The 144,179-nt window shown below is 36.6% G+C and overlaps 2 protein-coding genes and 1 pseudogene across 2 annotated transcripts; all 3 read left to right on the forward strand.

The window, feature by feature from the left end:
• The first annotated feature begins 12,482 nt into the window (after positions 1-12,482).
• Positions 12,483-94,297, forward strand: LOC148939958 (S-adenosyl-L-methionine-dependent tRNA 4-demethylwyosine synthase TYW1-like). Its single transcript, XM_089106158.1, has 13 exons — positions 12,483-12,557; positions 31,480-31,791; positions 36,495-36,596; positions 40,720-40,914; positions 42,598-42,882; positions 46,747-47,001; positions 57,206-57,434; positions 59,842-60,019; positions 69,955-70,090; positions 75,877-75,987; positions 77,057-77,224; positions 82,024-82,128; positions 94,078-94,297. The coding sequence occupies exons 2-13, from the start codon at positions 31,498-31,500 to the stop codon at positions 94,192-94,194; spliced, it is 2,175 nt and encodes a 724-aa protein (XP_088962284.1). The 5' UTR covers positions 12,483-12,557; positions 31,480-31,497; the 3' UTR covers positions 94,195-94,297.
• LOC148939959 (V-type proton ATPase subunit G pseudogene) lies at positions 30,204-30,560 on the forward strand (annotated as a pseudogene).
• A 21,151-nt stretch (positions 94,298-115,448) lies between the features above and the next one.
• LOC148939960 (uncharacterized) lies at positions 115,449-115,793 on the forward strand. The gene has a single exon (XM_089106041.1). It carries the CDS (start codon positions 115,449-115,451, stop codon positions 115,791-115,793), a length of 345 nt encoding a protein of 114 aa, XP_088962167.1.
• Positions 115,794-144,179: the final 28,386 nt, after the last annotated feature.

The following is a 144,179-nucleotide window of genomic DNA, read 5'->3' on the forward strand; positions in this document are numbered from 1 at the left end:
GGGCCCGGAGGCAGGCGTTGTAAGTTATGCCCTGGGAGTATATATGATTCTTATGGAACGGAAGCTAGTATAAACTTCAGAGAGGGCTCATTTAATTGGAAATTGAAATTTCTAGCTCAGTTTTAGAGAGTCAAAAGAGTTTGGAGGGCAACTAGCCCCCTCCCCCCACGTCCCTTTTTCTCCAAATGCATCTGATGAAAATTTTGAGATAGCAATTTTGTTAAAATAGTTCAAAGGCCAGATAACAAAACTTAGGTATCGACACAACGCCCCAGGCCCCGAGGCAGGCGTTGTAAGTTATGCCCTGGGGGCATATATGGTTCTTATGAAAGGAATACTTGTATAAACTTCCGAGGAGGGATCATTTGGTTGCAAATTGAAAGTTCTAGTTCACTTTTTAAGATTCAAAAGAGATCCGAGGGTAACTAGCCCCCCCACCCCTAGCCCTTTTTTCACCAAACCCATCCAATAAAGATTTTGAGACAGGCATTTTGTTAAAAATAGCTCAAAGGTCAGTTAAGAAAAACTCCGGTGTTGATAAAGTCCCCAGGGCCCGGGGGCAGACGTTCTAAGTTATGCCCTGGGGGCATATATGGTTTTTATAGAAGGGATGCTTATATAAAATTCATAGAGGGCTCATTTGATTGGAAATTAAAAGTTCCAATTCACTTTTTAAGAGTCAAAAGAGATTGGAGGGCAACTACCCCCCCCCCGCACGTAATTTTTCCCCAAACCCATCCGACACAAATTTTGTGATAGTCATTTCTTAAAAAAAAAATTCAAAAATTAGAAAAAAAAACTCCGGTCTCAACACAACCCCCCAGGGCCCGGGGGGTAGGCGTTGTAAGTTATGTCCTGGGGGTGTATATATGGTTCTTGTGAAAGGGATGCTAGTATAAACTTCAGAGAGGACTCATTTGATTGGAAATTGAAAGTTAAAGATCATTTTTTTAAGAGTAAAAAAAGATCGGAGGGCAATTAGCCCACCCCTCCACTCTCCTTTTTTCTTCAAACCCATCCGATAAGAATTTTGAGATAACCATTTTTTCAAATAGTTCAAAAATCATATAACGAAAACTCTGGGGTCGACTCAACCCCCCAGGGGCAGCTGTTATGAGTTATGCCCGGGGACATATATGGTTCTTATGGAAGGGGTACTCGTAAAAACTTCAGAGAGGGCTCATTTGATTGGAAATTTAAAGTTCAAGTTTACTTTTTAAGAGTCAAAAGAGATCGGAGGGCAACTAGCCCCCCCCCCCAGGCCCTTTTCCCCCGAACCCATTCGATAAAAATTTTGACGTAGCTATTTTGTTAAAAATAGTTCAAAGATCATATAACAAAAACTCGGTTCGACACAAATCCCCGGGACCTGGGGCAGTGAAAGTTATTTTCTGGGGGCATATATGGTTCTTATGGAAGGGAAGCTCGTATAAACTTTAGAGAGGGCTCATTTGAATGATAATTGAAATTTCTAGTTCACTTTTTAAGAGTCAAAAGAGATCGCAGGGCAACTAGTCCCTCCCACGCCTTTTTTTCCAAACCTATCCGATACAAATTTTGAGATAGTCATTTTTTAAATAGTTCAAAGGTCAGATACCAAGAACTCTGGTGTCGACACAATCCCCCAGGGCCTGGGAGCAGGCGTTGCAAGTTATATCCATGGGGCATATATGGTTCTTATGAAAGGGGTGATGGTATAAAGTTCAGAGAGGACTCATTTGATTGAAAACTGAAAGTTCTAGTTCACTTTTTAAGACTAAAAAAAGATTAGAGGGCAACTAGCCCCTCCAAGCCATTTTTTCACAAAACCCATCTGATAAAAATTTTGAGATAGCCATTTTGTAAAAAATAGTTCAAAGGTCAGATAAGAAAAACCCCGATGTCGAAGCAACTTCCCAGGGCCCGGGGGCAGGCGTTATAAGTTATGCCCAAGGGGCATATAAGGTTTTTATGGAAGGGATTGTCATATAAACTTCGGAAGGGACCTATTAGATTGTAAATCATAATTTGTAGTGCTCTTTTCAACAGTCAAAAGTAATGGAAGGGTAACTAGTCCCCCCCCCAATGCCCCTTTTCCCCAAATGCATCCAACCAAAATTTCGAGGTAAGTATATTTTTCAAAATAATTTGAAGATCAAATAACAAAAACTCCTGAGTCGACACAGCCCCCGAGAGCCCGGGGGCAAGTGTTTTGAGCAATGCCCCGGGAGCATATAAGGTTATATGTGAGGGGTAGTCGCATGAACTTCAGATTTTGAAACCTCGTTTTGTTTTTTTTTATTCTGCTTTCCTCTCGATTCTTTTTGGCTTTCAAAATGGTCGCCAGGCTTATTTGCTCGCCTTCGAACTTTAAGTTTTTGAACTTTTTTTGTTCAATTTCTTTCAACTGTCTTTTATTTCATGGTATTCGAAAAACGGGTCTCCTGTCTTCTGGTTTATTTTCTCTTTCAGTTGGCTTAGGATTTTTCGTAAAAAAACGTTCGTGGATTAACTGCTCTCTTTCCCTATCCTTCTGCAGGTCTTTTTGAAATTTTGTGATTTCCTGTCTAAAATTGATCCATGTTGTGAGGTTGCTTTCTTTCTTTTTTCTTCCAGTAAGTATTTGTCTGATTTTTCCTCGTATTATTTCTTCGTTTCCTTTATCCTTGAGAGTATCTGGATGTAGTTTCCAGTACGGAGCCATGACAGAGCTTGTTTTCATCTTTACATCACCTATCAGTACTCGGACAGCATAATGATCACAGAAAAAAACATACTCATACAGAATAGAGTTTAGGGTCTTTTCCATCTCCTTTGATATGTAAATCCTGTCAATACTGCTTGCTCCTAGGTTTCCAATCCTGGTGAAAGAATTTTCATTCTTTTTTTTTAAATCCATATATGCTTTTACCAAGTTTTTTAGATGTTCACTGACTTTCTTTTTAAGATTCGCTACCTTTATCGTTTGTAAATCCTCTTCTCTGGCTACGCAGTTGAAATCACCCATCAATATTTTATATCCTGATATAGGAACGTATCTAGGTATGATGTTCTGAATGAAACCAGCTCTGGCTTTGACGTTGTTACTTCCCAAAGGCAAGTGTTCGTTCACAAGCGTTTGCTTTCAACCTGGAGGTTACATATTGCTACATCTCCTTCAAATTTAAAGTTCTCTGGGCTCACTAGAATATCCTTCTTTAAGAAAAATCCCGTGTCAAAAGATACACTTGTTGAGAGAAACAAATAACCACTTTCTTTTATTCCTGACATGCTAGATGTATCAGCCTCCTGGACTGCTAATATATCAAAACCCAAGACTTTCAAATACTTTGTAAAAACTCCCTACCGTTTTCTTTTGCTTTAGACCGTTTAAATTTAGGATTCCGATTGTTTAAATTCAATTTTTGCCCCTAATTATGTTTTCTTATGTTTTTTTTAAACTTCCTTTTATTTCTTTCCTTTTCTTTTGTTTGATTTGGTCTCATTTTATATTCCTTCTGTTTTTCTTTCCTTTGCTTGTTTGTTTCCATTGCTGCTTCCTATGGATGCTTCACTGATGGTTCTTTTTGGTGTTGGTATCTTTCCTCCTTGTTTCTGAGTCCCCTCAGTGGGTTTGTAGGTTACGGTTGTTGGTCTCGTGGTTCTCTTTTGGGTTTCCTCTGGTTTCTTTGGTGGATTCTTTTCATCTTAAATCTTAAAATCTTCAGTTCAGGGCTTATAACTATGTTAAATTCAAATGTGTACTTCATTTTAATTTGCCATCATTTACGAGGAGTTTAAGGCATTTTCTCAAAATTATCTGAAATTTGTTAGGTACACCTATATAATAGTAATCATTCCAAGAACTGATACCAAGAACTCTGGTGTCGACACAATCCCCCAGGGCCTGGGAGCAGGCGTTGCAAGTTATATCCATGGGGCATATATGGTTCTTATGAAAGGGGTGATGGTATAAAGTTCAGAGAGGACTCATTTGATTGAAAACTGAAAGTTCTAGTTCACTTTTTAAGACTAAAAAAAGATTAGAGGGCAACTAGCCCCTCCAAGCCATTTTTTCACAAAACCCATCTGATAAAAATTTTGAGATAGCCATTTTGTAAAAAATAGTTCAAAGGTCAGATAAGAAAAACCCCGATGTCGAAGCAACTTCCCAGGGCCCGGGGGCAGGCGTTATAAGTTATGCCCAAGGGGCATATAAGGTTTTTATGGAAGGGATTGTCATATAAACTTCGGAAGGGACCTATTAGATTGTAAATCATAATTTCTAGTGCTCTTTTCAACAGTCAAAAGTAATGGAAGGGTAACTAGTCCCCCCCCCCCCCCCAATGCCCCTTTTCCCCAAATGCATCCAACCAAAATTTCGAGGTAAGTATATTGTTCAAAATAATTTAAAGATCAAATAACAAAAACTCCGGGGTCGACACAACCCCCAAGAGCCCGGGGGCAAGTGTTTTAAGCAATGCTCCGAGGGCATATAAGGTTATATGTGAGGGGTAGTCGCATGAACTTCAGATTTTGACACCTCGTTTTGATTTTTTTGATTCTGCTTTCCTCTCGATTCTTTTTGGCTTTCAAAATGGTCGCCAGGCTTATTTGCTCGCCTTCGAACTTTAAGTTTTTGAACTTTTTTTGTTCAATTTCTTTCAACTGTCTTTTATTTCATGGTATTCGAAAAACGGGTCTCCTGTCTTCTGGTTTATTTTCTCTTTCAGTTGGCTTAGGATTTTTCGTAAAAAAACGTTCGTGGATTAACTGCTCTCTTTCCCTATCCTTCTGCAGGTCTTTTTGAAATTTTGTGATTTCCTGTTTAAAGTTGATCCATGTTGTGAGGTGGCTTTCTTTCTGTTTTCTTCTAGTAAGTGTTTGTCTGATTCTTCCTCGTATTATTTCTTCATTTCCTTTATCCTTGAGAGTATCTGGATGTAGTTTCCAGTACGGAGCCATGACAGAGCTTGTTTTCATCTTTACATCACCTATCAGTACTCGGACAGCATAATGATCACAGAAAAAAACATACTCATACAGAATAGAGTTTAGGGTCTTTTCCATCTCCTTTGATATGTAAATCCTGTCAATACTGCTTGCTCCTTGGTTTCCAATCCTGGTGAAAGAATTTTCATTTTTTTTTTTAAATCCATATATGCTTTTACCAAGTTTTTTAGATGTTCACTGACTTTCTTTTTAAGATTCGCTACCTTTATCGTTTGTAAATCCTCTTCTCTGGCTACGCAGTTGAAATCACCCATCAATATTTTATATCCTGATATCGGAACGTATCTAGGTATGATGTTCTGAATGAAACCAGCTCTGGCTTTGACGTTGTTACTTCCCAAAGGCAAGTGTTCGTTCACAAGCGTTTGCTTTCAACCTGGAGGTTACATATTGCTACATCTCCTTCAAATTTGAAGTTCTCCGGGTTCACTAGAATATCCTTCTTTAAGAAAAATCCCGTGTCTAAAGATCCACATGTTGAGAGGAACAAATAACCACTTTCTTTTGTTCCTGACATGCTAGATGTATCAACCCCCTGGACTGCTAATATATAAAAACCCAAGACTTTCAAATACTTTGTAAAAACTCCCTACCGTTTTCTTTTGCTTTAGACCGTTTAAATTTAGGATTCCGATTTTTAAATTCATTTTTTGCCCCTAATTATGTTTTCTTATGTTTTTTTTAAACTTCCTTTTATTTCTTTCCTCTGCCTTTGTTTGATTTGGTCTCATTTTATATTCCATCTGTTTTTCTTTCCTTTGCTTGTTTGTTTCCGTTGCTACTTCCTATAGATGGTTCATTGAGGGTTCTTTTTTGTGTTGGTATCTTTCCTCCTTGTTTCTGAGTCCCCTCAGTGGGTTTGTAGGTTACGGTTGTTGGTCTCGTGGTTCTCTTTTGGGTTTCCTCTGGTTTCTTTGGTGGATTCTTTTCATCTTAAATCTTAAAATCTTCAGTTCAGGGCTTATAACTATGTTAAATTCAAATGTGTACTTCATTTTAATCTGCCATCATTTACGAGGAGTTTAAGGCATTTTCTCAAAATTATCTGAAATTTGTTAGGTACACCTATATAATAGTAATCATTCCTCAATCATAATGGTGGTTCTAGTCCTGAGCAGCAAGGAGTCAGCTGTCCCCCAGTTTTTCTGACATCTCGCATTAAATTACTATTATTTATTGTTTTATAATCTTATGCTAAACCTTCCCCCCTTCCACGATTATGAGCCCTAAAACCACTACTGCTGAATCATGTTTAGATGGAAGATTTTTTTGCTTGGGATTTTTGTTCAAAACTCGTTTTCAAATTTTCGGTTTCGAAGATTTATCTCACCTCAGGACCTTCAGCACAATATATTACTCATAAGTGCCATCTATAGTATATTCAATGCTATTGTGTCTGAGTTTGCATCTTTGCTGGTAACTTGGAAAAAGTTTCTGAATTATTTTGAGGTCTTTTCCTGTTGTTGTTTACCCTCTAAAGATAGATTTTTTGTCAAGTAGTGTTTGTATGACCTTCTCCAATTGTTAGAATAAGCCCTTTTCACTGGGTATTTTCACCAGCGCCATTTTTTTTTTTAAGAAGCGTACTGGGAACGAGCAGAAGAGGGGAAGGAACCTCCCGCCAGTGACGTATTGTACCCGCCGGTATTAAGTTACCCGTAAATTGTGGGGGACAGTTGAGGGTGTCCTTACACTTCCCTTGCTCCTAGGTTCTTTCATTCTGTTTGTATCTATTCAGCGCTCTGCGCGTGTACTTGAAATAGACATTCTTGGATGATTTTTAACCTCCCTACGGATAACGAATTGGGCTTGCTGAAGGACTGATTGTGGAATAGTTACGGCACGTCAGCATGGCTGACTACTGTTATGTTTATGCGCCGGTATTGAACTTTAGCTTCACTCGCCAACTCCCTGAAGTCCTTCACTGACATAAGTGCTTCTTTTCGTGAGGAAAAGTTCTTCGCGATCGCTAAGTTCGTGCCTCTTGCCACAACAGAAGATGATGTTGTCTCTGTTAACCCCAAGCTAGTCAGTGCCAAGCGGTTTGGACAATCTGAGACAGTCAAACTTACCTTCAGTGACGCCGACTCCCGAAATGCAGCAATCAAATGTGGGTTATTCATTGGTTATACTCACATCAAAGTCTTGCCATTCAGACAAATTCCCAAGCGGTGTTTCAAGTGTCAGTCATTTGATCATCTTGCTAAAGACTGCACCAGTACCATGCGTTGTTCCAGATGTGCTGGTTCCCATGAGAAAAGTAGAGAGAGCTCCTGCCGTTCTCAAACAGTGAAATGCGCTTTGTGCCCGGACCCTAATAATGGTCACCCTAGCTTTAGTTTGCAGTGCCCAGCAGTCCGACGAGCAATACAGAAAGCTTATCCTCAAACCCGAAAATGAACGAACTATATATATTTTGCCGCAATGTTTACGGCCATAATGCTGCCAAACTGGACTATGTCAAGAACTTGTGCATAGCACATAACATTGTTTGCGTTCAAGAACACTTGTTAACTACCGATAACTTTGGGATAATTCAGTCAATTCCTGATAAATCTGTGCATATTCATGAGGTTAAGCACTCCATTGCAAGGGGCCGCCCTAGTGGCGGACTTGCGATATTCGTTGACGACAGTATCGACTGTCGTAAACTTGAGTCACGCGATTTCTACCTAGCAGTCGAGTTCCGTGGCCCCAGTGCTTTCACGCTGGTCAATGTCTACCTACCAACTAACATGAACACGGATCTCAGTGAAAAACGATATACCGAGGCTTGCGGTTGACTCGGAAGACTACTCCGCAAACTGGGGAATTCGCGGATTTTAGTCTGCGGTGACTTCCAGTGTGACCCTCTCTTGAAAGGAAAGTTACAAGACGTTCTTATGACATGTATTCCGAGTGAATGTACTCTTTACACTATAGATCAAAACTTTACGTTCATTCACAACTCAGGAAGCACAAGCAATATTGATCACGTCTCTTCAAACTTCACTATCCCCTCGCCTATACAGGTGGATTCAGAGCATACAGCAGGTGACCATCTCGGTCTCAAGTTCCGTGTTCCGTTTAGTCACGCAGTGAAATCAAGAAATCGAGGTTACATAGAAAGACGCGAGTGGAAAAAGATTAATATTGATCTGTATCAGTCGACGTGTGACGAAATTTTGGGCAAAATAAAAGTTCCATTTCAGCTTCTGGTCAATGGGTGTGATGACAAAATCGCACTCAACACATATTGTACTGAAATCACCCACGCGCTAAAAGTTGCTGAGTCTGCATCTGTACCTGGTGCAGTTATTAAGAAAGGTACTAGGAAAAGGGGATGGAGCGACCATCCTTACGTGAATCATGCTAGAAGGAGGTCTAAGATGTGGTACTCAGTGTGGCGCGAATCCGGCAAGCCTAGGTCAGGTACTGTTTTCAATCTCTTTCGTAAAACAAAAAGAGAATACAAAGCATGTGTGGATGAGCTTAAAGTGGAGGAAGCAGACACTGCTTCGAAAGAGGCTATCCGCGACCCGCAAAATATGTGGAAAAAGTTTTCAAGTAGTAGAGTGCAGCCAAAGCATTGTGCCACAGTACCTGAAGAACAGTGGTTAGAACATTACTCGAAGGTTTTCGGGTCAAAAAATATTCCTTTGGAAAAAGATTATGATGAATCGTTAAAATTACGTCTTGATTCGCTTCTGAAACAGAGAAATTATTTTGTGGTTTCTAAAAATAATGTTTCAAGGGCTGTTAGCCAGTTAAAGGGTAACAAGGCTCCCGGTATTGATAGTGTTAGTGGTAATCATCTACGCAATGGTTCCCCGCTTTTGCTTCAGCATCTGCAACTACTCTTTCAGATGTGTATAGATAGTGCGACCGTTCCTAACTCGTTCTGTACCGGGATTGTTACAAATATCCTCAAGAAAGGAAAAAACGCGAATGAGTGTGGAGGCTATAGGCCTATTACTGTCTCAAGTACGCTGAGCAAAGTGTTGGAAAGATTGGTTCTTAGCGAAATTGTATTGAAATGTGTTAAAGACCACAGACAGTTTGGAGTTCGAAAATATCTCAGCTGTGCTTTTGCCCATAGACTTCTAAAGCGTATTCTTGCTAAGGCTGAACTACTCGGGTTGTCCGTGTATGTATGTAGTGTCGATATTTCTGCTGCATTTGACTCAGTCATCCAGTCCGCCGTCTTCCAGACCCTGCTAGATGCTGGCGTGAACACCCATATAGTAGCTGTGTTATCCTATTGGTACTCTAATAGCTATATAAGAGTGAAACTCGGACTTGAAAGACTTAGTGCGCCAGTTCAACTAAATAGAGGGCTTCGACAAGGCTCAGTTCTAAGTCCGATATTATTTAACACTTTGACTTCTAAGGTTACAAAACAAATCTCTGGTGGGCTTAGCCTTGATCTTTGTGATCTGAATCTAATAAGCTATGCCGATGATTTACTTATGTTGAGTTTTTCTCTGAGTCTATTGCAGGATAATTTAGATAAGCTTGTGTCTGGCTATAGAGCTATTGGTCTGCAAGTTAATGGTAAGAAAACTGAATTTCTGGTTTTCAACTCAACGAAACGGGATTCACCAGAACCAACTGTTTCAGTAGATAGCGCTACTATTGCACCGTCTTCGTCGCTTAAATACTTAGGTCTTCTGTACGGTCGAGGTAAGAAAGCAACTAGAATTCTTTGCCTTGACACCCTTATGTCAAACCTACGAATTAGCTATGCTAAACTGGCCCCCCTGAAGTGTTCATACAATCGGCAAATTCTGGCGAGGCTATATAGAGCGGTGGCACTCCCAAATATTCGTTACCTGTCCCCTGTATGGGAATGGTTTACGGAAACAGAGCGACTAAAGGCTAGATCTGCGTTCTGCAAGTATTTAAAGTTTCTGTTACGAGTACCGCTGTTCGAGAGAAATATATTTCTCTTGGACAAGTATCTTATTCCAGAGCCTCGTGAAGTTGTGGTAATGCAGGAAACCAATGCTAGAAAAGGTGCACTGGAGCACCTTTACGATTTCCTTCTGTTGCACGTCATGTACGAGCTGTGAATGTATATAGTGTATATAATCTAATCGTTTATTTTTGAAGTAATGTTTTTTTTTTGTTTTTCCCTTACTCCGCCATGTTTTTGTTATTGGTGGGCTAAAATAAACTATCTATCTATCTATATGGGAGATACCGGTTCAAGCGAATGCCATTCGCAATCATCTCAGCGCAAGATGATTTTCAGAGGAGGATGAAAGTTGCCTTTGAAGGCCTGGAGGTGTCTTCATCATCATTGATGACATGATCGTGTATGGCACGACACAAGAAGAGCACGATGAACGCCAAGCAGTGTTACTCAAACGCGCCCTAGCTAAGGAGATCCGTTTCAACGAAAAAAAGTGACAGTTCTCGGCATCCAGTGTCACCTATTTTGGACACATAATCAGCTCCAGGGGGATCCAGCCAGATCCCGAAAAGATTCGTGCCATAAACCAAATGCCAAACCCATCATGCCGAAAAAAACTCCTAACCTTCCTTGGAATGATCAGCTATCTTGCCAAACATATACCAAGTATATCCACAAAAAACAAACCACTCCGTGACCTAACCAAGGCAGACCCATTCATCAGGTCTGAAGAACAAAAGCAAACATTCGTGGACCTGAAAAGCTCTATTGTGTCAAACACCCCTTTTTTCAACAATCAGAGCAAGAATGTTGAACTCATTTTTGACGCCTCTAGCTATGGGCTTGGTACCCAACTTGTTTCTGAAGGGCAGGTCACAACTTATGCGTCGAGATCGCTCATTAGGACAGAGTAGAAGTATCCGCAACTCGAAAAAGAGCTATACGCCATCGTGTACGGCTGTAAACATTTTCACCATTACATGTAAAGTGGCCATATTGATGTCACGACTGACCACCGCCCACTCGAAACCGTTGTGGCAAATCCGATTCACAAAGCCCCACCACAAGTGCAACGATTATTGCTTCAGCTCCAGCCTCGTGACCTGAGTCTGAGGTTCCGACCAGGATCCGAAATCCCAATTGCTGACACTCTATCACACCTACATCTTAGCGATACAGATCCAAAACTGGAAGAAGATCTGGATATCTATGTACACCACGTAGTTTGAAACCTATAGGCCAGCGATCAAAAGCTTGAGCAGATACGGACGGAAACGGCACAAGACAAAACTTTGGGGACCCTAGTCAAAATGATTCAAAAGGGTTGGTCGAGTACTAGAAAAGACTGCCAAACCAACATCCTAACCCACTGGAATGTCCAACATGGGCTGTCCTTCACCCAAGGCATTCTTCTGAAGGGAGAAAGACTCATTATTCCCAAGAACCTACAGTTAGCCACGCTCCAGCAGTTACATGCAGCCCCCCTTGGAACCAAGAAAATCAAATAGCGAGCAAGGATGCTAGTGTACTGGCCAGGCCTCAGCACAGACATTGAACAGTATATAGTAAAATGCCAAACATGCACCAAACACATGCCAAACAACTTGAAGGAACTAATGATCAACCACATCATAGAAACACTCCCTTGGCAAAAGATAGCTAGATGTCTGTTTGAATGGAATGGCTCCAAATTCCTAGCAACCGACGACTATCACCGCCGTTTCTCCGAAGTCGACAGACTTACCACGACATCGTCCAACGCGGTCATAACGAAACTTAAAGCCCACTTTGCCTGGCATGGCATACCATCACAGCCAATGTCTGACAATGATCCTCAGTTCACCTCCAGAGAATTCCTCAGCTTTGTCCAATCCTGGGGTATATCACTGATCACATCCAGCCCCGGATATCCCAAATCCAACGGACTCACCGAGAAAACTGTGCAGATTATAAAAAAAACCTCATGACCAATGCAACCAATCATGACCAATCCTAGGTCTACTTGAATACCGAAATACACCAGTCAATGGATATGCATCTCCTGATCAGTTCCTTATGTCCTGCCAACTAAGATCCATCCTACCATGCACCACACATCACTTAAAGAAGAAGGTCGTCCTGACTGAACATTTCACCCACAAAAGAACTGAAATGCAGAAACGCCAGAAAATTCAGCACGACAAATCAGACAAGGCTGTAAGACAGCTTAACCCCCGCGATGCGATCCATGTTCAGAAAGACCAGAACGTTGTGGAAACTGGCCGTTGTTCTTACTCATGCCATACAGCCACAATCGTACCAAGTGCAGACAAATAAACGTACGATTCTGCGAAGGAACCGCAAAAATCTATCAGGTTGCCCACACCAAAGCCCGAAAGAAACAATTTTAGTCCGCAAAAGGTTTGACGATCCCACACTGCCAGATATGGCTGGCAGGTCCCCACCCACTCCATCGCAGGCACACCATTTTATGTCCCCGTCGCCAATCCAGGATAGGAGTCAAACCCCTAGCCCCTGCCAGAGGACCCTTGCAATGCCGTCTCAACAAGCTAGTGAGACCCGAACGACAGCCCAAGCGTCATCTTTAATATAAAACTTTCATTGCTACCTATTTTTTTTTTGTTTCCCTTTTTAAGCAATCGTTAATAGGGTAGATAAATATATTCTTGAAATTGGACTTGAAATTGGTCAGGTAGGAATTTTGGTTGTCTACAGTGTAGGGTTTGCATTCGTTTGTGCCATTTTATTAACAGAATGTTGTTTCAATAGAACCAGTAACCTATGATAACAGAAAAAAGTCTTTTAAAGTACCAAATAGGCCTAAACTTGTGGCATTAGGCTAGGCCTAAGCAGCACCAGAGTAGGCTATACCCCCCAATAGGCTGGTTCCATTGTAGCTGAACCCCCGTGTAACTGAACCCCCGGATAACCGAACCCCGTGCAACTGAACCCCTGTGCAACTGAACCCTCATGCAACTGAACCCTCATGCAACTCAACCCCATGTAACTGTAACTATGTGTAACCATGTAACTGTGTGTTAACAGAACACAACTGATGAGCGAAAAGTGATGAAAGAGAGGGGTAATACCAAACTTGCAGCTACCATTCTTGGGAGACATCTGACAGTTTACAAGTGACCATGGAATTCCTGTGTTGTTTTAAAGTCACTTTTCTGTGAATAGGCAGCATGGCAGCAGAGTGCACCTGGCAACAATAAATCAAATCAGTCCAGTTTTTGTCAAGAAAAAGTTACTCAGTGATAATTTAGGCTATTGCTCCCACTAGCATTATGCACTTCTAGGTCTGGGCCTAGGGACCTAGTGGTAAATCCAGGCCTGAGCAAGCACACATTTCCTTTTGGTGACTTGACTTTCCCTTTAAGTACTCTCTGAAAGTTCCAACTTAATACACAAATCCCTTGTTGAGATACGTCACTTTGAAAATCTGCATCCGCATAGTGTATTTTGATTTAGTTCAAGTTCCACCTCAAATACCTCATTCTGTCAAATTTTCAACTTGATATGCTTAGCCTTAGGGTAAGACACCCATTAGTCGGACACTTTAATCACTTTGAAAACTTTTTGACATTTAAACTACTCTAATTACTGTATTACACCACCTAGAAACTTAATTTTTGTATCAAAAAATTTCTGAAGAATTTCTGAACAAGTAGGTTACTAATTCAAATAGTTTCACTTGTACAGCGCCTCCTATTTTTGAATTTACTAACAAGTGACAATTCTGCCTAAACTCAGACATACAAATGGCTCATTGTAAAGTGGTTATTAAAATAGTATAAAAGATTCTGTCCAAGAATAGGCAGGTGACTGACTACTGGGTGTCTTACCCTAATAGTGCTAGTTTAATAGTAGTAGAGGTTGTAGTAGAAGCAGTAGAAGTAATAATAGTGCTGAATTAGTAGAAGTAGTCCACTTCCCATCTTTAGGTATAGCAGCTGCAGAAAGGCTCCAAAATGATGGGAGTATCATGTCAGCTGAAATAGCTGCCATCAACATTGCATTGGAAACCATTATAAAGATGCCAAACCCCCCAAGAAACACCCCTCTTATAATTTATTCAGACTCAAAATCAGCCCTTGCCTCAATATCACCAGAACATTCAGACTTCCCAGACAATGATACCTCCACCACTCTTGTACTATTGAACCAACTACTTAAACAAGGTATATCCACAAAATTCCAGTACATCCCAAGTCATATGGGTATTAAAGGGAACCACAAGGTAGATAAAATAGCTAAATCTGCTCTTCAGTTTGAAGTAATATCTGGAAGACCTATCCCAGTAAGAGATATACACCATTGGCGCCTAAAATTTATCTAGCAAACCAATGCCCACCAAACCTTTCTCCATTTACATCCCAGAAAGACTCAAAGATGTACCACAGAATATGATCAAATGCTACTGGTCTTAACTGCCAAACTTATCACTATCAAAACACAATCATTCCAACAGTAATGAGCCCTCTTTGCCGCCTATGTCAAACCTATGATGAGACCATCAACCATGTTCTTTTTGGTTGCCCTATGGCAACTCTCAACCATAAAAAAATGGCTAACTTTACCTGCTATATTCAAGCGTCTTAAGATAGCCCCTAGTATTGACCAACTAGCACAAAGGAGACACTCTTCAACTGATGATGCCAAATTGTTGAAAGCTGTCTTTAGCTGCCTAAATATAGGTGGTTTTATCAATGATGTATAAATTCTATTATTGAATAATAATAGTCTAATTCTTTTTATATATTTGATTTCCCAGGACACCCCTGACATATTCAGACAATACGAAAAAGGCGAAATGGATTCATCTGAAGCCTATAATTGAAGAAGAAGAAGAAGTAGTAGTAGTATTAATAGCAGTAGTAGCAGGTAGATGCCCCAGAAGTTTCATCTTGATATGCTAAGCTGTTCTGAAAAAAAATTGCTGATACACCTGTATCAGCAATCTGTATGTTATTGCAAGTTACTAACTGTTAAAATTTAAGGTTTTTATAGAAGGGATGATCGTAAAAACTTTGAAGAAGGCTCATTTGATTGGAAATTGAAAGTTCAATTTCAATTTTGAAAAATCAAAGGTAATCACAGGACAATCAGCCTTTCCCTCTTAACTGACACCCCCCCCCCCTGGGGGGGTGTTCAGTAGCATGAGGGTTTGGTTGCAATGGGGTTTGGTTATATGGGGGCTCAGTTGCATGGTGGTTTGGTTATACAGGGTTCAGTTACACAGGGGTTCAGTTACATGCACACCCAATAGGCTACATGGAGGGTAGTGGTGGATCTAAGGGGGTTGAGGGGGCTTCACTATTTTCTATCACTGCAATCACATTTTAAATCTAAATATAACCTTCATTTGCATCAAAAACACACTTTACTCCCACCCCCATGATGTGCAAATAGCCTAGGCCTATATACCCTGATTTGGATATATTTAGGGTTGGGGGTAAAGTTCATTGGTGATGCACTTAAAGGTTATATTTAGATTCAGATTGCAATTTTGGGTATTTACTTGCACATTAGGGGGGGGGGGTATATACTGGTATCAGCACTGTTTGTGATCTAAAATTAGTGAAGTACTTTGCTATATTTTGGGACCTGAAGTCTTCTAAAGTTGGAATAGAAACTTCTCATAAATGGTGTCACTGGATTTCAGTCCTAACAATTTTATAACTTGTTTCTATCAGTAGTGCCAATTCACAAGAATATGGGAGAGGAGGTGGCAAGAAAAGAGGTAAATTTGCAGGTGGCACTATAATTTAGCTAGGATAAAAGTGAAAACATCATTTGATGCCTTTTTTTATGCTCTTTCATAATTCAATAATTGCATCTTGAGCCCTTAAAAGGGCTTTAAAGGTATTTTATATGAATTATGAAAGAGCATAAAAAAGCATCAAATGATGCTTTCACTTTCATCCCAGCTAAACTATATGACCCATAGTATAGTAACCATGAAATTTAACCCTCCCCCTAAAGTGTAAATATATACCCTGAATTTTTTACAGCAAAGTTTTGAATTGCAAAATTCAGTGCTATTTTTGTCAACTGCATTTGAAAAACTTGAAGCATTAGGAAAACAGTTTATATTTGATTTGCCCAATAAATAAAGTTTGAATTGTTATAAATAAGTATTTTTGGAATATATTACTCTGGAACAACTTATTTATAAACTAGTGATATGTTTTTAACAACTTTTCAATAACTTAATTATCCTAGTGTTGATAAATTCTTTGTGTGGCTACAAAAATGAAAAACCTTTGGGGCATCTTTAAGGGCTCAAGATGCAATTTGCAACAGGAGTGATTATTGAATTATGAAAGAGCATAAAAATAGGCATCAAATGATGTTTCACTTTCATCCTAGCTAAATTATTGCGCCACCTGCAAATTTACCAGAATGGATACAGTAGAAATGTTTTTTTCAAATATAGAAAGCAGTTGTGAATACCCTCCTTCTAATTGTCTTGACTGTCCTGAGGGACAGGACCACTGCAAAGTTTTTTTTTGTGCAATTGTTCTAAGTTAGAACAACCAATTTTTTTTTTGTAGAATGCAACAAGGTTTTATTGTTTTAACTGTAAACTATTGTATCTTACGGCGGTACCTCAACAAACACATATTTCCTACTTTCTTTTGTCTACAAAACTAATATTTTCCTAGAAAAATGGTTTTCCCAAAAATAGGTCCCATATTACTTTCCCATGATATGGGCCTCTGCTAAAGAAGTCAAACAGGAGATGCTAAAGTCAAACAGGAGAGACAGATATCAACCTGGTACTAAAATAATTGTTGGAATTGAGTGTAATGGGTGATCTAATATGAATGTTAAAACTAGAATTTGGGATTTGCCAAAGACAGAAAAAGAGGCAGTTGAATTTGTACATTGTAAAATATAGTTCTTTTAATCTTGTTAATAAACCGTTATAACTGGGTATCTGTATCTGGTTAGGTGAGCAGTATATAGAAAGGCTCAGTTAGGGTAGGTTATGTATCTAATCTATGTACTGCTTTACCCCCCCCCCCCCCTAATGTTCAAATATATAGCCCAAATTTGTTTATAAACTATTATATATTCATTCTATTTTATTTCATTAGCATTAACCAAACTTGATTTTTAGAAAGGCCCATATAATGGGAAAGTACTGATCTTACCAGTACCCATCAAATGTACTTTTGTGTTATCTACATGGCTTTATCAATTTTCCTGAATATTCAAATTAGCAACTAGGACCTTGATTTTTGATACCTTCAATTTTATTGGGTACCAGAATTAGCAAAGTATCATCCTGACTTTTGATCTATTGAGGACCTGTGTATGAAACACATGTCCTCCACCTCACTTTAGACCTATGTATCAAAGCACCGACTTTAGTTTTACCAAAAGAAAGTAGAAAAGTTGTACTTTAAAGTAAAAGTTACACTATTTCAAATGGTCTTTGAGGTCCATTTCTAAAAAGAATACTGAATTTGTAAGATATATTTCTGATAACATGGTAAGTACATTGTTGTGTTTTATATTATAATTATTATTATTATTATATATTTCTGACCCACACTATACAGAGGCACAATATGTGGAATATTACAAAGAAAAACACATAAAAATACAGCGCAAATCAATATATAAATAGAAGGAAAACCATTACAGAGTAAAACATAAAAATACATAAAGACTCAAACGACATAGAAATGACATAAAAGGAGGGGAAAAAGAAGAAAAGAAAAAAAAACTCACTACTTGTAGAGTCTAACAAGCAATAGTATACATAAATATAGACGCAAGCCTCCATTACTGATATAATTATTTGATTTTTATGGTTTTTTTTTGATGGTTTGATTTTGACAGTTTTTGGTGTTGATTTGGAGTGGAATTTTATCTATTGAATATTATTACTGTAAGTGTAATTATGAAATAATGGATGACTCGGATATTATTCTAATCCAATATTGAATTTTATTTCTCAATCATTGAATGATGATATCAAAGTAGAGACAATAATAAGATCCTGAAATTCATGATATACTCACCATGTGAAATTCCAACAATTGGTGATGCTATCATTGCAATGTTAACCTGTTGCATGAATGAACTTTCCTGTAAAATTGATAGTTTGTGTGAGCTAAATAAGCAACATCTCGCTGTACAGGCAACTTCTCCCTGGCCCTCTTCCGCTCAGTCGTCTTGCACCAAGGACCAATCCAATCCTCCTACCTATGCTGTTGTGTTAAAAAGTTACCCGTCCAATCTTTCATCTCCACTATTAAGGAAAGTTTATTGATAAAATATGTCCTGAAGCTGCAAATGACATTTCAGAGGTGAAACATTCTTCATCAGAATGGAAAATTGTCATAAAAACTAAACCCATTGCCTCCTCATTTGCTGACCAGATGAAAAAGTTCCAACCTGGCCTTTTAGCATCTGTTAAATCTCCTGCCTTCATTGGTATAATAAAAGGAATACCAACAGAAATGAATGAAAAGATCTAGAGAAAATTATTCCAAAGTATGTTGAAGCTTAGCAGTGTGGCAAGTCACATGTCTACAAGATTTATTTTGAACAATGGAGTGATCTCGATTTCTTTCTGAAAAATTATGTGAAGGTGGGTTATGAGAAGTTAACTGTCCAGAATTTCATATTAATACCTAGACGGTGTTTCAGATGCCATCAATAAGGACATTTTTCTGCTGATTGTAAGAACGCGGAACTGTGCTCTTGCTGTGGTTCCACAGAGCACTCTTCCACCAGGGATAATCTGTGTGTTTGGAACGGGTTTTGCATTACATGTAGAGTATAATCACACCTGTTACAGTATCAAATGCCCTGGCAATGCTCAAACCAATAAACAGGCAGCTAAGTAGATAAATGGATATTTGTTTTCTCTCTTGGAACATTAATGGTGGTCTTATAAAAAAAGACCTGTTCTTGAAAATATACTTCATAATCATGATATTCTGTGTTTGCAGGAATATTTCCTGACCAACAACAGCCTTGGTTTACTTGACATTAGTGCCACCTTCAAAACTTTTTCGGTTCCAGCTAAACGTAGTACTTCTAAAGGCAGAGCTTCTGGTGGTATTGCTACTTATGTAGCATTAAATCTTAATTCTAGTGTTTTCTTTTTTAGTGATAGTTTTTTAGCTGTTCGAGTAGGTGTGTGCATAATAATAAATGTGTATTTACCCACAGATTACAAAGATGAAGATTCGGAGAGAGATTTCGCATTAGCAGTTAGTAAACTTAGCTCTTGTCTTCGTGATGTCCTTAAACTGAAAATCCCATGTTTGATTGTATGTGATTTAAATTGCAGGTTGTCTTCAGCTTCTATCTGTGCTTCTTTACTATTAGGAATATTTGGTGATGATTTTAAAGTTCAACAGAAATCTGCTCAGTTTACTTACATTCATTCTTCCTCTTGCACATCTAACATTGACTGTGTTGTGTCATATAACCTTGATATACCTTGTGTTGGGGTAGTTTCTAAATTTCAAATTTCAGACCACCTTCCTGTTGCTTCTAATTTTAAACGAGAAGCTTCTCAGATTCCAATGTTACATGCTCATATTGTTCACCAGCATAAGTGGTATACTTGTCACGATTGGAATAAAATTGACACATCTCAGTTCATCAAAAGTTCAAATAGCATCCTAAACAAGATTCAGGTTCCATTTCATCTTCTGCAAAAGTCTTCTAATAAAGACATTAATGAGGTTAGATTAACTCTTGATATCTACCCTGCAGAAATCTGCCATGCACTTTTGTGTGCTGAAAAAAGGGTAGTTCCTCTTAAAAAAATACATGTTGGTACCCAAGTTCCATGGTGGTCAGTAAATCTAGCGCTGTCTGAAGCTTGTGACTGTGCCAAATTTTGGTACAAATTATGGAGATTCTGCCTATGCCCCCGTCAAGGAATAGTCAATGAACTGAGAAAAGTGTCAAAAAAGTGTTTTGCTAAGAAACTTGCCCTTCATCAATCTAAAATGCAGACACTTCATTTTGAGAAGGTCAGGAATTCACCTGATCTACTGTGGAAGCTATTACCTTGCATTCTCTCCTCCAATTTGCCAGACCCAAATGACATTCCTTTGTCCAAATGGATATCCCATTTTTTAAATGAATTTTCTGAGCCTGATCCTGTTTTAGAGTCACAATTTTGTGACAATCTCTGCAACTTCATTGATGAATCTCCTGACCTTGATTTTGCTGTTACTTGTGATGCTGTCATAAAGCCATATCCCAACTTAAAAAGAAAGCGTCTTGTGGGATAGATAAGGTGAGCACTCTACACATCATTAATGGAAGTTATCTATTGGTGCGTCACCTCAGCCTTCTCATGCAAATGATATTTGTTACAGGTATTGTTCCTTCCTTGTTCTACATTGGTGATCTGACTCTGATTCCCAAAAAGGAAAATCTGAGCTGCAATGTTCCTCTTTCCATCCCATCACTGTCTCTACTATGATATGCAAACTTTTCGAGCTCCTTTTTCTTGATGAGTTAAGACAGAAATGCTACATTCCCCCCACAGTTTATAGAATTATCCAGTAAGTTTATCGCAGATCATTTCTGGTCTTCATTCTCGGTATGAACAAAAAGCTCCTCCCACTTCTTTCTGCATTAGCAGGTTAGTCTGTTTCCGTCAATCAATGAGAAATGGTTACAAAGTGCATTATTCGTAATAGCGGGTTTCCACTTGTCTCGTGTCCAAGAGAAATCTGACTTGTCTACCCATGAAAAGATCTAATGCCGCTTATGTTTCTATCTGCAAAAACGTTCTCTGGAGCACTCGCACCTTGGTCCGGGTTTTTATAATGGGTGAGATAGGGTATGATCATACTGCTAATTCTATAAACTGTGGTTCCCCCATATCAGTTCGGTCTTCAGGCTAATCTTGGCTGTTCTCATGCTCTTACAGCAGTTTTACTGCCCTCGCTGATGCTGAATCTTTGGGAGAAAGTATGATCCTCACCAGACATGACGTTAAACGTGTGTTCAATTCCTTAATTCATTCGTCCATGCTTCTTCATATGGCAAGGCAAGGCGTCAACCCATCAGTTGTCCGTGTTCACAGGGATTTATATGGAAATCTAAGAGTGTGTTTAAAACTCCCATCCTGTTTACCCCTGCAATCGGCTCTTCATCAATCCCAATATACTTGCATTAATTCTCGTGTGAGGCCAAACTCTTCAAATGCCTCGAATATGCTTGTGATTCCTCAGCACCCCATCATCATTAAGAAAGGGATTAGACAGGGAGCTATCACTTCCCCAACCCTGTTTAATAATAGTGTCCTGGATGCTCAGGCACAGTGTCTTCCTTCATGCATTCTTGGGAGAATTGATATATCTCTTATTTGTTATGCTGATGACATCTTGAATCTCAGCTGTACGATCCAGCGCATTGAGCAGAATTTCAAATCCTCAAAGATGAATATTCAAAAATCCTTTTCAATTGGCGAAATCCCTCTACTTCTCTTCTAAATCTGGACGGTTCTCTTGTTAGACCCGCAGACCATATTACATACCTGGGCCTTCCAATTGGCACATCTATAGGCCACACACGTTGTTTGCTGATTTCTCATGTTGAGTGTAGAATTAGCATTTCTTACGCTGTAATTGTAAAAAGCAAACTATGTTTCAACTGTTACCTTCTAGCATCCATTTACAACGCCACAGCCCTTCCACATCTGCTTTACATTGCTCCTTTCTGGAAATTCTTTACAGTTACAGATAAAAAGCACCTACAATCAATCTTCTTCAGATTTGCTAAATATCTTTTACATTTGCCCCCCTTGGACAAGAAACCATAAAATGATTCATTTGTATAAGCTAGCTGACCCTAATATTAGTATTAATAAATCTCTATCCCGTTTTCAAAGTAAGTTTAATCATCCATGGTCACCAATTTGGTCACAATAGTTTGTTTGTATTAATGTAATGTATGTGATGAAATTTTTTTTCTCTATTTTGTTGTTACTTTAGTGATTATTCTGTATATGTACCTTTTTTGACGGGTAATAAATGTATAATGATAATGATAGTAATAATAATAATATTAGTATTAATAAATCTCTCTCCTATTTTAAAAGAAACTTTTTATCATCCTTTTCTTAGCATCATTGTTCATATTAATGTAACAGAGTTTTTTTTGTCATGTATTTGAATTTTCAATGTGTGTTTGTGTCCTTCTTTTCTTCTTTTTTTCTTTTTGTTTTCTTTAGTGATAACTCTGTCTGCTGTACCTTTTTGTAACTTTTTTTGACAGGCAATAAATGAATAATAATTAAGGAAAAATAACTTATGACTGAAAAAACCTGATAAGGTGATGGTGCGGGGAAAAACAGATACAAGCAGTATTTGAAAGTTTTCTGTGTAGTGCTTCCAGTTTTACAGTAATATCAGGAACAAGAAATTTATAAATAATTACCTGGTTATTAGTCCAAGCTGGAAGAAACAACAAAAATTTACCAAATTTAAAATAATTAATCTGGATTCTTTTTAACTCATTTTTCTTAAGAAGGGGAAAAATTCCAGAAGCAAAAAGAATTGAACGGTTACAAAAAGTTGAGTAGAGCTTGGCCAACGCAAGTTTATTATATTTACCTCTATTGGCAACAATCTTAGCATGTCCTAATTGAATTTTCATATTAATATCTGAGACTGTGTGCTGGTGCAAGCTTGGAAGACTATTAGTGATAGAAATACCAAGCCATCGAAGAGGATCTACGAGAGGGATAGTAAAGCCACTACAACGAAATGGAGTACTAGAATTGTTATTAAAAGAAAGAAATTTACATTTATCTACAAAGACCTGTCTGAAAAAGAAGTAGCAACACGAGAAACCATGTTAGATAGACCAGTTTTAGTACAGCTTATAAGAAGCAAGTCATCAGCATAGGCAAGGTATGAAACATCAGAAAAACCAGAGAGGTAGGTAGCCAATATCTTTGCCAGAACTCCTAAAATACATATTTCAAATAGGGTTGGAGATAAAACTCCACCTGGCCTTAAACTTCTTTTCACTTTAATAATAGAAGCTGGTGCTGATTTCAGCTGAAGAAAAGAATTACAGTACCAATAACAAAGAAGCATTATAACCGATAGATTGACACCACAACCATAAGGAGCAGAAAAAAGCTGACTATGACATACACTATCAAAAGTTTTTGATAGATCTAAAGCACAAAGATAAATACTCCTTCCCCTAGAAGAATTCTCAAGGAGCAAAGAAGATAATACACAATGTGCATGCTGACAACCTACTCCAGGCTTAAATCCAAACTGGTTGTCTCTCTCAAGCATATTATTAGTCACAAAAGGTAGTAATAATACATGCTCAAGAACTTTATTAAAAGTGCAAGAGACAGTAATAGGTTGGTAAGAAGAGCAAATTAAAGGAGAATTTCCCCTCTTTAAAATCAAAGGAACAGTACCACACAAAAAACTCTCCAGTACACTTGAAGTACAAATACACATCTGGAAGAGTATGTGTAGATGGTCAATAAGGAGGAAGCAATCTAATAAAAGGTGAAATCTAGATATACCATCATTATCAACATTATCTGATTTAAGTTTCTTAATTACTTCAACTATGGATGAAAGAGAAATAGGAATACAAAGACGCTGCTAAAAATAGCAGAAAGAGAATGAGTATACAAAGAATGCACACGGTAATTGACATTAGAAAAAATAGATGAGTAATGGCCATGCCCAGCAGATGCAGGAAGACAATCACTACTTGGCACATCACTTCAAATCAACTCAGAATTAACAACTTTTCGCCATTCTCTCTTTGACACTGGAAAATCCATACCACAATAACGCATTGACTTAAGATATTTCTTATATTCACTGCACGTCTTACCCTTAAGGTCAGATACAATTCCACAAGGTGGTCTATCACATTCATTCCCAACTTTCAATCAAAACTTTGCTTTATTTTTCAAAGTTTTTAAATTAGGATCTAAAGAACAAATAGGTCTTTGTATACCACATCTAACACATGCAGCGGCACTATAACTGCCTTGGCATCTTTTAGAGATTTAACGATTTGATTATAATATCAATCCAGGTCCTTTTTGCAACTCACTGGTATAGAGCCCTGGAACAGATGATTGGGAACTTGTATAGCAGACAGCATGTTTGTTAGTGTAAATGCATAGAGAGGGACATCAGCTTTCTTCCAATTACTTTTTTCAAACCATTTGGAAGACTGAGGTACTTTACGAATACTTGCAAGGTTAATATTAAGCGTAAGAGTAAGTGAAATAGGAGACGGTCTAAGTCTTGTTCTTCAGCATGTACAAACACTTGATGTAGTAATACTAGGTATTACTTTTTTTTCAATAAATAAAAGGCATGCCACAGATTGGATAAAAAGGTCTGCAAAGTATGCCATACAATAAGAGGGTGAAGCACCTACAATTCCCAACACTCATCTTCAGATACCAGCATGGTGACACGATGCTGACCTACAAATATAATAGCCAACCAAACAATACTCTCTTCACAAAACATGTAAGTCAGCACCATACAAGAGGCCATTTGCAAAAAATTTCTGAACATACTATGAAGACACAAATACAACAAAACTATTTAACTGAAGCTGTCATCAATGACTAAGAACATTCTTCAAGACAAAAAAGTTGCTGCACCCACAACTGCATCCTTCAAGTCTTGACTTGACAAAGAATAGAGCAACAAGCTGTGGAAATACAAGTGGGACTGTTTGTTCCATTCACCTACCCACTGATTATTGATGTGAATTTTTCATAAGAGTGTGTTGCTAGGAAGTTGATGCCACTTGTCATTCCCTACAATCTTGCACACTCTATCTGAAGCTGCTGTTGTTCAGTGGTGTCAACTCTAAACCACTGGAGAATGATTCTTATGGATCATACCTACCTTGTGGTCATGGTTACTAAGTGGGCTTTAATTGCATCTCTCCAGAAAATCTCTCTTATGGCATGTCACTGGGCCCTTAAAACATTGACATTAAATTATATTGCCATCATTGGCACATAACAAAACAGATCCTGTATGGACCTTAATATTGCTCCAAAGTGAATTAAGGTAATAATAATATTATGCATCTTTCAAAAGTAGTGGAAACAGACTGTGAGTTGATAAAACCAACACTTTTAACAAATAACGTACATAGCCTATAATAAATAAATTCCATTATTTTCCCAAGGAAATACATTCAATTTTCATTCTTTATGGAAATTGTAATATTTTCAATGTTGACAGTGTGGAAGGGGGCAGCAAAATGTATATTCCCCTTCCCCAAAGAAAACCTAGATCTGGCATGTTGGATAGTGCTTAATTGTAGACAAATGTTTTGATAAAAAGTGCCTTAATTGTCTTGTGCTTAAACCTTCTTAAACATGGGATCATTAGTGTTGCATTCTCACTCTCCAAAAGGAAACATTATAAAATTCAGGAGATTACTTTAAAATATTGTAAATGCTTACTAGATTAATATCATTGCATACCAATAAATCCCCCTCCCCTCCCCTAATAGTTAAATTTGTACCCTGAATGCCTTGACATTTCCATACACTGAATTTTTCCAGTGTATTGCTTGTTTGCCATTAGATCAATTTGAAGAAAAGAGTCTTCAAGTCACATATGTGACAATTTCTTCCCTTCCCTCTTTTTGGTCCCAGATGTAGTCCTAGGCTAGATAAAAAGAAATTAACAGCAAAAGTGAGAAAATGATTAAATATGCAGCAAGTGTCAGCTAATCATATTTTCTTGTTTTGTTTCCCACTTTCATCCATGTTTTTCAGTCCTTTTTAGATGATATAATTGCATTTGATTTAGTCTAGAACACTGCAATCTAATTTAAAAAATTGTGCTATTTGCCTAGCAGAATTGCTAATTGAGAGAAATATAATAGGCTTTAATAATCAAAATCATGTGCCAACCCATGGAAAACACCATTTCTGAAAGGTTTGTAAATATAGGGTAGCCTAAATTGCAAATCTGTTGGTCATATAGTGTCATTTTTCAAATTTGATTGCTGTGTTTTGAGTAAAATCGAATGAAGTTATAATTGTCAAAAAATAATTTAGAAACATAGATGAAAAAGAGATCTTACTGTGTTTAATTGAAACTTTCTTTATATTATAAAGCAAGAATTTCATCACTTTATCCATTAGTTTGTTGGTAGCCTAGGGCTATATGTGAGACCATTGGGGAGGGGACTGGTGACAATTTATCACAAACTTAATTTGAACCATAAAACAGGATAAAACTTGCATTAAAAGATGCATCTGTTTTTGTTTTAGCAAGTCTCCTTATTGAGAGTCCCTAATCTACACATTTACTTCATAATTTTACCATTTGGGGTATATGTTTGACCATTAGGGGGGCTGGGGGTAAATCATTGATAGATTTTTAGATAAACTGACAATTGAGATTGCTAAGAAATAGACACAGACCTATCTTTAGGACCAAAATTTCAATCTGAATCCAAATATAACATTCATTTGGGTCACAAATTTACTTATAATAGCAAAATATAGCCTTAAGTTCTATATATGCAGTGAATCTCTATTGTTTTAATCAATTTGAAGAGAACAATGACATGTGGAAAATTCAGAGCATATATACAATTCAAAGTATATATTTGACCATTAGCAGAAGAGGCAGAGTAAAGTTGCAACACAAACAAATTTTTATATTTTGATTCAGGATGAAATTCTGGTTTTAAACGTTTGTCTATTTCTTAGCTATCTCAATTGTCAATTAATCTAGAATTTTACCAAAGTTTATTAGTAATCTTTAAAGAATGATATTATAAGTATTTTAAACTGTTTTAAATTAATTTTTTCACAATTTTATAATGCTTCCTTCTGAAGAGTGGGAATTGAGCACTAATACCAAAAGGGCTCTAGGCTCCTAATCTTGGATATGATGTTGATAGTTGTGACTGGGCTAGTTAGTATTAGTTTACTACAATTCAGTGGCACCAATTTGCAAAATTAAGAAGAAGAGGACAAAACGTGTTTTACAGAATCATGAAAGGGGGGGGGGGCAGTTTTGTTGTGTTTTAAGTGAAAATACATAAAAAGCATTATATACCAATTGAAATTGGTTGGTTACATGATTATTGTTGAGAAAAGTAATTTGGCTGCAATATTTCTTCTCTGAACTAGCTACAATAGCAACAAAACTTATGCCCATATCTAGCCCTATGCTATATAGGCTACAGAAGTTTGCTGATTTTGATTTTTGACCTGTTTCTCATCTACAGTTTACTCATAATGCCAATCTGAAAAAAGTGCAAAATCAGTAATTTTTTTATATAGTCTAGTGCTATATCCAAACAGTCAGTAGGTGGGTGGGTGAGATGCATAATTATTGTCGAGAAGTACTGCATAGGAAATCAAAAGGTACCTGTTGGTTTTATTTATTTTTCCTTGTAGCTAGTTCTGTAGGATAATGATATAGATTCAAGGGTATGTTTATCTTTCAATTAAGAATTTTGTCAAATGTTCTACAAGTTTACCAAATGATTATTATAAGCTTAGTTACCTAAGCCTGTCTTAGAGAATACTAGCCTGAATTTTTATCTAGAGTAAACCATTTATTGTTCACTACTTTCCTTTGTATTTAAGGAAACTCTTTGTACTCTACCAGTAGTGTTTCCATTTGTGATAGTACTAGTGAAGTTGGCTCTGCTAAATATATAGAAACTGAATCATATGTTAGTGCTAGATTAGATAACAGATATTATAAACCCATGTCGGATACCATTTCTTTTGAATCATGTGATTCTGGATCTAGGAAAGCTAATGCTGACAATACTATTATTGAGTGACTTATGGTATTATATAGTAATGTAGACTGTGCCTTCACTGCCTTCACTGAGGTGAAACCAAAAAAAAAAACTGCATTTGTTCTTACTGATATACAAATTCTAGTACCTGGGTTTGAGCTATCCACCAATCTGTCAAAGCCAAATGGCAGAGGGATAGTGGTGTATATCTGACCTTCACTCCAGGTAAGAGCTCTTAAAGTTAATTTAGATTACGAACCTTGGGTTGAGCAAATGTGGAGAACGATCCGGCAGCAAAGTCTCCCTATAGTCATAAGCTGTTTTTATAGAAGTCCCAGCTCCTCTTGTCAGACAAGTTCCCATCTAGCAATTCCATATTCTGTTAATAATGTGATAAAGCAATATTATAAGAATGTTCATATTGTTGGAAATTCTAGTTTACTGGAATTACAGTTGATTGATAGGTTTGCTATCACAGAAGGGGTTGAAACCGCTATCGACCCACTTTTAGGGTGTCATTTATAGTGCCATGCATGAACATTTGCTATATCAAGCAATTGATTTTCTGACCAGGTAGAGAGGTGGGCAGAACCCAACCCTACTAGACCTTGTGTTTATTAATGACCACAAGATGCTCATTAGTGTTTATTTGGAACCACCATTCAGAGCAATTGACCATGTTGCAATTACTTGTAGGCTTAGGTTGTACCCACAAAAGGATAATTGGGTTAAGCATGTGTATACAAATTACAACCAGGTCAGACAAGAGTTGGCACACCAGGATCGGTGTTACAAGATAACTTACAACAGAACATGATGACGGATTGGCATTTGATTTAAAATTTAACCATAAGAGATTTTGAAGTATGCTTCAGCTGGGAAACCAGGGAGACACTCAGTTACAGAATTACTTATGAATGGCAATGCAGTTAGTACCGTGAAAAATATAGCAGCTGAATTGAGTTGTCAATTTAAGTCGGTGTTCATGCCTCCAGATGATGCCCCCTTACCATAAGCACCAGGATATTCTATTGAGGAACCTATGGAAAAGATAACTGTGGTTGCCTCTGATGTGGAGAGTCGACTGAAGCTGCTTAATACTAAAAATCCATTGGCCCTGATGAAGTTCACCCACAAGTATTGAAAAAAGCTCAGGCGGAAATAACCCTTCCCCTTACAAACAAGTTTCAGAAGTCTCTTGATGTTAAGCAGATTCCTCAAGACTGGCGGAATGCTAACATTACACCTGCACACAAAGGAGGTAGCCGCAACAGCATTTCCAATTATTTGCCCTTTAGTCTCACATCTGTAGCTGGTAAAATCTTAGAAGGAATCGTGAATACTCACATTGTTACACCTGACTACTAATGAGCTGCTCAGTGATGGTCAGCATGGCTTCAGACATGGACGCTTGGTTGAGACTAATTTCTTTGATGTGTATGATTTTATTACTGAACATTTAGATTAAGCAATCCCTGTTGGCTTGGTTCTATTGGATTTTGCAAAAGCCTTCAATAAAGTATGTCACCGTCTTCTAAGGACTAAGGTATTTGCAATTGGAATGCACAACGAAATTGTAAAGTGGGTACTTCAGTTTCTTTCCCGGAGAAAGCAAAGTGTGAAAATATTTGGAAAAAATGGACAGGTATTCTTTTCAGAAGAAGTGGAAGTATTAAGTGGAGTGCCCCAAGGAGCCATCTTGGGATCGACACTATTCAACATTAATGTTAATGACGCACCAACCAGATTAAAAAAAACGTAAGTTTTTATGCTAACGACTTTAAACTCATTTGATCTGTTAATGCACCCAATAACAGAGCCTATGTGCAGAAGGACCTACGGGTACTGTTCCAGTGGGCAACTTTGTGGAGGCTTGAATTCAATGTAAACAAATGTCAAATAATCCACTTTGGAAAGAATAATGAGAAATGTCCTTATCATATGTTAGAGACATGGGTGTCATAGTTGATAGAAAATTAAAATTCACTATGCACACACAGACAGTTGCAGCTGAAGCACTCCAAACCCTTGGCATTATAAAAAGAACAATCACTAGTAGGTCTCCTATGGTGATGACTAAATTATATAAGGCATTGGTCAGGCCTAATTTGGAGTTTGGCATGTGTGTTGCTAGCTGCCTCAACAAAGTTGACCAGCAGAAGTTAAAATCAGTTCAGGGATGGGCTACGAAAGCACTTGACGGATGCAAAAATTTAAATTGTTCATCCCATCTGAACATACTGAAACTCCCCACTCTTGTCTATAGGCGTAAAAGGGGTGATATTATTATGACGCATAAGCTCCTGAATTCTAACTCTCTATTAAATAAGCCATTTCAACTTGATCAATCTGCCAGAACTAGGGGGCACAGTCGGAAACTATATCAGAAGAGATGTGCCACTAGACTGCGCAATAACTTCTTCACTAATTGAAGTTTGTGGTAGAAGTAGTGAGTTTGTGGAGTTTGCTCACCAAAGAAGTGGTCATGATTTTTGTCTGGTGAAGGTGAATACTTCTTTAGTCTGTTTCAAACTTCACAAGGAATATGGCTAATCAAACGCAAGCCATCCAACAGCTTTTAGCTGCAGAAAAGAAAGCTGCAGAGAGAGTTAAAGAGACAAGGACAAGAAAAGTCAGAAGACTGAAGCAAGCTAAAGATGAAGCCCAGGCTGAAATTGAAGTTTATAAACAGGAAAGAGAAAGGCAATTTAGAGATTTTGAAACCAAGCACCTTGGCTCAAAAGAAGGCGTGGCAGCAAAAATAGATGTAGACACAAAGCTGAAAATCAAACAGATGAATAAAATGGTGATAAAAAACAAGGAAAATGTTATCAAAACTCTTTTGGATCTGGTGTCTGATATTAAACCTGCAATCCACAAAAACTTGAGAGTTGAAGGCTGAAAACAGGAAGCTATGAATATGTTATCCATTCCATTTCCTTACTTATTTATTATCGTCAAGTGTGTTTGTTAGTTTGTTTCGATTCTTCATTTTTGAGATAAATGTTATAAGTGGCATCAGAATACTAAATTAGATTTAGATTGCTTCAAAAAAAAGAGAGAAAAAAAGAAGTGGTCGCTACCCTCAGTACTGCTGCCTTTAAAAGAGCCGTTGATGGAGAATGGTCATCAAAGCCATGGCAAACTGAGTGGGATGCTGTTGAGGCGACCAATCATCATCGTCACTAAACAGTAATTCTAGAGGATTTAATCCTTATTTTGCTGGAAGATATAATTTAAGGTAATAAACAAATCAAAACAAACATTGAATGCAAAGAAACAAAAACAAATAAACAAACAAATAAATTATGTACAAAAGTAAAAAAAAAATATTTTCTAGTTTTTCATAATAATAGCCAAAAGTAAGGTGTTCAATTTTACTTCTATGGCCTGAGTCTCACAAGGGTTTCTTTCTGGACTTGATCCAGTTTAATACTGAATCTTCCATACGTTTTTTTTAAATTAAAGGATAAAACTATTTTGCTAAAAAGGAGGAGATATGTAATTGACATTAGCCCTCCAAAGTTGGATCTTGTTCAGAAGCGCATCCAGGATTTTTTTTAGGGGGGGTACTAAATTTTTTAGGGGGGGGGTGGCTACACAAAAAAACCTCAAAAAACGCATACAAAATTTGTTTATGTCCATTTTTGTTACGTTTTTACGAGTCAAACAAACATTTCGGGGGGTGGGGGGGGGGGTTCAAACCGGGGACCCCCCCCCGGGATACGGCCTTGATCTTGTTGTTAATCTTAAACATATAATGTAAAGTGTTTCTTGATCTTTAGCTACTATTTTCTTAATTCTATTTTTTTTTTATCAAGACAAAAGTTTGGCTAAACATGGATCTTTCAAGGCAGATACCTCTGAATGGACGTTTATTTTTACCAGCTGTTGGAGTATCAGTAATTGTCGGACTTTTTGTTTACATCAAAAGTAGGAAAAGGGCTGATGTAAAAAAGGAAGAAGTCCTATCCCTTTATGATGAAATTCAATTAGTGAAGAAAGAAGAGACACAGCCGACTGGGTGTTGTTCCACTACTGATAAAGAAGGCAAAGGATGCTGCTCATCTGAGACTGGAATTACCTCTAAAGTTGTCAAAATTTATTTTGGAACACAGACTGGGAATTCTCAGGTATCACATACGTTTTGATGTTATTTATTTTATTAAATAGCTTTAATGACAAGAATTGGTAAAATAATCTGGATACTTATCAGAAAACCTGTCAGACTGTTTATCAGAATAGCTTTGGATTTTCTTTGTTTTTTAATCTGATCAGAACATTTCAAAATACTCAAATGTATATAAGGTAATGTACCTGTTACTGGCATCCTACCATTTCCACAAACTATTTTAGATATGCTAGCTATCAACATAATACAAAGTTTTCTTCAGGAAATACTATATTTTTTTTTTTTGGGGGGGGGGCAGTTTGGTGGTTCAGTGATAACATAGAATTTGGGGCAGTTAAAAAATTAAAAGGCACTATGTTGTTTCAAAAGTGGGAAACATTTTAGTACCAGTTGTCAACTTTCTTTTTTTTAAGTCAAAACTATGTTGTTAGGTGCTGGTATCTGGTATATTACCTCAATTCTTGAATTTCACTAGGTTGTAAGTCAATCTGCTTTTAAAGTGAAAATCATCCCTGCATTCAATATAGCTTATTGCAAGTGATTTTCACCACTGACAGCCAATGAAAAACATTTTATTTCAAAGAGGATGCATTCATTGGGCGTCAGTGATGAAAATCAATTGTAATCTGTTACAATAAGCTCTATATAACGTAGGGTATGTCTATACCCATTGCTAGCTGTGCACTACCTGAGAGTGTTTTCAGTTTCTTTTATAGTTTCTATTCTCATTCTTTTATATACTAATTTAAAAATTATTTTCTTGCTTTCTTCCTTCTGAGAAAGAGAGTTTTTGGATGGGAAGGGATTGCAGATGCTCAGTTTTTTTTAATTTTGTTGTTTTGGTGTCGTTGTACAATAGCTTAAATAAATAGTATTCACCATCGCTTCTTATATACAACATTTATGTATTTAAAAGGGTATTAGACAAGACAGGATTGAACTTTGGCTGCAATGCTCCTGAATCCACTCCCAGAATGCAAAATATTCAAAAAGTCGAGTATTTTGACGCATCTATTCAACTTTGTCTGTTAAGAGAATCAACTTTTTAAACATCGAAATCTCAGAAAACCAAAAACTCACATACTGGTTTGGTTTTCATCATATACAAGTACCTATGTCCATGGATTATTTGAATAAGGGTAGAAAGGGTCCTGTTGTACAGATTTATGTAGGCTACTAGATTTGTTTAGGATAAAGTATGAGATACAAAAGGAATTACTTTTCACTCTTAAACCATTTACCAAAGATTGAAAAGAGCACAACGAAAATAGGAAAACAATCCTTTTTAACGAATGTACTTAAAATATATTTTGTAAGACTAAAGATGTAATCATGAGGAGATACAAAGCAGTGCATAAATTCTTGCCAGGAGTAAAAAAAAAAAGAATAATTTTTTGCTAGTATTTGAGCCAGAGCCTACACCATGTGAGTTAAATTGGAATTTTATAGTCAGTGTTGGAGAGGACTATCCGAAGGTATGCTCCTAAGCTTTCGTTCTGTTCAGTGACGTTTCTGCTTTCAATGGAAAGCTCCACTTTAGCAGGCATGCACTACTTTTAAATGGAAGTTGGGAAAAAATGAAAAGGTGCTTAAGGTGTGCGATGTTTACCTGGCACTATTACTCAAGAAATTTGAGATTTCCCTTTACCCTTGTCTAAGTAGTGATGTTAGAAATTTTGCCTGCAGCAAGAAAGCATACTTTCGAACCAAGGAATTCATTTTTCCAACGTTGATCAATATTCCTTGATGGACTGACCAAAGTATATGAAATATGTCTTTTCTCATAAAAATTCGCTCATATAATACACTATGCTAAAAATTTCGAGGGGTTAAGAACTTCAGTTTTGTGGTAAACAGAAAAAAAACCTGGTTCAAGTTTTATGACAATTGAGGAACGTGTAAGAAATAATCAGCCGCTTTGTCTTGGCCATCTTTGTCATGAGGGGTCGGCATATTTTTGCTAGTTGGTGAACCGTATTTATTATTTGCTTTTGAGGCATACGAGGGTACGAACAATTTGGTTTCATCTCCGCTATGGAGAGAATATTACAAGTTAGAATAGCTTGTTAAATCCTAGTCATCTTCTTGGTTAAGAGATTTAAAGCCTCTGCAAGTTAGTTTACATATTATTTTATCAAACGAATTGGGAAGACAGAATTCAAAGACAAGTTAGGAATCCTTAATTTCAAATTGGTTGCTGGAAGACAGTTGTCGTCGTCAAGGAGTAGAAATTATGTACTTCTACTAACTGGCGAACCCGTTCTTTCCTTTTTGCAACATCTAGCTATAGTAGTATGATTATGAAAAGCGACGGATAGCTTTGTGGTATGAACTAGGTTCAATAAGATTATATTACAAGTTTTGAGGTTTTCGATGAGAATTTTATGATGAGATATACCATTTAAGATGTTCTGAGGGGATAACAACTTCTATTTTATTCTGCTCATTGAAAGAAAGAATTCCGATGAAAAAGGCGAGGCAATTTAGAGAATTGATAGTAACATTCGGCTGTTGGTCATCTCTGTCGACGAGGGGCTTTTAGTTTTCCTAATTAGTGTACCTATTATTGGCTCATGTTATGCATTTTAGGCTAAGACAAATAATTTGTCTACATTTTCTTTGCTTTTGACATATTTGAGGGTAAAAAAATTGTCTCCATGTGTTTACGCAGCGATTATAAATAAAATGCAAGTCAATGACGTAATTTTACAACTAGTATAACAAAGAGTAGCTGCAGCAACATTATTCACTGAAGTTAAGGATAGTTAAGGATAGTAGCCTACTAATTAGAGAAGAGGATATTATAAGTTTGATTCTGTACTGATGCCAATGATTGAAAAGGATAATGTTCAACTGACTACAAACTCAGTATATACTTTTTTTAAATTCCTTTTTATGCCATGGTCATATTCGGTGATGAGGGATTGGTATATTTTGTTTGTGGGTGGACCCGTTATTGGCTTCTGATCTATTTGGGAGTAAAAACAATACGGTTCCATGTCTGCTACGAAGAGAGACATCCAAGTAAAAATAAGGTTGTTAGAGGATGGTCATCTTCAATAGCGCCTCATATTCAAAGATGAGACGCTAGAAACTTGTGCAAATTAGTTTACTTTTTACTGGTGTCCTTGCCGGATTTGGCCTTGGTGGCGGGAAGTCTAAGGGAGAACCATCTTGTTCTCGAGTGGAAACTAATGATTTGTACAAGCTTAGGCCCTAGGTATCCTATTTATAGATCATCGATAGTGACGAAACAACCAAAGTGTTTTATTAATCGTTCGCTAGAGGTGGTTAAGAACTATTTCACATTTTTTGGGTTTTTGATGCACTTGAGAGTAGGAACAATCATTGTTACCTAGAATTAAGTGTTAAAAACGATGCAATGCATCATTATATATACCAGAAACAAAACATAGAATTTGCAGCCAGTTGAACCATAAATGTATGCATTTAATGCACCCTAAAATGTATCTAAGCAGTAAAAAGCGTCTTTGCTGTCGATCATTCTACGTAAAAATGATAAACTCAACATAAACCACGAATAGAAACAGTTGGTAACAGTATGTGGTAGAGCTATATTAATTATTATTATTGAACCTTGTAAATATTAGAAAGCTATTTGACACTTTTCAGAATCATACAACATAAATAAATTACCAATAATCAGGAAATCATTTGTGTTTTATGACAAAGGGTTGCTGCAAGACTTCACGTTGCTTACACAATGAAAATGTAATTTAAATGTCTATTATTTTTATTTGCTAGTTTGAAACTCATTTGACTTGATGTCATATTTCTAAGGAAGAAAATTAACGATTTTGCCACTCGGACTTAAAATTTTATTGGTCTTATTCTATTAATTTTTAAACTTTTGAATAAATGTCTGCTCCCAAACTGACATTTCCCATCAGTTTGGTTACAGTGGATTTTCTCTTAACTCACTTGTTTAACTTGATTTGTATATGCAAATAACAGTTAAGAAAATATTGGGGTTTCAGAGTAGGTTCCTTTGAAAATGTTCAGGTTGCAGATGAGTGCTGGAAAGTTTTTTTTATATTTTAGTCCTCTTCTAAGAGTTGTTTTTGTAAGCTTTTACGCAACAACAGCTACTAAAAATCATAATTCAATATGTTCCCCTCTAACTCTCTCATTTATCTTGAGTTCTGCCCTAGATTTATCAACCCCCCCCCCCTTTTAGTAGGTTTAGTGCTAAATCATTCACTATCATAAATGTTGTTTTTATTTTCAGATAGCACTAGCCCTCAATCAACTATAATTTATATTAACTTTAGAACTTGAAAAAAAAAATGAATAAACGCTACTTGTTAACGCTATTGATTGAAGTTTCATGGAAAATATATATGCAAAATACAATGATTAATTACAGTCCAACTCGTGTGATGTGTACGGGATCAACGACAATAACAAGTCTTTATATTTACAGTTAATTTCTCATGTTTTGGGGTTTTCCTGACTGTCTTGCTGATAGAAAAGTTCTCACAATACTAGGATTGAAAAAAACTAAGAAAAAAAAAGAAAAAATCTGCAACTGACATTTTCAGTGAGATAACTAGCAAAACCTCAACTTCTTTTTTTTACTGCTAAAGATTTACCAGACTCTCAAATTCGATGGATTTATCCTCTCTATTTTTAAATAACATCTTAGTTCTAAATCATGATTAACAGTTATTATGTTTATTTTAGAAATTTGCTGACATTCTCCAGAATAAACTTCATGTTTTGGGTTTTGAAACAGAGGTTAGCAATTTGGCAGATTTGGATCCTGAAGATACACTGACTGAAGAGGTAGGTTATATAATGATGGTTATATACACACACAGGGCAACCAACAAACACTTTAACTCCGCCCCTTTAATTCCTATTTCATGCTCAAAACTTCACTGGAGGGGGCATTCTTGGTGTCAAGAGTTCTCAAGTTTGCCAAAATTTTGCAACAATTCTTAATCTTTAGGAAATTTTACAGAAAAAAATTGCTCTCGTCTCACTTCTAAAGATCGGTTGGGAGCCATTCAAAATAAAATTAAGACTAATTACCTATGAACAAATGGAGATGGTCAATTCGAGATATGACAAATATGTATTTTGAGCCACTAAAAGATATTTCATCAACAAATGCATGGAGGCATACAACCACCGAAATATTAAACACCCATGCTTTTCAATTTTAAAACACTAAATACATCCCGTTTTTTGGAGCTATTGTTAGCGCTGTATAATGTTGTAAATTTCATCGTGTTTTGTCGTTATTTTCCTTCTTTCTTTTCTTTTTTATATTGGTCATTGCATTTACAGGTCATTCTTCAGGTGGTGGGACAAAAACTTCTTTTTTTTTCCAACGATTTATCTAGTCAAGGTTTTTGATTTTCAAAGGTATGGAAGGCATTGACAACCACCTTTGTTTCTATTAATTGTGCAGGTGGTGCGACAATAACTTCTTCTTTTGCCTAAAAATGCTGTAAAAACCATAGAAAATGTGGAAAAGGGGCCATTTTATTTATATGGTTTTTGAGTGCCACCAATAAGGGCGGCACTTTTTTATACTGTACTCCATTGGTCATTGCATTTACAGTAGATCATAAATAAGTTCAATTCTACTTCAGCATTAAAGTTGCCATTGGAGAAAATTTATATTATACATGTAGTTAGCATTACGTTTTTTGTGATCAATTGCTATTTGATGTTAAGGCAGAAGGAATTGATCCTAGTGTGGGTTCAATTCTGAAAAGTTTGACTTGTGTTGACTCCCAAAAACATGAGAGAAAGGCAAATGGCTTGGTGAACCCTGGTAGGTCATGGCTGCACAAAAAACCACGTGGGTAAATGTCACTGTGCCTTCTTATAAAAAAGAAGTGATAAGAAGGGTAAAAAAGAAAATGGACATAATTTGAAGAAAGGGTAATGTACTATGTGGCTGGCGTCCCTATCCCCTCCCCTGTTTGTAAGTACGGCTAATAAATGATAAGCTTTAAAGTGTGAGCTGTGGCTGTGGCAGCCCAGAAGAACCTCTGTCGCAGGTCCTTAATGCTGTTGTATCGGTAGTTTCTTCGGCACTCACTCAAAACAATAAATTGTGTGATTTCTACAAGAAATTTAAATTTTAACATCAAGAGCAGGGTAATGATAGATGTTTTACCAGGACAGTCAGCCTGTAGGAAGTTTGTAGTCAGAAGCCTCGCCCACCTTTCTAAGCTTCTAAAGTATGAAAGTTTGTCGAGTTGAGGCACCAAATGGTAGAATAGTTGCTTATCCTAGGCTTATTAGAATGCCAGTGTCAAATCATAAGATTTCCTCTTTTTCTAAAGTAATAAACACACAGAAATATTCTCTTTTTTAAAATAACAATGTTCTTGGGTATGGGATTCCTATAAAAAAGTTGTGAAATATAATTTTCAAAAATTAAAGCACAAAAAAGAGCTATGGAAGATAGCAAGCAGAGAAGAAGGATAGAGAGATACCTATTTTAGGTAGAAAGCTTTCTAAAGAGTTAAAGGGATACTGGATTTATTTTTTCATAGTTCATTAATGCAGTTTTAACTTGCAATGAAAATTCAGAATAGTGGTGATTTCTTTCAAGGACGCCTTCTCTGCTTATCTGTCATCTCTACTCGCCATCTCTGTTTACCCATCATTGTGGTACTCTAGTTGGTGTAGTGACTTATCAAAGGTATTAATAGATTTAGTCCTATAACCTATCAATTGTTCCTTATCCTATAAAAAGCGCGACTTTTTGTGAGGTTTACTGAGTGTAGTTGGTGCAAATGAAAAGTCTAAACTTTTCCTTTAAAAGTATTAATTTCTCTAGGGGGTTAATCCTGAGATAGATTGTGCAACCCCTTCAATCTCCATGGTCCTAACACCTGTTGAAATATTCGCTCTGAAAGGCATATAATAAGAGGACTAATGACCTTTGTCCATGCCCCTGCTCTGTGTTCTTTACATATTATTTACAGTTTCCGTGTACTTTTCCTTTCGTCTGCTATTTTTACAAATGTAGTCCTCAATAAAGTCTTCGTCGCTATTTTTAATAAAGTTCTAAAATAAAAATCTTGCTGACGCGCATGCCCGTCATTCAAGGCGCCCAATACAAATATGTTTTATACATACTAATTGGATGGTATATTTAAAACCCCATTGCTTCATGAGAAGCCCAATATAAGATTATTTTTTAAAGGACCGAGGACAGTATAGATGAAATCTGGTCGTTTAAATTAGTTTGAGTAATTAACTGACAAAGCCATATATATCTTTAAAAATTGGGAACAATTGGGATTAAAATTTTCAGTGAAAAAGATCTCCAAATGCAGTTTTTGGTGATAGTGGGCGCTATGTTTAAACAAAGTAAACTTGGGTGAAGAATCAGCAAAAATAAGTTAAAGCATATGGCAGGAAACAGCTCAAGAATGTGTAGCTTTCCTTTGAAGGTGTAGTTGCTTTGGAAATCAACAAATTGTTAGTGTTTGAATTTTCATGGACCAAAAGCGTTCTCAAATTTAACTGATTGCTTTTGTTTGTTTATTTTGACGATTAAACATTGCAACACTGGCGAAAATCTGGTACTTTCCTAAAACTTCATGAAACGACCGAAAGAAAAATCCTAGAAAAGCATGGTTTTCAGGAACGAATAAACTTAAATTGCTACTTTCAAAATACCAATATACTCTCACAAAATTAGAGAATGAGACAGAAGGCACATTTAGCAGGGCTTCGTTGGGATTGAATTAATCTTCTCTGACACCAAAGGATTTTTACAAATAATGCCAATCTAATTTTATTGATTTCCAAAATCATAAAAAAAGCTCAATGTCGAGCCTCCTTTTGAAACATTTTTGCACCAGTCACAAAGTAGCATTTTTGCACCAGTCACAAAGTAACATTTTTGCACCAGTCACAAAGTAGCATTTTTGCACCAGTCACAAAGTAGCATTTTTATCCTAATGTATATTTTCAAAAAGTATGGGAACCTGATAAGAGAGATAACTTCGCTGCTTTAACATTGGGTTTAATAGGAACTTTAGACTAGTAGCACCATTTATGGTGCACCATTAACCAGCAAAGCAGAACTAAAAACAGTCAAAACAAGGATCATCTAATTCTGGATTTTAATCCAAGTCTATTTTTTGCCATGTTTTTTAAATTAGGTAGATTCTTTATTAGCTCGCTCCACATACTTATTATTGTTTTACGTTTTAGTAGCGTTATTTAATTTTGTATGAAAAAAACGACTCAACACAGTTTTGTCAAAAAGTGACAAGACGAAGGAATTTTGATTTTGGTTATTGTACTGTCATCGGAAGTGCATATACGGATAAAATTAGAAATCAATTGAACAATCGGATGCGGCCGAAAAATCGGTCACCCATTTTACAAACAAAAAAACAAGAGAGTGAGTTAAGAAGAACAAGCTAGAAACATATATATTTTGGTCAGTTGACAAAAGTGGCTTAGGCCCCTTTTGTCAAAGTAAAAAAAAAACCTCCAACCAATCATTGTATTTGCCTGACCATTCTAGGGGGGTCTCATTTTTTTTTTTTTTTTTTTACTTTTTTTGTTAGGGATGAACTTCAGTTTCCTCATCAATTTCTCTTACGTCTTTTATATATTACCTTCAAAATTACGAATCAAACCGGAAATTTCACCAGGCTTAAAAAACAGAACTTTAAAAAATGTGACTCCATGTGATTCCTTTTTTTCCTTTTGTATTTCTCTTCCTTTTAGTGTTCCATAGGAAAAAAAGTGGCAATATTGGTACAAGACAATAAGCGTCTTCAACAAATAACAATTTCCAGAATAAAATGCCCATTAGGAGCAAGAAGTGTTCGTGTCCCCATTGGTTATTTTGAGTTTAACAACGTAAGAAGTTGCTCTCTGTATGTGATTATGTTCAATTATATTGGTGTTTTTATTTTAGGCCAAGAATGGACATCTGTGTGTTTTCATTGTATCAACTTATACAGATGGTTCTCCCCCTGAATCAGTAGCTTGGTTTTGTAAATGGCTTGAAGAATCTTCCACGGATTTTAGGGTTGGAAGAACCTTTCTAAAAGGACTCCAATATAGTGTTTTTGGACTTGGAAATTCTTTATATGAACAGAATTATAACACGGTAATTTTCGTTGTAATTCTTTAGTCAATATTTCCATTTTTACTGATGAGATTGAGCTAGGGTTCTTTGCTATATAATGTCTATTTGTAACAAACCTAAATCAAATGACTGCTAACGTTTGCAGCATGGTAATATTGAAAAATAATAAAGCTTCAATAAATACAGAAAAAAGAATCAAATTTGGATAAGTTAAATTTTTACTGTTGATTCTTACAAGGTAATACCTTCAGGCAAGTGCTATTTATTTATATGAACGTTTGTAATCGTTAGGAATGAAAACTTTCAAAAGTTTAAGAACTAGATCTGGGTTTTTGGCGATTTAGCAAGAAGAGATAGGGATAAAAAACTACTGGCGTCAGTGACGTTACTCTTGCGACTTGTTAAAAAGTAGGGAACTTGAATGAAATAGGATAGCTGATAAAATTAATCAGCAATGTTATAGGATTAAAGCTGAAATTTTTATTTAAGTTGTAATTAGTCAGCACAAAAAAATGTTATTTAGAGTCAAAGTTCAGGCTGTTCACAGTAGATATCAAATTAGAATGTGAAACCTATAAAAGTTAGATCTTGTGCGATAGGTAGGAAGGCATGGATTAAAAAATAGTAACGCCACTAATACTGTGACTCCTTGCAACTTCATTAACAAAGCAAAAAATTTAAGGGAAATTGGATAATTAATATAACTAATCTGGAATGTTATACTCAGCACAATAGCGCTGCCAAAGTAAAAAGTGAAGCCGCTTCCATGTATTATTTTTTTCCGGACCACTTCGTATGGAAGGGGTGGTCGCAAGAACCTCGAAGGGCTTATTCGATCAGAAATAGAAAGGAAAGGGAAGTAGTGTGCCTTTTAAGAGTCGAAAGTGCTTGGAGGGTAACGAGCCCCTCTCCTGTGCCTTTTTTTGTTACCCCCTCTGGGGCAAGGGCTGTGACATGTGCAAGTTGTTCATTATTTACATATGGATTTTATAATAGGAAAAAAAAATAAGTACGTCTGAACCTGGGTGTCCGAAACTGCAGCTCAAAACTTCCAGAGATTGTCCTCTGGGACGTGAAAGTCACACGTTTTGTGGGAAGCGGAAAAAAGTGTGTGTTAGGGGTCCCGGAAAGGGGTCAAGAGCTTCTTTTTCCTTATCAGTTATACTTCGGGCAAAGAATGAACCTCTTTTTTACGACCTCTTTACACCCCGTTTGGAGATTCCCACTCTGTTCAGAGATTCCCACCCCATTCGAAGGCGACCACTTTTTTCTTGACCCTAGAGGGTTGGCCGGAAAGAGCGATTTTTGGTGACCTGTCATTCTTCGCATGCATGTTTGAAATACTGTCAGCCAGTCCCAGAAAGAATACACAAAAGAATTTTTAAACAGTTTCTTTGGAAAACATCTTATAAATCCTCCTCCGTCTTTCGGAGCGCCAATCTGCTTGTTAGTAAACTCAGTTATTGTCCCGCGTATGGATTAACGACGCTTCTTGACTGTAAAGGTCCGTGCGTTAGCCCTGCAGTAGCTGGGATTGAACCTCGGGTCCCATTTTTCCAAGCAGAAATCAATTCGTTGTGCTGCCCTATGACTAATTGAATTCTAGTGTTAGATTTAAGCTTGTTTATAATTTTTATTTTTTAAATAACACTTCGTTTGCCTTTTTTATGGATTAGTTTACTTTTGTGTATTTCTTTATTTCAGGTAGCTAAAAATATTGACCAATGGCTATCCGAATTGGATGCCGAACGACTATTTGAGCTTGGATTAGGTGATGAAAACGTAGTCAAAAGTAAGAATGGCAGCATGGAAAATGATTTTGATGTATGGTCAGACAAATTTTCATCAAAAGTAGGAAAGGCGTTAGGAAAACTAGAATTGGATGCTTGTTCTTCGGAGGAAGAGGAGATGGACACTAGTAAAAAGAAAAAGAAGAAAAAGAAATGCTGTGGAAGTACATCTTGTTCATCAAAAAAGAAAAATAAGAAGGTATTTTTTGGTTGAATAGCTTTATTCTTTGTTTTCACGGATACATTTGACTGTTATGTAGAATGCTTAGGAATTAAAACAAAATTAAATTGATTTAGAAACACATTAATGAATATAAAAATGCGCAATAATGTAATCTGAGGGTGCATTGCGAGATATGATCAACGTGTAGTGGGTGGGCTAGTGAGTATGTTATGGAAGCCAATCAGAGTACGATTTGTCATTTCAGCCAACTTAAATGAAGTACAACGAATTTTGTATCGTTAAATTTGTTAATCTGTGTTTGAAGTATGATCTTATTACCAAGGCTAACTCTTAGCTAGGCAGTGAAGTCCAGCCTTTCTCTGCTTTATTGAGCTTGCTTAAACCTATTAGGCTCAATAAGCTTGGGCCGATATCTATCTCTCTTATTAAAACTAATCTTCTTAAGTTGAAAGAATTTTAAATTCAATTTAATTAAGCGATCAAAAAAGTTAATGAGCTTTGCCGCCTGGAAACCCATTTCTCAACTGTTTTTCTTTTAAGCTTTCACCTTTGATTGGATTTACTTTTTGCCCTTAAAAGCTGGGAATAATGTCCAAAGCTGTTGGCCATACAGCTGGATTTTTTCTCTACACAATTCTGGCACAAGAGCTATTAATTAGTTAATAAATTACGCCAAATTACGAATTGCCTTCGGTAAAAAAAAAAACAACTTACAAACTAAAATGAAGAAGACGAAGTTTGTTTTTGCGTGCTGTTGGGATTTGAAAATATTACTGGGTGATTCGAACATTGTTTCTTCAAAAAATGGGAATGATGATCCATAGAAGGGTGTTCTAGTGGCCCCTACATTATGCTGGAGGTTCCGAGCTGTACATCAAGTAAATCTGACTTTCTATTATATTCGTATTTACCTGTATAATCCACGCTATTTCATGAAATTCTCCTCGAGTTATTAGCTGAATCTGTTTCCCCATGTCTTATTGGGTTCTCAGTTATTTTTATTTTTTATTTATGGGCTATATCTGCTTTCTAAAATGCCAAAATAGCTGACGTTAGTAGTTTTTAATGTCAAAATTGTTTTGTCTTATTTAGGAGGCCAGACAGAAACTTCCTTGTACAGGTAATTGTATTTGTAGTAACAATGAAAACCAATAAATATCTTTCCATTTCCTGTATTCATGTAAAATTTGTGTCGCGTATTTATATGATGTATGTAACCATGAAACGTATGCCGCTTAAAACTTTTACCGCCTTTTGAATTGCCGGACATACACTACGGACATTGCCAGATACTATAACCATCCTATCCTTATTGATATATCTATCTACTAACACGTTTTGCTCTGTTAGAACGTTGTTTATGGCCTTTAGAGTCCGCGTACGCAGAAATTTATTTAAGGAGGGGTAGTAAGTTCGAAAAACGGGTTTTCATGCTGACGAAATATGTAACCGTAATTGTGAAAATCGTAAATCCGAAATTTCAGGGAAGAGAAAACTCGTGTAGAGGTCTTCCCATTGCACGCGCTTGATGAAGGACCAAATGATATATCGCAACTCCTTACAAAAGAAAATCGAGAATCGTAATACAGCAGTATTCGGAGTTTTATAATGGTTGAAGTAAAAAAATTTTGTCTTCTTCATAAAAGTTTACTATTGGAGGTGGAGGTAGTGGTATCCCAAACCTTGTTTACACCTGTTTGTTTGCTCTTTAATAAAAAATTGGAACAATCCTTTAACCATGTACCTACTTATGTGATTGTTTTTTTTTTGGGGGGGGGGATAAAACAGCAGATATTTTATACTCTGCTTAGAGAGAAATACGAAAAAAAAAACCCATAGAAACCATGATTCATGTTAATGTGCTCAAAGTCCTTCCCACGCACCTGCGCACCTTTGAGTGGAACAGTGTCACTTTTGATAATGTCGCGAAAATGGAAAGGATATGCTCTTTTTTCTATTCATAGCTTATATATATAGTTTTCTAACTATATTAGATTTTTTTTTTTCTATTCATAGCTTTCTATTCTATTCATCTATTTAATCCAAAATAAAGCTAAACTAAATGAAATCATTTATCACTCGAATGATTTAGACAAGAGAAGATTTTGAAAGGGAGAAAATGCAGAGGAGTGTGATTCGTAGTAAAGAAAATTGAGGCCACATTATTCTGACGCTACAAAAATTATTTCCTTATCTGCCATTGAGCGTAGCGTTAAGCGCCTAAAGCGGAAAGCTTCTTGCGGGATAGATAAGGTTAGCACTGTGCATTTGAAAAATGGAGGAATCCAGCTTAGATACCACCTTGCTCTTTTAAGGCAGATGATTTTCACACAGGAAGTTGTTCCATCATCTCTCTGCATTGGTGACTTGACACCTATTCCCAAGAATGAAAGATCAACAACTCGGTGTTCTTCGTTCTGCCCAATATCTATACCAACTCCCCTCTGCAAGTTTTTCAAGCTGTTTTTTATCGACGAATTGAAGCATAAATGTAATACCCCTCCATATTATTTTGGTTTTCAGCAAGTCTTAGGGTGATCTGCTGCTCTTATAGTGGTAGCGAATGCCTTAGTCGACTCAGATGATAGCGGTGAAACGTTTGTTTTGGCAGGACATGATGTCGGTCGGGCTTTTGACTTACTGATGCATGCCGCTATAGTTTTTTTTTGCAGCAAAACGAGGAGTGAATACGTCCGTCATCAGTGCTTCGTGAGACATGTACTGGAGGCTGAAAATTCGTCTTAAGCTGCCTCCCGACAAACATAGTCCTTCCGTACCGTGTGACGAACTTGTCGATTTTTGAAAAGGTGCCAGACAGGGAGCTGTCTCCTCCCCAACATTCTTCAATTATTACGTCATAGACTCTCAAGCGTAGTGTCCCTCATCTCGTTTCCTGTTTGGTCATAGCCTATCTCTTGTTTATTGGGCTATGACATTCTTAATATCAGCCAGTCCTTTGAGAGGATTTCTAATATTTTTGAAATATTGAAAACCTATTCAGCAGATAACATACCTGGGATTCCCAATTGGCCCATCTCTTAAACATACTCGTCAGCTGCTATTATCCCATATTCAGTGCCATATTTGCATTACATATGCTTCATTCATTAAAGCAAAGCTTCCACTTAGTAGAGCAGCACTCGCAACTCTATTCAACACAATGTAATACTTTATTGCGCACCCTTTCGGAAAAATTTTACTCGAACAGATAAAAAAAAATTGGTCATATTACTTCAAATTTCCCAAATACCTACTTCGTTTTCTCCCATGTACTTGAAATACAAAACTGAATAAACGCTACAGGGTCATAAAACCATATGTAGCAGTTGAGAAGCCAATTCGAAATCATAATTCAAAGGTTCATAACCGGCAGCGGCACAACTTACTTCTACAGTAATCGGGTGATTTGTTTTATTAGTTGTATCGTTTAATTGTATTCCATGTTTGGTTTATTTGTCCTCCTTTGTTTTTCCGTGTTTTGTTTGTGATTTTCTTCAGTTTTTTTCCTTAACTCCGTCATTATTTTTTTTTAATTCGACGGATTATCAATAAATTCATTCATATATATATATATATATATATATATATATATATATATATATATATATATATATATATATATATATATATATATATATATATATATGTATATGTATATATATAATGTTAAATTAGATTGTATAGAGTTAATGATCTCTTTAATGCCAATAAAGTCCTGAGCTTGAATAACTATGGAAGTTTTAGGCTTAAATGTTGGATATTTTATATTTACACAACATTTCTCATGGGGAAACCCTTTCTTTCCTTGGCTCTTCTAATGCAATTTCACTAAAATTTGTAGCCTATTAATATGTTAATCCATGCTATTAAATTGTTTAGGCTGAAGGGGATGAAATTGTTGAAGAAAACGGTTACCTCAGCTCAGACTGTGGCACAGACGGAGATGAAGACAAGCTAATGGATTTAGAAGAGCTAGGAAATGTCTTGGGGGCTGCTAAAAAGAAGCTGGAAGAAAATGGTCTGAATGGTGAATTGAAGGAAATGATAACGCCACTTTTGAGGGAATCTCTGACTAAGCAAGGATACAAATTGATTGGTACTCATTCTGGCGTAAAGCTATGCAGATGGACTAAGGTTCTTATTTTTTCAAAGATTTTCTTTTAAGCAACTGACTGGTTTTTTTCTAATTAAGTGAATAGTACGCCTGCCATGCACGCCCAAAACAGTATAAAATTGGAAGTGGATCAAATCAGCTGCATTCAATAGGTTTTTGGAATTGTTCAGGGATTACCTAGGAAGTGGTCCTGTGGCGATGGGGTTCTGTGGGCTGGCTGGATACTAAAAAATATGGCCTTTCCAGTGCTTTTGGGGAAGTCTGTTGTTGTTTTGCGATTCTTAAAGATTTGAAGCAAACAAAAAAGAAGTTTGCAGGAGGTGGCTATCCCAAGCGGAAAACAATTAATAAGTCATAATCGACGATTAAAGTGTATAAAACCTGAAAATAGCCTGACTGTAACATGTCAGGGACAGGGATAATATTCAATGATATATTTCAACTCTCACCATGCCATTAAGTCTTATTTGCCTTTCGTCGTTTACTCCCATTGGGAATTACTAGTTTGAATCCTAAGTCCGAGCTTAATTCATATTATGCTCAAATTCTTTCTGCTATAAAAAAAAAAAAAAAAAAATCAGAGCTTTTATCTGCACCTCAAGAAACTGTGACGATCGAAACCCGTCGGCTTATTTGACGTATTGATTCTGAATTAAAAATCGGGCTACGTTTTGGCTCAAAATATGATTGGAATGTGATCGGCCAAAATCGGGCGCGGGGTGTGATATAAAAAATAATACAAAGCATGCGTATATGAAACATTTGCGTGCAGTTTGCTATAAGGGTCTGTATTTTCCCCGCAGTCAACGTGATTGGCAAAATGTCATAAATTCTTTGAATTAAGATAATATGTCTAGCAATAATTCGGTTGATTTGATTAGTGAGTCTATGTGAGTCACTCACTAATCAGTGATCACTAATCACTAATAAGTGAGTCTATGTGGGCTTCTCACTTTACTTCTATTTCTACGCACCTAAATAAAAATGTTCGTTATCCTTTTGAAAAATTAATATCAAATATTATCCCACAGAGAATTTCAGTGTCAAGTTATACCCATTCCTGTTGAAGCTGCGCGTAATGCCATTCTTCAATTGAAACCCAAGTCCATTGATTTATATGGGACAAGTAAAAATCGTTTACGTGTTGATTGCAGTCCGTTGTAGCTGCTTTTTCAAACGTCACTTTGTTGCTTGGCAGTCCCGGGTAGCTTCATGTGTGGTAGAGTCAGTTGTATTTTAAAGCGGGGTAAGGACCCGTTTTCTTGTTCTTCGTATCCCATTTTGATAATTCTTGTGCGAAAATTAAGTTCCCGAATAAAAAAGTTATTAAGCTGCTGTAACCTCACCAGCCTTGTTGTCAATAATTGGTAATACATCAACTGAAAAAAAGGACCAACAATAAAACTTAAAACGAACAGAAATTAACCGTATGTGATGTGTGGTAGGTTCCTGTGTGGTAGAGTCAGCTGTATTTTAAAGCGAGGCAAGGACCCGTTTTCTTGTTCTTCATATCGCCCTATAACTGTTTTTTTTTTTTTTTTTTTTATCTCGGCGAAGTGCTTGAATATCTTCTGCTGCCTTCTGTAAATTCTAATGCTGATTTTGGGAAAAACCACTTTGGGTTTTAGAAGGGTTTTGGTTGTTAACACGCCCATTGGGCTCTACCTTCTCTTCCAGTTCAGGCTTCGAAGAGAGGTGGTGACCTGTATACATGTGCTCTTGATTTATCAAAAGCTTTTGACTATGTTATGCACGCTCAAGCTCTTTATTCTCTAGTTTCAAACGGTATACATTTTTCTATTATTTACTTCCTAAAGTGTTGGTATGGGAGTTCTTTTCTCCGTCATAAAATTAGTGATGGTCTTTATTTAAATTCTCTAATTCGTGTAAGACAAGGGGTAGGGGGGGGAATCTCCCTCTATTTTTTAGCTATGTGTGTCTAGTGTATTGAATAGTCTTCCGACTAATTGCTTTTTAGACAATTCTGATTTTGGATTTGGAGATAGCTTACGTGGTTGACATTCTTTTAATTAGTTGTAAACGGAAGGGGGTTTCTGATTCTGTTAATTTCGTTCCCCCTTCTTTTTTCACTATTGGACTTTCTCTGAATGTTGATAAGTGTGAGTTACTCTCTTTTAATTTTAAGACGTCTTCTAGATCACCACTTAGTTGTCAAAATTTTCTATACCTTTTGTTGAATCTGTTAAATTGTTGGGAATCTCGATTATAAATAATTTACGGTCTTTTCGTTCTCGTTAAGTTGACGACGTTCGTTGTTAAGTTGTATGTCGTTAAGTTCGTTGAAAGTTCGTCCGACGCTAAGTTGAAGCTCCAGATTGGGTATTCGAAAATCGTTGCTAACAGGAGTAGATAAAAAATAAAATAAATAAATAAAAGTTCCTCAAAAAAGATATCCAAGTTCTCCGCTCAGTGTATTTTCGATATTTTGAGATTTTTACTTTACATGCTACCAAGATATAAGAATAGAAAAATTGTTCAGAATTTTAAGGCTCTATATACAATGGCAAAATTGACCCTGTTACATGAGGAGTTGTCCGAGTCTGCAATTTCAAAGTTTCAGCCATTTCATGGTCTTATCCCCTCTTTTTGTTCTAGTTGATTGTTTTTGTTTTATGTTGGTGTTTTATTTTATTTTTTCTTCTTGTAATTTACTGCTCCTTTTTTGTCTTTTTCTTTATCATGGGCTAAAAATATACTATTATTATCAAGGAGGCACACTTGTGCCTCTTTAAAGAGGCGACCCACCACAATGTTAAGTGATTTCCGGTCCTAGCGGTCGCAGAGAGACGGCGGTGATTGCATTTTGTAGCCTAAGCTCAAACTAAGAAACATACAAAATTTCACCCCCCTCCGACTTTATCTTCATGGAGGAAAGTGGGCCGGAAGTTTCGACCCTCCGACCACAGCCCCCCCCCCTTTAACCCTGTCCGACCGGGCTGAAATTTAGAGGATAGGCTTTCCTAGGGCCTGGGAGCTTATTCTCAAAATTTCAGCTCAATCCGATCACCCCTTCCCGGTTGTCCAAAAACCAAATATAGCCACTTTATATTCATTAAATTATTTTTTTTTATCAGCCACGCCTACAGTCCACAGTTGGCAACGAATCCAGGTGAATGAGGACTCATTCGAACCGGAATTCGACCTGTTAGGGCCTTTTGACATTATCCGACTGAAAAAATTATATCTCGAATTTAAATTTACAAAAAATCTCATTTTCCCATGAGGGCCAATGGTAAGTTTTAAAATTCTTATAAACATAATCATTGATTATTAAATTATAACCGACTAGTTTGCTTAACATGAAAGGACCGACTACAGGCTTCCAAAAGTTCCAGCTCTTTCCCAGAAGTTATTTTTGTCGAAAAACGAAAATCTTAAAATATTTAAAAGCCTTAACACAAGAATCTTCAAAAGCGGGGGGTTTAGGGGGCGGCCGCCCCACCACTTTAACTCCAGACACGATCAGCGAACAGTTAGTCAAGCAAGAAAAAGTAAAAAACTGTACATAAAAGTGCAGAAATTATTTGAAAAAAAACTAAAGAGTTAAAGAGGCTGAGTCACAAGTCCGAACCTTAAAACGTACAGGGATTAGGAGGTGTAGTTGGGGGGCTGCCCCCCCCCGAACCCCCCGCTTTTGCAGGCTTTAAATAAAAAAAAAAGTTTTTTAAACTGAAAGTAAGGAGCGATATTAAAACTTAAAAAGAACAGAATTCATTCCGTATATGAAAGGGGCTGCCCCCTCCTCAATGCCTTGCTCTTTACGGTAAAGTTTTATTTTCTCAAAACTCTATTTTTGTTAAAGAATAGAAAATTTTAGCGTAAAGAGCAAGGCGTTGCAGAGGGGACCGCCCCTTTCATATACGGAATAATTTCTGTTCGCTTTAAGTTTTAATTTCGGTCCTTGCTTTCAGTTTAAAAAACTTGTTTTTTTTTATTTAAAGGCTGCAAAAGCAGGGGGTTTGGGGGGCGGCAGCCCCCCAACTGTACCTCCTAATCCCTGTACGTTTTAAGGTTCGAACTTGTGACTCAGCCTCTTTAACTCTTTAGAAAACGTAGTTTTTTTCAAATAATTATATACATACCTCCACAGAGTGAGGATGGATCCCCTGGCCCAGTATTTTCTTCTGAAGACCCTCTCGCACATAAAAAAAACTCGTACATAATGCACATAAATAAGGTTTTTCGAATTGTTTTATTGACTATTTAAAGTGTGTTTGCCAGGCCTGGCACACCGCACTCACCAAAGCACAGAGATACAAATTGAGACAACACAAAAAGAACTAAGAATAATATTGGCCAGCTCCTGCACCGCTTTGTGCTACAAAATTCAAACAAACCACTCTGACTGGGGAGGGAGTTTTCTTGCAGAAGGTTCGGTTCTCTTTCTTATCGTCTGTTTCTTGTATTTCCACCTCACCTCATATTCCCACGCGTAAACGCACGAAGAAAGGCCTATAGTCTGCCCTGTGGTGACTATCCATGACAGGCATATCAAATCATTTATACCCTCGTTGTCATTGGTACAACATAGGTAGTGGGGAATAACATGTTTGCTCTTTTTTTATCTATTTATTTAACTTTGATTAATGACCATTACATTTTCATAGTTAAATTGTTTTGCCCCAACATTATACTGACAAATGCAGAGTATGACAGTATCACATGTAGCGATATGACCGAGTTATTTTTAAATCTTTATATTTGTTTTTTTTTTGTTTGTTTTTTTATATGCAAACTTGGCTGTAATTCATAACTTCATTCAGACATCCTTCCTCCAAAAAAAAATAAAGAGAAGAGAACCCCGAATCCAACATGTCCCTAAGTTATATTTCATACTGGATCATTATATTTTTTAGGGGCTATGTTTGTAGGACATATAGTATTTGATAAATTTAAAGTCATCGGTACCCATGCCGATATTGCGGGTTGAATCTCCCTTATATCTAACCCCCGTGAAACCTGTGAGAAATAACTTCAGATGGGCAAAAATTGTTATTCTTGGGTTTAAAAACGAATAATTTCGAACCATTAATACCCTTAAAAAGTTTCCTGGTCCCTAATAGACCCTAGCATTTAAGATTTGTAGAATCTGACTACGTGTCTTTGAAGCTTAGCCTGTTTCTTTTTCGTGATTTAAAAAATAAAAAAAGTTAGCGAACTTTTATAAAACAAATAGTAAAGAGAGATATTGAACTGCAACTTGAACAAAAAATAGCTCGCTTTAAGAATAAAAGCAACCGAAGTTGCTATGGGTAGAGGAGAAACTAAAAATGTACCAAGAGCATCATGAATACATGGGCCCTGCTACCCTCTCCAATTTCTGCTATTGTCATTTGTGCCCTTCCGAAAGCAATTGATGCTACTGTTGATTTACCTAATTAATTTTTACGGAAGTCTTACTGACTCACTGATTCTCTAATTGAAATTTGTAATTTGTTGTGGGGTAAACCCTTCTGGGTCGAGGCCAGGTCTTAAAGGCAATTTTTCCTCTACAGCCCTAAAAAAAACAAAAAAAAAATATTATTGGGTGGGGGAACCCAAAAAGAATAAGATTCCCCACCCTTATCGTTACTTTACCAGCTATCGGAACCTTCCTTCACCGCATTATCGTCAAACTTGGCATTCAAAAGATGGAAAACTCCAACTAATGTCTACTCTACTCCGCCTAACAATCTTCAACAAGCTGACTCTTTGCTTCAACGATCGTCTTGCAGTTTTAGCATAAAGACGAATCAACTCTCCCATTTCGGGCAAGGCACTTCCCAAAATTCTAAACTCTCGTTATGGCTTCAGTTACCACTCTTATTTCCGACCTTAATCGTACTATATGCTTAGTCAGCATAGTATTAAGCCTTGGGAATGCTTCCTTTGTTTCATTTATCCCACCTTCCAATTCCAGTTCTGTTCCATTCTTCCATTGCTCCATTTCCTCATTGGCTTTTTCCACCAGCCCTAAGAAATGGGGATGAAAGGTTCTGGTCCATATTTTCTCAGTGATGTTCAATCCTTGGCTGTTCCCTCTGCCAACTCATTACCGTCGATCCCAGAATGTCGTACGACCCACATCAGATTATTCTAGTGTCCTTTGGTTGCTAGGTTTTTCAGTGCTTCATTGCAGTTTAGTTCACTTCTTTCCCGACTCTTTATATTCTTAAGAGCCTTGAGACATGCTTGGTTGTCCGTTAGAAAACATATGTTTTTATCTGTACAATACTTTTGTATCAACTGTCTTCCTGTCTGTTATATTCCAAACATTTCAGCTTGGAACATTGTTGCAAAATTACCCAGATGCTAACTAATTATCTCTTTATCCAGATCAGGTGTACTCTGGTATGTTATGATTCCAGTTCCCGATTTCCCTTCAAATCGCGAACCATCCGTAAATCAAATTGTCTTGTTAATTTTGTGGAGTAGATCACTTCTCCATTAGGCATGTTATCAATGAATAACAGGAAATATATTTTGACGTAGAACAGATCTCTGGGAGACCCTGGAAACCACAGGATACAGTCCGAATTGAACCACAGGATACAGTCCGAATGTATGGAATTGATGTCCGCGAACTGGTACTGGTTGCTGTAAAGATCTTTATAACACCAAGAGCTACAATACCAAGATATATCTCTCAGTTTTCCAAGATTAGACTCTGGCCAACTGTGTCAAAAGTTTGCTAAATCTAAAAACACAGCACCAACTTTAAAAGTATTATCTGAAGGTGCGTTAATAAAACTAGTTAGAAATAACAAGGCATGCTCTGCCTCTCTATCCATTCAAAACCGAACTAATTACTCTTTTAACAAACTAAGCTACTCTGGGAATGCATTAACCGGGCACTAATACATTTTTCAACAAGACAAGAAATAAGTGGCAATACTGATGTGTGGTAGTAATTACTAAGATACTTTTTATCAACACCTTTATAAGAAAGTGTTACTCTTGCTTTTTTTGAACAGTCAGGAAACATAGCATGTCAAAAACAATAATAAATCAGTGATGTTAAAATTCAAGATATAGATGGGGAGATGTCAGCGACTTATTAGATCACTGCCAGGCGAACTATTTTTCATATTCTTCATGGTAGCTCTTAGTTCACCTAAAGTGACCATCCTTAAATAAAGGAACACGTTCGGAAGAAGAAGAAGACTGTAGTGTGGATCCAAATGATGTGTCTTCTGAATACGGGGAAATGCGTCTCGGCCCTTTGTTGTCCTATAGAAGATGAATTACTTTGAAATTCATTTCATATCATACTGCAATATGTAGTTATAACCCCATTAGTAATCCCTTTGGACAATAGAATATTAGAAGACTGACATATAACATCACAGATTATTTGCCAAGTCTTAATTGGGCTACCTTCAATATACTTAAACTTCTTACTAAAGTACGATTTTTTAGCCGCATGAACAAGATTATTTGAACTATTTCGAAAAATAATGATAGTGCTCCTTGTTCTTATCCGTTGGTTTTACAGCGTGTAACTTGAACACTTCATATCTAACATTTGTTTCTCGAAGAAGATCCTATGCTATCCATGGCTTTTTCGATCGAATTTTCGACTTCTAATATTCTTAACACACTTCCTTCACCATTTCCAATATCTTATCATAAAAAAGTGCAAATTCAACGCTTGTATCATACTTCTTCCCAAAAAAAAGACATCCAATTTGTTTAATCCAGATTATCTTTTGAATTGGTCAGGGTGTTAGAATCAAAAGCAACAACTTTTTTACTCTGCTCCGAAATTCTTCATTATCAATTCATCTCTCGCCATGTCATTGAGTCTAATTTGCGTGTCGTATCATTCTACTCCAATTGGAAAACTGACAAATTCAGAAAAACGCCAAAATGGCCGAAAAAATTCCGCTTTATTAGAACACCTGGTGATCTAAAAGATGTACTTGAAAAAATATTATCCAGAAGCTTTATAGACGTCATAAAAACTCTGGTCAGAATATTAATTGTTGGTAAGAGGCCATAAAATAAACACATATTCTGTGATTGAGAAGTTTTGAAATCTCAATATCCAGCATGTTGACATTGTGGTCACCTAGTAGAAACTATGGTTTTTACTAAATCAAACTTTGCCAGTTGATCATCGGTAATCTTGAAAAAAAAAATCTTAAGTAGGTCCAGAATAACGCCTATATATGACTACTAAATATTTAGCAACATTGTTACATTGATTTTGCCACAGGGAAATTTGTCTTTGGAAGGAAAGTTTTTTTGGGGATTTTTCCAGGGAAATTGTATAGGGAAGGCGATTTCTTGGAAGGATTGGAAGAACGGTCAGAAACTAAATTAAAAATGACTCGAAACCTATAATCCGTAGAGAAAGAGCTGTAAATTGCGTAATTTGTCCATTCTTCTCATATACCCTAGTATTTATTATTGGGGGATATACGGACATCTTTTTTTCTGGGGAAGGGAGAGGGAATTCTCAGCGCAGGGATTTTCCACGGGAATAATCTTCTGTTGGAAGGAAAGTTTCCGGGGTATTTCTCTGGAGATTTTACGGAGGGGAAGGCGATTTCATGGAATGATTTAAAGACTGGTCAGAGATTAAATATATTTTTTTTTTGAACTGAAGGTAAGGAGCAACATTTAAACGTAACTCGAGCAGAAATTATTCCATATATGAGGAGGCCTGTCCCTTTCTCAACCCTCGCTCTTGACGATAAAGTTTGACTTTCTTCACGATTCTTTAAGAAAGACTGCCCAAACACAGGAGTCGTTGAAATTGAATAAAAAGTGTTATTAAAGGATTTAAAGACTTTAGCGTAAAGAGCGAGGGTTGAGGAAGGGGAAGCCTATCTCATATACGGAATAATTTCTGTTGGTTTTATTTTTTAATGTTGCTTCTTACTTTTAGTTGAAAAAAACTTATTTTTTTAATATTCGAAAGCTTAAAAAACTGAGAGACTTGGCTCATTGCTAAGCCTCTGCTATAGCTCAACGAAATTAGATTTAAAAAAAGGTTAACAGAAACGAAAAAAGAGATAGAGGCTGTTCAAGAAGATTCTAATATAAAGACCATGGTTGCAGGGGTAGCTGCAACCTACTGCTTTATGGCTGATTCGGGAATGGTAACTACTATGTCGATTGGTCTTAGTATAAAATGTTATGTCGAAACCATATCTATGGGAATTTCGAAATGGAGATTAAGATCTCTCAAAAGTGATGTTGAGTCGAAACGAAAAGCACACCATTGGAATCGCCTCTGCCGAAAACTCTAAACAGGAAACTTACAGCCCCCTGCCTTGAAGAACACGGAGAATTACTTCTTTGCATGTGTAACACTGATGCAGTGTCTTCTTTTTTCCTGTCTTTATTGCTAGCGGGCCATTTCAACATCATAGGTATAGAAAAAGAAATAAAAAAATCTGAATTGCGCGCTCTCCTGGTAATAGTAAAGAAGAACTGACAGAGGAAAGAAACGTTAAATATTGTTGATCAATGAACGTTTTTTCAGATTTTTCTTTTATTCTTGCCTTATTTTTCATCCTTTTGTTTTGGAAACGAAAAGTTCTCGGTTTTAGTTATGTTGAAAAAACAGCAAAAACACTAGCTTATAGGAGAACATAGAGTACATTTCTCGAATTCATCCTTCTTATTCCAATTTGACCAAGTCGCCTGTTGACGCTTCAAAATTTTAGAGTCAGTTTATTTATTCGTAACATCGATCAATCAGAGTAATCCAAATAAAGTCGGAAAATTTGTGCTTGTATTTAACTTTTTTTTAAGGCAGTTTCACTACCTCCACTGTCAGGGCGGTTCGTAGAATTGGTGGTGCCTGGGGAAAAAATTAATCACAGTGCCCCCTCCCGACTCGAATATATGCAAAAACGCTGAATCAAAGGGAAAAATTGGATCAATGGGGTAATTCCCCAGCCGCGGCGCCTCCCCCCTAAGCCGCGGTGCCCATGACATCTACCCCGGTTGCTCCCTTTTGGAACGGCTCTGTACACTGTAAAATGTAATTAACGTTATTTTTCACTCCCAAGCAGAGATTCTTTCACCAGTAAATTCTGGAATTCGTCTTTTTTCCACCAGACTATTGGTTTATTAAAGTCAAAACTAGTACGGTATTGGATCTTCTTTTTATAAAATGTTTGCTTTAGGGACTAGGAATTTACCTTTAAGTGGCTCAAGTTACTCTATAACATATTGATGAACTGACGAATTTTTTCTTTAACTTTTCAGTCTATGTTAAGAGGTCGAGGTGGTTGCTATAAGCACACTTTTTACGGTATTGAAAGTCATCGCTGCATGGAGACTACACCATCTTTAGCCTGTGCCAACAAATGCGTGTTCTGCTGGAGGCACCATAGTAATCCAGTGGGAACAGAATGGAAGTGGAAAATGGATCCACCCGAAATGATTATCAAAGGAGCACTAGAAAATCACTACAAGATGATTGACATTTTTAAAGGTAAGGATATGTTTTGTACCTCTGGTGCTAGTTTCTCATTCACTTGTGTATTTTCAGGAAAAGTGATAGTTGTGGTAACAGCTCTGTGGAAAATCAATAGTAATCTACAAAGCCAAAATATAAGAAGATTTTTTTTACCATGCTTGTTCATAGAAAGAGAGTCCCCTAAGACGAACTCAAAGGGTCCTTTCCCCCCTCTTTCTCCCTTATTGTGGATAAATTTGCAAAAAGTGTGGCTCGATACTGTATTTTGGTGTTTTCGACGACGTCCTTTCCTCTCTCTTCTCTGAAAATCCTCTAATACCACCCCCCCTCGAGGGATAGGACCTGTGTGCACCTAGAGTTGTTGCACTAGAATATTTCCATGAACACTATTTTCCTTTTTTTTTCTTTTTTTTTTACTAACTTTGGCTCTTATTTTCCCACTTTTAGGCACAAATCCATATTTATAATTTCCTGATACGAAATATAATTTTAAATTCCTATGGATGTCCTATTATAATTTATATGTGCTTAGTATATGGTGCTGAATATTATCGTTCTTTTGTTGGATCGATTTTGTGTGTAGTAATTGTACAAATAAAGTCTAAAAAACTTAATTTAAAATGAAAACGTGCACCATCTATTCTCTTAAAGCTAATATTGGAAATATGTGGCAAGACAAGACAATGAAGTTGTTTTTCTTGGTGTCTGAGCGTACAGTCTTTACTCTCTCATACAATGTGAAAAAATCTGTCACAAATACCTTTATTTCTGAAACTCCTGAAATATAGACTGATTTATACCAGGCCAGCCCATGGTTACAAATATCATTCGGCAACGAAGATGGCGAAACCTTGTGCACGTGATTCTTATGAATGACGATAAGATCCCAAGACAGATCTTGGAATGACAACTTCAGGAAAAACACCTTGCGTTGCAGATATCAACAAGAAATGTCCAACATTCACACGACGATACAACCCCAATGGGAAGAATTTTTGGTGGTGGCGCTCATGTGGGACGACTGGCGGCTCTTGGATGCCTATGGATGCCTTGGGTGCCTCTGGTGGCACATGAGGATCTAAGGTCTAAGGATCCTGAAATATCCTTTAAGTTTGTGGGATATAACGTTCCTGCAGATTTATCCGATAATGTTGTGGAAAGCGTGGTTAAAATTTTTGAAAAATGTCTTGTTTTGAAACGACTTTAGTCTTGTTACTAGTAGCGCATCTATGAGTATTTTGCGTAAATCATCATGTTGCCTGTCATATACAGTTTTATTACATAATTTATTTTTGTCTCAATATTTTGTCTTTGCAAATCACGACCTGACCTCAAGGCCGCATCCAGGGGGGGGGGGGTTAGGGGGTTTGAACCCCCTCCCCCTCCCTAAAAAAAAATGTTTGTCTGGCTCGTATAAACGAAACAAAAATGGACATAAACTAATTTTGTATGCGTTTTTTTAGTTTTTTTGGTGTAAACCCTGCCCCCCCCCCCCATTTTTTAGTTAAACCCCCTTCGAAAAAAAATCCTGGATACGGCCCTGCCTGACCTAGATGGTTAAGACTATCTATAATCACGACCTATTGCAATGATTAAATACCAAAGAAAATATTAAAAAGAAGCACAAACTGGGTCTAATGTAACTGACAAAAGAATTTTGTTTAGCCTAGTTGATATTTTCCCCTATAGCCGTGGCCTTAGGGCTTTTAGAACTATAAAAGGTATTATTATTGGTATTATACAATCAACAATACGTCCTCAGTGCAAATGTAGGAGAAGAAACAATAATTAAAACAGTGATACTTAAAAACATTGCGGACTTTAAAGGTATAGAATTTTCCACAAGAATCTTTGGAAAGGTATCCTGTTTGGGATACTCTTGGAAATAGGGGTGATTTGCCCTCTTATGTGTGGTATGATTCCAATCCCTAAATCGGGGCTATGTGCTGAAAAGAAAAATAATTATGGAGAATCACTTAAGGTTTATGCTCTATGTGCAAGTTTTTGGCATATTATTTTTATGCAATCAAACTGTTTTTGTTTTCACGTAAGATGACAATTTTGATATCATAGAAGAGATTTAGCTTTACAAATCTACCGAATTATATTTTGAAAACGCGATTTGCTTTTTTCTTTAATTTTTTTTTTATTTTATTTATTTTTTTATTTTTACTGAAAAACATGTTGCAAATGATAGAGAAATATTTGAAAATTAAGCAAGTTGGATCAATCCTGAGAGAAATTCAAAACAATGTCCTAAATCTGGCTCGGTCAAAGGATAGGTGCAAAACTAGTGAACCAAATGAGATAAGCATTTAGTCCCTTTGGTGCAAGTTACAGTTCTGGGCTTGAAACCGTATGTTTCACAGGGAAGATAAACCCAATCATATTGTATCAGAAATGTAAAAACTCCTTCTTTTAGGTGTTCCAGGTGTTCTTCCGGAAAAGTTAGCAGAAGGGATGCAAGTAAAGCACTGTGCACTATCCTTGGTAGGAGAGCCAATTATGTACCCTGAAATCAACACTTTCGTTAGAATGCTTCACGACCGAAAAATTTCTTCTTTCCTAGTCACTAATGCTCAGTTTCCAGATGCCATTAGGTAAGTCAGTTATTTTTCCTTTTTTTTAAAATATAAAGCGGCTTTTGAAGAAAAAATAATAATTTAGTTTAATCAGCCATTTCGTTTGGTTATTATTCTTGTTTAGTTGCTGAGCGAGAGCAATCCAGTGGCGTCATCTGGAGTAGATGGTGGTGTAGCCTATGTTCTCGCCCATAGAGTTTGAACAATGCCTTTTTGGGGGGAATTTTTTTTTTATTAAAAATGCCTTTTTGGGTATTTTATTGAAAATAATTTGCCCCCCCCCCTATTGTAGTTTTTAAAAATACATTTGTCCTCCCCAGGGCCGGATCCAGGATTTTTTGTTACGCGGGGGGAAAGTTACAAAAAAAAACTTTTAAAAATGCATAAAAAATTGTTTATCTGCATTTTTGTTACGTTTTTACGAGTTTTTTGTAATAATTCGAGGAGGGTTTACCCCCTCCCCCTGGATATGGCCTTGGTTCTCCTCTATCCCTAGATTTTCATAAACCGTTTAATCCCACATGTTCTTTCAAATTAAGACAACTAAAAAAGAGAAGTTTTTTTAAGATAGATAAAACGATTTTTTTTTTGCCATACAACAGTAAATAATTCTTTTAGAACTAATATCTGCAAAGTCTATTCTAAAATGCAGGGGGGAAAAATCTTCACAGTCATGTGCAAGAGCAAATAAAAACTACTGCAAATTTTACATTTTAGACCATTCACGCATTAAAATACTGAACAATTTTTATCTACTCATTAATAACAATTATATTTGCTTTTCTTGTTTCTTTTGTTACATCTGCTTGTTACAGTCAGTCCATAATATGAAAACAGTCATGTGACCTTTTTCAATCTAAGTCAGTCTGTTTCCAATCCTCGCAAGAAGCTGCACATTCTTTTCTATTGCCTGCCATTCGACAGGCTTTTCTACTAATATTTATATATTTAATATGTATACACTGGAGGATAGGCGTGTTCCCCCGGAAAAATTCCCCATGAAAAATCCCTCCCCGAAAAATTCTTTCCCGGACCCCCCCCCCCCCCTCCACCCCCTCATTGGACAATACCCCTCTGTAAATCTCCCCCCCCCTCAAATTTAAAATTGAGCAGCCTAAGGGTACATATGGAAAATAAAAGTAATGAAGAAAACAATGAATTTCAGAAAATATAGGCAGAATATTTGGTGTAGAGTATTCTATAGTATTTACTTCTACATTTTCTTTTCTTTTAATTCTTTTTTTCGTGTCTTAGGGGGACTGAGTTATCTTGGCATGGTAAGATAAAGGTTAACTGAAATAATATTTAAATATGAAATGAATGGTAACTGTAGAAAGGTTGCCCTATGCTGGAAGTGCACAGAGATAACGGGGTGGAACTAAGAAGTACGAGTAGTTACTTCCCGTAGATTTGGCTTAGTACCAAAAACTATAATACATGATACCAGTTCACCCCTTTTGATCGAAAACGCGTCCACTAGGCATACATCAGAAGATTTGCACGTCTGAAATACCTTTAACGAATATATATTTTTGTTAATTTAATTCAAATAACATGCAGTCAAGCTCCAAGTTAGAACCAAGAAAATTTGAAATTGCCAGAACTCTATTCTATATGAGCGAGCAAAAGTTTAACTAAAGAAAGTTTTCAAAAAGCTATCAAACCCTGTTCATAAAAAGTTATTGGGTATGATCCACTAAGTGTAGATCTGAAGGTTTTTCCGTTCGAAGTACCTTTAAGAGCCCCTTTTTTAGAATCGTTGAAAACGAAGCCCCTGGTATTACTTGCAACCCCTTCAACAGATTTCGTGGCGAGGCTCCAAGAACCAAGAAAAGTTAGAACCAAGAAAATTTGAAATTGCCAGAACTCTATTCTATATGAGCGAGCAAAAGTTTAACTAAAGAAAGTTTTCAAAAAGCTATCAAACCCTGTTCATAAAAAGTTATTGGGTATGATCCACTAAGTGTAGATCTGAAGGTTTTCCCGTTCGAAGTACCTTTAAGAGCCCCTTTTTTAGAATCGTTGAAAACGAAGCCCCTGGTATTACTTGCAACCCCTTCAACAGATTTCGTGGCGAGGCTCAAGACGCCCCGCCTCACCTTTTCCACCTCTGCGCTGATAGGTATGTAAATGTGAAATGTTATGCTACATAAAAAAGTATTGCCGCGATGGAAAGGGTGCTATATACCCCCCCCCCCACCATATCAAAAACTAATAAAACGGGATAGAACAAAAATATTCACAGGAATCCTGAGGAACTAGATCTTAAGTTCTACCTCCTTTCCCCCTTGCCCAAAACTCTCTACATTCATCTGAGGGTTCAATAAAAGTTAGCATATTTGGGCATTGAAATGCATTCTTTGAGGCATATGCCCCCCTCCGCGCCTACAAAATAACCTACCAACACTCCTTCATAATAGCAATGTGCACTTACGCATCGTTACTACTACTACTACTACTAACAACTCACCGCAGCACCAAGCCGCCTGAGACCAACACAGCTACACAGGCTCCTCCTCCATCCCAATCTATTCAAAGCCTCCCTCTTTACACCCGCTCATGAAGTTCCTATTTCCTTTACATCTTTCTTTATGACGTCCTCCCACCCCAGACGAGGACGACCTGCTTTCCGTTTAGCCCTAGACGGTTGGCCGATAAGAACAATCTTTGGCAATCTGTCATCCTTCATCCGCACAACGTGCCCTAGCCACCTCAACCTTTCTTTCGTTATAGCCCTAGAGCGGTATTACTGTTATAAAATTACTATAAAATAAAAACGCGGTAAGTAAAATTGGTACAATACGAAAAATAGGTAAAATAAGGTAAAGTTGGTAAAATAGGATGAAATATGGTACTACCTGGGAAATATAGGGTCAAATTGGTGTTTTAGAGTTGCCCTGTAGCTACAAGACCAGTTGAGCATTTCTTTTTGAAGCATCACTTACAGATTTAAAGGAAATATTTTGCTGATTCTGATTTTCCTCGGCTTGGAAAAAGTAATGCCCCTTCATCTAGCGTTTCATCAATTTAATTAATAGTCTAGTTTATCCCTTTATTAATCTTGTGCCTAGGGTAACACCTCAGCACTTGCACAGTGTCTGATTTCGGACATCCATTTTGTAAAAAAAATACTATTATTTGGGAGTAAAATCATATTAGGAATTTTATTATATATTTCAACCTAAGAAACGTTACCCTAACATCATTGCACATTTGAATAGCCACATTTCTCATATCATAGACATGTTATTTTTCATTTATTTATAACAGCACCAAATACAAGTAAAAAAGTGATTTATAACACTTTGATGACTTTAATTAACTAAGCACTGGATCATAAAAGTTTCAGTCATTAAGTCACTTTCAGTCATTAAGACCGTCTTCAACAGGATCTACTGACAAATCTAGTTCCTATTCTTCAGATTCCGATTCAGATGACTGTTCCTGTTCTGAAGCCCCCCCTCTTTCAACAAAAGTCCTGAACACGGCCCTGAGGATTATATATCAATTTCTACCTCCAACCTCCCCTTGTCTATCTATTAAAACTAATTCTGTGTTTATCTGGAGACTGTTTCAAAACAACTTCTGAAACACAAGGGCCATTAAACTAGAATAAGAATTTATTAAAGACATTGTTGTCGGTAACAACACATTTAGTAGCAATTGGTTGATAAGCAGGCTAAAACTTAGAAAAGGACCATGGAACTTTTGGTTTCCAATTGACTGAGCCTCCTCCAAAATTTATTCGACAACCCTTTCTACGTGAAAAGCCTCTGGGAAAAATAAATGAACAAATATTAATACTATGAACTTTTATGGGTCTTTATTACGGGCAATGCTATACGATTGCTTCTGACTTAAACAGGAGAGTAGAAACTTCAATTCCTATTCTAAAGAAGATCAGGAATTATCCAGGGGTAAAAGAGGAGTGGGGTATCTTCCGAAGGGGAGGGTAATTGTCGGCTCCCTGGGGAACGACGGCATGAACACAAGATTTCTCTGGGACGTGAAAATTAAAATAAAAATGAGTATATTGATTCTGCTTTGACCCTCCAGATCGTTGAAAATCCAGATCATTTAGTTGTTTGTGAGGAGGCACTTTAATATCTGAAGCAAATGGCTTCCCGTATTCTTTTAAGAAGGCAATTGAAATTAAAAAATCCATTAATAGAGACCTTGCTTTAAATAAAGGTACTGGAGATACTCCTATAAACTCAATTTACAATAACTTAAATTTAAAGTATTCAAATAACAATTTTTCTCCGGTTTAAATTAAGATCATCTGACCACAATTTTATTGAAAATTAGGTCAGTAGACAAGGTAAGTCAATCTCTAAGCAGAAAATTCTTGCCCAATCTAATTTGTGAATAGGCTTTCATTTATTATGGCTTGGTTTGTTTGATTCAGTCTTTCTTCTGCTCTGTTAAGAGCTACTTCAAAAGTTTAGTTTTCCTTATTTTTTTTATCACTGAAGACGGCTGGGAAGAAGTCCCTGACGAAATATATGCTTCTGTGATTTTCGCTTCTTTTTTGTGTACTGGCTAACATTACCTTTGTTTTTCACTGCTATTTAATTTAATTATTTTTTTCTTGTTTGTCATGTGTTAATCCTGCTTGTAGCCTTTTATGTCTTTAACAGCTCACAGAACTAATAAGATTTTGTTCCAGCTACTATTTCGCCCTTTCAAAATCATAATTACCTGTGCAAAGGCCGTATCCAGGGGGGGGGGGTTACCCGGTTTGAACCCCCCCCCCCCGCAATTTTTGACCGAGTCGAAAATAAGTCGAAAATTAGTAAAACTTTTTTGTCTACTGGCTAACATTACCTTTGTTTTTCACTGCTATTTAATTTAATTATTTTTTTCTTGTTTGTCATGTGTTAATCCTGCTTGTAGCCTTTTCTGTCTTTAACAGCTAACAGAACTAATAAGATTTTGTTCCAGCTACTATTTCGCCCTTTCAAAATCATAATTACCTGTGCAAAGGCCGTATCCAGGGGGGGGGGGTACCCGGTTTGAACCCCCCCCCCCCCCCAAATTTTTGACCGAGTCGAAAATTAGTAAAACCTAGGTAAAAATCAGTAAAATTAGTCGAAAACTGAGTCAAAAATTAGTAACCCCCCCCCCCGAAAAAGTCAAAAATTAGTAACCCCCCCCCAAAAAAAAACAAATCCTGGATCCGCCCTTGACCTGTGCTATAATGTACTTTATTGTTCTGATAACAAGAGACTGAACTCAGACAGACGGCTTTTTAAACTGGGTAATACACGAAACAAAATAATATCCAAACCTGTTATTGCCAGCCTCTTCACGTCTTTGTGCTGTGAAAATTGCAAGCCCTCGTAAAATATGTTAGTATAATATGTAAGATACTGGTAAAATAGGTAAAATAAGTAAATTACGTAAAATAGGTAAATTACGGGAAATAGGTAAAATACCAATTTTACGGAGTTGTGTAAAATTACGGTAAAATAATCTTACCGTGACCAATTTTACCAGTTACAACACTACGCATGTTTGTATATAATTTTATGAAATATGAGGCAAATCAGTCTAGTTAAATAGAGCATTAAAATAAACGTCAGAAACATTTTTCTGCAATTATGAAAAGATGCACCCCTTGCAGCACCCTTAGTCGAAATGAAGAACGATTGGAAATTAATTCCTAACCACCCACCCTTCATGCCCTTTTTTTTTAAGGCTCATGGAGATTTAGACAATTTCGGCATTGAAATGCGCTCTTTAGGCATGTGGCAACCCCTCCCCCACGAGAAATGCTAATAATTTCTCTTGTATGAGGATTTTTCAGGAACGAATGCGCGGCATTCCTTCCTCCCCAAATGGAAAGCTCAATAAATAATTTTCTGGCACGTTTAAAGTCATCGTTTTTTTTTAGAAGTTTTAATTGATAGCAGCTTGAACCTCTATGGGGCTAAATCGTAGTTCGTGTCACAAAACGACAGAAAGCGCCACTTCTCCCAAACTTCTAGGGCCCCAAGCGTTCTCCCAATCTTCTAGGGCAATCGGTTCAATACGGTTGCTCCGGAAAAAAAATAACAATTAAGAAAAACAAATACAAAATTCCACCAATTTGTAGATGGGAGTTTGGAACCTCCAAAGTAGGGTTCTCCAATATGTTGAATCAAACAGTGTAATTTTTATTAAGACCAATTGCCTTTTGGAAGTGTCTCCTCCCTTTTTAAAAAATCGGGCAAATCCTCAGGCAAGCAAAGTACAGAGCTACATTAAACAAAAGATGAGCAGAAATAGACTATCAATAAATAAATGAAATCAGAACAAACAGAAATTGCAATATATAAAAAATTCAAACTCAAAACGACCAGAAAGTATCACATAGAGAAGTAGGGCTAACGCTTCATGTTCCTGCTAAAGAAAAAGGGGTAGGCACTGATCTGTGACGTCACTAAAGCCTCCTGGGAATTTTGATTTACGGCAACAGTTTTTAAATAGCCATATACTTGCGACAAAGAATGGCACTTTGAGTCCCTAATTGCGTAATTCAGCAGTATACCTCCAATTTTCATCTAGTATATTCAGTCTTCATTCTTCTTGATAATAACGTGGTTTCGTCCGCTAGAATCAAACCACATATCAAATCAAACAGCGGCTCTGTCTACAATTAATCGGTTAATCTTGGAACAAAGGATGTATTGATGCGAATTTATTACAGGCTAGACTAGTGATTCTGGATTAATTGCTCGAAATATAGATATATTTACTGTAATTCACTGGTCATAATACCCATTGTATCCATGGTCAGGCACGTACGCTGGGATCCAATAATAAAACCAATTTTATTTGATAATTTGAATAAGAAGAGGCCAGAAATTCATAAACGTATAAGATTTCAAGGAAGGAGAGCGAGCTCCCCCTCCCCCCCCCTGTGCACGTCCTTCCCATGATCTTATTTGAAGCTTTTTTGTTTTAATAAATGTGTCAAAACGTTGCATTTTTAGTTGAAAAATATATATTTAGATTTAAAAATTAACTCTCTCATTCCTTTTTAGCTCCCCCCCTCTTCCTTTTAGGTTGGGCTCACAATTAAAAGAACCAGTTGCGTCAATCGGGGGGGGGGGCTTATGCCCCCGTAAATTTTATGTTCTGCTGCCTAACTGTTTTGTATTCCTCAGAGATTTTCAGGTTCGGTCCAATGAAACTTAGATCAGTAATTAAAATCTGAATTCTAATTAATTAAAATTCAGCTTGTCTGATTTTGTATAGTTTTGCTTTATAAGCGCATGTCTATCTTTGTTTCTTTAGAACCCGGGAGCTATCATTGCCCTCAGTTTTGCATGTTGTTTTAAATTCCTGTTAAGCCCATTTCAAGACTTGAGGCTCCTCTTTTATTGGTTTCCCATGCTCTTTGAAGGTACACTTTCTGAAGCAGTTTGGTGAAGCTCCACATCTCGAATTATGGGCGTTCTTGGTTACTGTCAAAATCAATACTAATGTATTTGTCGTTTTGACATGGATTGACGTCTTCTTCCTAGCTATTACCGTATAATTTTCAAACATGCAATCAGAGAGTAGGATAGTCAATCCCTGAAATCTATGTTCACCTGTGCCCAAACTAAGTGTCTGAAAGGCTTTATTCAGGTTAACCCTCTCCTCACTTCTGCAATATCAGTCTGGTACGACTCTTTGTCCCCCCAGCACTTTTGATCTGCGACTTTTTAAGAAATCATGATATTTAATATGAGTTATCGTAATCTCTTACCAAAAAAAATCCCAGCAAATGTAAGAATGTCAAGGAAATATTCCCTCTCTCTCACCATCTTCTTCTGACATTTAAAAAATACAAAACGAGCTAACTACTCGAAGACTTGAGCGAGAAATAAACTATATACGATATGCTTTGTCTATTTTTTTTTTCTTGGACAATCAAATCATTTGCATGATCTAAGTCTAGGAGAGTTTTACCATCCTGATTTGATACCATATTTAAACATGCTTTACTCAAGATTCTACACTGAGCCAACTACTAACGTCACATCCGACTTTAAAAGCAGCAGCATCATTCTCATACAAAGTACGAACCACTTTATTATACATCTCTGGTATACCATACAAGGATAGGACCTTCATTAAAACTTTTCTATCAGCTGAGTCAAATGCCTGTCCATAATATATGAAATGAGGACTAAAGGGGCCTGTTGAAACAGGCAGTTTTCAATCTTTTAGTGTTAACCGCTGTTCCCAAAATTTGAATGCAAATTGCAAATGATACATAAGAAATTTCATACATGCAATAGGATAAGGGCGATATAAATGCAAATAATACTGTACAAATAAGCAAAATAACAATACAGTTATCCTGTAATACAGCCTATCGATCCTGTAACACAGCCTATCGGCTATAGTATTTTGAAAAAAAAACACACAATAGAACAAAAGGAAAAAAAAACAGATTAATGTTAAATTAAGATTGTTGTTTAGTTCAAATTATTTTTGATTTTTTTTTTCCATCTTGATTAGGGCTTTGAGATGTGAACCATAAATATTTGGACTATTACGAGTGTAATCGGAGCAACGCCTGTTAGACCACAGTCGTAAAAAAACGATACTTTTTTGTGAGGTTCCACAAATTTTTTAGCCCCCCCCCCCTCTCCAAAAAACAACGAAAAAAGCATTTGAAGTCACCTGAGCTTTTATTTTTAATTCAGCTTAAATTCTTCCTGGTCCTTTCTTCTTACATTTCTTTATCGCGCCCCTATTAGTGTATTCCCATTCTGTTTCGTGTTAAAATAGACTATATCATTAGGAATGGTAGCAGGAAAAAGAATGAAATAACCTTAAGATCTTGCTAGTGCTTCAATGTCAATTGAACGCATTTTTTACAGCATAGACGTTTTTGTTCTTTGATCCTAAAAATATACAAATTATTACCTTTAGCAACAAAACAACCGTGTACAACCGTTACGGCAAGGGAATATTGGGGGATGTCAGCCCTTTGAATGGGGGTAAAATATTCCCACTATTTTTCAATTAAACGATATGGAGAACTTCGGGTCTATTTCGCGAGAGGAACTCTCCCGTTCCCGTTCTATATTTTTTTTTCTGTGTGAGTTGTGACCTTTAGGTACGATGTCGTCAACATAATTTGATTTTTACATCATTCAATTCTAAGCAGTCGATTTAAAGGTCGTTAATTGATCTTGATTCACCCTTCGTTGTATGTATCCCTTTGGGAAGACGTCAAACGCTCTTGATTCGCATCGCGTTGTCGCCACTTCGTGAGATGAGATGGTGAATGGCGTTCGTGTTCACTTTGGTAACAGAAATATTGTCTAGGCTAAACTCATCTATTTTATAGAGAATGGCATCATGGTCCGAAAAATTGATTTGGCCGAAAAAAGTTATTTTATTGCTGCTAACTGGGCGAATCTATGCTTGGTTGGCTGCCACGGGCTTCTCTAGGTGCCGAGCGTATGCTTGTTGACTTGTAACTATGCTTTTTTTTAAGTAAGGCTTGAGAATTTTATTAATTTTTTTTAGTGAGTTAATTTTTTTCTCAATATCCCTTATTGTTACTGCTCCTTGGACCTATCCCCTCTAAAAATGGGATTCCTGGTTATTATAGTGTACGAGTATGCACTCTATGGTTAGAAAACGGCTACGGAAAGACTTTCCATAGTTACACCTTTCTATTCTTGGCTCTAGCTTCCCTTTCTTCATCCTTCCTAAAAAATATTGACATACCATCTTTTGTTGTTTAGTTGCCACACCGTCGGTCAGATAATTCTCCTCTTTTTAAAGTGTTTTAAAAAACAATTCAAGGACAAAGTATTTCAAATAAACAAAGAAGGAAAAAAGCTAGCCGTCATTGTGATATTCGACTCTTTTTTCTCCACTTAACTGTTTGGGATATTCTTGTCAAAAATCCCTAATGATCTCATTAACTGAAGTGCTTAAAAGGAATTCTTGTCATTTAGATCCATGGATCCCTGTACTCAACTGTACGTGAGTGTAGACGCTAGCACAAAATCAAGTTTAAAGAAGGTGGATCGACCACTTTTCAAGGACTTTTGGGAGAGATTCTTAGAAAGTCTGAAAGCTCTTGGAGAAAAGGTGGGTATCTGGATCAATACCTTTCATTTTTGAAACTCATCTTATAGCTGTTGTTTCATCTTCAAAAGAAAAAAGAAAAGTTTTTTGGAAGAGGAGAAAACAACGTGTAGATGTGATTTACATCCTTGTTATATGAAAGAATTTCAAAATAAGTATAATATTAAATATTTGGAATGCATTGTAATATATAATTTTCAGAAGAATACGATTTCCAATAGAGCAAATGTAAACAAATTGGGTAAAAAGGTATTATGCTGTTAAGTTTCTTAGTTGAAGTACCAAGGACAGTGAAAAGCATTTTTTTTTTTATTTGTTAATTAATGCGGGGAACTTACTCAACCGTATGTCTTAAAAAATTAGGGAAAATCCAAAATTCAATTTTTAGTAATAATGACCATCATATACAGTTATTCAGTTTTTGGTTGTAGGTTGAACAATCGTACAAATGCGGGTGAACAATCGGCAAAACTAAGCTAAAAAAGATATGGCACTTGCCCAGGGGGGGGAGGAGGTAAAGAATATGTGTTTGGGAGGGGCACCAACCAAACTTAATTCCACTATTGATATTTTCTGCCTCTTCGTCCCTATAATCAATGCAACTTTTAACCTTCTGGGAGGGGGACACTTGCCCCTAAACCAACCTCTTGGTTCGTCCCTGCATTCAACAGCTTAATAACGTGTAACTTTTGAAAGTCTGCGTGGTAATGAACTTACTATAAATGTCTGTATTCTTTCAGACAAAAAGCGTTGTCAAATTTGAAAAATTAGTTTTGTTTGTTTATTTTCACGGTTGGACGTGGCAACACTGACGAAAAATGATAGTGCCTTAAAACATGATAGTTCGGAAACAAACTAAATACAATTCTGGAAAATTCATGGTTTTCAGGAGGTAAATAGACCTAAGATTGGTCTAGGGGAAAAAAGTTTATTTTGATGTCCTTGTTACTTCAACCAGAATAAAATAGATGCTTTTGCCACAGTAAAAGTTTCGAGATTTTTTTTAGAAGAAACATAAGTGTAGATATTTTTGCTGATTCGATTAAGCAGAAAAAAAGAATATCTATAATTATTAAATTTTCGGGCTGTGCAGCTGCTATTAAATTTCTTTTAAAGCCGCTTTTCATTTCCCGTTGGTCAGAAATATAATATTACCCTCATATTCTCGGGTGCTATTGAACTAAACGTTTTTGAAATTCAGAAAAAAATTGATGCTTCTTTTTGTCAGAAAAAAATTCTGGCTCGAGGTAATGGTGTTGAAGATGGCTCATTGGACGCTGTTTTTCACGGGATCTATAGACAAATTTAAAAAGTTCAGTTGGAGATTTAATGACATCCAATAAGAACAGTTCAGATAGTTTTTTCCGACTGTCATTTTTATTCTTGTAGTGTGGCCTTCTGATCTGTTTTCTTATTTTTTTGAAATGCGAATCCTTAAAGTTGTGATGTTTAAGTGATTTCTGGTTCAATAGTTAAAATAGCTCTATTTCTGAAAAGTTCAAGATAACTTGCTTGATTATTTTTTTTTATTTGACGCATAATGGTTATTTGCCAAAAAAATTATATTGTGTGTTTGGAAATATGTGCTCGAATTCTTGCGATTTAGCTTTATGGATTTTTTTATCTTTTAAAATGTCGATAAAAAAAACTAACAAATTTTTAAATGTTGCTAATTGATATAGTGTAAAACTATACTCAATCAAAGGACACCTTGCAGCTTGAAAATTTTGCTGTCCCTGACGTGCGACAAATATATATATATATATATATATATATATATATATATATATATATATAGATCCTTGGGTATATGTTCCCGAATTTTGTATTAGCCTTCCGGTTTTTTAAGTTTATATATATATATATATATATATATATATATATATATATATATATATATATATATATATATATATATATATATATATATATATATATATATATATATATATATAATAAGTACTAAGTTTCTACTGTTAATCGATATTGCAAGGTACTATGCCTCCTGGCAAAATATTCTAAATTCTCTTTAATTCTTCAGTTTTATTTTGACTAGACATTGGAAAGGGGCTACCAACTTTATGTCAATGTGCCTATATTCCCTGTCTTTGAATCAGAGTCCGTAATTCTGGAGCACCAAAGATCACCATTTGGAATCCTGAGGGTTTAGGCCACATCTGGAGTCTTGGAAAAAAAAAAAAAAAAATGAAGTTCTATTTCTCAGAGAGTTTAATGTGATAATGCTGAACAAAAAACACATAAAAAAAATTTTAAACAATATTTATGAAGACTAGGAAATTTTCAATCCTTTAAAAAAAACTAGATCCTGTCTTATATTAGGAATACCAAAAAAATTTCCACTATTCATTTTTAGTAAATCTAAATTTTGGAAAACTTTGAGGATAAATTATAAAATTATTAGGCCTATATAAAATCTGTGGATAATGGGAGAATTATAATTGCATCTTCGAAATTAATGAAGAGTTCTATGACGCTCTAATCATTGTGGTGAATGTTGTATCAAACAGTTCGTAGTAACGAACTGTGGGAAAGGGGCAATTTTTAATGAAAATCACACCTCTAAAATCAGCATAACCCGATTGCAGAAGCTTCAAGCTCCCATCTAAATGTAGTGAACTGAGGGTAAGAAGCAATTTTTAATGAAAATCAGACCACTAAATTCAGCATAACCCGATTGCAGAAGCTTCAAGCTCCCATCTAAATGTAGTGAACTGAGGGTAAGAAGCAATTTTTAATGAAAATCAGACCACTAAATTCAGCAGAACCCGATTGCAGAAGCTTCTAGCTCCTATCTAAAAAAAAATAGTGGAATTTTGCATATTCCCAGAAGAAAGATCAGGAATGCTTGTTTTTTTTTGGGATGATTATATCGAGTCAATGATCCTAGAAGATCAGGAAGGGCTCATTCCAACGGAAATTAAAGTTTGTAGTGCCCTTTTTAATATTTTTTAGATTTCAAATGACCAAAAGTGATAGAGTTAGGGAATTCTAATTCTATGATTCACTGCCTTGTTTGCTGACAAATATTAATCAACAATCGCCGTTCACATGTCCTGAAAGTCCCAACTTAATTCTCTTCACCTTTCCTGAGATATCGCAGATACACCCTTTTGACAGCCTGGGATGCACATAGTCTCTTTGGGTTCAGTTCAGTTTTCTCCTCAACATGCTCAGGCAGTTTTAAATGAATGCCCCTTAGCCATACCTGAGATATCACAGATACGCCCCTTTGACAAATTGGATGCCCATGGGGTCTTTGATTTCGTTTAACATTCCCTACTACATGCCCGGAAAGTTACAACATAATACTCTTAGTTTTTCCTGGGATATTGCACAGACACCCTTTTGACAACCTGGATAGCCATAGTTTCTTTTGATTCAGTTATACATCCTGAACTTTCCCTGAGAGTTTCAACCTAATACCCTATTACTTTTCTGAGATCAAGCATCTGTCTCATTTTGAAAACCTGGATACACTCAACCTTTTTGGATTTAGTTCAATAGTAGCCTTGGTAGTAGTAGCCGCAGTCTTTGTAGTAGTAGTAGTAGTAGGGCCATGAAATGGAGATCAGCACCGCCGGTTTGGACTATAGAGTCTAGTGTCACATAGTAGTAGCATTTGCAATTAATTGCTATTGTAGTTATAAGTAGTCTCAGTCGTGAGCAGGCGTAGTCAAAAGTAGTCGCAGTCGCAAATTTTTTTTTTAAGTTAGGAAGATACTAGCTGCGTATTATAATGAATTAGCAGCATTTTATAAAAAACTTGGCATTTCATAAGAGATTAGTGTCATTTTATTAATAACTAGTAGAATTTTTATAGCACCAACGTTGTATAAAGAACTGACGACCTTTTGTAAAGGATTTTTACACCAAACTGCTACAAAAAGAATTGTTGGTTACTAGTTTTTACCTTTTTAACCAAAACTCATTTTTACTTCTTTAGTTTCAACATTCAAATTACAAAATAATACATAGAGGCAAAGTCTTCGCTTAAGATAAGACCTTTATACTTGACAATTGTATTGTAAAGATTAAGAAAGCTTCTGCATCTTGTTTAGGTTTGAAAGGTATTAATCTAACTAGGGAAGCACTTGAATAAGAAAAGCAGTAAAAAAAAATTGGTGGTCTCTATTGAATTCACATTGGGTATACGTATTCAGTATGTTTTTGGCTTCGTTTTTTTGGGGCTCATCTCTTGGTTGAGTTTTCAGCTGCGGTGTCTATAATCACTTATCAGTGTTTAAATACAAAGGAAAGTTAGATCGACCCGCCAAATTGAGCTAAATTATGAATTTTAGAAAACTATAATTGAAGAAAAACTCAACATACATTATTCATGACAATCAGGTTTTCTTGAAACGCCTTACTAATGGATTTTCCCCATAGTAACTAATTCGGATATATACTATAATCCACGAAAACAGGCGAATCCTCTCCGCCCATAAACATGTGAATTCCTAAAAAAACGAGAACGAGTTCATTTAAGGGTGTTATTCTGTGATAGATAAGATTTATTGCAAAAAGCCTGCGGGTCATAGCAATACAGAATACACTCTACAAACAGAGCGCAGGGACAAAATACAACTTTAGATAATATAAATTAAAAAAAAAGAAAGAAAAAGAACAAGAAGAGTACAAAAAAAAGAAACACACCAAGGTTCAACATTTTAACCGACAAACACCAATAGTAATGAAATTCAAATCTTAAAAACCGTAACAAGCTATCCCCTCAATTATGCTTCCCTATGTTTAATCCCTAAACGAAGAAACTTACACTAGTGTTTAATAGCAAATTCGTTCCTCTCAGCCATCCGCTCAATTAACCAGCATTCATTCCATACACTCGTCAAAAATATCATTCCGCAACTCAGACAGCTCTTCACACTTAAATACAAAATGAAATAAATTCTCATTCACACATCCACACATAGGGCAAAAATAGGGGCCAGCCAACAACATAAACTTTCCCAAAAATTTCTTCTTTCTTCTAAATCCAACTATCCCCTCTCACCAACAACAAATTCTTCAAATCCTCTTTATTCAACCCAACTTTAAAATAACAGTCTTTAGCTTGGGATTAAAACCTTAAAGACATAGATTGGTCCTTATGAGCGTGCCACTCTTGGATTTCTTGGCCATTTAGGGCTCGCTGGACTTCCTTCCATACTGATACGCTTTCACCCATTGGGCCTTTTTCTTCATTCCAAATCTCCGAAAGGCCACAAAGGTCCAGTATTTTCTTGACCTGATTTGGCTACGAATCATGTCTACCTTCCTTCAAGCTCTCCAAATGAGCTGACTTAAGAAGCCGAACTCTAGGTAGCCTAATTATTTTCTCTCAGAATTTCAGCATTGTAACCAATCTAATACTCCTTAAAGTGAAAAGCCCCAAATCTTCTTTCAGTACCACTGAACTAAATGAATCCTTCAAGCCTAAATTTCTCTTAAAATATTTTACCTGAACTACTTCTAGCTTAGCTGCTTTAGCAAAACCCCAAACCTCAGAACCCCAATATAGACTAGAAGCTACTTTTGTCTAGAAAATTCTTTTCTGGATCCTCATGTCAGCTAATGAGAGCTCATGTCAGATATATCTGTTGAATTTTTTCGGGTTTCATCGGGTGTAGAATTACTGACGACTGTCATTAATATTACTATTATCCTCCTCTGTTACGTTAGAAGACTGTGAATTTAGATTTAATAACAGTATCTAATGGTAGTTTGGTTATACTGACATAATTAATTCATAGTTGTTTTTTTTTGTATAGGGTCAGCGTACGGTCTATCGTTTAACGTTAGTAAAACAGTTTAATGTTGAAGAGATTGAAGGTTATGCAGATCTGGTCAAGCTTGGCTCGCCTGATTTCATTGAGATAAAGGTATGGCCGAGTCTTTTCTTATTTTGAACAAGAGTAAGTATGGTTTTGAGTTGTTTTTATGTTTAGTCCTTGTTTAGCTTTTCGGCATTCCGGGTGCTTATGATTGCCTTTCGCTGAAATATAAGGTGGTGTTACGAATGCTGAAAAAAGGGCTTTATTCAAAACTGTGCCCGTGAATTTTTCGGGGAGAAGGGGTAAATTCCTAAAAATCTTAAATAAATTAATTATAAGGAAAATATGTTTTGCTATCTTTTATATATTCCCAGATAAATAAATTCTTAACAGAAAATACTGAACTTATTAAGTGTTGCGAAAATACTAAACTTATTAGTAGACGCTGCAACAGGGTTGCCCACTTGCAAACTTTTTGTGTGAAATGCACTCTTTTTACCTCAGAGGGGAAGCGGAAGCTTTGGCAGCCTTGCGCATGCAAATTTTTTGACTTGCACTCTTTTTTAGCAAAATTCACTTTTTTTTACCTTGATTTGCTCTCTTTTTGGACATGAGTGGTTGGCAACCATGCGTTGCATGGCCCTCTACTATCGTAGGATATTAAATCCAAAATGCTCCTTTTTCAGAAATCACAGCCAAAGGTTAAGAGCTTTAGTCTCATATATGGCTAGTACGTCAAGAAAAAAAGAAAATACGAGTCGGCCGAGAACTCTGTTGAAATCTGGTTGAGTGGATTGAAAAGTCCTTCGGTCTTTTGTGTCAAGCAACTAGTGTCATTATATTTAATTTCTAGTGAATTGCTAAAGGCCAAAATCAAAAGACATTAGACTCAGCCATGTGACTGTTTTGTGTATAAGATCACTGGTTTTCCATTTAATATTCTGTGATTGTGGAAAGTATTGTTCCTTTGTGGAGTGTTTGTCCTTTGATTTTTGCTTTTAGCAGTTGAGAAAATTTTCATTAAAGCAAAAGGAAGTTGAAATTTGATATCCCAGTTGAATTCTACGCGGTCGGATTAAATATAATTGATATTTAACTCGTTTTGACGAACCATGTCTTTTGATTTTGGTGGGTAAACATTATATGAACTATTAAAAGAGCTAAATACTTTCCTTAGGGAGTGACATATTGTGGAACTTCGAAAGCTAGTACGCTGACAATGGAAAATGTACCCTGGCATGAAGAGGTGGTCAAATTCTCCGATGAGCTGTTAAGTCGAATTGATGGGTATGCTTTGGCATCTGAACACGAACATTCGAATTGTATACTCATTGCTAATAAAAAGGTTGGCTGCCTTTCCTTTTTTCTTTTTTTTTATAAAATTTATTGTTTTTTAGAAAGTCTTCATCTTAATAAAGATTTGTTGAAGGCCAAGCTCTGGAAATTTAAATGATAACACCAATAAGAAGAAAAACAATCTGTAATAATGCACATTTTATCGACAAATACATTTGAGTTAGTTTGAAACAAAACTTATGGGTTTGTTATTTCACAAATAGTATACAAAATTTGTTTTTGTCTTGTGTCTTTATTTTGTCTTGTTTTCCTTCCCTTTTTGTCTTCTTCCTTTCTCTTCTCTTTTTTCTTCTTTTATTTATTTCTTTCTTATTTCAAAATGAATTTTTCTTAAAAGTATATCTCTGTTTCAGATGGGGGTTGGGAGCTGTTAACATATTTCAAAAAATTTCCGCCTTCATTTCATTTTATTTTATTTCATTTTCATTTTATTTCAGTTTATTTCATTTTTATTTCATTTTAGGAAGGATAGTTTCTCTTTAGGTTTTCAGGATAGACAATACAAGTCAATGTGTTCACTGCAGTTAAACTCACTTCATTTAATTCCAAGTGTTTGTAAGACCGAGCGTCCGGAAACGGTAGACGAAGCCAATGTTTTACCGGAGTATTTTAGAATCACAGTCTAGTTGATTTCTGGCTATCGCTTGGGGGTATAGACTTGTTTTTTGTTTATTTTTATGCCTGTCGTCCTACAGGCTCCTTGGCTAATTGGCTATATAAAGCTATATATTTGCTGTTCTGGAATCTTCCGTCGTGTTCCAGAAGCCCTACTTTCTTTTGTCTTAGATTTTGCTTTTAATCTACTTCTGTTCTCTTTTTAAGAAGCCTTTATTTTTGGAAGAAGCTAACGTTAATTTTTATGCTGCAGTTTTTTATTTTATGTTTTATTTTTTTTATTTTATCTTGTTCCAGTTTTCATTTTTTCGTTTCATGGTTAAAGCAATAGACTTTACTTAGTACAGAGCAATGTCTTTCAAGTACCGTCTCAAGATTTGGACGCTTTTTTCCACTAAAGGAGTCTTTTGACTGGGGATCATTTTGGGATTATTAATGTAACGCTCCTTAATAGTTAAAATGATGATCACAAAAAATCTTAAAGATCGCAGTATGATTGTCCTAAGTCGAAGCACAATGAATACCTATTTGACAAATGGTCTTTGGATTCCTCCAAAATTGTAAATTTTTTTTAGACTGGGGAAGGGGTAAGACCATGGGCGTACGAAAGGGGGCAGAGGGGGGCAGCTAATCCAAGAAGATTGATAAATGCTGAAGCTTATCGATGATTTATGATTTTTGGTGATTACTTATTAATAAAGGTTTCATAGGCATGATAGAACTTGCTAGCAATGTAAGGTTTTGTGAACTGCCATTATAACCTCAGCTCCCCATCCTTCATCTAAGTATTGGCTGCCCCTCCCCCACCCATCCTAGAGAAGAAGCTACGTACGCCCATGGGTAAGACCACACATTCTTCCCAGGGAGGAAGAAGGGAGACCGAGGGAGTCTGTATTTGCGTGTCTGGTTGTCTGTATCCAGGGTTGAATCACTATTTTGAATACAAGCATCTCAAATTAAAGACTACTATTCCCAGGGGTTTTCATTATAAATATCTTGGATCATTATTAAAGCTATGGTTTAGAAAATGGGGAAAATATTGGGATCATTCACAAGGTGTTCAGTGTATATGCGTACTTGCATAGTAAAGATAATGACAATAACCAAGTTATCCCTAAAATATGGTCAATTAGTCGATGCTTTATCTGAGTTGACCGTCAATTAATGTCAAAATTTCTTATAATACAAACATAAAAATATTATCCACGCTCCTTTTATTTTCAACTTCGAAATCCCCAGAAATCCTCAAAATTTTACTAGTTCCACGTCTCCGCTAAAGATTTCTTATTATACGAGAAAGACACTGGCAGTCCCGTAAAGTATATCCCATTGCAATTTCCTTAATGTCTCTCAAGTAATGGGACTAAATTAGGTCCCTGTTTGGAACTGACCCACTCGTAGTCGACACCTCACTGGTATAACGAGAAGGGGGATAATTAAACCATATTTTGAACTCAGCCTGCTGTTATTGCCTTTGTAAGATAAAAGTACGTACGTTCCTGATTAAGATCATCATAATAATTAAGTTAGGGCTAAACTGTGGCTTGGGAAGACTTATCAAGCTTTAATTGTTTTTACAATTCTAACAGACCGAATACATCGAAAGAATTCCATACACAAAAAAAATACATTTTAGTGGATTACAGGAAACTATATTCTAGGGGGGGAGGGGCGGGTGCTTGGGTAGTGGTGAATTTAGCCAGTCTATTTTGATCGGGTTCAACTATGGAGGCATTTGTAGATTGATGGCATAGGAGGTCATGGTTACCAAACGAAAACTCAGAGAATATATAACATGGATATGAATCCATTTTCTTTCTATCAAATTCCTGCCTGGAAAAACAGTTTACCATCCCACTTGCAGAAACTCTTTTTAACAAGAACATCTGAACGGTAGTGTTAATTCTGTATCTTATTGTATCTTCGAAAAACTTTAATTTTGGCGTGAACTCCTATTGAACTCCTATCTGGCGTATACAATTGTACTTTAAATCTTAAAAAGTCCAGTTAGACTTAAAAGTACGGTTGGATCATAAAAAAATGCACTTATAATCAGAGTCAACACACCATCATCTACTTAGTAAAGAGCTAAGTATCTCTTCTATCCTCCACTACTGTGTCCTCTAGCTACACATCCAGTTTATGGAGCGTCTCCAGTCCGTATCTAATCACACTTTTCATTAGATGGCATCGTCTTTCCACAGCCATCTTGCATTTTTGGCAATCTTGGGAATAAGCTCTTTCCAGTCGAGTGAAATGATTCCAAAAATTCACAATTCCTGTAATTGCTTCAATAACCATTTTTTTATCAGACAATCTAAGTCGAGGCAGGCCTTGGATCAGTGTGGGGGTAAACTTTGGAATTGCTTCCTTTGTGTCCATGATCTAGTTTTGTCCAGAAATTTTTTTTGACCCAGTCCACCTTTTGACCCAGTTTTGATCCGGCCTCTCAAGGTTATATCTCCATGTAGTAGCTTTCCAGGAATGACAGGTTTTAATCCCTAACAGTAAATGGAGACTTTGGCCTTAGCTGTTTTATCTGCTAATTCTTTACCTTCGATCGCAGAATGTCCTGGGGCCTCCCATCTCTGTGATATGAGTATCATTAGATCTTAGTCTGTTTGAGGCTTACTACCACTCAAACTGACTTTTTTTTTCAAGCTCTTATTAGTCTCAAGAGTGTTGAGCTATTCTTGGTTATCAGATAAGATAAATATGTCCGTAAATGTACTTTTTAGTTGCTCTAGTTTCTTAGCTGTTTGTTGTGTTCCAATCGTTTCAGTCTGAAAGACCGTTGCAAATTTACTCGAGTGGTAACTTTTTACCTCTTCATTTAGATCAGGAGCATCGTAGAATATCACTACTTCAATCCCCGATTTTGAATGGGCTCGTGATACATCGGCATAACGGATTGTTGTGTTGTTTTGGTGGAGCAGTGCAATTTTTTGCTCCCCTTCACTTTCTACCTTTATGGTAACCGTAAGTGGCCTTACTGGTTTTATATGTAGAACAATATTATCCTAGCGTATCTGCAATGCCACGTACTTAAGCTGTAGTGAGTTACATGCGTCCACGTGGCTTTTTGTTTTCCAGCTCAATATCTTCTGCCTGTGATCGTAACTTAACGAACTATTTGAAATTCGTGGATAAAGAGAAATGGGTTAAGAATGATCGAAATGCTTACAGAGGTACTTAGGAATTAAAAAGGAGCTGGATCATTTTGAAGCTGATCTCACCAAGCCAATCTCTTGTATGTAGAGGTTTTGGGGTAAAGCACTTGATTGACTCTTAACTATTTAGAGTCTGTGGTACTGAATTGAATGGTAATTTTTTTAGAAACTAATTTATTCAAGTGAATTTTTAAATTCACTTGAAAGCATTCACCTTATTAGTTGAATGGTTTGCACACACAAGAGTCACGAAGTATACAATGTGTGGGAAAATGCCGAATGAGGAATGTAATATTGGCAAGATCCAAAATATTTCTGACTGAAAAAAAAATCTACGGAATTTCAGAGGTAAAATGGTATGTTTTACACAAGATGAGTGACAATCACAGAGGTAATGTAACCCCAGATGCGAAATAATTCAATAGGGTGCTATGAAGAAAACAATTGTAAAATCATCAGTTGTATGTACTTGTGATCAAAACAGAGCTATGTGGACCCAACTGCTCTGTATCAATTATGTGGGGCCAAAATTGAGAGATATACTTCCGCACTTTCTCTTTTTTTTAGTGTTATGATTTTGAAGCTCAAAGGTCGCCTGTAAAGGATTTCTTGCTTTTGGCAATGAACATTTTAGTCAAGCTGTCTTCTCTAAAATAGATATCACATAGTTAAGGATTTTGGTCTTTCCCAAGCTAGATCTTTCTGCTAACGATAAAGGATTCCTCAGTGTTCTTAAAGTATAAGAATCTATAAAAATTGAAATCTGTTTTTTTTTTTTTTTTTTTTTTTTTTTTTTTTTTTTTTTTTTTTTTGCATTTATAATGTAGGATAGGTTATAGTGAATAGGTGTAAGGTAAAATTTAAGAATTGTTTAAACTAAATAATGCTTTTAGGAAAACATTTTCGAAATGACAGTTCTAAAAAATAATTGTAATCAAATAGCTTTCTAGGGAATTTTTCTTTTACTTTTTCGCGTTGATTATCCTTTTTTTCTTTTTTTCAGTTCCTAATCGACAATGAATGGCACACGTGGATTGACTACGAAAAGTTTCAAGAACTTATACTTGCATATTACAAGACCAATGGAGAGAAAACGTTTACCTCTATGGTAAGTTTGTTGTATTATTTGAATAAAAAATCTTCTTTCTAAAGGTCTTTTATGTACCCCTTCATTTCTCTTTAACGACTTTTTGGACAATAATTTCAGGGTTGGATTCGGCTACACCACGTTTACGTGACGCTGAAATAATAAGTCACTCCTTCTGTAGCTGGTCTGCGTCGTTAGGGCTGAGTGTACGTTTTTTGTATCCTGTATACAAATAAGCTTCTTTGAAGTTTTTAATGTTTGCATTGATATCTTGTACGGTTTCATTGATCTTTCCTTCTTTTTTCTTTTTTTTAATTTCGCCCTTAATTTTTTCTTCTATTAATAATACTGCTACCGACAACTCATTGCAGCACCAAGCTGCCTGAACCCAACACAGCTGTGAGTGCCCCTCTTCCATCACAATCAATTTAAAGCTTCACTCTATCCCCCTTCTAAGAAGTTCCAATTTTTTCTAAATCATTTTTAATGACTTCATCCTGCCCCATTTGAGGACGATCTGCTTTTCGTTTGACCCTATAAGGATGGATAAAAACTTAATCTTCGGCAATCTGCCATCCTTCATCCGTAAAATGCGGCCTAGCCATCTTAAATTGTCTTTCATTATAGTACTAGAAAGCGGAATCGAACCACATTCTTCGTACCCCATATTCTTTGATAAAACTATAAGTATCTCTCGACAATTTCTCTGGAAACGATCTAGCAACTCTTCCTTAGCCTTTTGAAACGTCCAGATCTCAGAGATATGCTTTACCGTTGTCTGTAATGTGGCTTCCGACACTTCTTGTCTTAGTTGACAAACTTATCTTCCTTTTCATCTATATTTTTTTCAAATGCCGAAAAAAAATCCCTCGGCTATTCTGTTTTTTACATCTTCCCTGCATCGGCCTTCTTATCAATAATACTACCCAGGTATTTGGAGCTTTGAATTCGTTCGATTCCTCGTTACCAAGCGAGAACTTGAAGACTTAGTCTTCTCAACGTTAGTTTACTAACCGGTTCTTGGACCGTTAACTCTCGAAACATTCATATATTTCGCTAACATTCTTATCTAGGACACTCAAACCATTTGCGTTATCGGAGTCTAATGGAGTTTTCCATTGCTATCTCATTACATGCTTTCCCATAGCCTTTGCTGAGCTCCTTAGGGCACAGTTCATCAGAATAATCCATATAAAAAGGATGGGATACAACGCTGCCTAACTCCTGATTTCACACCAAACCAACGACTAGCCTCACTCCCTACCTTATCCTTAGCAATATTATGCTCTTCCGTACCACTAATTGCTTTGATGTACTCTTATAGTATACCTTACAATGGTAGAACCGTCACTAAAGCTTTTCTATCAAATGAATCAAGTGTCGGTTGATTCAAGTTTTCTATAAAACTTGGGATGAAAGGGGTCTGATGATCCAGACACTTCCAAAAAAACGTATATAGGGGCGTTAGAGTCCCCCATCTTTTCAAGAAGAAAACACTTTTTCGTATGGGTAGCAGTGAATTTTTCTTCGCCACTAGTGGGGTACGGAAACATTACAGAGAGATGTTTAAAGGCTCATTTGAAAGCTTTTTTTCGTAGGGGGTGGGGAATTACTTACAAAAAAAAACTTTAAAATACGAATTAAAAATTTTATATCCATTTTTTACGTTTTTACGAGTCGAACAATTTTTTTTTTTTTTGGGGGGGGTCAATCCCCCAAATACTATTTTGAAAGACTAAAGTTTTTATTGTTTTAAAAAATAAAGTTGTGTGACAGAGTCAAACTTTAGCCTAAAGAGCGAGGCGTTGGGGAGGGGACAGCCCCTTTCATATACGGAGCAATTTCTGTTCGTTTTAAGTTTTAAGGGCTCATTTGGAAACTGTTTTTTATGTGTCCGGGCTTTTTGTAAGTAACCTTTAGTAAAAACCGATGAATAACAAAGAATAACAAAGCCAAGGAGTATAAAATCAAGTACAGTGAATGCGAAGAAGGAAGTATCAAGCTCATTGAAACAGTAATTCCGCTACAAAGTATTAACGTACCTTATACCATTGCAGTGGACAACCATGTGCCTACCATTTTGAAAAACATGGCCCAGTTTTGTCTGTTGCAAGGAAAGTAAAACTCGTGCTGAATTCAAAAAAAGCCTGGTATCTGATGTAACAACATAATTATTCTTTTTAAACCTAAAATAGAAAGATTTTTGATGAAGAATGGCCAATAGTGAAGCGGGAGAATTCTGAAAAATTCTTGATTAAATATATAAATTTATATTTAAAAAAAAAATGGAAAAAATAGTGGGTTATTTATTTCTAACGTTTGCACTTGGAATATTTGCAATTCTTAACCAAACCGTCGACTGCGGGAGAGCTTCTCTAGGTAAATTAGGTTTTTGCGACTGCCTTGAACATAGTACGTATTTAGGATAGGGGGGTAAGCCTGAAAAAAAAAAAATGAGTATTATAGATCCAGGTTTTTGTTTATAATAGAGCGTTGTCATGAGATTTCGTTTTGTTTTCAAAATTCATTATCAGTTTAACAATGCGAAATAAGTTAACTTTGTCATAGTATTCACCTGCGACCATATAAAGCACATTAGCTTATGGAAACGGTTTCATAAAGTACATTAACAAACCAGTAAGCTTTTTAAGTGAACTTAATTCCTGTGTGCCTGCTAGAAAGCTGAATAACAGAGGCAGACCCTCTGGTGTGCATACTACTTCCGTTAAATTAACTCCTCATTCGGGATTGTTCGACCTAAATTATCAGTGTTTAGCCGTGAGAGTGAACTTTTGTGTTTGCATTAGTGTGCATCTACCCATTGATTGCTCCAATGATCAATCAGAACGATTATTGTTTTATCGTGCGAAAAGTTAGGTTCTTGTGTGGAAAAAAATTTGGCGTCTAGGTTTACCTTGTGTTATAGCCGGAGACTTTAATTGTAATTTGTCTAAACTAGATCTCTGGCGTCTCCACGTACTACTATAGTTAAGGGTTTATTTACTGATTTTTTGCGTGTGTTAAATGAAATGTCAGATTTTACGAATATTCACACGTTCGCGACCTTCTAACTTCAACCACATTTCTGTATCTTCAAATCTGACCGCCGATACAGTTAACGTTATATTTGATTATCAGCTGTCTGACCACTTACCTATAACTTGCTCTATCGGTGTGCCATCTTCCGTTTCTCAAAGTAGTCCACTAGCATGTGATTTCTCAGCCCGGCGGTATCGTCGTGATTGGTCAAAGATTGACCAAACTCAGTTCCCCGAGTCGGTTGACTCGATTCTAAGTAAAATTTCAGGTTTCACCTCATCCAAAAGTCACTCCAGTTGCCTAAGAATGAAGTCCTGATTCGTCTTGATATATATATTGTGCTGAAATATGTCATGCCCTTCGCTTTGCTGAAAAACAAGCTGTCTCCATGCAATGTGTCTTCAAAGGAATTGTTCCTGGATGGTCCACAAATCTAGAGCTTTTTACTTCATGTGGACAAGCAAAGTTTTGGTTTTCTATGTAGAAAGATAGTGGGCGACCCACTACCGGGCATGTCAATGACATACGGATCTCTACAAAGCGGAAGTTTTCCAACATTCTTGCTCAGCATCGTAGAGATCTTATTAATAGCTATTCTGCCCGTGCAAAACAAGGTCGAAATATGGTATTTAAATTTGTCTCATCCTCAGCACCCCCTTCTTCGTTACCGTCCTCAGCTGACATTCCAGAAGCTGGATGGTATGCTTATTATGAATCTGAGTTTTCTGCCCCTGGTCCTATCATGGAGCAATCTTATGAAGTAGCTCTGGATCAGTTTCTGGATGTTCAACCTGATGAGGATTTTGTGGTCAGTACCCGTTCTATCGAAGATGCCATCCAAAAATTAAAATGGAAACGTCCATCTGGTATTGACCAAGTTAGTGCTATTCATTCGAAATACGGGAAAGCTTCTTACGGCTCATCTGTCTCTGTTTATGCAGATAATTTTCACTCAGGGTGTCGTTACTTCTTTTTTTTGCATCGGAGATTTGACTCATATCTCTAAAAAAGGGAAATCTGAAGTCCACTGTATATCATTCCGTCCTATTACCGTAGCTACATCCCTTTGCAAGCTCTTTGAGTTACTATCTATTAAGGAACTTGAAAAAGTCTGCTATACCCCTCCACACCATTTAGGATTCAAGCGAGGTACCGGGTGTGCCGACGCTTTAACCGCTGTTGTAAATGCCATGATTAATGCGGAATCGTCTGGCGAAAGCCTTGTTTATTTTTTTGGGGGGGATGATGTCAGACGTGCATTCAACTCTCTTATCCACGCAGCGATGCTTCTGAAAGCTGGTAAACGTGGATTGAATCTGGCCATTATTAGTTCTCTTCGGGATTTATATTCAAGACTACGTACCCACCTGAAGCTGCCCCCAGATAAAGAAATGCCCCTGATTCCGCGCAAGACAACTTATCCTAGTCAAGAAAGGGGCATCTCCATGAGCTGTGATCTATCACGACCTCTTTAATAACTATGTTCTGAAAGCAAAAGAGTTGTGCCCACCTTCGCTAATTTTGCTTTTTTTAAACCTTTGCTTGGTTTTCTATACTGACGACATCCTAAACCTTAGTCGAACTCTTCAACGTATCACCGAAATTTTGGAATTCCTTGAGGCGGAATATCAGAAAATTGGGCTTGAATTCAACTCCAAATCTGATATTGTCCTGTTTAACTGGAAAACAAATTCCTCTGCCCCTTACGTCACGCTTTGATCTAGCTCTGTTCAACCTATAGATCACCTTATGTATTTAGGTCTGCCCAATGCTTCTTCTATCCGACTCACCCGAAAACTTCTTTTTGAAAATATCAGACGTAGAATCTCAGCAGCTTACGCTTCCATTGTATCTTGTAAACTTCGATTCAACCGACATCTTCTAGCAAGTCTATATAATACTGTTTCCCTTCCCCATATCCTCTATACTGCACCCTTCTGGAATCTCGTAACTAAAACTGGCAAGAGTAAAATCCGCTCCATGTTCTTTCGTTTTGCCAAGTATCTGCTTCATCTGCCTGCGTGGTATATGAAATTCAAGGTTGCTGACTTAGAGGTTGTCGTTGCTAGACGGATAGCGAAGCATAATCGAAAAATTGATGGGAATTTAAATGATTGGTCCCATATTCTGAAGCAGTGATGTATTCTTTTTTCTCATATGGTCCGTCGTGTTGTGTTTTTAATTGTGACGGATTTTTCAATAATTTTCGATAATAATAATACTTTAATTCTTGTATGATTGTTAGCGTTACTGTTCTGCAGCATTTATAGTAGGCCGCACCATGTCGAAGATTTTTTTTTATTTTTCGCACATATATTGTATAAATCAGATGGTGCTGTTATCTTTTCTTAACTTATCACCTTCGGCTCCCACCTTGGACCCGAAAATCGTTTGCGTCTATCTGTTATAGTATACTTGATTCATGTATTGTCATATTAACAAGTATTGTGAATTTTAACGATTAATTTATCACGCGACTGGAGCCATATCTTGCAATGGTAAGATAATGGGCACATCAGATAGCAAATGCTTGTGTTTATACTCGTTTTCTTATAAGTCTTTTTCTTTTTATTCTGGTTTCTTTCGTGTATTTGCTGGTCTTGTATTTTGCGAAGTGTCTAATTGTTGTCCTTATTATTTTATTATTTTGTTCTCTCTTACTGCTCCGTCTTGTTGCTTTTGTATGACGGGTCTTCAAATAAATAGTAAATAAAAACAATAATAAATGGTTTGGGTGTTTAAAGAAAAGTAAAAAGAAACTAATAGAAGAATTTCTAAACAATATCGTAAATTATTATGTCGTCCAACATTGGTAAAAGAACTTGGCACTATGATCAGAGAGATAAGCCAGGTATTATGTTTCAATTCTTAGGAATATGTTTTCTTGTACCATCTTCACTTTTGAAAAGGAGAAATTTAATGGGATTTTCTTTTCTATCACGAATATGGGAATATTTGATACTGAAAACAAGTCGTGACTGTAACGCCTACAGATCGTATCTGATAATGCTACACTTCTGAGATAATTGCCAAAAACTGTTTGCTAAGCCGTTCTCAAAGGGGGTTCTGCAAGGCAGTCTTGATCAGGAGGATCAAAAAGCACATATTTCCCCACTGATCCTCCTTTTGAGTTCCGCTTAGGAAAGGTACCACCTTTAAGCGTAACTGTAACAAAATTGAAAGCTGTTTGTTTGACTTAACTATCTTTATAGTGACGGCAAAAAAAAAATCCAAATCGACGAATATTAGAATAAGCTGTTTTCGATCTTTTCTTGGTTAACTATTCATTGTTTTTGTAATACTATTAAAGGCTAGTTGGGGGTAAGGTGAAGGCTGTCATTTGTTTGAAAATAAACATTGGAAAATGACAAAAAGGAAATCTTTCTTGGCTCTAATTCTACAAAGAAAAAGAAATCAAAAGAGTTGTATAAATATGCTTATTTGCATCCACTACTGCGTAAAGTAAGCAGTTAGTGCTACAACTCCTGGACAGGTACTTTTGAGGTTGCAGAGACTCCATCCCATTTCCATTGTATTATTCACTTACTACCTTCCGGAGGGGTGGAGTTAACCGATAGCCAGAAGTACTAACCATCCCGCTCTGACACACATATTTCTTTCTATTTATAGAATAATTACCTCTTATGAAGTTCATTTTGTTGTGCTCTATTTCTCCTTCTGTCCTTTGTTTAAAAATATTTAACTTCGAACTGTTGTGTTCTTTTCCATCTTTAAAACAGTGAAAAGCATCAAACGCATGAAAGGATTTGGAATATATCGATTTCATTTTGTTAATGAGTCATTCCTAATGAACATTTTGTAAAACTCTCTCAAGAATGCTTTGGAGAAGAAAATAACGGACTAATCGCAGTACTGAAATATAATTAAGTGCAAAAATAATTTCATAGAAATATTAAGGACAAATAAGTTTTTTTTTAACTCCAGACATATCACAGAAGAAAGCCCTAGCATAAGACATATCCTTTATTTTTCACAATTATAAAGGAGACTGAAAATAAACTTTTCAATCTTCTCACGATAATAGGGTTTTCTCGAGGATGTAGATACAAAAAAAATTGAACAATTGCATGTAGCCGCAGAGAAAGCGAGAGATTATTGCACTATCCTTCATTGTTAAAAAGTGCCTTTATTTAGTGGGTTAATCAGCCAATTATATTATTCCTTAAGCGTTTGAAAGGCCTGCCGAATAATCCCCCCTTTTGTACCCGCTGTTGTGTTTAACGCTGTTTCCCATGTTAAACTCTGATCTAGTAAAACGAAAGAAAAGTATTAGGTATACATTTTGACCATAAAAAGTTTAGAAATGAACTTTCTGTTTTTCTGTGGTGTAGGTAAATAATCTGGCTTCATTGTGATGTAAGTATACCAGAGGTATTGGAAGATTTTTGTGCGAAGCATTACCCATAACCCTCGCCTCCTAGGAAGTATATGCGGCTTTGTAAACGTGTCCAGCAAAAAATGACCCACCATATGAATCTTCATCAATCTCTAGCTCAGTTTCGAAAAAAAAAAGTTCGAAGACTTTTGTTTCTGGCGCGACGGCGTGACACTTGATATTAAGTACATTGTTGATCCTGTTTTCCTCTGTTCAAAAATGTTTTAAGTCTTTCATTCGTGTTCTCTTTTTCCATCTTCCACCACCAATAGCGTCCAATGCATGAGATACTTCAGAATATATTGATTCCATTTTGTTAATGAGTCATCTCATATGGATATTTTGAGAATTTTTATGTGGTTGTCGCGACTTCTTCAACTTTGTTAAGAGTCGACGAGTTTTACCTAATGATAATGGCGTTGTCTGAAAATTGAATAGAAAAGTTGGGCAAGCTTTCTAAGAGGTAGGCTTTGTTATATTCATATTGGGATAGAAGATTTGACTGTATCTATGGATAGGCTATTTTTCGAAAGAAATGAGCTTTTTACTTTTACTTTTTTTCACTGGAATCATTAATGAAATATTTTAGTTTTTTTATCTAAACAAAATTTTCGTTTTTTTTTCTTTGTCGCAGTTAGCGGTAAAAAAAAGGTTGTCGGTATAAGTTATCCAATCGAAGCTGTTGACATGAATTATCTGATCGTTAAAGGGATTTCATTGTTTTTACCAACAATTCATTTATTCGTTTCTTATCATCGGAGGTGTCTCCCCCATGCCATTTTGCAGTTATGTGGGGCTTGACTTCGCTGATGCTACGAGAGTCCTGTGTAATGCAAGGGAAACATAAGTATTATTAAAAAAAGAAGTTGCTTGAACTCCTAAAAAAAGATGCTATCGCTTAGTGCTTGAAAACTACTGATGCTCAATTTAATTCAATTCTATCATTTATTACTCACAACTACAAGAGAACAAGTAGTACAAGTGGAGTATAAACATAATACCAGAAAAAAAAAAAGAAAACAAAAAAGAGCATCAACAAAACACTAGCAATTAATTACTAAAAAAAAACTCTAAAAAACCATGGTCAGGGCCAATTTTACAAAATGCATCTGCAGAAAGCTTTTTGTGTAGATAACCGAGCTTTTGAGTTACATCGGCAACATAGAATTTTTTTACTAGATACTGATTTCTAGTCTATGGCGGCAGAGAAAGAAGAAATTTGCAAAATTTGAAATATTAACTTTAATATTTTTCAAATCCTTTAGCTTAAGAACACAATGAACACCCGGAAAAAAAAATATAGAATGATCAGAAAAAGTCGAAAACAAGCGCCCAAGAGCTCTTCTGTTATATTTTCCACGGTTTGCTGCAATTTTTGAATAACTGAACTGAATTTTTCTTACTGCGTCAGCAACAATCTGTTTACGGAAAAGAGCTAGAGAATTAGAAACAGTAATACCAAGCCACCGAAAGGAAGAGACAAAAGTACAGAAAATTCATTACATACTAGAGGAGTAGACGAGGACAGATTATAAGATAAGAATTCACACTTGTCAAGATTCAAGGATAGACCAATATTTAGGAAATACGGAGAAACTAAAGAAACCATCGCAGAAAGAGCAGATTTAGTACGACTAATCAAAAGGATGTTCTGAGCATAGGTAATGGAAGAAATATCAGTCAAACCAGAAAAATGAGTGCCCGAGATCTCTTTCAAAAAAGAAGAAATACAAATTTTGAAAACGGTTGGTGATAAAACACCTCCCTGCCTTACGCCTTGAAGCATTTTAATAGTTGTTTCTGGAGAAGAATTCAGGCGGAGGTAAGAATTAAAATACCAAAACCGTAGAAGGTAAATAACCTAAAAATTAACAACAGAAGAAGCCAAAGAAAAGAAAAGCTGGTTATGAACAACAGGGTCGGAAGCCTTTGAAAGGTCAAGTGTACAGAGATATACGCCTTTACCCTTAGAAGAATTAGAAAGTAGAATAGAAGAAAGGACACGATGAGCATGTTGGCACCCCACACCAGATCTCAAACCAAGTTGATTTTCACCAAAGAAAGAAATCTTTTGAGTTAGACTAGGTAAAAAAAATATACTCGAAGACCTTGCTAATATTGCAAGAAACAGAAATTGGACGGTAAGAAGAGCAATCTGTTGGCGATTTACCTCTTTTTAAAATTGAAGTCACGCTCCCACACAAAAAGCTTTCCGGACGACAGAAGACGCCGAGCACATTTGAAACAAAAGCGCGAGATGTGACACAAATTCAGCACATCGGGGAATTAGATGCTTCTTAGAGATACCATCAGCATCATTAGATTTCGACTTAAGATGTATCAAAGCATTCATAACTTCACAACGCGATATAGGCAGAATAAAGCGCTGACTTAGAAATCTAGGGACTATTTTAACAGACCCTTCGCCAAATTATCTATGAACAGAATAATTCAAAACGGAGAATATCTTCGAATAATTTGCATGCCAAGAACTTGGTGGAATAGCATCACTGCTCACATCAGAATCGTCTGTTTTACTTGAATTAATTACTTTCCTCCATTCTTTAGGCGAAGATGGAAAATCAAGCCCACGCTATCGGACACTTTTCAGATACTTCTTGAATTATAATTTAGTTTTCTGTTTAATAAGAAAAACATTACCAGACCTAGGCCGACCACAATATGTCCAAACTTTTAGCCAAAATTTAGCTCTATTTTTAAATGCCTTAAGGCTAGGGTCAAGTGACCAAATAGGCTTTTGAGTATTCTTTTGGATTCACTTTACTGGGACAGAAATTTTTTCAGCTTCCTTCATAGCGGAGAGGATAGAATGATAATATCGATCTATTTCATATATAGCATAAATAAAATTATAGCTACACTGCAGAAGCTGATACTGAACATAAATCGTACTTAGAAGTGAAGCCAATGTTGTAAGACAAACAGAAAAATTCGCATTTTTCCAATCAGGCTTATAAAACCATTTAGAACGTATGCCACGACTCTTAAATATTCTCCCAGAACAATCTGTAGGCTTTGATAAACAAAAAGACAGCAGAAGGTGATCAAGATCTTGCTCGTCAAAATGAACCGCAACTGGCGAGCAGACAAGAGCTGCAGAACAAATAACATTATCAATGTCTGATTTACTACCTGAATGGTGAATATATGTATAATCATGGGACTTCCGAACAATTTTATAATCCGGGAGAGAATCAAGAAGCTGATCATCCTTACATTATCAGAAACCAGATCGGTATTAAAATCACCAGCAATAACAATTGCAACCCATGATCCGATATCTTTAGAATTAAAGTTTTAAGTCCATTAGAAGTACAAGAGAACTTATGAAGTGAACGAATGGAACGATCGTTATATGGCAGATACACATTAATTAATACAATATTACCAAGACGCACAGCAAAAAAGTATCATTTGATTGGAAAAGCACAGGACTCGCACTAGAAATATTTTTCTTAAAAACACAAGCTAAACCGCCAGAAGGGCTTCCACGCGTAGTTTTAGCTGGACACACAAAAACAGCGTGATCACTGCTTCGTCTCAGAAAAGTTTTGCTAAAGGCAGTCAGTAAATGTTCTTGGAGACAAACAACGTCGTAATTAACATACATATCATCAATAAAAAAGTCCTTGCCTCTCGTTCCATTAATATTAAATGAGACTATACTTATGTCCGGATTCATTTCTGAGATAAGACCTTATCAGTGATCTTCTTAATCACAGAGCATTATAGGCTGTAAGAAGGATGAGATCCTCCACAATTGGCACATTTCGGAGATTCCGTACAACGATCGCTGTTCGTAGATAAATGCAGCCCAGCACAACTAGCGCACTTACGAGTGCTACTAAAGCGAGTTAAGGCATAAACTCTTCTGGATTGAAGAGGGGAGATGCTTAAAAGTTCTTTTTTTTTTCAGAAAATATTCGTCGGATCCAATTTAGATGTATTTCGGGATCTTTCTGTTATAGCTGCCTCTTTTTCCCTCCTCTTTGGGCCTGCCTTCTCCTTGAAATTCAGGAATATAATGATTTAAAAGTAAAGGCAAGGTTTATTTTCCTCTTTAAGAATGGTAGACATAGATACTCAAAGACAATTTCTTCTATTGGATGGGGCTTTAATGCGAATGGGTCTTTAAGCCAAAACGTCCAGATCCGAGAACATTAACTTTCTTTCTCAAACTATTCAAATCCTCAGGGGACCGACACGTTGCAAGGATCCTTCCTTAATGGGTTAATATATTCTTTTTTGGGAAGAGGGGGGAGGGGTAGCAGTTAAGCCGTGTAAAGCTCTAAAAAATTTTATGAATTTGGTGTAAAAATTAAATGAGCAAATGAATATGCTGAACGTAAGCTTTCTTCCCAACTTTCCCTCTTTGACAGGAGAAAACAATTCAAGTGAGTGTTGGATACTTAAAATAGAAACTGGAATTGACGTCTTATGGTGTGGGGCAAGCGTTATTCTTTTACTTTTCTCAGAGTAAGTTTTATATATTCTACATTGGTTGTTTTTTTCAGGATTATGTAGCCAAAACCCCGGGCTGGGCCGTTTTTGGTTCGAATGAACGTGGGTTTGACCCAAATGAGACAAAATGGAAGAGGAAACAGACTAAAAAAGATGTGTCCGGCTGTTAATGGTGCACGCTCAGAATTTTATTGGGGGATTGTACGCAGGTGGCCTTTTTAGCTTTTTGTCGGTAATTTATTAAATAAAATCCCATGTCTTTGATGATATAAATTCCCTTTCTGTTTATCTGTGTTTTGGCGTTCAGGTTATCAGCAGTGGCAGAATGATAAAGGATATCAATACGCATCGATTTCACTCTTGCAAATATACACGTATTTTGAGCTAGTTATGAGTTAGTGAGCTCTAATTGTACTTTACCGACTCTGGGTGGATTGTTACGAGAAGCTTATTGCGGACTAAATTCTTAGAAACAAATAAATGAACTGGAACTAAAAACTTTTTTCCCAAGAGAGCTCTTTTTCTCCATTTTTAAGCGAACCTTTGGTGTACTCCTGTGAAATAGTCTATCCCTGGATGTCATAAACAGGTTTTCATATAAATTTGACAAGTTTTAAAAAGCAATGTTCGAATTGGAATTTTTCTTTTGTTCAAAGAGGGAAACGCTTTTTGTTTTGGTTTCTTTTAGACTGCCTAATTGCGTTTCCAGATTTCAACGCCAAAGGTAATTTCCTCCTCAAGTGGCGGTGGCGGTTTAATAAAAGGTAGGACTAGAGTAAGACAGCAGCTTCAAAATGTTTCAGTCCTCTGGAAATCCAAATATTGTGGGAAATGTAGGTACTTACTCTAGTTAAATGATATCACTTAACTCTAAAGCAGAGATTTCCAACCGATTTTGGGTCATGCCCCACCTAGGCATTTCCAAAATGTTTATGCCCCCTCACGATATTTAAATTTTTTTACTCAAAATTTTACACGTATTTTACCTGAACGAAACTTAAATCTCCAGTAACTTGATATTTTTTTTTGAGTCGATCTCAAGGCATATTTTGTACTATATTAAAGAACAATAGGGCCTTTTTGTGTTTTTTTCTTATGACCGCTTTTTATAGAAGAGCTGGTTTTAGAAACTATTATCAATGATGACATGGAAAGTTTGGAAAAAGAAGAAGCATCTTAAATTAATTTTTGTGGTACTTGAAGATCTTGATATTGTGCATTTTATAACTCTAATTTTTAATTACACAATTATTGCATAAATGAATGTATTTTTTTTATTCACATGCTGGAGGGCCATAAAAGCTGGAGGGTGCTAAAGGTGCTTATCATCTTTAGCTCCGAGTTTCTTGATAAATCGAACTATTCTGGTGATGTGTAATATGTCTGAACTTAGACATATCGGGAGTGAAGCCACGAATGGCTTGTCGGACGCTGGTAATCCAGTAAATATATAGCATGCCCCTAAATCAAAGTGTGTGAAAGTGTACATAATGTAGTTTGATGCTGGATGACGCACTTCTCCCTGTGATAGTGATACTGGAATCCTATTTCATGAGACATTAAACAGCTCATGGTTGGAAATAGCAAGTAAAGAGTGATTCTATATCAGTAAAAACTGACATAGTTTTCTGAAGCTTGTTACTGACTTAGACCTTCCTGAAGCCTTTTGCTGGCTCTAGGTGGGAGCAAGGAGCAAACTAAACCTTGAAATTTCTTGAAATTGCATGCCTTCAGAAGAAGAATTATCGATATTGTTTGCGGATGACACAGCAATTAGTTTGAAGGCAGGCAATTAGGAGGACCTACGATTATCCCTTGAAACTGTTGCTCTGAATGTAAATTCTTGGTTTCATGACAATCGGCAATACCCTACCTAGAGAAGTCGAAATTTATTGTTTTTGGCAGAAGTTCGAATTTAGTGAGGCGTGAGTCATTTCAAACTATTAGTATTGCAATTTCCTCCATAAAAAGAGTAAATGTATTCAGATATTTAGGTATTTATATAGGGCGTGTTCCCGGTCCGAGGAAAAGTTAATAATATTTAATAAAAATTTAATATTTCGTTCCAGGTGAGAGCGAATTAACAGCTGGAACGATCGAAAATTAAATTTGTATTAAATTTTGTATTAAATTTTTGTGAATACGGTTAACTAGTGTGTTTACTAAATTAAATTCTGTACATTCATCATTAAAGTGGGAAAAATAGAGGCAAATAAGCAATGTAATAGTAACAAATAAGTATTAAGGTATCAAAACTTATATTTTTTATACTTTACTCACTGCTTAATAATATTATTCTTGTTTTAATAATAAATTAGAATGCATATTAGGGCATTAGATAATACACTGTTTTAGGTTCTCAGTTAATTCGTATTAAATTTGAAGTAAATACGAATTAAATTGTAATTTCCACCTGGAACACACTCATAGATTCAACTTTGTCGTTTAAAGCCCATATTAGTAAACTTGTGGCAACAGTGACCAGGAATCTTGGTTGTTTGCATCGATTGAAGTTTCTGTTTCCGTAGCAGATCATGAGGACTTTATATTTCTTATAAGTTGAACGTTATTTTCAATATTGCCCAAGCGTATGGATGTTGACTCTCCCTTCGCATTTACGAGGACTCTAAATTGTTCAAAATAAATCAATAAGAATCCTGGACCATTTTCTAACACACCCTAGGAAGACAGAAAAATTATCTGAAACTAAAACATCTTTTTTATTTCTGGGTATTCTTGATTTGCAACGAATTTTTCACCTTAATTTGGGCATATGGTTTTTAAACATCCAACGCAGTGATAATTTTTTCCATAGCATGAAACATTTGGTTGAAAATAAGCATAGCCATTTATCAAGACCCAGGAGTAAATACCGTTTCACGTTTGTTACAAATGAGAGATCAAGACTAAGCCAGAGATAGCAACTTCCCCAGATTGCCCACAAATATAAGCTATTTGATATAGCAAGTGAATCACCGTTTCCCGTTTGTTAAAAATGAGGGATTAAGACTAAGTCTGAGATATCAACTTCCCCAGATTGCCAACAAATATAAGCTATTTGATATAGCAATTGAATCACCATCACTCTATGTATATATATATATATATATATATATATATATATATATATATATATATATATATATATATATATATATATATATATATATATATATATATATATATATATATATAAGGAAATTAAAAGAGATTTTTATTTCCGCCTAAAGTAGCAGGGATTGAATGCATTATTGATTTATTTATAATTCGTTTTGTAAATCCCTTTCCGATCTCCGTGAGTCAATATTTTCCTTGGTTGTTTTTTCTTCTTCTTTCTTTCTTCTTCCTTTCTTTATTTCTCCCTCTGTGCTCCGTGCGACTTATTGAAGTGCAATTTAATTTTTTTTTCTTTATTAATAAACGAGACGTACGAGTTTCAGATAGGCGCTTGAAACTTCTACATTAGGGTTATCTGATACGCTGAATCTGATGGTGTGGTTTTCATCAGTATTTTGTGACTTTTAGGGGGTATTTCCCCTTTTTTGAAAATAAAGCAAATTTTCTCAGGCTCGTAACATTTAATGGGTAAGACTAACTTGATGAAACTTATATATTTAAAATCAGCATAAAATTCCGATTGTTTTGAAATCCAGTGCCCCCTTCATGTAAATTTTTTTTCCCCCATGAAACATTCCTCCATGGTAAATTCCGATTGTTTTGAAATCCAGTGCCCCCTTCATGTAAATTTTCTTCCCCCATGAAACATTCCTCCATGGTAAGATCCTCCCACGTAAGCCCTCTCCCGAACCCTCCCCCCCCACCAGAAAAATTTCCCCTGAAAACGTCTGTATATTTCCCAATAACCAATGTATATGCAAACAGTGGGCATTGTTCATAACTTGCAGCCCCTCCCCCGGGGACTGTGGGGGATTAAGTCGTCCTCAAGTCATAGTTATTAGATTTTTCGACTATGCTGAACAAAATGGCAATCTCAAAATTTTGATTCGGTATCTTTGAGAAACAAATGAGTGTGGGAGGAGGCCTCCAATTTTTTGGTCTTTTAAAAAGAGAAATTTTAATTTTCGTTCGAATAAGCCCTCTCGCGATATTCTAAGACCACTGGGTCGATACGATCATCCCTGGGAAAAAACAACAAATAAAGACGCATCCGAGATCTTTCTTCTGGCAAAAAATACAAAATTCCATATTTTTGCAGATAGGAGCTTGAAACCTCTACAGTAGGGTTATCTGATACGCTGAATCTGATGGTGGGATTTTCATCAGTATTTTGTGACTTTTAGGGGGTATTTCCCCTTTTTTGAAAATAAAGCAAATTTTCTCAGGCTCGTAACATTTAATGGGTAAGACTAAACTTGGTGAAACTTATATATTTAAAATCAGCATAAAATTCCGATTGTTTTGAAATCCAGTGCCCCCTTCTTGTAAATTTTTTTCCCCATGAAACATTCCTCCATGGTAAATTCCGATTGTTTTGAAATCCAGTGCCCCCTTCATGTAAATTTTCTTCCCCCATGAAACATTCCTCCATGGTAAGATCCTCCCACGTAAGCCCTCTCCCGTACCCTCCCCCCCCCCACCAGAAAAATTTCCCCTGAAAACGTCTGTATATTTCCCAATAACCAATGTATATGTAAACAATGGGATAACTTGCGTTCATAACTTGCAGCCCCTCCCCCGGGGACTGTGGGGGATTAAGTCGTCCTCAAGTCATAGTTATTAGATTTTCGACTATGCTGAACAAAATGGCAATCTCAAAATTTTGATTCGGTATCTTTGAGAAACAAATGAGTGTGGGAGGGGGCCTCCAATTTTTTGGTCTTTTAAAAAGAGAAATTTTAATTTTCGTTCGAATAAGCCCTCTCGCGATATTCTAAGACCACTGGGTCGATACGATCATCCCTGGGAAAAAAACAACAAATAAACACGCATCCGAGATCTTTCTTCTGGCAAAAAATACAAAATTCCATATTTTTGCAGATAGGAGCTTGAAACCTCTACAGTAGGGTTCTCTGATACGCTGAATCTGATGGTGTGATTTTCATTAAGACTTTAAGGGTGCGTTTCTCCCTTTTTTTTCGAAAGTAAGGCAAATTTTTTTAAACTCGTAACTTTTGATGGGTCAAAAAAATCAGCATAAAAATCCAATTCTTTTGATGTGTTTATTGGTATCAAAGTTCTGTTTTTTAGACTTTCGGTTACTATTGAGCCGGGTCGCTCCTTACTTACAGTTCGTTACCACGAAAAATTTGATACAGAACAATCCTGCTAACGCGGATGACCATGAGGCTAGACTCGAGGGTGCACAGAAATGCTTACACAGGTTCGAAAAATAAATTTGACCACTTCATTCTAAATACAAAGCTATGGTACAAACTCAGTACGAAGAAGGCATCCATGCAAAGTCAGAAAATAGATATATCTAAACTGAAAATAAATAAATACCAATAATCTTTTGTTCTTGAACCTTCTAGCCGCTTCACCCCCTACAAGTAAAAGACGAAGGCATTGATCAGAGTTCTAACTCATCAGGATGCCCCGCTACCAAGATAGAGAGAAAATACAGCAAGTTCAAAGGCCGCGTGTTAATAGTTCTTTTTCTACTGCTGACAACTCACTAGAGCACCAAGCCGCCCGAGGCTAACACAGCTGCGCATGCTCCTTCTCCATCCCAATCTAATGAAAGTTTCCCTCTTCACGCCCTTCCAAAACCTAATCAGGGACGAACCTCCCCATCCTGCCCCATTCGGGGACGACCTGCTTTTCGCTTGGACCTAGATGGATGGCCAAAAAGGACGATCTTTGGCAGTCTGTCATCCTTCATCTGCAAAAGGTGTCCCAGCGAAATTGAACCACATTTGTCTTACAGCCTACTATTGAATTACAGTCACTCAAACGAATACCAAAAACAATCTGCGGGCAAGCAAACAAAACAATCTCTGGAAAACATCCAACAGATTCTCCTAGTCTTCCAGAAGCCCACGTTTCACAACCATACTTGACCAAAGTCATCAATATATCTTCTAATATTCTATTATCGGTTCGCTGACTTATCTTCCTATTCTTACATGTTTTTTCAACTGCGAAAAAAACACCTTGGGCCTTGGCTATTCTACTTTAACGTCTTCACTACATCCACCATCTTTGCTAATAACACTACCCAGGTAAGAGAAGCTATCGACTTTATGGGTCTTCTCGTTACCCTTCACCATCTATTCACCTTCATTTATTCTTAGTCTAAGCGAATTAGTCCTCTCAACATTGATTTTCAACCCTATTTTTAGGTTTAGTTGTTGCTCCTTACTCCTTGTTTTTTTTAGGTTTAGTTGTTGCTGTTGCTCCTTGTTTTTTTCTGATTGAGAAACTTTTTTTGATTTGAAATTTTCTTTTCGTTTAATTTCTGATCATTTTTCAAATAATGCCGGAAATCTGTCTTCCCCCTCCATGCAAAATTCTCCCCACAAATAATTCCATCCTCGCTGATAATTCTCCTGGAAAATCTCCCACGGACAATTTCACCTTGAAGATTCTCCTTGGCCCATATTCATTTGAAAAAAAGGCTTGTTTTTTTTTAATTTCTGATTGTTTTTCAGACCATGGCAGGTATCACCCTTCCGTGGAAAATCTGTCCTGGAAATCCACCCCCCACCATGGAAATTTTTCTCATGGAAAACTCCGCTAGGGAAAATTTCTCCCGCCGAAAATTCCCCCAAGGAGAATTTCGTCCACGGATATCCCCCCATGTAAAAATCCCCCAAACAATTTCAACTTTGCAGAAAATTTCCCTCGGAACATTTCTGCTTGTAAAATTGAGTCGCCAAAGAGTAAATTAGACAAATAAAAAGAATTTTGTATAGAAATTCAAGTAAATTTCCCCGTATAAAATTTCTCCTCGAAAGCTCCCCCTCCCCTAAACTTCCCTCCCCACGAAAAATTCTTTCCTTGAAAAATATCCCATCCCACAGAAAATTAACCCCTCTCCCCCCCCCCCAAAAAAATATCTGTATGCTTCCCAATAACAAATACTATTTGTAAACAATGGGCAAATTTCATGACTTGCAGCCCTTTTCTTAGGGGCTCTGGAGGGTCAGGCTATCCCCAGAGGCATAGCTATTGGAACTTTCAACTATGCTGAATAAAATGGCTATCTCAAAATTTTGATCGGATGACTTTGGGGAAAAAAGAGGTGTGGGAGTGGGCTAGTTGCCCTCCGATATGTTTGGTCACTTAAAAAGGGCATTTGATGTTTAATTTTCATTTGAATGAGCCCTCTCTCGATCTTTTAGGACCATTGATTTGATGCGATCACCCCTGAAAAAAAACCCAGATAAACACACATCGGTGATCTTTCTTCTGGCAAAAAAAAATGCAACATTCCCCACATTTTTGTAGATAGGAGCTTAAAAACCGCTATAAAGTAGAGTTCTGTGGTGCACTGAATCTGATGATGTGATTTTCATTAAGATTCCTTGACTTTTTTAGGGTAACCCCGCCCCCCCCTTTTTTCAAAATCTGGGAAATTTGCTCAGTCTCGTAGCTTTTGATGGGTACCGATTTTGTACATTTGGAATCAGCATAGCAAGCCAATTATTTCGATGCGTCTGTTGTTATCAAAATCCCAGCTTTTTTAATTTCGGTTACTATTGGGCTGAGTCACTCGTGTACGTTGAGTTAAACGGGTTTTAATTACACACAGGCTCTAAATCGTATTGATTCTTTCTGGGAAACACAAAATACGAAAAGAAGAAAAATAAAGAAAAGGAATTTATAAGGAGATAAGAAAAATAATTAAAATAATATATAAGTCTGCCAATTCCTCTCATCAATTGGCGCTCCGATAAAATAGTTACTGAGAAAAAACTATTTTATCCAACTGCCTTTTTTTGCCTGGGGTATGTGAACCTACAAGTATCTGCAAAAGAATTGATATTCTAAATAGCATGTGCCTTAATCAGTCTAATATAATAAAAAAGACGTTAACATTAATTTTGACAAGTTTGGAGGCTTTAGTGGGTGATCCTTTTAATTTTAAAAATCGTAACTGTTTGTAGGAAGTTATGAATGTTGACGACTAACATACAAAAACGGGAGAAATAATAATGTATTGACCGCTATGTTAAAAATGCGTACGAGCACTTTTTAATTGGAACGTTACGTTAGGTACGCGACGATACTAAAACTATTTTGTATGTTGGAGATCATGTGACTGTTATGGAAGAGTCGTTAAAGCAAGTTAAGTGCTTTTGGTAAAAATTGTAATTAGATATATTTCTGGAAGTGTAAAAATGAGTGTGTCTGAAATTCTAAATCTTGCAAAAGTATAGCACTGTCAGTATTGAGGTTCCTCTTCTCCCTTTTGTTTCATTGATCTCTCTGGCTTTCACTGTAGCCTTTACATTGATGAAGTTGTATATTCGACGTCAACTTCGAATGGTGCTCACCTAGCATCTAGTAGGTCATCCAAAAGTCTTAATAATAAAGTTTTAGAATTATAAGAAGGAGTGACTCCGAAATTCCAAGTTTGTAACTTATATCCATTGGGTACAGCAGTTTCGATTGTCAGATTAGTTTTTGCTAATCATCTATATCACCTGGTTGATCTTCTTAAATCTTCACTACTCTCAGTCATGCATTGACCATCTTCTCTTCGGATATAAGGCGCACACTCTCCGCTGATAAAGGTGCATATCCAGTGCCGACTTCGAATGGTGCTAGAGCTGATAAATCATCCAGCACCTATTAGAAATCAGCAAAGGTATACAGTAACCGCACTTTCATTTATCTATTGTTTGTCTTCAAAGTAATTTCAACACCATCGTTTACTCATCTGAAAAATAACGATATGGCTTCACTTTATATTCACCAGATGTCTCGTCTCACTGCCAAAGACGTATACAATGTAAAATAAAGTGATAAAATATTACAAGGTTCATTGTTTTTATTATAACTTAGCTAGTTTGTGCTTTGCAAGAAGCCAAACTTCTATCAGTAACCCCAAGGAAAGTCGATCAATAACGACAGAAGCCTTTTAAATTCCAATAACTTAGATCACTATATCTTATTAAATATATAGTAGGTAATAAACTGTTGACACTACAATATAAATATTTTTGAATTTTGTACAAAACTAAACTACCTTTCTGAGATTTTCTGAAAAAGAGGCCAAGGAAATACTTAAAGTACGAGTAAATGCTCTGATGTATAACTTTAAAAGGAATTATCTTAACCCAGATTTAACAAGTTAAAACAAAGCGATCAACTCTTTCACTTATTTTTTTATAAGAAAAAGATTTCTTGACTAAACATTAAGGCTTTTGGCCCTCAAACCAAGCTGTTTGTTTTTTCACTTGGCTTACTACGCCCAAGCTTAAACGATCTATCTTTTTTTTTCAATGTATTGGTAATTGTTTTGCAATTGCATGATCGAACGTAAATTTTTTCCAGCAATTGTTTATATAGTTATATCTCAATTAGTACCAGCCTTCTTCAGCTGTAGCTGAGGCATAGTTGCCGATGTGGAACTTACTTGATCGAAAAAAAAATCTTCGATATTAGCAAAAAACTGGGATTTCCTCGTGATTTGCCTATGATACATTCTGAAAAGATTCTAAGTTTTTCTTTTTCTTCAAGTCTGGAAAGTCTTCTTTTTTTTTCTTCTTTTTTTTACTTTTTTTTTACTTTTATTGGACCATTTATCGTCCTTGTAGCCTACTCTTCAAATATTTGTTTTTATATTTAGGGAAAGACTTTAATAATTGATATTGTTAAAATTTTTGCTCTTACATGGTAATTTGTTTTTAACATATTTAAAGTAAAATCTGCAATTTCATCTGCATAAATTTCAAATTTTCAAATGGGATTTCTTAGCCGAAGACCCTTTTTTCGAAGTTCCCATGCATAAAGCTGCTGAAACTTTCCTCGTCTTAATAACTTGTGCTTTTAAACAGTCATTTGAGTATTTACTTATTATATATTACTTCAACTTTACAAAAGCTTAAAAAAAAAACACTAACAACTAAAATAATGTCAATGTAAAAATACTATCTGGGTCAAAAATTTAAATGTCACACATAATCCTAACCAGAAGAATCTATTAGTATCAACAGATATTAGAAACTCCCCTATCAGCACTTGTATTGTTCTCAAGAGTCTTAACTTTCTCTGTCTAGTTAGTTCTGGCTTACTCTCTATTACCTCTTGTTCTGATGATATTGTTCGTCTTCCTCTTAGGTTCCATACGAATACAGACAGCTGAGAAAAAAGAACTTGAATACCTTTAAAGGATTTTTTCCTTAAAGTTTTAAACACTCGTTTAAGCACTTTCTTTCGTAATAACTATTTGTTCATTTCTTTAAATCAGCTTTTAAGGATGACCTCTCCCACCTGGCTTTGATGAGTGTTAAATGATTAATTTTCCGCATTTTTACAAACACTTGTGCAAATCTGTCAACGAAAAAACGAAAAAAAAACGTCTTTAAAATTCTAGCCTATGAGTCACTGAGCAACAGAAACAAGTCATCAACATTTCTTGAGGCTCCACTTGCCCAAATTTTTCAATCTATTTCTGTCTGTTAAATATTTGCTTTAGCGAATAAACATATCCTGTATGTTTTCTCCTTCTGGTAACCAGAATGAGCTATGTGCCTATGTGTTTGTCTATGAATAAAAGTGTGTTAGCCTGATGAAAAAAAATTTTTGTGGTCAATTCCCGTAAATTATATTATTCAAGGGAAACCTTCTCTTTGCTTTCAGGTCTAAAACCTCCATACCAGTAACTCAGTTGTTCCTAAGGCCCCTCTCTGTCTCCCTTCTTATGCACCCTCAGTCATCTTTTGTTCTTACTGTATCGTTAGTCTTCCTTTCAAGTGTCGTATGAAAAGCCAAGGGAATGAAGCTTGTATATTAAAACATAGATATATTTTAAAGGACCGTCGAGGAAAAATATACAAAAAAACTGAACATCAAGAACAATCGGAAAGGAATCAAAATTGAAAATAGATTCCTGTTCAAAAGACATGGTTTTGGATTCATTTAAATATCCAGCCATCAGCTTATATATTTGGCTTTTCTTTATGCATATTGTCAAAAATTACACACTGACGCTAATCTTTTTGAATCGAATAAAACGTTCCTGAATTTAAACATGCAGCAATTGTAAATTAAACAAAAACTTCTTTTTATGTGTTTAAATTAGTCCTTTAAATTAGGAAAACTGCTAATTCACGCATGATTAATTGTCCATGGAATAAGTTACTTATGTTCAAGCTTGAAGGCCTTTGCTCATTGATTTAGTCTTAGTCTTGTGCTAATCATGGACTTCTTTTTATGTGTTGCGGGGATCCTTTAAATTAGGAAAAGTGCTAATTCATGCATGATTAATTGTCCATGGAATAAGTTACTTATGTTCAAACTTGAAGGCCATTGCTCATTGATTTAGTCTTAGCCTTGTGCTAATCATGGACTTCCACTTTAGCTAAATCAAAGCGCAGAAGAATTTAAATCAGGGGAGATTTGTAACTTCAATTCAATGCGATGCTTAAAAAAATGTATTTAAGTTGTGACAGGGTTAAAATTTATTTAAAATCAATTTTATATGTTCTTACTTTTATAACTTTGATACATCAAAAATTATTAAGATTTTAAAGAATAAATATAGCTGTCTTTGCATCTTAGCGTTTGCCATATGATAGGAATAAATGAATTTTATGATGTGGCAGAGGCACCACAATTTGAACGCCATGAGGCTGCGATAATTTTTTGTAACCAAGCCTCACACCCATAGCCTACTAATGATCGGCACAATCAGACTGTTTAACTAAATTAACGACAGAAACATTTTTGAGGATTAAATTGGAAAGTCGAAACTCTCGAATATAGCCAAAAAAGTTTATTCTGATATGTCATTATGACATTAAAAGTTGCTTCAAGGAGAACAAAATTACGAGTTCGATTTCTTGTACACTTATCACATGTGCATGATGTTGAGCTCAATGGTTTACTTTATCTCCAGCCAGGTATTTACTAGGAAAGGGACTTTACTAGGAGTGAGGTGGATACCAGGTGTTGGGGATGGTAAAATTTTGCTGAGTCTTTTGACCCATTTATGACACATCGTTCTTAGTTAGGATACTAAATTCTTGAATATGCTATGGTTATCCATTAAACATAATTTACTTCTTTTCTTTAACTTACTTAATTAGAAGTGCTAATATTCAAATGATTAATTTTGCTTAAAGATTCTTCAGTTATTACTTGTGAAACCACAAATAGTTCTTAAGTTCAAGTTAAATATTAATCGACATATATAGAAATTGGACGATAGCAAACAAAAAAGTTTAAAATCTTTCTTACAGAGTGACTTTCTTAAGAAAAATTGTGTAGATAAAAGTGAATTATTTCGTCTCGTTGCTCTGAATTTTCATTTGTATGATGAAGTTGCACTACTTTGGGAAGAAGAAGCCATCCAAGGTGTGTTACCCCCTTTTTTCTCCCCATTTATTATTGCCTGGGTTTAGCTTTTTACAAGATTATTATCTTCCTATTTTCTAATTGCCAGCAAGAAATTTTAGTTTCCCAGGGGAATTAACATCCTTGTAGTACAACTTAAATGCGAATATTGCAGCAAATAACCTAACTTCATGAGACTTTACATAATTCAGTTTTATTCAGTTTTATTAATTCAGTTTTATATAAGAATAAGTTATAAAAGTTTTATATAAAAATATTCAGTTTTATTATTTTAATTCAGTTAAATGTGGGTAAAGTACAGTGAATGCTTTGTTATAGAAAGAAAAAAAACAAAAAAAAAACAGGTTTTTTCACCTGAAAGTAAGGAGCAACATTAAAATTTTAAACGAACAGAAATTATTACGTATATGATGGGGATTCGTCCTCATCGACATCTCGCTCTTTACGCTAAAGTTTTTTAGTGCTTTTTAAAAAAGAATTTCTCATTGTTCTAATTAAATGAACATAATTTTTCAGGAGTCGTTCTTAAAGAATTGGGACAGAATTCAAACTTTAGCGTAGAGAGCGAGATGTTGAGGATGAGCAACCCCCTCATATATGTAATAATTTCTGTTCGTTTAAAGTTTTAATGTTGCTTCTTACTTTCACTTGAAAAAACTTGTTTTTTTTAATCTAATTTCTTATCGTTATTTAAATAATGCCAGGAAATCTGGCTACACCTCCATGGAAAAATCCGTTCTCCCCACGGATTTATTCTCTTGACAATTCAATACTGGTGAAAATTTACCTCGGACAATTACCCTTAACATCTTCAAGTGTAAGATTGAGTCGGCAAAGAGAAAGCAAGACATAAGACGATTTTCATATAGGAATTCTGGCACATTCACCCTGTGTAAAATTTCCCCTGAAAAATTCACATCTTGGAATTTTCCATCCCCATGGAAAATTATCCCCGTGGAAAATCCCACCAGCAGAAAATTTGCCCAGCCCCCTCCACCCGAAAAATGTATGCATACTTCTCATTAAATAAATTAATAAATAACAAATACTATCCGTAAACAATGGACAAATTTTGCAATTTAAAGTCCTTTCCCCAGGGGTGTGGGGGGGGGGGGTCATGATATATCCAAAGGCATAGTTATTTGGCATTTCAACTATGCTGAACAAAACGTCTATATCAAAATATTGATCGGATGACTTTGAGAAAAAAAGGAATGTCGGAGGGGGCCTAGTTGCCCTCCTATTTTATTGATCACTTAAAAAGGGCACTAAAGCTTTTAATGTCTGTTCAAATGATCCCTCTCCCGATATTCTAAGATCACTGGGTCGTTACGATCACTCCTGGAAGAAAAAACAAATAAATACGCATCCGTGATCTTTCTTCTGGCTAAAAATAGAAAATTCCACATTTTGCAGACAGGAGCTTGAAACCCCCACATTGTGGTTCTCTTATACGCTGAGTCTGATGGTGTGATTTTCATCAAAATTCCTTGATCTTTAAGGGATGTTTCTCCCCTTTTTCTAAAATCAGGCAAATTTTCTGAGGCTTGTGGCCTATGATGGGTAACACTAAACTTAATAAGGCTTATATATCTGGAATCAGCATAATAAACCAATTCTTTTGATGTATCTATTGGTATCAAAATTATGTTTCTTAGAGTTTCGGTTACTATTGAGCCGCGTCGCTCCTTTAAATTTTAATCCTATGCTTAAGGGTTAAGTGTTTTGTCATATCGCTTTTTTTATTGTTTTTTTTTATATATATATATATATATATATATATATATATATATATATATATATATATATATATATATATATATATATATATATATATATATATATATATATATATATATATATATATATATATATATATATATATATATATATATATATATATATATATATATATATATATATATATATATATATATATATATATATATATATATATATATATATATATGCCTGATAAACCAAGATTTCTGTGTTCCTGAATGTCACCTGTTCGTGTTATGCCCATTTTAAAAACATGTGGAATGTTGCGTTTAGACTTGTTACATTACCTAATGGTAATATCCCTTGAACCCAATAACATATTCGTTCTCTTCACCAAACTATACTGCTTTGGAATATAAGGTTTTGTCCTTTTAAACTTATTTTGTGGGGGCAAAACTTGTTGTTTACCTATAGCTAGAATTCCAGTTTTCTAAAATATACAATAATTTAGAAATGCGATATTGCCTCAAAAATCGAATTATTTCATGGTTGAAAAAATATCATAAGCTAAAATTCCGGAGTGGATGTTGAGCAAGGATGTGGAAACCACAGAAATATATTGGAGGCACTGCCAGTTGGTGATGTAAATTTGACTTCTGTGTAGTTTGTGTGTGTGATTATTTCCTCTGGAAGATTATAGCATAGTTTTTCCCGAATGTTACTGATCATTGCCGTTTTTTAATGTTTTTGGTTTTCGATCATGGGAGGGGGGGGGTGTCCAGTTTAACCCTGCCCCTCTCCCCTAGCTCGTAATCGTGCATAAATATATATACTTGGACCATGTAATATCCAGAAATGAAATTCGAATAAAATTTGAGAATTAACTAACAATCTGGATGGCTTATAAAGAAAGTATTTTAACGTGATAGATAAGACAAAAAGTTTCGAGGAATGTATTTTTGGCTTACACTTGGCAATGGTGTGTTAGAAGACCAGGACTTCATTAGGTGCGCTTGTCAATAAAAAAATGAAATTCAAGCCGAAATCAGTTTCCTCTCCCCAAAAAGATAATACAACAAACTTAAACTGTATCTTTTCGTTAGGATCTTGGATTAAGATCCTAATCCAAGGGTAGGTAATCCTAATTGGTAGGATTAAGGACATGAAGGAGCAGAGTGTAAAGAGACAATTAAAATACGTAATTTTTCAGTGCTTTTTTTTATTATTTTCCAGGGTGAAAAAGACAATGGGACAATTTCCCATTATATACAAAACTTCGTGTCTAGAAGGGCTGGCGAACCCTTTTAGGCTTCATTTGACTTTTTTTTATGAGACAGACGACAACTTCTAATGAAACTTTTATGCACGAGGCCTAGACCGAAGCTATTTGTTTTAAAAAAAGTCAAAGAAATTTTCTATCGAAAAAGGTGGTTGAACTGTTTGGGGTTTTGGGAGGGGGTGCTGGTAGGACGGGTTGTGGGGTGGGGGAGGCTGGTAGGTTGCAACGAAAAAAAATTTCACATTATTTTTTTGAAGATTAATTACCTTGTTTTTTTTTGCAAAAACAATAGTCAAGTTTTTGTGTTATTATTTATTGACTAATTTTTATGTCAAAAAATGGTTAGAAGATACAGTCACCTAGAGGACTTTTGTCTTTTATGTGGCTCTTGAGTGTTTTATATAATGTAGATTTGTTTTATTTTTTTGGTGAAGAAATACATATCTTAATCTAAACCTTAAAAATTCACTAATTCTACATTTTACTCAGTCCTGTCGAAGCTCACAAAGGTCTTGATTTCGCACCTTTGTTAGGAAATCATGACACAATCATTCTTATCTCAAGCAGAAGCTAAAAATTCATCAACGAATCTATTTGTTAATTGCCTTATACAGCCAAGACCCTTTGGTCCTCAGAAATTTGATACTGGAGAAACTTCTGAATATTTCCTTTCAGCATCTAGATAACTCTGAAATAGATACTGCAACCGCTCTTCAGTTTCCATGCTGATTTACTAACCCGATTTTTTGTTCAAGCATTAATACAAAGTCATTTTTATAAATAATTAGCAATCAATATACTAAAGCCGTGCTAATACGATGTTTTTTTTTAATTAATGTCCGTTTGAACGTAAGTAAACAGCGAAAGATTCTTTCAAAAAAAGTAAATTTATTTTCAGAAAGTTCATACTTTACTCTATTTTTCGACATAGTTACCAAGTTTTTGAAACACATCATACCTCTCAATTAATTTTAAAGTAAAGTCTTGGTAAGAACTTGCTCCAATAACCAAGAGTTCACTGATGTTTTTACGTCGTCATCTTTTTAATGGTTGCCACTGAGGTGGCAACCGGTTGAACTGGAGATGAAACATGGGTTTCGCATAAAACGCCCAAATTGAGGCAACAGGACATGGAATGGGAACACACACACTACCCTGAAAATTTGAAGGCCAAACATCCTCTCTCCCAGCGCAACATCATGGCGTCGGTGTTTGGGAATAGGCATGTTTTGTTTTTTGGTCGACTTCATGCAACGGAGCATGCAACTGTCAATATAAAACGAACAAAATTTAATTAAAAAAGCTTTTTCCACAATAAATAAATGAAACAAAAAATGAACAGAAATTACAATAAATAACCGAGTCAAGCTCAAAACGAGCAGAAATTAATATGAGTAGAGCTCAAAACCCCTATGCCTTCCCAAGGCCAGAACATAATTTGCACTTTACTGAAAAATATAAATGTTTTTACTTTTATAACTTTAATAAATCAAATAATATTAACATTTTGATTGCTAAATATCAGTACATGTATACTAAAACGACAATGCACATTCATTTGTATTTTTTTCAGTAAAGTGCAAATTAGGTTAGGGCCTTGGGAAGGCACATGGGTTTTGAGCCCTACTCATGTTAATTTCCGCTCATTTTGAGTTTGACTTGGTTATTTATTATAATTTCTGTTCGTTTTGGGTTTCATTTATTTATCGATGCGGATTTGTGGTAGTTTCACACTTGGTAGATAATTTGATTTTATTTTTGCTAATTTTTGGCTTAATGGAGTTCTTTAGTTTTCTTTGAAAAACTTATTTTGTGGAAACAGCTTTTTTAATTAAATTTTGTTCGTTTTATATTGACATAGTCTTTTCAGGGAAAAGGAAAATAATATTTAAATCTTTTCGTTTTTTTAAGACTTTATAGTTTGGCCTGCTATTTGTATGCTGGAGAAAATTTTTCAGCAATTGTTAACAACATACACCCTTTTAAAAATCTGGACACAAATTTGTGGTGTTTAATTTAGTTTCGTACCTCCCCTAGTTGACCTGAAATAGAAAACTTGATACCATTCACAAAAAAAATCTGTATACTTTCTTTGATAGCTTGGATACACTTACGCTATTCTGATTTGGTTAAATTTTAAGAGCAGAAGTAGCCCCGAAAGTTTGAACATTATACCCTCAGTCATTCTTGGGATATTGCTGAGATGCCTTATTGGGAATTAGCATTAACACAGTGCATTTTGATTTAATGTTAAGGCAACATTTAGTTTTTAAACATAATGGGCAAATCGGAGAGTGGGCGTGGGAGGTGACTAGTTGCCCTCCAATCGCTTTCGACCATTAAAAAGGGAATTGGCCTTTTCTATTTTCAATCGAATGAGCCCATTTCGAAGTTCCTACGACAACTCCTTCGATACGAAGTGCCCTGGTTTAAACAAAAAATATATAATAATAATACATTGTACAAATGAAACTCAGAGAGGAGAGAAAATAACAAAATGAAAAATAAAATAAAAAAAGGTGATAAAACTATGATTTTGTCAGCCAGTGGCGAACCATGAAGAAGAAGAAGAAAGCAAATATTTCGACAAGGACCTCCGCCAAGTCGTCCTTAGCACTAAACAAAAAAGAAAAAAAAAAGAAAAAGAAACCAACGAAAATCGAACCTTTCGAAGTTTACTTAACAACAACAGAACAAAAACAATACATTATACCCACATCGATCTTTACTATAAAAATTTCAAGCCTTCTAATCATTTTCGACTATTAAAAGGGGCACTAGCCCTTTCAGTTTCCAATCGAATGAGCCCTTTTTGAGTTTCTACGACAACACTTTCTATGAACGCCTTATATGCCCCAGGGCATAAATTACAATACTTGCCCTGAGGGCTGTGAGGGGGTTGTCATCCTCAAAGACCTAATTTCCAGAACTTTCAACTACGTTAAGCAAAATGGCTATCTCAAGATTTTGATTGGATGGGTTTGGGGAAATGGTGGGCGTGAGAGGGGCGTTAGTTGCTCTCCAATCACCTTCAACCATTAAAAAAGGCACTAGTCCTTTTAATTTCCAATAGAATGAGACCTTTTGATGTTTCTACTACAACGCTTTCAATAAAACCTTATATGCCCCCAGGACATAACTTACATCCCTTACCCTGAGGGATGGGGGAAGGGGTTGTCATTCTCAAACACCTAATTTCCAGAACTTTCAACTACGTTGAAGAAAAATGCTGTCTTAAAATTTTGATTGGATGTTTTTGGAGAAATGGTGGGCGTGAGAGTGGGGTTAGTTGCCCTCCAGTCACTTCCAACTATTGAAAAGGGCACCAGCCCTTTCAATTTCCAATCGAATGAGTCCTTTTTGAAGTTTCTACGACAACGCTTTCTATACAAACCTTATATGCCCCCAGGGCATAACTTACAACCCTTGCCCCGAGGGCTGTGGGGGGTTGTCTTCCTCAAAGACTTAATTTCTGGACCTTTGAACTACGTTGAACAAAATGGCTAATATCTCAAAATTTTGATTGGATGTCTTTGGGGAAAAGGTGGGCGTGAGAGGGGTGTTATTTATCCTCCAATCACTTTCGACTATAAAAAGGGCACTAGACTTTTTAATTTTCAATCGAATGATTCCTTTTTCAATTTTCTACGACAACGCTTTCTATTAAAAAAAACCTTATCTGCCCCCAGGGCATAACTTACAACCCTTGCCCTGATGGCTGTATGTGGGGGGGTCATCCTCAAAAACATAATTTCCGGACTTTTTAACTACGTCGAACAAAATGGCTATCTCAAATTTTGATTGGATGTGTTTGGGGAAATGGTGGGTTTGAGACTGGTGTTAGTTATCCTCCAATTACTTTCGACTGTTAAAAAGGGCACAAGCCCTTCTAATTTCCAATCGAGTGAACCCTTTTAAAGTTTCTACAACATTACTATCTATAAAAAAACCTAATTTATTCCACAGGCATAAATTAAAACCCTTTTCTCGGGGGCTCTGAGGGTACTAAAATCCCCAAAGACCTAATGTCTAAAACTTTTAACAATTTCGAATAAAATAGTTATGACAAAATTTTGATTAGATGGATTGGAAGAAAAGTTAAGCGTGAGAGGGGTTACTTGCCCTCAAATCACTTTCGACTATTAAAAAGAGCACTAGCCCTTTGAATTTCCAATCGAATGAGCCTTTTTCGAGTTTCTACGACAAAGCTTTCAATAAAACCTTATATGCCCCCGGGGCATAACTTGCAACTCTAACCCTAAGGGTTGTAGGGGGAGTTTCATCCTCAAAGATATAATTTACGGACCTTTCAACTACTTTGAACAAAATGGCTATCTCAAAATTTTGATTGGTGTTTGGATAAATGGTTTCGACTATTAAAAAGAGCACTGAGCCATTTCAATTTCCCATCAAATGAGACCTTTTTGAAGTTTCTGCGGTAACACTTTCTATAAAAACCTTTTATGCCTCCACGGGATAGCTCACAACCCTTTCCTTGAGGGCTTTGGGGGGGGGGGTCATCCTCAAAGACCTAATTTCCAGACCTTTCAACTACGCTCAACAAAATAGCTATCTCAAAATTTTTATTGGATTTGTTTGTGAAAAAGTGGGCGTGAGAGGGGGTTTAGTTGCCCCCCAATCACTTTCGACTATTAAAAAGGGCACTAGCCCTTTGAATTTCCAATCGAATAAGCCTTTTTTGAAGTTTCTACGACAACATTTTCTATAAAAACCTTATATGCACCAGGGCATAACTTACAACCCATTCCCCGAGAGTTGTGAGGGGAGTGTCCTCCTCAACAGCATAATTTCCATCTGGAAATCAACTATGTTGAAGAAAATGGCTATTTCAAAACTTTGAATGGATTTATTTGGGGAAATGGAGGGCGTCAAAGGGGTGTTAGTTGCCTTCCAATCACTTTCGGCAGTTAAAAAGGGCACTAGCCATTCCAATCGAATGAGCCCTTTTCGAAGTTTCTACGACAACTCTTTCGATACGAAGTATCCTGGTCTAAAGGAAAAAAAATAATGCATTGTGCCAACATCGATCTTTGCTTAGGCAGCGCGATTGCGCTGCCTATGATACGGTGAGCTTTGAGCGTTTAACAATAACATCCACATCAACTGCCGTCGGAGAGTTCTAGTAACCTCCACTAGTCACCTATAGATGGTGAGTCTGGAGGGTGCAGCAGCCACCTCTAAATCAACTGTACCAACCTTAGCTCGGATTCTCTACAGCTTCAAGAAGACTGTTCACGAGTGTTTACATTATTGTATTTTGTTTATTTGTTTATTAAAGTAGTTTTAGCAAAATATTGAGTAGATACGAACTCTGCCTACCACGCTACCCAAGGTCTTGTCCTCGTGGAGGCTTGATCACCCCCCACTAGTGACCGATAAGAAGGTATTTTCTTAGAGAAACACCTCACACTTCACAGTTTCCCCATGAATAGCAAGACTTAGTTATACTGCCAGTCTTCAAGAAAGGCGACTGTACAGAATTCAAAATTACAGAGTGATCTCCCTAATGAGCATTGCGGCAAAGATTTTTGCAATGAATCTGCTTAGCCGATTCTGCAAAGTCCACAACGAAAGAACCCACCCCAACCAATCTGGTTTCCGAGCCGGCCTGGGCTGTATTGACCAACTCTTCACCTTGAGACAATTTTTCGAACATAGTTTCAACAAATCACCGCCGCTGTCTTCATCGAATTCATTACGGCCTTCGTTTCAGTCATTCGGAGAGGAATTTGGATGGCAATGGAAGAGGATTGTGCCCCACCTAAGATCATAAGACTCATTCAGGCTTACTATCAACATACACGAGCCAGCGTCAAGGTCAACGGAGAACTTTTTCCGCTATTTGATTTCGACTTCGGTGTGAGGTAAGGGTATGTATTCTCTCCCGAACTATTCAATTTTGTCATCGATTGGGTGATGAAAAATGCAATGCTAAAATTCGAAGGAGTCAAGGTTAGTCCTGATTTTAGTACTACCGACCTGGATTATGCCGATGATATTGCTCTTCTTGGCAAATCCGTTGGCGAGGCCCAGAAAATGCTTCTGAAAGTCTCCGAAATTGCTGCTTCAGTGAGGCTCAAAATTAATATTGACAAGACTAAAGCTATGTCTAATGCCCCGGATATAAACTCTAACCCTATAACCCTTAACCAAAGACAGATTGAAGTTGTCAAAAAAATCAAGTATTTTGGGTCATACATTGACATCAACAGAGGATGTAGCGAAGAAATTTATTGCCAATCTGTATTTACGATGCCCTAGTCCGATCGGTCTTACTGTACGGCTGCGAGACGTGGCCCTTAAAAGTCACCGAGGCACACACCCTCAACACTTTTCAACGTAGATGCATGAGGAGCATATTGGGGTTACGACTCAGCGAACGAATCCCAAATACGATCATCTGCCAACGATGTGACCAAAATTACGACATCAAATCTATCATTCGAGGCCGCTGCCTGTCCTGGTTAGGCCATATTTGCCGAAGATTGGCCGAGACTTTTACAAATGAAAGCCTACGCTGCAAAACATCACCTGATTGGAGGAAACGACAAGCTAAAACTTGGCTCAACACCGTCAAATCTGACCTCAATCCGATTGGCGGATTCCGGAGACATGGTCGCAGATGGGACCATTTATGGCTCGAAATTATCGCCCCATTAACCCAAGACCGTGACGTGTGGAACTCAACAGTCTGCCGGATCCTGTCGCCAGGGAGAGCTGCATAGCTTGTGTCCTGATCAAAGTACAAGCAAGTAACTACAAGTTTTAATATTTCTCAAAATTTTCACTTAACGTCCTTAGTTTTAGTAGCAGCAGAATTAGTACCAGCAGTATAGTAATATTCCGCCCTGAAGATATTGTTAAATGCTGTTTGGACTAATGTGAACAAAATGGCAATCTTGCCATTTCGAGCGGATGTGTTTATGGAAAAAAGAGGGTGTCGGAGTGGGAGGGGTCTAGTTCCCCTCCATCACTTTGACCTTAAACGGAACTAGAACTTTGCATTTCCAATCAAATGAGCCTCCTCTAAAGTTTACACTACCACCCCTTCCATAAAAACCTTATATGTGCCCGAGGCATAACTTACAACTCTTGCCCCAGACTCTTGGGGGTTCTGTAAACCCCGAAGGCCTTGTTATGTGGTCTTTTGGCTATTTTTTGAACAAATGGCTATCTCAAAGTTTGAATGGGGGCATTTGGGCAAAATAGGTCGTGAGGAAGGAGGGGTCTAGTTGCCCTCCAATCATTTTGACTCTTTAAAAGGGTACTAGAAATTCTGGTTTCCGATCCAATGATATTCGGGAATGATGGGATTCGGGGGGAGGAGGGGGGGGGCTGGTTGCCCTCCATTCACTTTTGACTCTTAAAAAGGGCACTAGAACTTCCTATTTCCAATCAAATGAGCCCTATCTGACGTTTATACAACCACCCGGTCAATAAAAACCTTATGTGCCCTGAGGCATAACTTACAACCCTTGTTTGGGCTATTGTGAACAAGAGGGCAATCTCGCCATTTCGATTGGATGCGTTGAGGTAAAAGAGGGTGTCGAGGAGGGATAGCTACCCTCCATCATTGTTAAGGCTTAAAGGGGAACTAGAACTTTGCATTTTCAATGAAATGAGCCTCCTGTATATTTTACACGACCACCTCTTCCACAAAAACTATATATGTCCCTAGGTCATAACTTACAACCCTTGCCCCAGACTCTGGGGGGTTGTGTCAAGCCCGAAGGCCTTGTTATGTGATCTTTGGACTATTTTAGAACAAATAGCTACCTCAAAATTTCTATCAGATACATTTGGAGAAAATGGGATGTAAGAAGAGGGGGGGGGCAAGTTGCCCTCAGATCACTTTGACTCTTAAAAAGGACAATAGAACTTCTGATAAACAATCCATTGAGCCCCCTCTGAAGTTTATACGACCACTCTATCCATATTCCTTATAGGTTCCCGGGGCAACTTAAAACCCTTGCCCCAAGGGATGTATGGGGGAGGGGGTCATCCTCAAAGACATAATTACTGGACTTTTCAACTACGTTAAACAAAATGGCTGTCTCAAAATTTTTGACAACTCTCTAAGGTTGCCACTGATTCCATATATTCGAGTTATTCCTATAATTTGTATACAATAATTTGAATTTTGTAATTCAAATTATTATATACAAGTTAAATAAACATTTCAAAAAAAGTGTAAAATAAAAACTATAGGGTATTCGGCAGCATACCCTATATTTAGCATACCCTTCTACCTATATTTTGGAAAATAAATAGAATATTCCAAAATTCATTCTTCTCTTCAACATTTTTATTTTAATGTTTAGTTTTAGGCTGCTCAATTTCACATGCGAGGGAATTATCCACAAGAGAGGAATTTTCCAGGGGGGAATTTACTGAGGAAAATTTTCTGGGGGGATTTTGCAGGGGGGGGGGGGCAGGGAAAATTTTCCAGGGGGCTTTCAGGGGGAATATCCGTAGTACCAGCTTATACATAGTGTGTCTTGACTTTGTTCAATAACGCCATTAGTTTAATCCCGAAAGTAGTTACAAGTAAAACCTGTCGCTGTTGCAATTTGTCGAAGTTGTAATCTCAAGTTGTCGCAGTCTCGAACAGTCACAGTTGTAGCCGTACAACTCGTTGTAGTGTTCCTTAAAATTTGAATTTAATACCCAATGGTCATTCCAATTATATGGCTGGTTTCCCCTTTTGATAGCCTGGGTTAACAGAGTGACTCTTGATGTAGTTCAGCATCCCCCATATCATTCCCTGAAGTTTCACCTTAACACCTTTAGTTTTTTCAGACACATCCATGATCAAACGCTTCTCCTTGTGATTTATCCTGTATGTAAATAACGGGCAAATTTTATTGTTTGCAACCCTTGCCCTCCGAAGCTGCGGAGGGATTGGCATCCTGAGAGGCTTAGTTATTAGACATTTTGACTATTTTGAATAAAATATTTGTTTTTTCAAAGTTTTGATCAGTGCTGTGGAGACGACCTATAAATAGGGCAAATTTGGAGGGGCTGGCTGCACTCCAATTACTTCCGAGCATCCTCCTTGACATGCCCTAAAAGTTTCAACTTAATACCCCCAGCATTCCATGAGATTTTGCTGATACGCCCTTGTGACAACCAGCATGCATGTAATGGTTTTGATTTTGCTCAATATCTCCCTCAACATTTCCTGAAAGGGCTCACAAGTAAAAGAAGCAGCAGTCACAAGTAGTGGCAGCTATGATCACAAGCTGAAGTCACAAGTAGTCGCCGTCACAAGTAATCTTAATCGCAGTTGCAAGTAGTTGCCTTTCGTTCTGTTGAACATCCGTCTCATCTTCGCCTAAAAGTTTCAACTTAATACTCTAAGCATTTCCTAATATATTGATGATGCTCCCTTTTGACAACCTGTGTGCACAGTCTAATTTAATTTAGGTCAACTTCCGCCTCAAAATTTCACCTTAATTACACTTAGCCTTCATAGAAATCAAAGTAGTAATAGCAGTTGCGGTAGTAGTATTAGTAGTAGTAGTAGCGTTCATATATTGCCTTTTCTTCGATTGATCATTCCCCTCATAATTCCTTGAAAGTTCCAACTTAATGCCCTAAGCCATTCCGGAGATGTACTCTTTTGACAGCCTGCATGCACAGAGTGCGTTTTCCTTTAGTTCAACTTTTTCATTAATGTTCCTTGAAATTTTCACCTTCATACCATTAGCTAAAGTAGTAGTATAGATCATAATAATTGTAATAGGAAAAGTAATAGTAGTTGTTGTTGTATTAGTAGTAATAGTAGCAGTAGTGGCAGTAGTAGTATGCATTTATTGCTTTTTGGTCGGTTGAACATCCCACACCTCATGCCCTGGAAGCTTCAACTTAATACGCTAAGCAGTTCCTAAGATATTGCTGATGTGTCCTTTTGGTAATCGACATTTTTATTTAATTAGTTTCCACCTCAACATTTACTGCGATTTTTACCGTAATATCCTCAGCCTTAATAGTAGTCACCTTAGAAATAGTAGTAGTAAAAGCAGTAGTAGCAGTGATTGTGGTAGGATAAATATGCTTCTCACTTCGTTCTAAATCTATTTGGACAAGATAAACTAATTTCTGTCACTGGCAGCCAATGAAAATGCTTTCTTTCGAGATGCTGCTTGTGTGCATCTTTTCTTTCATGACAAAGTTAATAATTATTCGATTCAATTAGGGCTTTACCCAGTTTCTTTTTAAATGATCAGATTTTGATTTCTCTCCCCGTACTTGGTCAAATATTTTAATTTTTTTTAATGGGTGAATGAGAAGGAGGAAGGGTCGTTGAATTTGGGCCTAAGCTGCAAGATCTGTCCGGAGCTAAATTTTAATAGGATGCAGTCTCTAGTCTAGGAATACAAGAAAGTCAGAAAGAATTTGAAGAAACATTGAGAGGTATTGGGGACAAACCAAAGCTTTATAGGCTCAAACATTTCTGCTGAAAACAAATTTCTAAAAGAATACTGTGACGCTAGCAATTATTATACTTGTAAGCATGATCGAATAGTAAACCAATCGCCTTTTTATTTGGAAATTTCGGGTGAAGTATGCTATCTAACATAAAACCAGCCACCTGTTGATGCAAAGCTCCATGGGGTGGGGAAAATAAAACGCTAATTTCAAGAGCCTCAGAACAGAGGGTTATCCATTTTAGTGCCCCTACGATATTGCAGTGACCGGCTAGGTCTGAGGAAAAAGAGAAAAAAAAGAAGACACGTTCGGGTATAAAGCACTTTTTAGTAATTTCTAAGAATTTGTTTAGTAGCTAGCTTTAGTTTTGAAATGAGTAGTGATGAAATTAGTGTTGAAATGAGTGTTGAAAATTAGTGCTGAAATCAATAACTTCTATCATTATCGAATCAGCTTTGAATTTGGATGATTTTTTTCACTTGGTAGTTTTTTTTTCAAAACTTTCTTTTTTTACTTTCCATTTGCAAGGGTGATTCAAGCCTTTACACTCCAGATACCATACTAAAATTAGATTTTGGTACGATAAGGCATTTTATAATGGTGTTGTCATAAGGAAATTATACAAAATGTGTGTAGATGTGACCATTAAATTTCAAATAACATTAAACATCCCTCTCTTAAACAACTCTCTCCGATGTTCTAGTGCCCTATAAGTACTGGAGACATAAAGAAAAAAAGGAGACATATCAGTGTTTTCGACTCTTTTTAAAAGTTCCCCCAGTTTTTTTTTTCAGAAATATACTTTTAGTATTAATTTAAATAATAGTTATCATTCCGAAATCAGTATTAACGGCAAGATTTTCTTCTTGTTTGTTTTTTTTTTATTTTGTCTCTAAAAATTTACCTACTATATACTTTCTCTGTACTAGGGTACAGCTATTACTACAGCCACAACCTTCAAGTATGTTCGGGCCCTGGGTATGAAAAGTTCTGAATAAGGTTGAATGAGGGTTGAGTTGGTCGAAGATTAAGTTTTACGGAGTTCAGTTGCGCAAGGACTTAATTAGACAGGGTTTGAAGTTTCAGTTAAACGGGGGTTGAGCTTGACGAGGGTTCAGTTAAATGGGGATTTAGTTCCACAGGGGTTGAGTTGAATGAGGGTTCATTTGCAAAGGGGTTCAGTTACACGAGGGTTCAGTTGCATGGGGGCTCATTTACTCGGTGGGTCAGTAACATGGGGTTCATTTGCTCTTGGGGTCAGGTGCACGAAGGTTTAGTAGCAATGAGCTCAGTTACACGAGGGTTCAGTTGCAGTGGAACCTATAAAAAGCGTTGTGTTCAGATAATATTTTCAATAATAAAAAAAAGCCTTGAGGACGACCCAAAAATAGATACCCAATTAATGGCCCTTTAAGCTTGCTTCAGGTGAATACACCTGAATTTCAATACCACGAGGGTGGCATCAGGATTTTAGAAGTATCTTGGTGGGGCATGGCCCGAAATCGGTTGGGACCCACTGCTCCGGAAGTCATTCCGGAGATACGCCTCTTTGACAACCCGCAAGCACATAATGTTTTGTATTTAGTTTAACACTCCATTCAGCATTCCCTGAAAGTCTCACTTGAATCGTATTATTTTGCCTATAAAAAGTCAAAAATGCCCCTTTCCCGATAACAAGTACTATGTGTAGACAATGGGCGAATTGTATAACTTACAGCCCTTGCCCTAAGGGCCGTAGGAGGGTTGTCATTCACAGATATATATATTTTTGAGCCTTTCAACTATGCTGAACAAGATGCCTATCTCAAAATTTTGATCATATATTTTTGGAGCAAAAAAAAGCAAGGAAAGGGGGGGGGGGCATTGCTTATCTCCAGTTACTTTTCACTCTTAAAAAGGGCACTAGATCTTTCAATTTCAAATCGAATGAGCCTCTTTCGAAGTTTCTATGACAAACCGGTCCATATGAAGTGCCTTGATGGATTTTTTTTTTTTTAATAGTACATTGTGCCCGCATCGCTCTTTACATGGGCAGCGCTATTGTGCAGTCTATGTTAGACTTTTTAACATTACACTAACAGTTGACAAGCTTTTGATTTTATTCTTTAATGGGAAAGCTAAACCTTGTTAAGAAATCTTTCTTCAGCCTATCAATATATAATAAAATATACCTTAAAACAGGTTGACTGAGGTATGTTTCTTATGGATCTAGGCGTTTCCCCTCCTCGGAAAATCCATCCCGCGAAAAATTCCCCCCTCTCCGGATAATTACCCTATTTTTTCCAAACACCTTGATATTTAATCCCTCTTGATTTCTGGCAATATTTCTATTTATTCTGTAAATGGAAAGACGGTGTTGCCTAAGGAATTAATTGGGAATATTCTGGTCTACGCTGTTATTATAAAAGGAAAGAGCAACATTAAACCCTAAAATTAGCAGAATGCAATCCTTATAGAAGGGGTCCTGCCGCTTCCTCATCTCTAACCTCCCTCTCGTGGTCGTAGAAACTTCACAAGATGCTCATTCGGTCGGAAATTGAGAGTTCTAGTCCTATTTAGAAGTCGAAAGTCATTTGAGATAAACCAGCCCCTGTCCTAAAACTGTTTTATATCAGATATTGTATTGACATCTTGAGGTACCTATTTGGTACTTTCTCTGTGACTGCTCAATTTTGTATGTGGTGGGATTTGTCCGTGGGGAATTTTACATGGGGGGGGGGTCCCAAATGGGGAATTTTCCGAGGGAATTATCGGCGGGGAAAATTTTCCGGTGGGAATTTTCCACAGGGGGGGGGGATACCACTAGTAAACCCTCTACGTAGTTTTTTCCTAAAATTGCGTCTGTTGAACTTCCTATCAAAGGAATATACAGACCGATTTTCAGGGGTAGCCTTTCTCAGTGGACCATTCTAGCTGGGAGTCCAGCATCTTCAACATTTTGTTTAAACTTGCAAGATAGCTTCCCCTTGAAGAAGAAGCCAGGATGCCGACACAAGACCTCTAGTCTAGCAGATAGTAGCTCACTAGTCTTGGATGTTTTGAAGTTTGCCATCCAAGCATCAGACCATTCTCTCATATCTCTAGGAGAACCAATTGCAGGAACAGATAAGCTTGTACAGACTCGGACTCTTTTACAATAAAACAGAACCGGAAAAGAAATCATATGCATGCCAGAAGCCTTGGCATGCATACTTTTGCCTGGTTATATACTTTTTTTACTTTTGCATAAGTAAAAAGTATTAGATAAGCAGCAAAAATTGAATAAATCTTCAACTGGAAGATCAAAGCAATGCATATGACTCCAGGGCTAAACAAGTAAAAATAATAATACCTAGATTTGTCTGATGAATCTATCCTTTATTTTCCATTCTTTGGTTTGTAATTTTGTTGAGTAGAACATCCGCTTATGCTTGGTGCTATGCTATTTCTATTAAATTTGTTGAGGTATATCCTTGTTACACTCTGGAGAGTTGTACTCTGATACTAAAAATATACAAGTTCTTTGAGGTTATTGAATTATTTTCTACTATACTCTATATCTGACTATTTTCATGGAACCAATTTTTATTTTATTAATGTTCATTTTTGATGGCTCAAAACAACCACTTTTTAATGAATTTATAAACGGGAAAGAACTGTGATTAAAAGTTTGTCCTTTTTTCCATACACTTTATCAAACTGGACTCCAAACAGGTCATTCATAAATCCAATTTCTGAAAACTACATCAAGCCTAAGTGGAAAGATTATTTTTTGCCTACACTAAGTACATTTAAAACTTAAAGACGAAACTGGAGCTTTGAAAAGTTAAAGTACCACACACATCAAAATAAAAACAATTTTTGCCTCCTGGACACATTCATACCTGAAAATAGTAGCTTTCGAAGATTTTTCTTATGTCTGTCTCAAAATTATTACGTTTTAGGACAGTGCCTAATTTTCATATCACCGTCTTGAACCGTTGAGACCTTTGAACCGTTGAGAGCGTTGAACCGTTGAAATAAACAAGGAGAGTTAAGTAGTTAAATTTTACAACGCTTCCCCTCCAAATTTATTCGAACAGTAAACATTAAAAATAATGTTCGATTTGATCCCCCAAAACAGCTATACTTCCAAAGAAAAGTTACGCCTTCTTCAGTTGTTTCGTGCTACAATTTCAGCTTCTTTTTTGTCAAAGTTTCACCTGCGTTCCTTTTTTTTTAATTTGGCATCTGCTACTATCAAAAAATCTAAAATTGCCTACATACTCTTTGGGGAGGGTCAGCTGAGTAATGTATGCTCTATAACACTTAGATCCTCTTGGAATACAGTAATCTGTTGATCAGGGTTGCCACCATGGCCTGAAAAAATTTACTAAATCTGAGAGGAAAAATTTACTAAATCGTATCTGTTTTTACTAAGTGCTCAAAAAAATTTTTTTCGCGCACTATCAAGTATCGATTTTTACTATAGGAGGATAATCAATAGGATTTTCAAAATCTTCTTTCCTTTTTCCACCTTTTTTTTCTTTTCCTCTTTTCTTTCGTTTTCATAGTATGATTGAAAATTCCGGAAACCTATAAGTTCAAAAATCCTTTTTTTATCATTTGAATGTACTGCTGGATAGGCTTCATATTACAGATGCGGTGTATCCAAGACGTCAAACAATAGTCTGGAATCTTCGATTCTGTACATCCTGCTGGCGAAGCTAAGCGTTAGATTAATCACCGATCTTCAGGTCACAAAATTCAGATATGTTGAATAATTGAAAAAAAAGTCAATGAAGAAAAACAACTCCCAATCGTATTTACGAAGCAGTTCAGACGATAGGGTGCTCAGAGCCTGAGGTGTGTTTGAAAGTGACTGCATTTGAAATTTGTCCCCCAGTTTCCGTTTTTAGGTTTGAAATCTAAACCCTTCAATTTTGCATTTTAAGAAAAAATTTGCCACTTTTAAAACACTAATTGGGCTGGTCTTTAAATAAGGGATAAGCTGCTTACAAAGATTTCTGGTAAATTTTAAAGCAACTAATTTAGGATTTTTTTGAAATGATTTTTTCTGGTTTCTCTCTCGTTCGTATTCAAGGGAATCAAAAACCAATACAATCTATGTCACTTCAAAACGGAAATGACGTAATCGGCTACCAGTTTAGTTGTAAAATATATATAAATTAAAAAAGCACCTCAAATTGGAGTAGGGCTGCCAAGAAAAAGAAAACTTTATAGCATACAATAATTAGTTTAAAAAAAATATAATTGTGTCAATATTCTTCAGGACAGGCAAATCATACAAATTGAAAAGTAAGAAGAAAAATATGTAGTCACAATTAAAAAAAAGGTCACACTTAAAAGGCTTTAATCGCCCTCGGCCTCATCCGAATTTAAAGTATCCATTAGTGCCGAATTCGGACCTAGGAGATCTACTTATTTCCATTTCTTGATAGCCCGAGTCAAATTCCTGGGGATCACCCAGTCATGTACTCCACTTGACGACCTGAGAACAAGTTGCTTCGTTGTCATCAGGGACGAAACACTCGAAACATTTACCCTATTCCGGTTTTTAGTTTTGATGACCGACAAAATCAAGAACTGTCTCTCTGCTCCGGTACTTGAATGGGGCAAGCTGCAGAGAGTAATAAAGAACTTGGGCAAGTATGGAAAAAGTTCGTTTCCAGCAGCGTCTTTAAAAAGGGACAAGGCTAACTAACAAACGTAGCAGCCGTTATGAGAGTCTGGGAAATTTTTTCTGAAAACAAATTAAGCCGGCATACCAGTCCTGATTTTAAATTGTTTGCCTTTCAAGGCGAGTATTAAGAAGAAGCCGAGAGAAAAGTATAGATTTTTAAGCGCTAGGGTTGACGCGAAATCGCAAGAAGGAGAGCAATAGTAGCCATAATATCTAAAGTAATAGAAATCAGATTTTATAATGAATGGACCCTAATGTTTTTCCCCTGGCTTCATAGAAAATAACAAAAGTTTTGTTTACTACAAATCATGACTTTTTACTAGATTTTGGGAAATTTACTAGATCGTCTAAATTTAAAAGATTTTTTTACTAGATCTAATAAAATTCTACTGATGGTGGCAACCCTGCTGTTGATCCCCCCCCCTTGAGAACATCCTAAAAAACGGTTTTGGGTAATTACTACAGACTTGTGGAAGTGACAGATATGGGTTTTATCTGTAGATTCAATAGCGACTAATTTGTTAACTCTCCGGTAAAAGCTGAAATATAACATAACAATGATAATATTGAAAAAAAGAAGATAAAACCTACAAAACAACAGTAACAGTGGCAAAAAAAAGAAATAGTAACACAAAAAACAAAATATAGCAAGGTCAGCAGCTGCTTCAAGATGAACACGTTTGAATATAAAGTAAAGACTAGCCATAAAATAACTCGACAAAAAAAAACAATAAAATCGAATATGGTAAATTAAAACGAATATCATAAATAACGAACAATATACTGCAGAACGGGGTTACGAGATCATCCTGTTGCCGAACTGAAGTTCTACTAAACAACGAGTCTACTAGAATTCTTTCAAGTCAGTTTAATATTTTTGTCTATAACTTTAACTCTATAACTTTCTAGCCATCTTTTTCATTAAAGAACAATTCCTAATGTTCACTATTTTTAAAAGATAAGTTTCGGTTAAGTTTCCACTTAACCGATTCAAACATACAGATTTCATTTTTACTCTTCTTAATACATTGAACATGGCATTTGGCGAGCTGAAAATTAGAGGGACCTTTTAATTTAAGAAAAACAAGAATTTTAAGTCATTCTATTGTTTCTTAGCAAAAGCTAAACTACTAAGACATAAAACAATTAATGAACAATAGCAGTGACTTGAGCTTTTTTTTCCTTTTTTTTAAAAAAATTGAGATTTTTGTATAATAGTCTAGTTGTAAAATTGAGGCCACAAAGGAAATTACGAGTCGCTGATAATTAAATTTAAGCGTTGGATATGGATTATAGTTATGGATATGGTATATGGATTATAGTTATGGATTATAGTTATTGGATATGGATTACGAGTCGCTATAGATTAAATTTTAACGTCAAATAATCTTATAGTTACTGTACTTATTATTCATTTGAATCCATTGAAAGAAATGTTCTGTAAGTAAGTTTGCTTTGGAAACTACAGAATTATACAGAAGTGGATAAATACTTTGGCCAAATTTGCCAGAAGTACTAGAAATGGCTAATTTCCGGGTGAATATAACATTGAATTCTTCAATTTTCATGAACTCCCGTGGCTAGCTTCCTTCTTTATTACAAAAAATTAATTAAAAAAACTTTCCACAAAATAAGTTTTTCAAAGAAAAGTAAAGAACTCCATTAAACCAAAAATGAGCAAAAATAAAATAAAATCATCTACCAAGTGTGAAACTACCACAAACCAGTATCTGAAAAAAAAATATAAATGTTTTTACTTTTATAACTTTAATAAATCAAATAATATTAACATTTTGATTACCAAGTATCAGTGTATGTATATTAAACCGACAATGCACATTCATTTGTATTTTTTAAATTAAAGTGCAAATTATGTTCTGGCCTTGGGAAGGCATAGGGGTTTTGAGCCCAACTAATGTTAATTTTTGCTCGTTTTGAGTTCGACTCGGTTATTTATTGTAATTTCTGTTCGTTTTTGGTTTCATTTATTTATCGATGCCGATTTGTGGTAGTTTCACGCTTGGTAGATTATTTGATTTTATTTTTGCTCATTTTTTGTTTAATGGAGTTCTTTACTTTTCTTTGAAGAACTTATTTTGTGGAAAAAGTGTTTTTAATTAAATTCTGTTCGTTTTATATTGACATAGTCTTTTCAGGAAAAAAGAAAATAATTCTTTAAATCTTTTCATTTTTTTTAAGACTTTGTAGTTTGGCCTGCTATTTGTATGCTGGAGAAAAATTTTCAGCAATTTTTAACAACATACACCCTTTTAAAATCTGGACACAAATAGTAATGTTTAATTTAGTTTCGTACCTCCTCTAGTTGACCTGAAATTGAAAATTTGGTACCATTCGCAAAAAAAAAATCTGTTTACTTTCTTTGATAACTGGGATACACTTACACTATTTTAATTTGGTTAAATTTTAAGAAAAGAAGCAGCCCCGAAAGTTTGAACATAATACCCTAATTCGTTCTTGCGATATTGCTGAGATGCCTTATTGGGAATTAACATTAACACAGTGCATTTTGATTTAATCTTATTTTATCTTATTTAATCTTATTTTAATCTTGATTTAACTGTATTTTGTTTCATTTTGTATGCAATTTAATTGCTCTTTTTATTTGAGAGTTTTTCACTAAAAGTATTTAAAAATAAACTTATTCCTATAAAAATAAATATCCTGAAATATATTCCCTGTCCTCCCACCACACTAGATATTTTGGTGTCGGCCCCCCTGGAAGATTTTCTGCCGGTGCCCTTGCTAAATAAGTGTATTCTTTCCTGTCAACGTTTTATCAAACGTCCTTACGTTTTTCTTTAATTGATCCTTCTTCTTTTTTAAATTCCTATTTTTGTGTCAATTTGACTAAAGGCTAATACTGAGAGGGAAACAAAATTCTACATTATCTGTCCACTTTTTCCTTTTTTTGCGATTTTGTCCTTTAAAATCAGGTGAGAGCTTGAAACCCTGCTATTCAAACTTTGCAGAGTCAAGTTAAGGACCGACTTCTAAACCCGTTTGTATTCATCAAAAGATAACCGCCCCATTTTTGCACAGTAAAATCTCTTCTGCATAGCTAATTTTCTGTTTTCATATCGTCCAGCCTTAAGGCAGCATTTAGTTTTTAAACTACGCTGAACAAAATGGCTGTCTCAAAATTTTGATTGGATATGTTTTGGGAAATGGTGGGCGTGAGAGGGGGGTTAGTTGCCCTCCAATCACTTCCGACTATTAAAAAGGGCACTAGCCCTTTCAATTTCCAATCGACTGAACTCTTTTTGAAGTTTTACGACAATACTATCTATAAAAACCTTAAAAGCCCCCAGGGCACAACTTACAACCCTTGTCCTGAGGGCTGTGGGGGGACTGTTATCTTCAAAGACATAATTTCCAGACTTTTTAACTACGTCGAAAAAAATGGCCATCTCAAAATTTTTATTGGATGTGTTCGGGGAAATGGCGGGTGTGAAAGGGGTGTTTGTTATCATCCAATCACTTTCGACTACTAAAAAGGCCACAAGCCCTTCTGATTTCCAATTGAATGAGCCCTTTTTGAATTTTCTACAACTTCACTATCTATAAAAACCTTATATGCCCCCAGGGCATAACTTACAACCCTCGCCCCGAGGGAAATTCATACTCAAAGACCTAATTTCTAAAACTTTTAACTACGTTGAACAAAATGGCTGTCTAAAAATTTTGATTGTCACTGTCGACTATAAAAAGGGCACAAGCCCTTCTAATTTCCAATTGAATGAGCCGATTTTGAAGTTTCTACAACATCACTATCTATAAAAACCTTATTAACCCCCAGATCATAAATTACAAGCTTTGCCCTAAGGGCTCTACGGGGGTTATCATACTCAAAGACCTAATTTCTAAAACGTTTAACTACGTTCAACAAAATGGCAGTCTAAAAATTTCGATTGGATGCGTTTGGGGAAAAATTTGGCATGAGAGGGGGTTGAGTTACCCTGAAATCACTTTCGACTATTAAAAAAGGCACTAGCCCTTTGAATTTCCAATTGAATGAGCCCTTTTTCAAGTTTCAACAACTAAGCTTTCAATTAAAACCTTACATTCCCTCAAGGCAAAACTTACAACCCTTGCCCTGAGGGCTGTGGCGGTAGTGTCAACCTCTTAGATATAATTTTCGGACCTTTCAACTACTTTGAACCAATTGGCAATCTCAAATTTCTATTGGATGTATTTGGATAAATTCTGGGCGTGGAAGGGGTGTCAGTTGCCTTCCAATCACTTTCGACTATTAAAATGGGCACTAGCCATTTCAATTTCCGATCAAATGAGCCCTTTTTGAAGTTTTTACGACAGCAGTTTCTATGAAAAACGTTATCTTCCCCAAGGGTGTAACTCACAACCCTTGTCCTGAAGGCTGTGGGGAGGGGGCTCATCCTAAAAGACCTAGTTTCCAGAACTTTCAACTACGTTGAACAAAATGGCTATCTCAATATTTTGATTGAATGTATTTGGGGAAAAGGTGGGAGTGAGAGGGGGGTTAGTTGCCGTCCAATCACTTTCGACTATTAAAAAGGGTACTAGCCCTTTGAATTTCCAATCGAATAAGCCTTTTTCTAAGACAACGCTTTCTATAAAAACCTTATATGCCCCCAGGGTATAAATTACAACCCTTGCCCTGAGGGCTATGGGGAGTGTTCTGCTCAAAAACATAATTTCTATCTGGAAATCAACTACGCTGAACAAAATGGCTATCTTAAAATTTTGATTGGATGTGTTTGGGGAAATGGTGGGCGTTGAGGGGGTGTTAGTTGCCGTTCCAATCACTTTCGACTATTAAAAGGGTACAAGTCACTCCAATTTCTAATCAAATGAGCCCTTTTTGAAGTTTCTATGAAAACTCCTTAGATACCAAGTGCCCTGGTCTAAGACCAAGAAACCAAAAACAATAATAATACATTGTGCCAACATCGTTCTTTACTTAGGTAGGGCTATTGCGCTGCCTATGATTTTCCGGTCCCAGTTAAATCACGAGGACGTAATAAGCCGCTGGTCAATCACCGACTTCAACAACTTAGTTTTGCACATCTGCCAAGCCTTAGATTGAAGGAATCAGTAGATGGCTATGATGGGTAAGCCCCTCAGGGAAAATATGTTTGATTGTCAAAACCAGGAACAAAAACATTTTCACTGAATAGCGCTCAAACGACGAAAGTCGTTGGAGTCGTGTTTTGGCCAAAATTACTGTTAGTCAAAAACATTAGCTAAAAATTAAAGTACTAAACAAAAATTAAATAACAATCAAATATTTTAACTCAATACCAGAAATGCTGAAAAACTTTGCAAATATTTTCATATTAACCAATAATCAAATCAAAACGAGCAGATATTACTAAGAAAAAAAGAAAAAAGTTTTAAATAGAAAGGTAAATAGCCATATTAAATCCTTAGATGAGCCGAAATAAAAGAATATTAAAATTCAAACTTAAAACAAACAGAAATTACTGTGAATGAATAAATGCAATCCAAAACAAAGAGAAATTTAGATTAATAATCACATCAATCTTAAAAATACAAGTTACAACTAGCCTATAAATGAATCCTAAGACGAACAGAAATTCCAATGAATAATCCAGTCTAGCTTAAGGTGAACAAAAGTTACCACAGCCTGGAGTAGGGCTACCACCCCCTAAAATTTCTAAAGGCCAGGGTGTCATTTGTGCTTCACTGAAATCTATGGATATTTGTATTATTTTCCCTTTTATAATTCTAACATGAATAAAATAAAAAATAATGAGACTTCCGGGAATTAATTAAAAAACAAGAAATTTAATGCGCTAGTAGCAAAAAAATACTAGCAACGAAAAAAATTGATACCGACCTTGAAAACTGTGTGCTTCACATTCTTATCCAGAATTTTTCAGACTCTTCCCCAATTTTATTGCTTGTAGACGGTGCAATTTCTTACATGATACATTGAAAATCTCTTCCCACCAAATAAAGGCGTACAAGGCTGCTGTAGTTCAGTGGTGTCAATTCAGAAAAAAGTGGAAGGAGGTGGCAGAATGTGTGAGGGACATATTCATGGTTTTTGGTGTTCCTTGGTGGCCTGTGGGCATCCTTATAGTAGAATCTCCTTATGATTGTGCGGTAAGATTGGTGGCGTAAAAGGATCTTAAATATTCTACCCCCTCCAAAGTTAAATATTCTGCTTCACTGTTCCTTGGTGGCCTGTGGGCATCTTTATAGTAGAATCTCCTTATGATTGTACGGTAAGATTGGAGGCGTAAAAGGATTTTAAATATTCTACCCCACATTCTTATTCAGAATTAATCAGTCTCTTCCCCAATTTTATAGCTTGTACACGGTGCAATTTCTTACATGATACATTGAAAATGTCCCCCCACCAAATAAAGGCGTACAAGGCTGCTGTAGTTCAGTGGCGTCAATTCAGAAAAAAAGTGGAAGGAGGTGGCAGAATGTGTGAGGGACATATTCATCGTTTTTGGTGTTCCTTGGTGGGCTGTGGGCATCCTTATAGTAGAATCTCCTTATGATTGTGCGGTAAGATTGGTGGCGTAAAAGGATCTTAAATATTCTACCCCCTCCAAAGTTAAATATTCTGCTTCACTGTTCCTTGGTGGCCTGTGGGCATCTTTATAGTAGAATCTCCTTCAGATTGTACGGTAAGATTGGAGGCGTAAAAGGATCTTAAATATTCTACCCCACATTCTTATTCAGAATTCATCAGTATCTTCTCTAATTTTATAGCTTGTACACGGTACAATTTCTTACATGATATATTGAAAATGTCCCCCCCACCAAATAAAGGCGTACAAGGCTGCTGTTGCTCAGTGGCGTCAATTCAGAAAAGGTGGAAAGAGGTGGCAGAGTGTATGAAAGACATACTCATCGTTTTTGGTGTTCCTTCGTGGCTTGTGGGCATCCTCATAGTAGAATCTCCATGTGATTGTGCGGTAAGATTGAAGGCGTAAAAGGACCTTAAATATTCTACCCCCTCCAAATTTAAATATTCTGCTTCACTGTTCCTTGGTAGCCTGTGGGCATCCTTATAGTAGAATCTCCTTATGATTGTACGGTAATATTGGAGGCGTAAAAGGATCTTAAATATTCTACCCCACATTCTTATTCAGAATTCATCAGTATCTTCCCCAATTTCATAGCTTGTACACGGTGCAATTTCTTACATGATACATTGAAAATTTCCCCCCACCAAATAAAGGCGTACAAGGCTGCTGCAGCTCAGTGGCGTCAATTCAAAAAAAGTGGAAGGAGGTGGCAGAGTGTGTGAGGGATATACTCATCGTTTATTTCAACTGTTCCAATGAAAATGCCAAAAAAAACTGTCGTAATGAAAATACCCACAAATGGGTATTTTTCAAAATCTAGGGAGGAGGGGAGAATCTAGGTATCAAAAGCCCGGCTCTCCTCTCCCTTCGATTGACAACACCGCATCTTAGTCCCTCATTTTTAATGACAAAAAAATACTGCGCTAAGTCGTTTTGACCTTTCTTTCTTCGCTGATAAATCACGCTCACTTTTATTGTCTTAGTTCTTTCTTTCAATCATCTTGAAAGTTTTATATTCGGAAGAAACATGAATTTTATTTAAAAATGCCTTTAGTAAGAGAATCAAGAAAAATAATCAATATTTGGATTTTATTTGTTTTTTGGAAGACAATACAATTGTTCAAGGATGTTATGATATTGACTTCGGAAATCTGATGCTTCTATGCTCTTATTATTATCATCATCCTTTGTCTAGATTCCCCCAACCAAAAAAGACTTTTGTCTGTCTGTGCATTACACGGATCGAAGTTCATCTTCTGAAAAAGCGTTTTTTGTCCATGCAAATTTTGTTAATGCAAAGGCCTTTCAAGTATAGTTTTGTTTTTTGTTTTTTTTTGTTGTGGATATAGTAGATGCGACAAAGACCTTGTACTACATAATAGGTAAATCTCCGTAACTCTCAGCCAATGATAATGAATTTCATATGTAGTTTTGGCAAGTCTGTCCTTACTTTTTTCTTACGGCTGAGAGATCGTGTTGGCACTTTTGGGAAAATTATTTGGGGGAAAGGGTAAGGGGCTTTAAATATTGTGTTTATGGAAAGGGGGCATAATATTTTTTTTCTTTCGTCCTCCCAAAAGAGTATATGTTACGGCTTACTTGTTTATGTCTGTAGTCCGACAGTCTTTCGGCTAGTATTTTTATGGCTGTGCAAATGGAAGTAAAAAAACAAACGATTACAATGGATTTTATTTTCAAATATTAGGCTCTGACTAATATCAGTCTTTCAGGCCTGCATCGGTTTCATTTTGGATTTGAAACCAGAGAAGGAGTTTATTAAGCTGGTTTTCTTTAAAAAAAAAGGATGAAAGTTGGCAGCCTACACTAAATACCCTCATAAAATGTTTGAATGTATGTTTGTATAGTTTACAAAGTTCAATTTCGGCACCGAAAGATCCTGAGATTCAGTTATGGAAAGGGAATGAGCGGCATTCACTGGGAACTGGCTATCTACTTCATCTCTAGATTGATCCTGGATACTCTATAAATAAAAGGTATTTCAAATTTTGATCAGCTTTGACTTTTTCTTCTAGAGTGGTGGGAGGGGGTAACAGCTCCGGGAAAATGTAATGGCACTTTTCTAAAATTCATATTACTGCCATCATTTTCCCTAGGTTGTCAGTTTTAGGGAGCAGTGTCTCACAGGCCGGCATAGTATTTTCCAACTTATAGCCTAATAAAGGGCTAATCAGACAGATAAAATTTGTGGATCTTACTAAATTTTGCAACAAAGAAAACCCCCTTCCCCTTGCCTAACATAAAAGTAATTGAGTTAGCTGTAAGAAAAGGAGTGAAAAGGAGTATATAGTTTTGTTTCTTACGGACAAGGCATCATAGACAAAATAGGGGATTAAGGGCCCGTGGCTTATCTAACTTCTAACTTCTAACTAACTTCTTTCTTCCTCCGATGGTTGAAAATCCAAAATTTGTATAATTTCTTGTACAGTTAAGAAGCATCTTCAGTTAAAAATTTTCAGGTTATAAACAAAATTCAAAATAATAAGCATAAGGAGATTCTAAGCATAAGAAGCATAAGGAGATTCTAAGCATAAGAAGCATAAGGAGATTCTAAGCATAAGAAGCATAAGGAGATTCGTAAGCCAAGGATTGTCCACTCTCCACACCCTCGTATGAATCTTGAAGTGCCACTAGTTCTGCCAAATTTACCGAACTTCTACCCCACCTCTCTTTATCTTGCAAAAGAAGGCACACTTTACGCCACGCTGTACTTTGTGTACTTGATTGTGAAAGTGGCCAAGCCTGCGTTTGTAATGCACTAGAAATTGAATTTCAAAATTCTCGCTCTAAAATTAAAAGACGATTTTAGATAAGTGAAATAATTTTACTACACATTTATTATTGAATTGAAGAAACCTGGTAAATCAGGGCTGGGCAACAGCCTCCACAAATGACCCCATCAAGGAGTTTATGGCTAAGATTAGAGCTAACTGATTAGCGACTCTCCGTCTTAGTTTCAACAGCACTTGCTGCTGTATAATGTGCATTCGCAGCCGAGTCAAAAAGTATTCAGGAAATTTCCAAGGTAGGCGAATGCTAGTACAAAATTTCAAGTGTTAAATTAAGAGAGAATATGCATTAGTAAGGGAAGAGAGACAAAACATTTTTAGGAATTAAAAAAAATATTATGGAGGAATATAATATTTTTATAGGAATTTAAAGTGTAATATTACTTTTTCCTAACTATAAAGCTTGGATATATTTTAAGGAGTTGCCGAAAGTGGCAACAACACATGGCTGATGTGTGAATTTCAATATGAAACCAGATGGATGTCAAGTACCAGCCACCATGAGTCACAATTGAAAAAAAATTCTTTAAAAGGATTTATCTGAAAAGGAGAAGGGTTGTTGCAGAAACATAAGGGATTTTCCATTGATCAAAGTAAGATGGAACATTTCTTACAGTTACAATACAAATTACTCTTTTCCGGTAGTTAATTTGAAGACTTGCCCAATCTTTGAAGCTTCAAGCCTCTCTGCCCCCCCCCCTCTGAAAAAATATTGGTTGCATATTCTCATGGCCATGCCTATATTCAGTTTTTATTTCTATTCCCGATTTCGAATAGCTTGGGCGAGGTGATATGCAATAAGGACGAGATTTTACTTTTTATGTAACCTCAAGGGGCATTCAAATTGTCAAAAATTATGTAGAATTTATGGCCACACAGAGGCTTCGCATCCTTTTTCTAGCTAGGTCTAGTATTACCTAACTAATTAATAGAAACAAGTATTCCAATTTCCGGTTGGTTACTCTTTCAGAACCAAAGTTTCCGCACGGAGCATTAACAATTTTAAACTGGTGTTTTGATCACTGTTCCGGAAATTGGTAAATTGTTCCAACATTTCAATTGGTTGCTAAAGCTCCGCCCAATTCCACATTTGTACACGAATCTGGATTTAGGAGTATTCCTTTTATGTTTTGGTAATATTATCTGGAAAGGTAAATCAGTTCAAGCGGTGTTCAAAGAATAAAAGATCATAATTAATTAATCACATATCTCGAGGAAAGTGAGCAGACTAAAAATGTCTAAGGTTATAAGGTTGTATGGGTCATTAAGAAGACAAAATGATGAAGTCCACTTAATACTTAGTTATAATTTCCGCTCGAAACCCTTAACTGGCTTTTTTTAGGTTCAAGCATAATAGCAGAAAATTTTTTGAAAGGAGAAGGCTGCGGTGGTAATGTTTGTTCTTCAGCAAGGCGTTGTATTTTTTTAATAATGTTAGAAAAACCAATCATTTTTAAACTTTTGGTCTTCTAAGGTAAGAGGTAGAAACTCCCGCCCCCCGGTAGTGTAAAAAGAAGAGTTCAGAGGTTAGACAATCCATCCTCCTGTGTGAGGGTGTACGCAAAAATTTTCCAGGGGGAGACACAAGAATAGGAGTGATGAGTGGGGGCACGGGACAATGTTTTAGGATACATTTTCTTAGGAATAAGTTTGTTTTTAAATACATTTATTCATTATTTTTTTTTAAAATAAAGTTTAGCAAAGTTAAAAGAGTGAGGATTCCTGGCAAAGGGATCAATTCATTAATCAATAATATATTGAATAATTATGCAGTTAACCAAGGGCGCTGGCAGAAAATTTTCCAGGGGGGGGGGCCAAATGCCAAAATATCAGTGGTGGTTAGGTGACAGAGATTTTTTTTTTTTGATTTTTTTTACGTACGAATAAGTTTATTTTTAAATACTTTTAGGAAACTGCTACTACTACTAAAAACAACTTACCGCAGCACCAAGCCACCTGAGGCCAACACAGCTACGCAAGCTCCACCTCCAATCCCAATCTATTAAAGGTCTCACTTTTTACACCCTCCCAGGAAGTTCCCATTTCCTTTAAATCTTTCTTTATGACGTCCTCCCACCCCAGACGGGGAAGACCTGCTTTCCGCTTAGCCCTAGACAGTTGGCCGAAAAGGACAACCTTCGGCAATCTCTCATCCTTTATCCGCACAACGTGCCCTAGCCATCTCAACTGATTTTTCATTATAGCCCTAGAAAGCGGGATTGAACCACGCTTTTCGGACAGCCTACTGTTTGAAATACTGTCAGTCAGTAAGGTACCCAGAACCACTTCGGAGGCATATTCTCCTGATAACATCTTGTAAATCCTAGTCCGTTTTTCGGAGCGCCCATGCTTCAGAGCCATATTTGACCACTGTCATCACTGTAGCTTCTAATATTCTAATCTTGGTTTCTACACTTATATTCTTATTCTTCCAAACTTTTTTTTAACTGTGAAAAACACACTGAGCCTTGGCTATTCTACTTTTAACATCTTCACTGCTCTCACCATCTTTACTGATAATACTACGAAGGTAAGTGAAACTGCCCACCTGATCAATCTTTTCGTTACCCAACGTCACCTTTTCATCTTCACTTATTTCTAGCCTTAGTGACTTAGTCTTCTTCACATTAATATTCGGACCTGTTGTTGCACCCTGAACTCGCAAAACCTCTAAAATTCATTCAATTTGCTCACACTTTCATCTAGGAAGCTGAAATCCTCAGCATAATCTAAGTCCAGGAGAGTTCCCTCCCCCCATTTGATTCCGAGGTCTCCCATTGCCTTTCCTGTTCTTCTTAAGACAAAGTCCATCAAAATAATCAATATAAAGCGGGATAGAACACCATCCGGCCCCACAGCCCTCATGGCCAGGGTGTTAAGTTATGCCCTGGGGACATATAAGATTTTATAAAAAGCTTTGTAGCCAATCAAAATTTTGAAATAGCCATTTTGTTCAACGTAGCTGAAAATTTTGAATATTTGATCTTTGAGGATGACAACACCCCACAGCCCTCATGGCAAGGGTTATAAGTTATGCCCTGTGGGATACACACATACATGCGTGTATTTAAAAACCAGTGGCCATATACTGTGAAAAACATAAGGTTTTCATAGAAAGTGTTGTCGTAGAAACTTCAAAAAGGAGTTAATCGATTGGAAATGGAAATGGCTAGTGCCCTTTTAATAGTCAAAAGTGATTGGAGGGCAACTAACCCCCCTCTCACGCCCACCCTTTATCCAAACACATTTAATCAAAATTTTGAGATAGCCATTTTGCTCATCCTAGTTGAAAGTTCTGAAAATTAGGTCTTTGAGGATGACACCCCCCGCCACGATAGCCCTCAGGGAGATGATTGTAGGTTATGCCCTGGGGGCATATAAGGTTTTTATAGAAAGCGTTGTCGTGGAAACTTCAAAAAGGGCTTAATCGATTGGAAATGGAAATGGCTAGTGCCCTTTTAATAGTCAAAAGTGATTGGAGGGCAACTAACCCCCCTCTCACGCCCACCATTTTTACAAACACATTTAATGAAAATTTTGAGATAGCCGTTTTGTTCCACGTAGTTGAAAGTTCTGGAAATTAGGTCTTTAAGGATGACAACCCCCCCCCCCCATAGCCCTCAAGGCAAGGGTTGCAAGTTATGCCTTGGGGACATATAAGGTTTTTATAGAAAACGTTGTCATAGAAACTTCAAAAAGGGCGTATTCGATTGGAAATTGAAATGGCTAGTGCCCTTTTTAATAGTCGAAAGCAATTGGAGGGTAACTAACCCCAATCTCATGCCCACCATTTCCCCAAACACACACAATCAAAATTTTTAGATAGTCATTTTGTTCAACGTAGTTGAAACTTCTGGAAATTAGGTCTTTGAGAATGACAACCCCCCACAGCCCTCAGGGCAAGGCTTGTAAGTTATACCGTGGGGGCATATGAGGTTTATATAGAAAGAGTTGTCGTAGAAAATTCAAAAGGGGCTCATTCAATTGGAAATTGAAAGCGCTAGAGCCGCTCGACTATTGAAAGCGCTCGACTATTGCGCTAAAGCGCAATAGTCGAAAGTGATTAGAGGGCAACTAACCCCCCTCTCACGCCCACCTTCTCCCCAAACACATCCAATCAAAATTTTGAGATAGCGATTTTGTTCAACGTAGTTGAAAGTTCTGAAAATTAGGTCTTTGAGGATGACAACCCCCCCCCCTAAGAAACTTTATGTGATTTTCTAAAAATGGGGAAAAGACCCCCTCAAAGTCATAGATTTTTAATGAAAATCATACCTTCAGATTCGGCGTATCAAAAAATCCTACTGTAGATTTCAAGCTCATACCTGCAAAAATGTGGAATTTTTGCCAGAAAAAAGATCACGGATGCATGTTTATTTGTTTTTTTGTTTGTTTTCCCCTAGGGCGGCTGTCCAAAGACAACCATGAAAGTGGCTTTTTGACATTTTTCAAAAGCGATTTAGAAGTTTCAAAAACTAAGAATCGCTCCGTATTTTTTCTGAGTTGATTTGTAGGAAAAAAAAATTCTAAGCCTGATTTTTCTATATTAATCTCACTCTGAAAATTTACTCTTACACTGAGTTATTGAGAAAAAACAGAATCACATCCTAGGTTTTGTCGAGGAATTTCACAGAAAGACGGGGCAAAACAATAAATGTAGCGGAGTAAACGTAACATTCCCGGTTTTGCCTTGGGAAGCCATGGCAAAACCGTGAATGTTTTATTATTTTAACATGGAAGTTAAGAACTAGTTGATTTGGAAAATGAAGATTATAATGTAAAATTTACTTCAAGTAAAGTAGCTGATAAAGTACAAAAAATAACTGGTAAGCCAAACTTTCACTGGTACATCGTTGAGTCCAGTTCATCGTCATAACTTTCTTCTTCTGCCAAATCCCGGACGCTCCCCAACACTAACCTCTTTGGAATCCCAGAAATGTCTCTTTTCAATTGGAGCATACGGCAAAAGAGTGTCCATGATTTTCTTCATTTTCGCCTCTGTAATGCCTCGGGACAAGGGTTGTAACTTATGCCCTCGGGGAATATAAGGTTTTTATAGAAAGCACAGTTGTAGAAACTTCAAAAAGGGCTCATTCGATTGGAAATTCAAAAGGCTAGTGCCCTTTTTAATAGTTGAAAGTGATTTGAGGATGATAACCCCCTCAGAGCCCTCAGGGCAAGGGTTGTAAGTTATGCCCTGGGGGAATATAAGGTTTTTATAGAAAGAGTTGTCGTAAAAAATTCAAAAAGGACTCATTTGATTTGAAATTAAAAGGGCTAGTGCCCTTTTTAATAGTCGAAAGTAATTGGAGAGCAACTAACCCCTCTCTCCTGCCCACCATTTCCTCAAGCACATCCAATCAAATTTAAAGATAGTCATTTTGTTCAACTTAGTTTAAAGTTTTGGAAATTAGGTCTTTGAGGGTGACAACCCCCTCCCACCAAGGGCGGACTCATGATTTTTTTTGGGGGGGGGCGCAAAATAGATTGATGAGATAAACTTTTGTTAGGAGCAAGTTTAATTAACGCAAACTTGCGTTGTTTAAGTAAATTACACTACTTTAGATTACGCGCCCCCTCGCACCTCCCTTGGATCCACCACTGCCCCCACAGCCCTCAGGGTAAGGGTTGTAAGTTATGCCCTGGGGGCAAATAAAGTTTTTACAGAAAGGGTTACCGTAGAAACTTCAAAAAGAGATCATTTGATGGGAAATTGAAAGGGCTAGTACCCTTATTAATATTAAAAATTGATTGGAGGGCCACTAACCCCCCTCTCACGCTCTCCATTACCCCAAACGCATCTAATAAAAATTTTGAGATAGCCATTTTCTTTCAACGTGATTGAACGTTATGGAAATTATGTCTTTGAGGATGACACCCTCCCCCCACACTCCTCAGAGCAAGGGTTGTAAGTTATGCCCTGGGGGCATATAAGGTTATTATAGAAATCATTTTTGTAAAAAACTTCAAAAAGGGCTCATTCGGTTGGAAATTGATAGGGCTATTGCCCTTTTTAATAGTTGAAAGTGTTTGGAGGACAACTCTCACGCCCGCCTTTTACCCCAAACACATCCAATCAAAATTTTGAGATAGCCATTTTGTTCAAAGTAGTTTAAAGTTCTGGAAATTAAGCCTTTGAGAGCGGCAACTCCACCCCCCCCCGCACAACCCTCAGGGCAAGGGCTATAAGTTATGCCCTGAGGGCATATAAGGTTTTTATAGAAAGTTTTGTCGTAGAAACTTCTAAAAGGGCCCATTTGAGTCGAAAGTGAAAGAGCTAATGCCCTTTTTTATAGCCGATAGTGATCGGAGGGTAACTATCCCCCCTCTCACGCCCACCATCTCCCCAAATACATCCAATCAAAAATTTGAGATAGCCATTTTTTCAACGTAGTTGAAAGTTCTGGAAATTAGGTCTTTGAGGATGACAACCCCCCCCCCCCCCACAGCCCACAGGGCAAGGGGTGTAAGTTATGCCCTGGGGCCATACAAGGTTTTTATAGAAAGTTTCGTCGTAGAAACTTCAAATAGGGCTCATTCGATTGGAAATGTAAAGGGCTAATGCCCTTTTTAATAGTCGAAAGTGATTGGAGGGCAACTTATCCCCATCTCACGCCCACCATTTCTCCAATCACATCCAATCAAAATTTTTAGATAGCCATTTTGTTCAACGTAGTTTAAAGTTCTGGAAATTAGGTCCTTTTTTAAACCCCACCTCCTCTCCTCTCGGTGACATAATAATCTTTTTCACTTAATTTCAAACTTTAAGGTCACCTATAGCCTACTAATTTAAAAATATCTTTTATTTTTGGATTTGGGTAGTCAAACATAATTGACGAAGACAAGGTATACTACAAAAAATTCAAAATCACAAAAAAAATACCATTCCCGGTTTTGCAGGGTGCCCTTCTGCCATAGGGCACCCCTTTCACCGTGGAAATATATTAATAATACACAAATATTTTTCATAAAACCTTGTTCTCAATCAACTATTCATGGAAATTAGGTCTTTGAGGATGACAACCCCCACAACCCTCAGGGCAAGGGTTATAGCTTATGCCCTGGGGGAAATAAGGTTTTTACAGTAAGTGTTGTCGTATAAACTTCAAAAAGGGCTCATTCGAGTGGAAATTGAAAAGGCCAGTGCCCTTTTTAATGGTCGAAAGTGATTGGAGGGCAACTAACCCCCCTCTCACGCCCACTGTTGGGACCTTTTGTATCAGAAAAATGGCCTTTTTATAAATTTGACTTCATTTATCTTCAATTGCAATATCTAAACCCCGGGATAAGCTCTTATCAGATTCAGATTCATTTATTAACATAAAAGCTTTCGTAGTCAGGGTTTAAATCCCGACTAAATCGCGCTATTATTTACAAAGTAAACAAAGACACCAAAAAATTAATACACATGTCACTTATTGTAGACAGAAACATAAAAAGGCACAAACGAATTGCTGAAGCGATTAGTGCGACACTTGGGCTGGGCTAGCTTTGTTGCTTTTGATCTTGTAGTTACTTTTTTTGTGAGAATTGAGGGTAATATATTTCTGTGTTTATCACTTGTCAGAAGAAACTGGCCAAATTTACAGATAAGTTGAAAACGGCGGTCGTGGAGTGACGGCAAATTTAGTTGAGACAGTGCTGATTCGTAATCGGTGTACTGATCAGACAGTAGGGCCTTCACCGCTCTTTTCTGGACTGATTCGAGTACTTTGCTCATATAGGCAGTGTTTTGAACCTGTGGACCCCATACAGGGCACGCATACTCTAATATCGGGCGAATATATGTCAGGTAGGCTGTTTTCAATTGCGGCACTGAAAAACCAAATCTTCACATCAGTAAAAGGGTACGCATGGCACAGTTCGCCTTTTCTACTACCCTTTGGACGTGGAAGCTAAACGAACAGTCAACGTTGAACATAACACCGAGACTAACTGCTAACGATACACTTTGGCCTGGTCGAGGGGGGCACTGAAAATTCCTGTTGAGAGGGTTAAATCGAAGAATTTTGGTTTTCATTTCGTTGATTCGGAGGCTGTTTTCAGAACACTGGTCTCCAAAGTTGTCGATAAATGATTCACTGAACTGGGGAACGGTATGAGACTTTTCAATGAGGTATTTTAAGAGGGTGGAAAGGTCATCTACGAATTTGAACCGTTCGTCAAAATCTGCAAGGACAAAGTTGATCACTGACAAGAACAACAAGGCAGCGAGTTTAGTGCCTTGTGGGGCACCACACGTAAGCTCAGACCATTCCGAATCAGTATCACCCGGGTAGAGACCATATACACTCTGTAGTCGGTCGCGTAAGAAATCTATTATTAATAATTACGAGACGTCTGGAAGGAATCCACTAATTAGCTAATATCTGAAAAAGACAGGTGTTTGATGACTCATACAGCTTAAATTTAGAGCCCAAAAAGTTTCAAAGGATACTGAAAATTTGATTTGATTCAGTCATTCAAACAGAGGTCCGTGGGGTGTAGCCGAAGTACCGCCAGGTTTCTCTAATAGAATTAGAGATTTCCCCAATATAAGAGGGAATCGTCAGAAACCTCAAAATCCTCTCCCCCCCCCTCCAATACTGGTGGCAGCGATTAAAAGAGCTATCAGCAGCACTGGTAGCGAAAGAACGAGCGTTTCCGAAGATGCGGCTGAATGTAGCCTAGAAGCAGTAGGCTATTAAAATTGTTTGCATGGAAAGACATATTTGAAAGATTGCGAATTAAAAATTTAATGAGCCAGGCTCCTACCTAGGAACGACGCAGCGTATGAGAAAGGTTATCTTTGATCAAAGGGGGCTTGGGCCTAGCCTAATTAAATATAGAAATTAGAGAAAATTACAAAAATCGACCGTTTTTCGCGGGAATAGTGAGACAGTTGTGAGATTTTGAGAATAAAAAGAAATAACGTGAAATTAATTAAGTTTTGAGTTTACAGTGGGGGAGTTTCTCCATATTAGAAATTATTGCAGAGTTTAAGAACGGATAAGAGAAAGTGAAATTCGGGTTATTATTTGAGTGAATTAGCGGGCTTGGATATAATCTTCAGTGGCGAAGGTTATAAGAATATTAAAGACGGCAAATTAGGAAAAATTGTCAGTTTTGTGTGCAGATTTCATAAAGAAGGCGAGAGGCACCTGTCCTATTGAGTAATCGACCTAAGAGGAGAGTACAT

The sequence above is a fragment of the Artemia sp. Qi Xiang Cuo genome, chromosome 20 (assembly GCF_049724085.1).
Source record: "Artemia sp. Qi Xiang Cuo chromosome 20, ASM4972408v1, whole genome shotgun sequence".
Lineage (NCBI taxonomy): Eukaryota > Metazoa > Arthropoda > Branchiopoda > Anostraca > Artemiidae > Artemia > Artemia sp. Qi Xiang Cuo.

What these genes read in the sequence shown, in the direction of transcription:
- LOC148939960 (XM_089106041.1), top strand. Translation starts at nt 115,449, where the DNA reads ATGAAAAATGCAATGCTAAAATTCGAAGGAGTCAAGGTTAGTCCTGAT.
- LOC148939958 (XM_089106158.1), top strand. Translation starts at nt 31,498, where the DNA reads ATGGATCTTTCAAGGCAGATACCTCTGAATGGACGTTTATTTTTACCA. An exon ending in AAGATACACTGACTGAAGAG is followed by an intron (nt 36,597 to 40,719) that starts GTAGGTTATATA and finishes TTTTTATTTTAG; the next exon opens with GCCAAGAATGGACATCTGTG. An exon ending in CTGATTTCATTGAGATAAAG is followed by an intron (nt 75,988 to 77,056) that starts GTATGGCCGAGT and finishes TACTTTCCTTAG; the next exon opens with GGAGTGACATATTGTGGAAC.